At 55.8% G+C, this 131096-nt stretch overlaps 5 protein-coding genes across 14 annotated transcripts; 2 read left to right on the top strand and 3 right to left on the bottom strand.

Annotated features, from left to right (window-relative positions):
• Positions 1-2316: 2316 nt before the first annotated feature.
• On the bottom strand, positions 2317-28458 carry TPM2 (tropomyosin 2). Of its 8 annotated transcripts, none has more exons than XM_028748174.2 (9): positions 28206-28458; positions 27688-27813; positions 10288-10421; positions 9163-9280; positions 8995-9065; positions 8196-8271; positions 5968-6030; positions 4727-4796; positions 2317-2585 (listed from the first exon to the last, which is right to left on the bottom strand). In XM_028748174.2, the coding sequence occupies exons 1-9, from the start codon at positions 28317-28319 to the stop codon at positions 2503-2505; spliced, it is 855 nt and encodes a 284-aa protein (XP_028604007.1). In that variant the 5' UTR covers positions 28320-28458; the 3' UTR covers positions 2317-2502. The 8 variants fall into 8 exon arrangements, with proteins under 8 accessions (XP_028604007.1, XP_028604005.1, XP_028604012.1 ...); XM_028748172.2 differs by lacking the exon at positions 8196-8271 and adding an exon at positions 6166-6241; XM_028748173.2 differs by lacking the exon at positions 2317-2585 and adding an exon at positions 3941-4453.
• A 12398-nt stretch (positions 28459-40856) lies between these two features.
• TLN1 (talin 1) lies at positions 40857-92701 on the bottom strand. Of its 3 annotated transcripts, none has more exons than XM_077936606.1 (57): positions 92558-92701; positions 73876-74039; positions 73569-73666; positions 73257-73386; positions 72912-73064; positions 72659-72801; positions 71893-72020; positions 71525-71585; positions 71124-71228; positions 70722-70877; positions 68900-69001; positions 68580-68656; positions 68287-68467; positions 67132-67245; positions 66699-67016; positions 65459-65557; positions 65267-65317; positions 64316-64483; positions 63745-64039; positions 63452-63618; positions 62840-62968; positions 62599-62712; positions 61495-61608; positions 61230-61364; positions 60873-61001; positions 60666-60768; positions 60222-60430; positions 60017-60136; positions 58936-59133; positions 58305-58444; positions 58048-58141; positions 57826-57915; positions 57575-57697; positions 57308-57451; positions 56722-56883; positions 55641-55781; positions 55310-55491; positions 55031-55163; positions 53671-53772; positions 52603-52773; positions 52254-52403; positions 50218-50319; positions 49955-50074; positions 49506-49652; positions 48992-49158; positions 48717-48900; positions 48419-48544; positions 47987-48103; positions 47705-47890; positions 46119-46226; positions 44416-44521; positions 44100-44224; positions 43753-43878; positions 43252-43314; positions 42910-43092; positions 42147-42275; positions 40857-41946 (listed from the first exon to the last, which is right to left on the bottom strand). In XM_077936606.1, exons 2-57 carry the CDS (start codon positions 74003-74005, stop codon positions 41815-41817), a joined length of 7680 nt encoding a protein of 2559 aa, XP_077792732.1. In that variant the 5' UTR covers positions 74006-74039; positions 92558-92701; the 3' UTR covers positions 40857-41814. The 3 variants fall into 3 exon arrangements, with proteins under 3 accessions (XP_077792732.1, XP_077792733.1, XP_028605385.2); XM_077936607.1 differs by having other exon boundaries at positions 73876-74042; positions 92562-92672; XM_028749552.2 differs by lacking the exon at positions 65267-65317.
• A 5072-nt stretch (positions 92702-97773) lies between these two features.
• Positions 97774-107519, top strand: CREB3 (cAMP responsive element binding protein 3). Its single transcript, XM_028749034.2, has 11 exons — positions 97774-97927; positions 98414-98545; positions 100056-100190; positions 100283-100595; positions 101912-102030; positions 102179-102271; positions 102642-102748; positions 104023-104091; positions 104567-104651; positions 105034-105121; positions 106077-107519. The coding sequence occupies exons 3-11, from the start codon at positions 100056-100058 to the stop codon at positions 106463-106465; spliced, it is 1398 nt and encodes a 465-aa protein (XP_028604867.2). The 5' UTR covers positions 97774-97927; positions 98414-98545; the 3' UTR covers positions 106466-107519.
• A 607-nt stretch (positions 107520-108126) lies between these two features.
• On the bottom strand, positions 108127-111534 carry LOC114606754 (avidin-like). The gene is made up of 4 exons (XM_028749290.2): positions 111173-111534; positions 110059-110290; positions 109183-109303; positions 108127-108716 (listed from the first exon to the last, which is right to left on the bottom strand). Exons 1-4 carry the CDS (start codon positions 111302-111304, stop codon positions 108683-108685), a joined length of 519 nt encoding a protein of 172 aa, XP_028605123.1. The 5' UTR covers positions 111305-111534; the 3' UTR covers positions 108127-108682.
• Positions 111535-117876: 6342 nt separating this feature from the next.
• Positions 117877-119979, top strand: LOC114606561 (avidin-like). The gene is made up of 4 exons (XM_028748969.2): positions 117877-118038; positions 118562-118775; positions 119026-119146; positions 119582-119979. Exons 1-4 carry the CDS (start codon positions 117934-117936, stop codon positions 119613-119615), a joined length of 474 nt encoding a protein of 157 aa, XP_028604802.2. The 5' UTR covers positions 117877-117933; the 3' UTR covers positions 119616-119979.
• Positions 119980-131096: the final 11117 nt, after the last annotated feature.

The following is a 131096-nucleotide window of genomic DNA, read 5'->3' as shown; positions in this document are numbered from 1 at the left end:
GCTTTCAACAAAGTCCCCCATGATATTCTTGCAAGGAAACTGGTAAAATGTGGGCTGAAGGAGGTAAACGTTAGGTGGATTTGTAGCTGGCTGGAGCCCAAAGAGGACTCTTTAATGGATCTTCGTCATCCTGGAAAAAAGTGACGGGTGGGGGTGTCACAGGGTTCTGTCCTGGGCCCCTTGTCCTCCAACATCTATAAATGACTTAGATGAAGGGATTGAGGGGATGCTCATCCAATTTGCAGATGGCACCAAACGGAGGGGTGGCCAGTGCCACAGAAGACAGAAGCAAGATTCAAAATGAGCACAACAGCTTGGAGAATTTGGCACAGGCTAACAAAATGAATTTCAATAGGGACAAATGTAAAGTTCTGCACTTAAGCAGGAAGAACCAGATGCACACATATAAGATGAGGAACATCTGGCTTATTAGTAGGACATGTGAAAAAGATCCAGGGGTCTTAGGACCACAAGCTTAACATGAGCCAACAGTGTGATGCAGCAGCAGAAAAAGCAAATGCTACTCTAGGCTGCCTCAACAGAAGTCTAGTGTCCAGATCAAGGGAAGTCATAGTCCCTCTCTCCTCTGCCTTGGTCAGGCCACACCTGGAATACAGTGTCCAGTTCTGGCCACCAGAATTTAAGGAGGATGTTGACAAGCTGGAACGTGTGCAGAGGGTCTGGGAACCAAGCCTTATGAGGAACAGTTGAAGGAGCTGGGTATGTTTAGCTTGGAAAAGAGGAGACTGAGAGGAGATATGAGAGCCATCTTCAAATCTCTAAAGGTGGTCAAAAGGAAGATGAAGCAAGCTTGTTTTCCTGCTCTGCAGGGCAGAACTCAACCGGCTATAGACTGACAGTACACCAGAAGGAACCATCTGAGAGCAAGAGCTGTTAACACAATGAAACGGACTCTCTGATGAATTCTTTAGCTGTTTTATTCTGCACTGCAAGGGGTTGGGCTAGATGACCCTTGAGGTCCCTCCCAATTCTACAATGCTATGAAATTTAAGGTGTATTTATTTTGCAGCAATGTGCATCACTGTACACTTATTTTCACTGAGCTGCAATTGCCCTTTTGCTGCTCATTCAGCCGCCTGAGGAATCCTCACAATGCCTTTTGGGGTGACGCCTCATTGGGCGTCAACATAAACCCTTTCCCCCGCTCTTCTCGCCTCCAACTTCCTGGATCCTCGTGCAGCCCTTTTGGATTGACCACTTTCACATCCTCAGGTTGGGAAGCGGAATGATCTCAAGCTTACATTAGTTCTCCCCTCCTATCCAAAGCACCTGGCAGGCTCTGCTAGGCAGCTCCCCAGGGCAGAAATGAATCCCTGCCACCCCCACACCTGGGGCCACGAGACAGAGCAGGGGCGTCAGAGCTCTGCAGAAGGGCAAGGCAGCCTCATCCAGCACATGAGGAGCCCCACCCCAAGGGGCGCAGGATGGTTGCCCCAGGGTCTAGGGCACCCAGCAGGCATTGCAGCCAGACCTGGAAGCCTCCATCCTTCCTACAATTAGGTGGGCTAAGAAGTGTCTCTGTGTCCCACCCACACGCTGAGGGCCAGGTCTGCATCTACCTCCTCTTCAAAACATGGAAGGTGGGTGCTGGTTCCATTTCCCCCCCAGTGACTGTGTCCAGTCCTGTAGGGCTCTTGGCCCCCCAACAGGGATCTCCTCTGGCTGGCGGCTTGCCCAGCCAGCTCCTCCTCCTCCTCCTGCCTGCCTGGCCAGCCAGCCTGCCTCCCCTCAGGCCCCATTGTGGGCTGCAGCTGTTTGTGGAGCACCTGGCTTGGGGTGCAGAAGAGTCCAGGGTCCATCCCACCTAGAGAGCAGCTGCCAGCCAGTGCAGACAACACTGAGCTACATGGCTACATTCTGGCTCCTCCACACGCCCTCTCAGAGACCCCTTGCCTTCTCCTTGGAGTCAACCACCAGGGCCGGCCCACCCATGAGGCAAGGGTGGCAGAGCCACAGGGCAGCAGATCAAAGAAAAGCACTGCCTCCAGGGGCCCCACAAACCGAAGGCGCTGCTGCTCTCCTCCCCTAGGGAGCAACTGGCAGGTGCTGCCCTCTGGGGTCTCCTGGGCGCTGCACTCACCCCTTAATCCCAGGGGGGTTGTGGTTCACCTCAGGTGTCAGCCCAGACCACCCCAAAAATAAGAGGGGCCACAGCTCTTCCCTAGCACTCCCCCACCCCTCAAGGGAGTATCCACAAGTACCTTAGTCTCCCCCCTGAGGACAACAATGAGGCCTATGTCCAGAGACCCCCACCCCCTGCCCCACCCAAAAGAGACCTCAGGAGACACAGCCCTCCTCTGTTCAACTTGCTTTAATAACTGGACAGGCAGGTGAGGGGCAGTGCAGAGGCAGAGCCCCACAGGGGCCAGCACCGGCCTGGGGGGCAAGGGGGCTTCCCTTCAGCAGGAGGTGCTGGCCGGGCAAGAGTGTGGGGCGGGGGGAGGGGGCCGCTGCTGCTGCTGCTGCTGCTCCAGACCCTCCTCAGAGGTTGTTCAGTTCCAGCAGTGTCTGGTCCAGGACCTGGTGGATGCCGACGTTCTCCTCCTTGGCGCTGGCCAAGCTCTCTGCAAACACAAGGCAGGCAGGCACCCAGGCACACCCCACCACCGCCAGAAGGAAGCCCACCCCCCCAGCCCAGGAGAGAAAGAGGCAGGAGATAAAGAGAGACACACACACACACACAGAGCGAGGCCCCGTCAGTTCAGCGGCTCCATCCAACAGCAAGATCCCACCCCCCACCCCAGCCCCTGGAGGGCAGCTGAGGTGGCCCCTCCATCCTGCTTGCCCAGAGGCCTGCCCTCTTCACCACCACCTGCTCCTAAGGAGAACAGTCAGCTCCGGTCCCCAAACACCTTGGAAGAGGGTGTCGATCCGTGAAGAGGAGCAAGGCAGCAGCAGCAAGAGGAGCAGTTCAGGAGAGATGGAGAAGCAGAGAGGAGAGACGCTGCTTGCCAGGATCCTGTCCCATTCACCCCACCCCTTGTCAAAAGGGGCTCCCACCCTGCCCAGCCTCTGCTGAGCTCTTCTCCAGCTCAGACTGGGAACCACGCCTCTCTTCTGGGAGGCCCATCCTCCAGGAAGGCGCGCAAGAGAGGAGACCCCCTTCCCAAATCCTCTTGCTCCAAGAAAAGGGCTTCTCAGGGGGGAGAAGGGAGGGGCAGGGGAGGGGCTCCCCCCCCCCCCATGAAGCAGGCAAGGGCAGCTGAGGGGCTCAGTTGTGGAGGCCGTGGAGGACCAGCCGCAGCTCAGTAGCCAGGAGGCTGTTTTTCTCCTCCTCCTGCCGGGAGCGCTCTGGAGGGGAAAGATCCATGTCCAGCAGCAAGAAAGGAGAAAGAGAGAGACAGAATGAGAGAGAGAGAGAAGAGGAAGGGCAGGAGCCCCGTCAGCACCAGAGGAAAAAGGGAAGCCCTGGACATCCATGTCACGTCCCCATAGCCTCTTGGAGGGAGCAGCTAGTTGAGACCCCCAAGCCCCCCTCCAGGAGCCAGAAGCGTTTCCCTGGGACAGCTGCCAGGCAACCCAACCAAGGACACCCCAGTTATCTCCTGCCAGCTGCCATCTTCCCCAATCTGGAGCCAGGGGAGGAGGCCAGCTGCAGGATGGAGGGCAGCAGACAGGCAGGGGGCAAGAGGCTCCCAAGGGGTCACACCCCTCAGTGCCCCCAGAAGGCTGGCCAAGGGCAAAGAGGCAGGACTCTCCAAGCCCCCTGCCTCCATGGGGCTCACAGGGAGGGGGGAAGCCCTTTGACGCCCCCCCCCGCAGGGGCAGCCCTTGCCCACTCAGATGCCAGGGTTCAAGGAGGGAGGGAGAGGTTGAGACAGCAGATGAACTAACCAGGCATGTTGGGCAACCGGTGAGTCCAGAGCCCCACAGAGGAGGAGACAGAAATGGAGGCGAGAGAATGAGAGAAAAAGAGGCGTTTGCTGAAACTGTTTATTGAACCAGAGACTGGAGAGGAGAACAGAGTCATGAAATGCAGCATGGAGGACAGACAGTGGGACGGACAGACAGGCAGAGCCAAGAGGGGCACAGCAGGGCCTCAGAGGGACCTGCCAGGGGGGTGCCAGGCTGCTTTCCACAGTGGGGTCTCGCTCCCACCCACCAGGGAAGAGGCCCTGATCCCCATACCCCCCAGCCCAAGCTGCGTGCCTGGCAGAGCCCCCAAACGCCGCCTCCTCTGCCAGGAAAGGCACTTCTGGCGCTGGCACAGAGCTCCCCACCCCCTATCCCCACCTGAGGTAACTTGGCCTCCCCTCCTAACCCCCCCCCCCAGCACACACACAGGGGAGCACTTGGGGGGTGTATCCTGGGCAAGCAAGGGAGAGGGCGGGAGCAGACAGAGACGGAGCTCAGAGGGAGGTGATGTCGTTCAGGGCATTGTCCAGCTCCTCACTGATGGCTTTGAACTTCATCTTCTGGGCATAGACCTCGTCTGCAGGTGTGCATGGAAGGTGGAGAAGGTGGAGGCAGTGAGGCAGAGCAGAGCAGTGCAGGGGGGTGGAAAGAAAAGAGTGAACGTGAGAGGGAGGGAAGAGAGAGGAAGAGCAAGGAGGGTGGCTGGGACACAGACAAGGAGGTGGAGGAGAAGGAAAGGAGGAGGAGGACACCCTCACCACCTTCACAGGGACCCAACCCTCTCGGAGCCCATCCCCTGCTCTGGGTCCCAGCCCAATGGAGGGGGCAGGCGGGGGGAGCACCTTCTTACCTTCCAAGTCGTCAATGGTTTTCTCCAACTTTGCAACAGACCTCTCAGCAAACTCTGCTCGGGTCTCAGCCTGGGGGGGGGGGAGAGACAGAGAGGGAGGAAAGAGATGAAGAGCCCATTGGGTGGGAGACTCAAGGGGGGGGGGTCCTCCCAGGTTGCTGTTGGGTCCAGAGCTGCAACCTCCACCCCCTAGAAGGCAGGAGCAGCTCCGCAGCCGCTCCAATTCTCCAAGCCTTGCAACACCCTCCAGAGCAGAACACAAAGGCTCCCTCTTCTGCCCCCCCCCCCATCATGAGGAGATGGGGAGAATATTCCTCAGTCCTTCAGTTTGGGGAACATATTTTATTCTCACCCCGATCTTGTTGTCTTACATCCCCTTTACTGATGACTGATCTATTGTTCATTTATGGTCATTTTATTCTGTAATTTTTTTACAGTAAGTTAAGAAGCAGTTCCCTCCTTTGGGAGTTCTTTGTACAAAGCCTTGCACAAATAAAGAAACTTCATGGTCCCCTCAGTTAAGTGGCAGCTCTGGCTTCCAAAGATGCGTGCACAGAACTGTAGAGCTGAAAGGGACCCCACGGGTCACCCAGTCCCTGTGCAGGGATAAGAGTTCATTGGGATTGGGCTCTGCATAGGGATCCCAGCTCCAGGCATTAAGTCGGCCGTAGCGACTCCTCTCCGTTCCTTCCACACATCCAGGGCTGCTCCCCAGCCAGACCTGCCTCTTGGTTCTCAGCAGCAGGAGCAGCCAAGGCTGCCAATCCAGCTCTGGAGTCAGGATGGTGGTGTGAGGGGTGCCTGAACCCCAAAGGAGGTTACACATATACACACACACACAGCGCTATTTGGCATGGGTGGGGTGCAGGAGAGATTTCTGCTCAGGCTGCTGCAGGCTGAAAGGGTTCCTCACTCCCCCTGCCCGCCAGGGAGGGTCTGGCCCTGACTCTGCGCTTGTTTCGCTTCTGAATGCCTCTCCAAACGCAGCAGAGCCCGGGTCCATCTTGCTTGCATGGAGAAAGTGGAAAGAGAGAAGTTTCCTCCTCTCTCCTAACTCAAGAGCTCATGGGCTGAACGTTGAAGATTCAGGGTTTCTGACTCAGGATTTTTTCCCCAGCCCAATCTGCTACTGGGACTGAACTTTCTGCCCCTCAGCTTCAGCTTTGGAGGGAGAGGGGAGGACCAGGAGACCCAGACCAGCTTTGGATGGAGAGGGGAGACCCGTCCCAGGCGCTGCTCACCTCCTTGAGTTTGTCCGTCAGCAGCTTGATCTCTTCCTCGTATTTGTCCTCCTTGGTGGAATACTGGAGACGGGGAGAGCAAGTGTGAGGGGGGAGGGAGGGCAGCCCCTGCCCCACTCCAAACAGGCCCCTCCCTGAAGGAAGCCCACCCACCCTCATCCCACCAGGGAGCTCCGTACCCCACCCCACCCCTCCTACCTTGTCTGCCTGGGCCTCCAGGGACTTGAGGTTGTTGGTGACAATTTTCAGCTCTTCCTCAAGATCCCCACATTTACTGTGTCATGTCCAGAAAGACAGAGGCAGGCGCAGGACAGGAGGAGGAAAAGGGAGAGAAGGAGAGAAGGAGAGAGGGAGAACCAGTTGAGACAGCAGAGAAGAATCTGAAGAGGAAGCAGCAGCAGAAGAAGAAGAGAGAAAGCAGCAGGAGGAGGTTCCTCTGGTGCCACAAGAGGCATCGTCAAGGCCCTGAGAATCCCCCTTCTCCGTGTGGGGAGAGACACAAGCCTTGGGACTCCAGCAGCAAAGCAAGGCCCATGTGTCCTGCAGGCATCCCGAGGCCTCTGTCTTGGCACAGCACACTTCCCTGGGCTGAGCTGAGACAAAAAGCCGCCTTAGGGGCAGGCGCAGGCCACAACCCGCATTACAGCACTGACGGACAGATGTGTGGGTGTGTGTCAGGCTGAGGGCCAGCTCTGTCTCTGCAAGGCCAGGAACCTCCCTCGGACCCCTTGCGACTCAAGCTCTTCACCCTGGTTAAGGTGGCTGGGAGATCCCCATCTCCTTCTGGGCTGCCAGCAAACCACGTCACCATTCCACTGTCGCCAGGGCCAGGCTGGCAGCCTGATTCCTGCCCCATCACTGCCCATTCCCCGCTTGTGGGGTGCTCTCCCCAGGGAGGCTTGCCTGGTGCCATCGTTCTATATCTTTAGATGCCGGGCGGACATTTTCCTGTGTAACCAGGCCTTTGGCTTCTAACTATCTGTGTCCTTTCAGAAGTTGGGGGCTTGTTTTTCTGTACAGTCATACCTCGGGTTGAATGCGCTCGAGGTTGAGCACGTTCGAGTTGTGCTCCGTGGCAACCCGGAAGTAACAGAGCGCGTTACTTCCGGGTTTCGCCACTTGCACATGCGCAGACACTCAAAATGATGTCATGCGCAGAAGCAGCGAAAAGCAATGCACACATGCGCAGACATGCCGTCACTAGTTACATTTGCTTCTAGATGCGAACGGGGCTCTGGAACGGATCCCATTCATATCTAGAGGTACCACTGTATTCCTTCCATCCTGGCTTTAATTGTTTTATTATTATTATTATTATTATTATTATTATTATTATTATTATTAATTGAATTTATACGCCACCCTATACCCGGAGGTCTCAGGGCGGTTCACAGAAAAGATCAACATAAAAACCACAATACAGTCAGCCTCAGGTTACAGACACTTCAGGTTGCGTTTTTTCAGGTTACAGAGCGCCAAAACCGAAAGTACCAGAATGGGTTACTTCCGGGTTTTGGCGGTCGTGCATGCGCAGAAGCACCGAATCGCAACCTGCGCATGTGCAGATGCGCCGCTGCGGGTTGCGAACGCTGTGGATTGCGAACGTGCATCCCACACGGATCACATTCGCAACCCACAGTGTCCACTGAATATATAATCAAAATAAAAACATCAAGCCAATAACACCCCCCCCCAAAAAAAGCCACATTTTAAAAGGGCATAGGATGTGTGCATCTATGTGGGGTTTTGTTTGCTTGGTACTAAGTCACTTTAGGTTGCCTTGAGCAAGATAATCCGACAAAAAAAAGTACATAAATATAACACATATAAATGAAATCTCTTGCTTGGTGGCTTTTGCTGCAGTCGAGAGGCCGTGGGCTCCAAGGCAGACCCCTTCCCCAGTGTGCCTCTGGAAGGCGCCAGCTGCCCTCCATTCCTAGCCAGACAGCCGTGCCACCCTTGCCTAGGGTGAGCCTCTGCAAGATGGCCGGACGCAGAGTGGGGCCAAAGCCACCTCTCTGTCCGGCATGCGGCCGCCTCTCACGCCTCCCCTTGAGGGTCCTGCATGGGAGTGGCATCTGAGCACAGAGCGGAGAGGCTGGATGGGAGAGGAGAGGAAGAAGTGCTCCGAAGGACAATGACCAGAGGAAGCAGGAGCAGGAAGTGCGCACAGCTCAGAGAACGAGAGAGAGAGAGAGAGACGGAGGAGGGGGTCCCCTGCTCAGTACCTCTTCCTCTGCAGCCATCAGGGATTTGAGGGCCTGATCCATGGTGCGGAGCTCCTCTTCGAGCTGCCTCATGCGGCTGGGGGGGCAAGCAAGGTTTAGCAGTGGGGAGGATGCAGCCCCCCTGCAACGCCCTGGGCCTGGCTGCCCCCAGAGAGCAGGACAGGTGCCCTGCAAGGGGGACCCCACTCAAGGCAGTCAAACATATGTTAACCTTGGAAGGCGAAAGGGAGCTGGCTCTGCCTGGGGTTCAATCCTGCCTGCACTGTTTTCCTTACGTCACCATGAGAGGCTCTTGCGGTGGGGAGGGAGTAAAAAATGAGGGGAAGGAGCCAAGGGGGTCAGCTCCACAACAAAGAGGGGGTGGATGAAATACCCCCCCCTTTACAAAGGAACACCAACCACACACGGGGGGGGGGGGGGCTGTGCAGCATCAGCAGACCCCTCCTCACAAGAGCCAAGGGAGGGGAGGGATGGCTGGCCTTTCTAGTCCTATTTGGGCCTTGGAAGCCCCTCTGCCGCAGGTGCTCTGCCTCAGGCCACTTGGCTCAAAGACGGAGATGCAGAGGATGAAGCTCCCCCCCCCCCCCCACGAAGGCCAGGGACCCCCTCTACAGGGCTGGGCCTGCAAAAAGGCCAAGGTTCCCTTCCTCCCCCACTCCCACCCCCATGGGGGTGGGGGGAGAGAAGGACCATGCTGGGAGCTCCCGTCCCAATGCAGCACAGCCTCCAGCCCTGGTGCCCCCTCCCTCAAGGAGGCCAGCGAGGGAGCCCCTCCCCCTCTGCCTGTGGCCACACTCACCTCTCGGCCACCTCGGCCCTCTCCTCTGAGCGCTCCAGATCCCCCTCCAGGATCACCAGCTTACGGGCCACCTAGGAGCCAAGCAGAGAGACGTCAGGAGGGCAGTCCGGGGGAGGGGGGCAGCTGCTTCCCTCCCCAGGCCCCCTCCCCTCCCTGGGGCCCCCTCACCTCCTCGTATTTGCGGTCGGCATCCTCTGCAATGTGCTTGGCCTCCTTCAGCTGCATCTCCTGCAGCTCCATCTTCTCCTCGTCCTTCATGGCTCTGTTCTCAATGACCTTCATGCCTCTGGTGGAGAGAAGCCACAAGCCCCGTCAGCCACAGGGCCCAGTGGGTGCCCCACCCACACCAGCCCCCCCCTCCAGAGTCCCAGAGAGCCTCAGGAGCCCCAAGGAGAAGCCCTAGAGTCGGAAGGGACCCCAAGGGTCATCTAGAGCAGCCCCAGGAAGGCCACATCCTGGCTCCTCTTGGCCTTGCTGGCTTCGCTTGCACACCCAAGGCAGAAAGTACCCCAGAAGCTCATCCAAGACAGGCTCTCGCCTCACCCTCCCTGCCCAACACCCCCCACACAGAGGTAAGCAAAGGGGCAGCCTGCATGGGAATGGTCCTCTGAGGGACCCCACTGAAGTCTCCTCTTAAAGGCTCTGAGGGGGCAGCCCTCCCTGCCCAGAGCAGTGGCCAACCTCGCAGGGAGGGCCAGGCCACACAAAGGCACCTCAAGGGTCTCCATCACGGCACAAGGCAGCATCTCCCTTGGAAAGGGAGCCGGGAATGGGCTTCTCTCCCGGCTGCCCTCCCTGCCTTGGAAAACCCGAAGCCAGGGCCAAGAGGCCAAAAAGACTGCAGCCCCTCAGCAGCCTGGCTCCCCTCTCCCTCTGGCCAGAGCTGGCAGAACCTCTCTCCTGTGGACTCTGACACAGAGACCCCCCTGCCAATGGGGGAGGGTCTCCCAGTGGATCTCCTCCTGACTGGACTCTGGGCAGATCCAGAATGGCAGCAGGAGAGTTGAAAGGAGGAGCATGAAGCAATTGAGCCATAGCCGTCCTGCCTTTGAAACCTCTCCTCATCATATCCAGATAAGGGATGAGCCGAGAACAGCACTTCCTGCATCAGAAGGAGGTAGGTCTGGATGACCTCTGAGGTGCCTCCCGACTCGACACTTCGGCTCTTCTCTGCCTCATTTCACATTCCCATATTCAGATCTTCATCAGAGGACCCTTGCCCCGGGGCCTTTCAAGCCCACCCAAAGTGGCCCCAAGGCAGCTGTGGAGAGCTCAAGCAGGCCCCTCGCCCACCTCTCGCTCTCGTCAGCCATCTTCTCCGTCTCCTCCAGCTTTTGCAGGGCGGTGGCCAGGCGCTCTTGGGCTCGGTCCAACTCCTCCTCCACCAGCTGGATGCGGCGGTTGAGAGAGGCCACATCGGACTCAGCCTGGAAAGAAGGAAGGAAGGAAAGAAGAGGGTGCAGAGGTCAAGCACAGGCACAGCCCTGCCCCACAGCCCAGCCTCCCCGCTTCCAGGCAAGCGCTGCCCTCGCCATGCCGCCCAACCACAGCCCCATAGGGCTGCCCACTCCCACCTCACAGCCCTTCCCACCATAGCTGTCAACTTTCAGATTTGAAAATAAGGGAACAGCAGCCTCGAAAATAAGGGATCAGTAGCCTCACCTGTCCCGGGGACAGTCCACAGGATATCTAACAATCCGGGATAGCAGCGGGAAGCAGCGGGAAATGGCGCTGGAATAAGGGAATTTCCCGCAAAAAGGGGAAGGTTGACAGCTATGCTTCCCACCCCACAGATGCCAAAACACGACCCCAGGAAAGCCAAGGCCATTCCAGGCACATGAGAAGCTGTGCCCACTTGGTGGATCCAGCCAGTCACTGGTGGGCAGCCATGACCCGCAGGGTGCCAGGCAGGGTCGGTGCCAGGCAGGAGTCTGTCCCTGGGGGTGACACTGCCCCTGAGCTCCAGCCCCTCTCCTCTCCCTGCTTGACCCCAGTCAAGGCCCAGCCAACTCAGAAGCCAAAAGGGGCCTTGAGCCGCCACCAGCCCCCCACCTGGCCCCACAGATCACACACACAGCCTTAGACCCCTTTCCCATCCCAGTATTGGGCATGCAAGAGCCTCCCCCCCTTCCCCATTGCTGGCCCTTTGGGGAGCCCCAGCATCTTTCCCCAAATCTCAGCTCCTCTGCTCCCCCCCCCCCGGCTCACCAAGCCCAACGCCCCTCAACTCAGCCCCCATGATCGTGCCTCACTTCTCCTCGCCCTGCTCTTGCACATGTGTCGTCCCCCGTCCCCCCCCCCCCCGAGGCATGGGGCACAGTTTCCCTTTTGAAACTCCCACTGGTCTCCTCTTGGCCTCACTTCCAGGAATCAGGAAAAGTTTCCACTTTCTTTAGCTGATTGCAGGTTCTGGGAGCTTGCAAGTGGGGTGTTTGCAAGGATTGCAGGAGGTGGCGGAAGAGAGTGATCTTCTGTGAGAGTGATCTTGTGTCTTTGGCATGAAGGCTGCTTGCTTGTCTGAGCTGCTTGCCGGCTTGAGGGTGCGGCAGAGTGCTCTGCTGAGCACATGATCCTGAGTGGGAGGCGCTACTGCTGAGAGGAAGCCGGGCTGAAGGAGGAAGTGAGTTGGGAAGGAGATAGCAGCCAGCAGCAATCACAGTTTCACTGGTTGCCACTTCTGGGAGTTTGTGCACAGAATCCCTGGCCAGGACACTGAGTGGGGGAGGCCCCAAGTCCAGTCTCACAGTGTGCATAGGACCAAGGGGCATGGAAGGTGAGGGAGCTCCTGCCATGACCTGCCACGCCTGCGCCATGTCGGTCTTCCTACCGGAGAACGTGCAAAAGTGCAAACTGGTTGCCTTACTGGATGAGAAGGTCCAGCAACTTGAGGCCTGCCTAAGCACACTTCGAGGTACAGGAACACATGCAGGTTTCTCGACAGAGCTGAGCGGATGTGATAGAACAACAAGACTGGTGGGATGCCCCTACAGAGGAGGCAGATCGCCCATTGCAAGAGATGAACCCCTGGAGGAATGTAGCACACAGAAGTGGGACTGTCAGGAGTCGTGCTGGGTCATTGGGGCTGCAAAATCGCTTTCACCCCAGACACCAATTCTGGGCCAGAAGAGCTGGGACAGCAACTGCTGACCTCAGAATACACCAAGATGACTGCGAAAGGTACAGAACAAAGAATGATTCCCGCTACCCCCCAAAGGAGGAAGAGATAGGAGGAGATGGGTTTGGAGAAAACATTTTCCGTTCTTGACCTGGGACTCAGCTAGATTGGTAAAGAAATGTGTTTTATATGCGATATAGCAATGGGACACCAGATGGCGCTGTGGAGTCAAGTCTTTCCCAACCGGATTTCCTTGGATGAGTTTACAACACATTTAACTGAAACGCTTCTTTGATGTGTCTGGATCCAGCCCTAACCCCTCCAGATCCAAGGCTGCGGATTGTGGATGAGTATGCTGATAACCCACTTGCTACCTTCCAAGGAAATGATCTCAGACAAAGGGAACTGCTGTCTGGAGAAGGCAAGTTGAGAGGAAGGAGTAGGAAGTACTCAAACCATAAGGTTCCTGCCTTTGTCATCTATCCCAATAATATCCAGATAAGCTCCAATAGACAAGAGGGTGAGACTCAAGAGCAGCAGGGGGAGACCTTCAAGGAGGCTTTGGAAGGCAGAGTGCATAGAACAATTGCTGCCCCTCCCAAGAAGAGAGAGAGATGAGTGGTGGTAATAGGGGACTCCCTACTGAGGGGGACAGAGGCAGAATTATGCAGTGGAAACAGGATGGCCCAGGAGGTGTGCCGTCTTCCAGATGAAAAGATTCATGATGTGACAGAGAACTTGCCAAGCCTTATAAAGCCCACTGACCGCTACCCCTTCCTTCTGATTCATGCGGGTGCAAATGATACTGCCACACACAGCCTGTGACATATAGCAAGGGACTATGAGACTCTGGGCAGGAAGCTGAAGAACCTTGGAGCACAGGTGGTCTTTTCATCACTCCTTCAACAGGTGTTGAAGGCCACTGCCCAGGAAGAGAGGAAAATACTGGAGATAAACCACTGGCTGCACAGGTGGTGTCGTCAGGAAGGGTTTGGCTTCTTGGATCATGATCTTCACTTCCTTGAGGAATGACTTCTGGTGAGAGATGGGCTGCACCTCACAGCGGTTGGCAAGAATGCTTTTGCTATGAGTCTCGTGAACCTGATCAGGAGAGCTTTAAACTAGATCTTGAGCAGGAGGGAGACAACATGACAGACAACAGAAGAGCACCTGGTACTGGGGATAATAGCTTCAGTGATGCACAGAAAACTGAGGTGGTACTCCAGAAACCCACTAAATAATAATAATAATAATAATAATAATAATAATAATAATAATAATAATTTTTATTTATATCCCGCCCTCCCCAGCCAAAGCTGGGCTCAGAGTGGCTAAAGGGCAAGAAATCACAAGAAAGAAGCAGCTGGAGGAACGACTCGTGGTTTCAGTTGTCTCTACACAAATGCACAGAGTATGGGAAACAAGCAAGACGAATTGGACCTTTTATAAAGGTAAAGGTAAAGGTACCCCTGCCCGTATGGGCCAGTCTTGACAGACTCTGGGGTTGTGCGCCCATCTCACTCAAGAGGCCGGGGGCCAGCGCTGTCCGGAGACACTTCCGGGTCACGTGGCCAGCGTGACAAGCTGCATCTGGCGAGCCAGCGCAGCACACGGAAACGCCGTTTACCTTCCCGCCAGTAAGCGGTCCCTATTTATCTACTTGCACCTGGAGGTGCTTTCGAACTGCTAGGTTGGCAGGCGCTGGGACCAAGCAGCGGGAGCGCACCCCGCCGCGGGGATTTGAACCGCCGACCTTTCGATCGGCAAGCCCTAGGCGCTAAGGCTTTTACCCACAGCGCCACCCGCGTCCCTGGACCTTTTATACAGGATGGCAAATATGACCTGGTAGGCATTACTGAGACTGGGTGGGATAAGACTCATGACTAGAATGTAGGAATTGAGGGGTATAACCTGTTCAAAAGGAATAGACTAAACAGGAAGGGAGGAGGAGGACCTTTATATGTAAAGAATGTGTACACTTGTGAAGAAAACCATGACCTGGAGCATAGAAAGCAGATTGAGAGTATATGGATAAAAATTGTAGGAGAGAAACACAAGAGGGACCTTACTGTGGGGGTCTGCTATAGACCGCCAAGCCAGACTGAAGACTTGGGTGATGCCTTACTAGAGCAGATTACCAACCATTCAAAAGGAGAGATATAAACATGGGGGACTTCAACTTCCCCATATCTGTTGGAACTCAGACTCTGCCAAAAATGTAAGGTCCAACAAATTCCTCCATTGCCTCAATGACAATTTCATTTCTCAGAAGGTGGAAGAAGCAAAAAGGGGATCATCTATCTTGGACCTGGTCCTCACCATTAGGGAGGAACTGATCAATGAAGTGGAAGTACTTGGAAACTTGGGAGGAAGTGATCATGTCCACCTGGGTTTCGTGATACAAGGGAAAGCTGCCTGTAGTCAGACCTGCACTCTGGACTTCAAGAAGGCCACTTTCAAAAAGCTTGAAGAGCTACTGGGTGAGATCCCAAAGAGTCCAAGATGGATGGGAGTTTCTTAAAAGTGAAACGCTGAAGACAAAAAATGCAGACAATTCCAGCAAGAAAGAAAACTGGGAGGCATTTAAGGAAACCGGTGTGGCTGCATAAAGAGCTCACAGATGAGCTGAGATTTAAGGACATGTATAAGAAATGGCAGCGGGAAGGTAAACGGCGTTTCCGTGTGCGGCTCTGGCTTGCCAGAGCAGCGATGTCACGCTGGCCACGTGACCCGGAAGTGTCTCCGGACAGCGCTGGCCCCCGGCCTCTTGAGTGAGATGGGCGCACAACCCCAGAGTCTGTCAAGACTGGCCCATTCGGGCAGGGGTACCTTTACCTTTACCTCTATAAGAAATGGAAGAAAGGGGAAATCGCAAAGGAAGAGTATACATGAGTAGCCAACAGCTGCAGGGTGAAGGTCAGGCAGGCTAAAGCTCAGAGTGAGCTCAGGCTTGCAAGAGAGGTTAAAAATAATAAAAAGATTTATTCAGCTATGTTTGAAGCAAGAGGAAGAACAAGCAAGTGGTATGCCCTCTGTGTGGAGAAGACGGAGAAACTCTCCTGGGTGACAGAGAAAAGGCGGAGCTACTCAACACCTATTTTGCCTCTGTCTTCACCTAAAAGGAAACTGATGCCCAACCTGGCGATAACAGAATAAATGATGTAAGGAGGGAGCTGCAGCCCAAGATTGGAAATGAGGTAGTAAGGGAACACCTGGCTACTTTAAATGAATTCAAATCTCCAGGGCCTGATAAGCTGAATCCAAGAGTACTAAAGGAGCTTGCGGGCATAATCTCAGAGACTATGTCTATGATCATTGAGAATTCTTAGAGAACAGGTGAGGTCCCTGCAGACTTGATCTGGGCAAATGTTGTCCCCATCTTCAAAAATGGTGAAAGATAAGAACCAGGTAACTACCGACTGGTGAATTTGACATCAAGACTAGGAAAATTCCGAGAACAGATAATTCAACAGTCGGTCTGTGAGCACTTAGTAATTACAGCATTCTTTTCTAAGATGCAGCATGGGTTTCTCAAAAGTAAGTAATGCCTGATGAATCCCATTTCTTTTCTTTTTTTAATGGAGTTGCAAGCTTGGTGGATCAGGGGAAGGCTGTAGACTTAGTGTATCTTGATTTCAGTAAGGCTTTCAACAAAGTCTCAGATGATATTTTTGAAAGGAAGCTTGTAAAATATGGGTTGAACAAGGTAACTGTTAGGTGGATTTGTAGCTGGTTGACTGACTGAGCCCAAAGAGGACTCCTTAATGGATCTTCGTCATCCTGGAAAAAAGTGACAAGGGGGGTGCTGCAGGGTTCTGTCCTGGGCCCGCTGGCGTCCAACATCTATAAATGACTTAGATGAAGGGGTTGAGGGGATGCTCATCCAATTTGCAGATGACACCAAACGGAGGGGTGGCCAATGCCACAGAAGACAGAAGCAAGATTCAAAATGAGCACAACAGCTTGGAGAATTTGGCACAAGCTAACAAAATGAATTTCAATAGGGACATATGTAAGGTTCTGCACTTAAGCAGGAAGAACCAGATGCACACATATAAGATGAGGAGCATCTGGCTTATTAGTAGTACATGTGAAAAAGATCTAGGGGTCTTAGGACCACAAGCTTAACATGAGTCCACAGTGTGATGCAACAGCAAAATGACTAATACTGTTCCAGGCTGCATCAACAGAAGTATAGCATCCCAATCAAGGGTGGGAGAAGTCCCATTCCATTCTGCCTTGGTCAGACCCCACCTGGAATACTGTGTCCAGTTCTGGGCATCATAATGTAAGAAGGATATTGACAAGCTGGAGCATGTGCAGAGGAGGGTGACTAGGATGATCAGGGGTCTGGAAACCTTGTGGGGAACCGTTGAAGGAACTGGTTGTGCTTAGCCTGGAAAGAGGAGACTGAGAGGAGACAGAGAGCCATCTTCCAATATCTGAAGAGCTGACACATGAAAGATGGAGCAGGTTTGTTTTCTTCTGCTCCAAGAGGTAGGACTCGAACCCATGGCTTCAAGTTACAAGAAGGGAGATTCCAACTAAACACCAGGAATAACATTCTGACAGTAAGACTGTAGAACGGTCTCCCTCGGGAAGTTAGACGGCCATCTGTCATGGATTCTTTAGCTGAGATTCCTGCATGGCAGGGGTTGGACTAGATGACCCTTGGGATCCCTTCTATCTCTCTGATTCCATGATTCTCCCTGGTGATCCTGTTTGTGCTCTTTAGTCCCTTCCTGCTTGGGCTGTTCAAGGGGCAAGACAGGGGCTCTGCCCGCAGAAGGTCTCCCGTCACTTCCCAGGAAGGTTCCTTCCCAGCTCTGGCTTGCAGCAGCTCCCCCAGGCTCCCCCCTGCCCAGGCGCTTTCCCTTCCGCTTCTTCTCCCTTGAGCTGGCCCAACTTGTGCAACATCGCCCCCTCGCTTCCCCAACTCCCCCCTCCTTCCATCTCCTGCACTTAAGACTGAACATCTGCAGGCCGAGACTTGTAGGCTTATAACTTCATCATGCATTAGGCACTTTGAAGCAAGACTGGGGGTGGGCAGGGCAGGGGGGGCGCTCTCCCTCTCAGCAGCACAGAAAAGAGAAAAGAACGTCCTCCTTCTGCAAACTGTGGAACTCCCCACCCCAACTTGGATGGTTGGAAGAGAGAATTAGACCAATCCATGGAGGAGGAGGAAGCCGCTCTCAGTGTCTCCTAGCCAGGATGGCTCTGCTCTGCCTGCACGGTCAGGGGCAGCAATGTCCCCGAATCCCCATTGCTGGACCCCACTGGAGGGGAGAGGGCTCTTGCCCCCAAATCCTGCTGGAGAGCTTTCCGTAATGGGCCTCTGTGAGAAGAGGGTGCTGCCTGGGGCCTTGGCCTGATTCAGCGGGCTCTTCCTAGGTGACGCTCCTGAGACACACACCCCGCCCAGGTCCCCAGCCTACACAAGAGGAGTGCCAGGCCACCTGCAAGGTGACGTCACAGCCCAACTTTTGTGTGGTGAAAGCCTTTGGCACAGGGGCTGGTGCCACCTCTGTGCAGCCCAGGACAGGGCAAAGAGCAGCGCAGGCAGCTCCTGGGAAGCTGCCCCACCCAGGCAGGATGGCTGTTGGGCCGCAGCAGCCCAGCTGGGGGTCCAGGGCAGCAGCAGCAGGAGGAGGAGCATGTGGGGTGGGAAAGGGAGGCAGCCCAGCAGGAGGGGGGAGGAGCAGGATGGGTGCTTTGCCTGCCTGCGCTGGAGTGACTAAAGCGGCAGGAATGCCTCCAGAGCAGATTCGCTCCCAAAAAGGAGATGGACGGGAGCTGCTCAGGGGGTGGGGGGTGGATTTCCTGTTTATTGCAGCTGCAAAGCATGGGGGTGGGATTCCCCCTCACTCCCCATCCATGCTCTGGCTGAAGGGAAGGGAGGAGCCAGCGGAGGCAGGGCTCCTCCCCCCCACTCCCTCAGCCCCTCCCCCCCCCACATTCCAGCCAAGGGAGGTGCTTTCTGCTGCTGGTTCAGGCCCAGGGCTGAGCCGGGATCAGCCAAGGGGGCACAGTAGGCGGAGGACCACAGAGCGGCAGCCTTCCCCCAAGACCCTTAGAGAGCTGGGCCCAGGGAAGGAAGAGGCAAGGAGGCAGCCGCCGGAAGGGCTTTGGGGGGCACAGGACCAAGGAGGAGGGGGAAGCCCAGCTTCTGGGATGCTCACCTGGAGGAGGACTCCTGAGATCAGAAAAGGAAGTCTCCACGTCCCCCCCCCCATGGCAATATAAAAATGCCTGGCTAATGCAGCTCTGCATCAGGTGGTTGGACTAGATGACCCTTGTGGTCATCTCTCCAGTTCTGTGATTGCATTCTTGTACTGGTAGGGCAAGGTATACTGCCTCTGGATAGGGAGGCTCTAGTCTGAGCTAGCAGGGTCAGCCATCCTGAATCTGCAACGACTGTCTTTATGGGCCAGACTAATGGTTCCAGCAGAGGCAGGCCTGCCCTCCACCTGCCACCCAGAGTCCACACAGCAGTGCACAGTTAGCTGCGGAACTCACTGCCACAAGACACACCACCAGCCACAAAGGAATTAGGCAACAAATGGAGCCAGGAACGGCCAGACTGAAAGGAGCATAGGAAGCTGCCATCTATGGCCACTGGTCCATCTGCCTCTGTATTGTCTACACTGACTGGCAGCAGCTCTCCAGGGTTTCAGGCAGGGGACATTCTCAGCCCTACCTGGAGATGCTGCCGGGAATTCAAGCCAGGACCTTCTGCACTAACCAGGGCCAGCTCAAAACATTGTGTTGCCTGAGGCAAGCGGGGAAGGAGGGGGCATGAAGATCTACATTAGAAACAAGGGGAGAATGATCTGCTGCCTGAGATGGTCATCTCACCTTGCCTCAAGGGAGGGCCGGCCCTGGCCCTAACCACAGGGCTCTTAAGACAGGAGGCTGCACACAAGAAGCAGCAGGAGGCTTCTGAGTACCAGAACAGCCTTAAGGCAAGACCTGCACTTTCCTGAACAACTTGTTGGCTGCTTCAACCTGCAGAACTGGCCCTTTTACAGGTGCCCCATAAAGTGCCCCAGCACTCTGGAACTCCCTGCCTATTGACATCCGGCACGCACCTTCCCCGTATTATTTTTGATGCCTTCTTAAAATATTTTTGCTAGCCTAGTCCTATTCGTTCACTGCTGATTTTAACCATTTTTCAATGTTTAATTGCTGGTTTTTATTGATAGTCTTAATATGTCTTATGGTTGGACAGTGTTCTCAAAGCTACCAACATGAGTTTGACCAAACTGCGGGAGGCAGAGGAAGACAGAAGTGCCTGGCATGCTCTGGTCCATGGGGTCACGAAGAGGCGGACACGGCAAACGACTAAACAACAACAATATGTCTTACAAACCAGTTAGATGTTTTGTTACAATCAAGTCGTATATAAATTTCATAAACTAAACAGAATTTAAATTAGAACAAATTGTTTGGCTGTTGCTAGAGCTAAGGGCCCCGTCTCTGATAGCTGACCAGGATTCCAGCCTGAAACTCTGGGCAGCTGCTGCTGCTCAGTGCAGACACCCCCAAACCAGGAGAGCCAGGTGAGCTTCCTATGGGGACCCAAAGCTGTTTGTGAGGTCAAGGCTGTGGGGCCTTTGCAGCCCAACTAAGCCAGGCAGCCTTCCCACTCCACGCCTCGCCCAATGGAGACACGGGGGGGGGGGGGGAGCCTGGCCCTGGGACTAAGACCCCCACCCCAACTACCAGCCCACTTCTCTTTCCACCACACAACCAGCTTTGCCTTGGGAACAGCCCACCGGTGGGATTACTCAAGATCCTTGGGGGAGGGGTGCACAAGGCCAGAAACTGGAGGGAAGGAAGCCCTCCAGAAGGACCTCTCTGGCTTGGGAGTCCCAGCCACAGGGAAGGAGGCGCCTCCTCATTCCCTGCACTGCAGAAAATGCTCTCACAGCTCTGCAAAAAACCAGACGGTCCCCTCCTCATATTTGCGCCCTTCCCCCAGGTGTACGGCGCAGTAGATAATCTGATTCCACCTGGGCTCAGGGAACAGCCAAGGGACTGGAGGGGGGCACCAGCTGGGGCTGGCCAGGAAGCCACCCGCAGGACTCCTGCCAGCCTCCTGTCAATTATTTACCGGGCTGCTTCAGTTCCAAGAGCCTGCAGAGAGGAGGGGTCAGGAATACAGGGACAGACACACACCGCCTCAGTACGGCCCCCTCATTATTGTCTTCCTCTTGGAGGCAAGACCACCTTCAAGCCCCCCCCCCCCCGGCCAGGCATGTCCCACACCCCAACCGTCGGAGCCCCCCACAGAATGATGTCACAGGCAGTAGCAGGCCCTGGCCAAAGGGGGGTGTCAAGCTGACCCAAATCCTGTCCCCCAGCCCATCGTGGCTGCCTAGCAGCTCCCCACCCCCAACTCTTGCCCAGCCAGAGCTCTCCCTGCAATGCGCAGGGCACTCTCTTCTCTCAGGTAGGTCCGCACCTGGATCAGCAGGAACCTCCTTCTCACGCTCAGCTGAAATGGCACCAGGATACCACCTTGCCCTCTTTGCACTACTAGAGAGATGCTCCTGGGAAGGGGCGCGAGTACCAGAGTGAGGATTCAGGGGCAGGAACCCCAGGAGGAGGAGGCGCTGCAAAGAGGTCCCTGGGCAGCGTGCCAGCCTCGCACCCTCCGCTCCCCCATCTGGGAAACGGGCACAAGGGTGTCCCCTGCAAGGAGTGGCTGAGAGGGGAGCTCGAAGAGCTTCGCGCGCCTCGCACATGCTGCTTCGCTAGAGAGCAGAGCCCTTGGCGGAGACCCCGTCCTCGGAGATCCCCCCCCCCAGCACCCTCCAGAAGGACCCCTTTCCCGAGGGTACCCATGTGGCCCGCGGGCGACGAGGCCACGCCCCTGCCGCCTTCGGCCGGGAAAGGAGCGCGGAGGAAGCGGCGCCTCCCCGGATCCAGGTGGGCCGGGCGGCTCTGCGCTGGGCGGAGCGCGAGAGAGCGAGGCAGGCAGGATGCAGGCGGATGCCTGGCGAGTCCCCCGACGGGAAGCCCCGCCCGGTGGAACCGGCCCTCTGCACATGCTCGGGAACCCCGCCCTTCCGAGGCGCCGCTTCCTTGGGTCGCCCCGGGGAGAGCCCAGCGCCGGGCGCCCCGCCAGCCCCCCACAAGCCTTCAGAGAAAAGGTCGCCCCGGGGCTGGCGAGGCCGTCGGCGCTCCGGCCGAGCCCTTCCGGGGGGCGAAGCGGACCCTCCCGGCCGCCGCCGCCGCCGCCGCCGCTCTCTCACCCGCTCGCGGGCCTGGCGCTCGGCGTCCACTTCCCGCTGGAGGTGCTCGGCGCGCTCCTCGGCCTCGTCGGCCACTTGCTGCAGCGTCTGGATCTTCTTCTTGACCGCCTCGATGGAGCTGCTCCCGGCCATCTTCCCGGGCGGAGGCGCGGAGGGGCGGGCGGAGGCTGGAGCCCGTCGGGGGGCTGGATGGGGGGCGGCGGCGGCGGCGGCGGGCTGGCGGGGCTCCTGGCCCGGGCTCTGGCTGGCGCTCGGTCGCTCCGTCTGCTCGCCTACCCGCCCAGCAGGAAGAAGCGCTCAGGATGCGGGGCGAGGCGGCCTTCCGCGCCCCGCCTCCGCCTCCTCCTGCTGCTGCCGGCTCTGCCCATCGCGCGCCTCCTCCAGCGCGCTGGCCCGGCCTCGCTCTTAAAGAGCCCGCCGCGGAGGCAGGGAGGGGGCTGGCGCTGTCCGTCGGGGGTCGCGGCGCCGTCGAAAGCGAGGCAGCGCGCGCTAGGCGGGCCGGACTCGGGCGCAAAAGGCGGCCACGCGCAGGCCCGGCCATTGCAGCCTCCTGGCAAGCGGGGGCCCCGGACTCCCCGACGCTTCCTCCCGGGGCAGCGTGCCAAGTGTCGGTGCCCCGGGAAGAGCCTCGCTCGCCCGCCCGGCGGCTTCATGCGGTGGCCTCGGGGAAGACTCCGCTGCGCCCCCTTCTGGGCTCGCTTTGCCCACAGGGCTGATCCGGTGGCTACTTGGCTGGAGGACTGAGAAGAGCACCAAGCCAAGCGGGGACTTTCGGATCTCCCTGCTGCTGTGACTCCGCCGAAGGACAACTCGATCCACTGCCACTTGACTGAACCGAGTTTCCCCATCAGACGGGGTCAGCTGCTGGTTGCTGCAAAGGCACAAGAATGAAGGTCACATCTGCTGCTCCAAGGCTGCTCTCCTGTAAAGCTGAGCCATCTATGTTAAAAGAGATTCTTGGAGGGACACTCTGCATGTGCTTTGGGGCATTTTGTCCTTGGAGCTGCAGGATATTCGGTTGTGGTCTTACTTTCTTGCAACATGGCACTCAGAGCAGCAGCAGCAGCCCCCACGTGGCTGCTCCAGGGACTCACCAGTCCAGGCGCTGGCCAGGCCTCCTTGGCTTCAGTAAGGTGGTTGCCTCCTGGGCATACCTGGCACCCTGTGTATGCTCAGAAGCCCGTGGAGCAGACCTGTGAATCACAAATGGGCAGAGGGCTGGTGGAAGAAGAGCGTCCCCAGTCAGGGCCGCTGGGATTTCTCTGCTCCTTTTGAAGCTGCCTTTATCCCATTCATCACAGAGTGTTTAGATGACACCACTGCACAGCAAGGGGGAATAAAATTCTGCTTAAGAACCTGAGAAGGGCCTACTGGATCAGGCCAGTGGCCTGTCTAGTCCAGCATCCTCTTCTCACAGTGGCCAACCAGATGCCCTAATGGGAAACCCAATAGCGCTTCCCCCTCTTCTGGTTTCCAGCGATTCGCATTCAGAAACATTGCTGCCTCGCACTGTAGAAGCAGAGCCATCTTGGCCTGGAGCCTTTATAGCCTTACCCTCCATGAATTTGTCCAATCCCCATCTAAAACCATCCAAGTTGGTGACCATCACTACTACTTGCAGTGGCCGACTTGGGGGTCTCCAATTTCAGCAGCATCCTGTGCAACACTGAAATTTGGTGTCCTTGCCTCTTTCCATCCCGAGGCTCCACGCCCAACTGGTTGCACTTCCCTAAATCCGCCTCTGACTTCTTGTGGGAGTGAGTTCCATAGTTCAACTGTGCACTGTGCGAAAAAGTCCTTTCTTTGATCCTGAATCTGCCAACATTCAGCTTCATTGGATGTCCAGGAGGTCTAGTGTTGAGAGGGAGAAAAGCTTTTCTCTTGCCACTTTCTCCATGACTTCTATCATGTCGCCTCTTCCTTGCCGTTTTTGTAAACTAAAAAGGCCCAAACGCTGCCACTTTCCTCCATCCCCACGATCATTTCAGTTGTCCTTTTCAGAACCAGATCTGAAGTCCTTTGCCCAGTTCTGGGCTCCTCCACTTTGCCGTAGATAAACTGGAATGGTTTCAGAGGAAGGTGAGAAAGATGCTCAAGGAGTGTGGGAAACCAGTCCTGTGAGGCCAGGTTGGAGGAACTGAGCCTGCTTCCCCTGGAGAAGAGGAGACACGAGAGCCTTCTTCCTCTTCCTCTTCCTCATCGTCTTTGCTGAAGGGCTGTCATTAGACAGCAAAAGGCAGGGAGTTCTTTTCTGCTGCTGTCCCAGGTGGCAGGATGAGATCCACCTGGCTTACATTACAGGAAGGCCTCTTCATTGATGGTAGGGGCAGTTTGAGCACTTCCTGCTCCCTGGAGGGTGAGCCTCTCCGTCCCAAGTGGTCGTCTTCAAGCAGGACCCAGACATCCATCTGTTTTCTTTTTGAGGTAGGGGCTCTAGCTCTGAGTTTCCTCTAGTTTCCTCCACTGAGCAGGGGGCTGGACTAGATGGCCACCGAGACCCCTTCCAGCCCCTTCTTGGGTGAAACAGATGGCGGAGAAGGAAGAGCACAGCCATTGTGGCTGGTCGCTAAGCACCTGCCACCTTTCGGCAAGATAGGGCCCCTCCAAAACATGTCTCAGCGTGTGTGTGTGTGAGTGCGTGCGTGCGTGCTGGGGAGGGGGTGTCACAACACTCTATGGCAAGCTGGATGTGCTCATACATCTCCCATGTGTTTCCACTTCCTGGTCTCTTGAAATACTAGGTTGCTGCTTGCTGCATTGGAGCACAATTCCTTCTCTCTGCCTTCTGCTGCGTCAGACCACTGGGGCCATCTAGGTCAGTAGTGTCTGCACAGGCAGGCAGTGGCTGTTCCAGATTTCAGAAATAGAATGTCTCTCAGCCCTGCCTGGAGTTGCTGCCATTGGAGTTGAACATGGGACCTCTGCATGCAAGGCAGATGCTCCACCACTCAGCTGTGTCCTGTCTGTCTCTGTTTTATATCACCAAAGCTGCTTGAATAGTGTTGGGTTTTCAGGTTTTACCTTCTTTTACTATTTCCTTACACAGCTCCCAGAGTCTGATAGTTCTTGAATGTCTAATGTTTGAATTGAATTAATTATGTTGAGATTCCTTCATTGCAGGGGGATAGGCTGGATGACCCTTGGGACCCCCTCCAACTCTACAGTTCTGTAACTCTAATTAGAAAATGAGATGCTCATAAATTAAAAAAATGGCTCTGGGTGCCAGTAGCCATCTGTGGCCACTGGCGTACTTTCTGTTCCAGAGGACCAAGGAGGCTTGCACCTGAAAGACTCCCTAGTCCAGGGCTGGTGCTTGGCAGAGTTGCAGGAGCACTTGCCCCCCCCCCCCCCCCGCCGGCCAGCCTCTAGGGAGCCCCTCTCCTGCCTTCAGCTGTGAGGGTGCCAGAAGCAACTCCCTTCAGGCTGTGCCTGTGCTATAGCCATTGTGTGACACGGCAGCCTGCTGGTGCACAAAGAGAAACGCCAGTCCCCTAAGGCAGAAATGCATGTTGGGAAGAGTCTTGGGGTCCAAGGGTGGGCTGAGCCAATCCTGCTCTCCGGAGAGCAAGCCGGAAGCCCAGCCTTAGAAACACCCTCAGGTCCCCATCCTCTCCCAGGGACACCGCCTGGCTCTTCTTTGGCTAGGCTTTGAGCCACCCGCTTTGAGGCCGGAACTCAGAGGTCAGGGTTTCTTCCTGTCCCTCTAGGTCTAGGATGTCCCTCCCCACGCAACCCCCTTGCCAAGTTTCCTCCTGGGGAGGCTGTGAGGCCAAAAGTATCTGTCTCACAGGGCCAGGGAAAGATGCAACTGGCCTGTGACATTTATGATCATAGTCCCTTCTGAATGGGGCAAGTTGAGGCCCCTGGACCAGTGAATTGGGGGCCACCTCCCCTGAGTACGTCTGCACTGTGCTATCACCCTGGTACATTCCCAAGCTTCAGTTCCTCTCTTTCCATTCAGGAGGAAAGAACACCCCAGGGTTTGTCCCCATTCCCATCATTTACTGCTCTGATGCTACACATGCGCACATACATGCTTCCATTCAAGGACCTCCACCTCTCAGGCACTTGCCTTGTCTCCTCCAGCCCACTCAGGCCTGTGGTGCCCCCCCCCCTGCTTTCTCCTTCCCCAGGGCCTGACCTGCCTCCCCTCTTGCTCAGCCTGGCCTCCCCCTGCATCCAGTGGCAGCTTCCCCAGCGGCTGGCCTGGGGGAGGCCAGATGACCACCTGGGCTCTGCCCCCCCCCATGACCAGCCCTTTGAGGTGGCATCAGTCAGCATGTGTGTGCTGGACTCCTGGAAATGGGGGGACCTGAAAAGCGAGGCTGAGGAATGGTGCCAGGCCAGCTAGCCTGTTTCCAAGCCAGAATTTCTGCCTTGGTCTTGGTGCCCCCAAACGGGCCTGGAGCCATTGCAAAGCAGTCCGGTGTTCCCTTCCAAGTACATGAGCAGGAAATGGGGGGGGGGCGACTTCTCAAGGCAAAGTCACCTTTACATAAGGACTCAAATGCACACACGCTTCCGGGATGGGGAGGCATTTATTTCCCACATAGGGTTGCGAAAAATGTCCTCCATTGGCAGAACATGCGAAACATGGGGCAGCCCCGGCCTGCCTGCCAGAGCCCAGCTGCACTGGGGAGAAAACCTGCATCTGCCTTGTTCTGGACGGGCCGCGAGAGGAAAAGGGGGACCTGCCTCCGAGTGGGGCAGAGCCAGGGCGGCTGCGCTCCTACATCCCGGCAGTTGCTCTGCGCCAGTCAGCCCCCCCCCCCGCCCTCTAGCCAGTCTCCTCCTCTGGGCTCGGGGAATGGCCAAATATGAGCAAAGGCGGCGGAGGCTGGGACGGGCGGGATGCTGAGCCAGCTGCGCAAGACCGAGCGCAGAGGCTGGGGAATCGTAGATTCAAAGGATTGAGAAGTTGGAAGGCACCCAAAGGGCCATCTAGTCCATCCCCTGCAATGCAGGAATCGCGGCCAAGGAGGATCCCTGGTGGAGGCGGGGTGCCCCTTGGAGGAGTCGCCCGCAGCCTCCCGGTCCTGCGCCCAAGCGACTGGCTTCGAGGCTCATCTGCGCCCTGCCCTAGGAGAGCGGCCCTCGTGCCAACCTGCGGGAACTAAGGGGCATCATCCAGCCATGGGCCCCTGTGCACTGTGGCCTTGGGGGGGGGGCGGGTCAGCAGGTAGACCGTGTCCCCCCCCAGGCCTCCCGCCTTGTGGCAAAGCTCTCGACCAGGCTGCGTCGCCAGCCTCCCGCCTCTGGGATAAGCCTCTAGAGGAAGGAGCAGGCGGGAGCCTATTAGCACCCCGATTAGCACCGCCTCGCCTGGCATCTGTCTGGCTCGAGCCCTCCGCGAGGAGGAGTCTGCAGACGGGCTCTGGCTGGAGGGGTCATATCTGCTGGCAGTGCCCACTGCACTCGAGGAGCAGCCAGGGCGGCCTCTGCTCCTGGACTGGCCCGGCATGATGGGCGCAAAGACAACCGCCAGGCAGGCTGCGCGTGTGGGCACCGCTCAGTCCCGGCCAAGAAGGGGCTTTTCCGGAGACACCGGGCAGGAGCTGGCACAGTGCCCGAGCTGTGCGCGGACCAAGCCGAGCAAGCAGCCAGTAGACCGCCGGGAGAAGCCCAGTCCGAGCACTAGAGACCCCGCCCCGCGCTCCCCGCTTCGCTCCAGCCGCGCAGGTTGCGCCCCCTCCTCTCCCTCCCGCGGTTGGCGGCGGGTCCGGGCTGGCGGCGCTCCAGGCGGCGGGTCCCTTTTAGGCGCTCCTTAAGACCCCCTGATCGCCTTTCACCCGGGCCTCGAGCCCGGCTCGGGCAAGGAGCATTTATTTATAGGGTGTCAAATGCCCTCGAAGGAGGCCGAGCCAGTGGCGGGTCCCCCGAGCGAGCTCCTCTTTAAAGCCCTCGCAGCTGTCGCTCCCTGGAGCTCGGCCTGGCCGGAGGAGCACGCCGTGTCACCACCTCCCGCGCCAAGAGCCCCTTCCTGGCCCCGGGGAGACCCTCAGCTAACGAGCGCCCAGGAATGCCTTGACAACTTGATGGGCGGCGCGGGTGCCAAGGCCCGCGCCCGGAGCCTCCTCTGCGCGCCCGCCCCGTCTTAATGGCCCAGTGACGGCTCAATTCATCCTCGGGGAGGGAGGGAGGGGGGAGGCCCCACTGGCGGGCAGCTGCTCGGGGCTTAACGAGCCCGGAATACCTGGAGGGGCCCCGTCCCCTATGCCCTTGCTCCTCGGCGCCACCCACCCTGGCCCGGGCAGGATTGGCCCTCCGAGGGCATGCCTGCGCCTTCCCTTGCCGCCCCTCCGCCCCGCGAGCCGGACTTACGTCGCCGGCCTTCTTCTCGGCCAGCTCCAGCTTCTCCTGGGCCTCCTTGACGGCCTCCGAGTACTTGTCCACTTCATCCTCCGTCCCCTTCAGCTTCTTCTGCAGCCCCTGCTGCTCCTCCTCCAGCTGCGGGGGGTCGGGGAGAGAGAGAGGGGAGCGTCAGCGGGAGGCCGATGCGCTGCTGCTCGCTCCTACCCGGCGGGAAAGGGGGTGCCCGGGGTAAGGAAGGGGCCTGGGGGGGGGGCAGAAGGGCCTTCCTGCACTCAGGATTATCTGGGGTGGGGAGCCTCCAGAGATGGGAGCCCAGCGGTGGGAGTTGGGAGGGCATCTGCCTGGCTTAGTCCGGGCAGCTGGAAGCGGATTCACAGCTAGTGGGTGGGGGTCTTCTTGCCTGGCAAAGTGTCCATCCAGATCAGCTGTCGGGGATGGAGGGGGCTAGTGAGGTGTGGTTCCTCCTGGGGGTCTGCCCTTCTGGGGAGTGGGCGCCAAGAGGCCTGTGGGGCTGGGCGGGCGGGCACCTGCTTGCAGCGGTCCTCGGCCTGCTTCTTGTCGGCCTCCGCTTGCTCCGCTCGGTCGATGGCGTTCTCCTTGTCGAGCTTGAGCATCTGCATCTTCTTCTTGATGGCTTCCATGGCTGCGGCTGGAGAGGCGTCGGGACCCGACGGGAAGGACGGTCGGAGGCGCTCGAGCGGGCGAGAGCGAGAAGGAAAGGCGAGCGGAGCCGCAAGCGGTGGATACTGGCTGCGCGCCCCGAGCGGCTCGCGCTGCCTAAAAGCCGGGGAGGGGCCGGGCCCTCCCCCACAGGCCGAGCAGCACCTTTTAGGGACAAGCTGGCAGGGACGGGACCGGCCGACGAGCCTCGACGGGCGGGAGCGGGGAGCGGAAGGCGGGGACGCGGGCAGCCGGCCAAGCAGGCAGGCAGGCGCGGAGACGGGACGCCCCCAGCTCATCGCCGCTGGCCAGCCAGCCTGACGGCACGCGCCCCGGCACCTCTCCCCCTCCCTCGAGCAAGAGCCTCCCCGCTACCCCTTTGAGCTCGCTCCGTCCAGCGATCCATCCCTCTAGCCTTGGAACTGTTGGAACTGCTGCCCGCCTAGCCCGCCCGCGCCCCGCCAGGGCCACTGAGGCACCGGTCCGGGCCTTGGACCCTTCTGCAGGGTCGCCCCACGGCCAGGAGCCCCCCTAGGCGAAGGCAGGCCCCGAGTGGCCCCCCTTCCGCTTGGGCAGGCGCGGCGGGGGTCGCCAGGCCAAAGACAGCTGCCGCCCGGCCAGCCGCTTCCCCCACCCCGGAGTCTCCCAGCAGGCCGCGGGACAAGGGGAGCTGGAGGACGCTCCCAATTTGGGAAGCGGCGCCACAGATTTCCTCCCTTTCAGGGACTATTTTGGGCTTTCTCTCTCACGGACTTGCTCTGGGAACAGAGGGTGTTCCCTTTGCGCAGCGCTCCCCAGAGTCAGGCAGATGCTGGAGGGCTATGGGGCGGGCAAGGGTCCGAAGCTGTGGGGCTTTTGCTTGGGCTGCGCTGGAGTCCCAAGTCAGCCGCAAGCCTCCCTGTGGCCGGAGCCTTGCAGTCTCCAAGGCAGGAGGCTCTGCAAGCGCTCAGCGGGCCTGGAATGGCAAATCTCCCCATTCCTGCCCCACTCCGTGTCTTCCCTTCTGAGCAGCGGTGACCTCCAGCAGCAGGCACTGGCCGGCCCCTAGCAGACAGGAGCAGGTGGGCCTCTTGGCGGGGCTTCAGCCGGGCCTTCCTGGGCTTGCGCTGTGCAGGAGTCGAGGTGCAAAGGCGCTCCTCGCACCAGGTGAAGCAAGTCCTCCTGCTCCCGGTTGGATCTGCAGCACACTTGCCCCACCCCCGCCCGGACAGGAAGCCTCTTGCTTTGCTCCTCGTCCCCCAACTTGTGGGCAGGGATGTGCGCCGCTCGGGATCTTTCTCTAAGCTAGAGATTTCCAGTCTGTGTCACCACCACCTCTCCAAATCATCTCGCTTCTGGGGTTCTGCTGCTCCAAATTAGCCCTCATTTTCATTAGGAGGTGTGTGCATCCAAAACATCAGTGTTGCTTCCTCCCAGGTCTCCTAGTCCTATTATCTAAGGGTGAAAACATCTTCCCAAGTGCCAGGTACCGTGAGGGTTGGGAATTTGGGGGGAAAGAACCTGCTAGGCCAGGTCAAAGGCCCACCAGTCCAGCCTCCCCTTCTCACAGAGGCCAGCCAGTTGCCCGTGGGAGTCCACAAGGAGGGCCTGAGCCCAAGAGTAGCCCTCTCCCCACCCTGAGTGACTGGCATTCAGAAGCATTGCTGCCTCTGACCATGGTGGCAGAACATTGCCATGGTGGCTAGTAGCCCCTGCTAGCCTTCTCCTGCATTTGTGGGTTTTCTACAGATGAATCATGCTTTGCCATTACTTCTGTGTCACAACAGCACAGTCCTAGCTGAGCACCAGAAGCCACGCAATGGGACAGGACTGGCACCAAGCAGTAGAGCCAGAAGCACCATGAGGCTGGAAGGCGGCTCATCCTTAGGATCAGCAGAAATCCCGAGGGACCTCTTGCACCCAATGGGGTGGCCAGGACAGGAGCCGGATGATGCAAGACTGGACCCTGGAAGAAGCAGCAGCAGCAGCTGCTGCTGCCCCCTACACTCAAAACCCTGCCTGCGCCAACACATCCTGTGAGCTGCAAAGGCTGCTGGGCCTTGGTGCTCAGCTCTTCCTCGCCAGGTGCTGAGGTGGTGTGTAATGCCAGCCTCCTGCCACCCAACCCTGTAAGAGGAGGGGAGCAAGCAGGTGCCAGGACTGACAAATGCCCCACAGAAAGGGGGGCACAGTGCTGAGGCAAGAGGAGCAGAAGGGCCAGGAAGACAGTGCACAAAGGTCTGCCTGGGCAGCTTACAGAGGGAGGCTGACAATGTGGGAGGCCAGAAAGGTGGTCTTGTCAGGGGCTGAGCCTGGCCTTATGGAAACTCTTCTAAGGGGGTATAAAGCCCAGGCACTGTGGGGTGAATTAGCTGCCAGCCCAAGAGGAAGCGGCTGTGGAGGCAATGGGGGTTCCTTCTGTGGGAGACAAACGCATATTCTCGACAGTAAGTTGAGGGGCAAAGGATCACAGAGCCGCCTTGCGAGACAGACTCAGGCCACAGGAATGTGGTTGCTGGGGAGAGAGCTCTGCCATCTCCCTTGTTTGCAGCAGCGGGAAGAAACAAGAGAGTCCTTCTGCTTCCGGTCACTCTCACACTTCTCTGCTTCCCCGTGTCTTGGAGGCAGACAGATGTCTGTTGGTGGCCTCCCTGAGCACAGACTCCAGGTTTGTCATCAACGATGTATTTTGTAGCCTAGAAGTGTTTTACCTGCATAGTTTTACTGTGATCCAACGCAAGACTGTTAAGTAAGTAAACACCATTTTTAAGCTGACTTTATAAATTGTTGCCTGGTTCTTTGTTAAGAGGGGGAAGCCAGCTCACCTTCATTAGTCGGGATTGCTCAGAAAAGATAAGGCTTCGCAACCTAGTTTCAAGCATCTATGTTTTGCTGCCATACATGGGAGACTGGAGGGATAAATTGTAATTAATATATCCCCTCCTAACCATCAATCACCCATCCCACACCTTCCACTGATGGGCCCTCAGTGTGACGGTGCTCAGCCCCAGCTTTGCTGCCTGAATGAGGCCCCGGTGGGCCCTTGGCTCTGGGCAGTGTGGCTGTGGGGCATCTTGGCTGGTGGATCACCTCCATAGAGCAAAGACCCCTCCCCACTGGCCTTGCTGGTTTGTTTGTTTGCTGCACAAGAGGCTTGAGGGGTACCTGGAGGAGGAACCCCGTGGGAGGGAGTCCCGATTCTTTTCTGCACCTGATTTTGTGCTGGGTGTCCTTGGCTCCTCCATGCCCTCTGCCTGAAGGGCAAGGGGCTGTGGGGTGGGGTCACAGCCAGAGACAAGGAGCCAGACACCCACTCCCAAGTGTCAAGGCATGCAGAGAGCTAGTTCCTGTACTGAGTTTGGCCTTCTGAGTAATCATCATTACCTGGATGAGACCCCATGTCAGATGGTCAGAGGACAGCTGGAGAGGAGGGGGAGGGCTGGGCTCCTGGGCCTCTGCCAGAGTGGCTGACTGCCCCCTAGGGGGCTGACCCAGCACTGTGGCCAAGGGGAGGGTGGGGGGAGATGAGGAGAGTCCTTGCTTCCCTGATGAAAGGCCCTGCCAGTCTGGCATTTGGCTTGGTGGCAGAGGGGCTGTGGGATTATCACGGCCTGGCCTGAAAGAACATCGCAACACGGACGGATCCAGCTGGACGTCTTCAGCAGCCCTTGTCTCTTGCATAGGTAGCCTAGGAGATTGGGCTGGGGAGGAGTTGGTGGCCTGCTGGCACCAAAGACATGAGGTCCTGGAAGCCCAACGTAGGATGCTGAAAGCCAAGACCTCCAAGGTAGCATTCTCTGAAATGCTACCTGCTCCATGCGCAGGCCAGACGGACAGGCACAGCTTGGGGGTCTCAATGCATGGATGAGATTATGGTGTCAGGTGGAGGGGTTTGGACTGATCAGGTTGGGACTGTACAAAAGGGTTAGGGTTGGACTGGGATGGAACCAGACTGTTGTGAAGAGCTCCAAGGGGACTTCTCCAAACCAATGGATGCTGAGACAAAGAATCTCTGGGTTCAGCCAACCAGCTACAAATCCACAAAGGATGTAGCCCACATTTTACCAGCTTAACCACAGGAATATCATACGGGACTTTGTTGAAAGTCTTATTGAAATCAAGATAAACTTCGTCCAAAGCATTCCCCTGATCCACCAAGCCTGTAGCTATTAATAAGAAATAAGGAGGTTGTTTTTCCTTTCTCCTGTTGTTTTGGAAAGTGCAAATTTGATTGATCCTCCTTTAAATGTAAACTGAATTTAATTTCTCCTCACTCCCTAGTACTGCTTTTTCCTATGCTGTGATTTGTACCTTTGGCTGCCTTGCTGCAGGAGGCAGGAGACAAGTGGCCCCCAGTGCGCTCTCTCTCTCTCTGTGTGTGTGTGTGTGTGTGTGGGTGGGTGGGTGGGTGGGTGGGTGATGGTTTTGTGGCCTGAGGAGTTTCTCTGGTAACAGATGGAGGAGCTGCTCCCTGGCTGGCCCTCATCAGCACCATCTTCAGGCAATTGTTGTTGTTGTTTAGTCGTTTAGTCGTGTCCGACTCTTCGTGACCCCATGGACCAGAGCACGCCAGGCACTCCTGTCTTCCACTGCCTCCCGCAGTGTGGTCAAACTCATGCGGGTAGCTTCGAGAACACTGTCCCACCATCTCGTCCTCCATCGTCCCCTTCTCCTTGTGCCCTCCATCTTTCCCAGCATCAGGGTCTTTTCCAGGGAGTCTTCTCTTCTCATGAGGTGGCCAAAGTACTGGAGCCTCAGCTTCACAATCTGTCCTTCCAGTGAGCACTCAGGGCTGATTTCCTTAAGAATGGATAGGTTTGATCTTCTTGCAGTCCATGGGACTCTCAAGAGTCTCCTCCAGCACCATAATTCAAAAGCATCCATTCTTCGGCAGTCAGCTTTCTTGATGGTCCAGCTCTCACTTCCATACATCACTACTGGGAAGACCATGGCTTTAACTATAGGGACCTTTGTTGGCAAGGCGATGTCTCTGCTTTTTATGATGCTGTCTAGTCTTCAGGGAATAGCAGAGCTTTTTAGAAGCAGAGTCATGCACCAAGAAGCCAGTGAATCATCCCGTTTGATAGCCACAACCAGGCTTCTGTGGATGGGAGAAGAAGGGGCCTTATGGCTCCTTGCGGCTGATCCCAAATCCTCCTTAGCCTAGAAAACACACACACACACACACACACACACACACACACTTACACTTCTTCAAGATCCTCAATCTGGAACCCCTCCCACTGACGATCTACTTGTTATGACTGAAAACCCTAAAGAAAGTTTGAAAAGAATGCTGGAACTGATTAAACATTTTGGAGAAGTGACAGGCTTTAAGCTGAATATAACAAAAACAAAATTGCTTCTTAAAAATGAAACAACAAAGGAAAAGGATGGTTTAGAAAAAACATCGGGCCTGAAAATTTCTCAAAAAGCGAAGTATTTTTGGATCACCGCCAAAAATATAAATTTATTTCAGGATAACTACACAAAAATTTGGTTAGAGATTAGAAAAAAACCTTGAAACCTGGAGTAAACTAAAGTTAACATTTCTGGGCAGGATTTCCATGATAAAGATGAACGTGCTTCCAAAATTAATCTTTTTATTTCAAATGATTCCAATACTGGGTGAAGCGGGCTGCCTCGAGATATGGCAAAGAGAGATTTCCAAATTCTTGTAGGAAGGGAAGAAACCCACATTCCATGCCGGAGTGAGAGCCAGGTATCGAGACCAGCTGTGAGTGAAGGCTGTTCTGCCCCTGCCCCCCCCCCCATCCCTGGGGAGAACTTGCTAGGATAATTACCCTCAATCGTCCTTGTTTTTTCTTTGCTAACAATCTCCCGCTATTGTAGGAGCTGCCTCCATTAAGGCAGACAGGAACCAGAAGCCGAAGGATGCTGTAGTTGTGATTCCTGGATCACAAGTGGTTGGATTAGATGACCCTCGGGTGTCCCTTCCAACTCTACACTTATTATATGACACCAGGCAGCAAGGAAAGCAAAGGGCAGCCGACTGTCGAAATCTCCGTGGAGCAGAACACACTGGCTCCCTTCCACAATGCATGGAGGGAGGCAGCTCTATGGCCTGCTGGGCCCCCACCCTCTCCATCTGAGCTCAGACAAGGAGGAAGGCACAGCTGGGCCCAGGAGTGGCAGCATATCCTTGCTAAGCATGGAAAATCCACCCCCCCCCATACTCTGAGACATGTTCTCCCTTCACTGTCAGAGGCAGGAGCCTTCAGAGTACCAGTTGCTGGAAGCCACCAAGGGCGGGGGGAGTCCAGATAGTCCTCTTGTGCTCGGGTCTTGCTTGTGGGCTTCCATAACGGGCACCTGGTTGACCACTGTGAGGACAGGATGCTGTCCTAGGTGTGTCCTAGGTGTCCTAGGTCCTTTGGCCTAATCCAGCAGACCCTTCTCATGTCCTCAACTGTCCCACTGCTGGTGTGTGCCTGCTGGCAATCTGGACCCCCAGGGAACACCCTGCTGCAGCTCCTGCCCCTCCACCCCTTATGGGGCCTTCTGGCCCACAAGGGCTAAGACAAGCCCAACCCCTTTCCTACATGGTCCTGCATGCAGTGCCTTTTGCTGCCTGCCGGGTGGGGCTGCGGGGCTCTTTCCTGCCCAGCTCCCTCTGCTGAGAGCTGCTTGGGAACATTTATTCTGTAGGCCGTGCAAACTTGTTAATTGCTCCGCCCAGGCCAGGCCAGGGTCAGTGCTAGACCTAGAAAGGACTCCTTCCAAACTCTACTGGAAACCCCTTTCCTACCATGGGAGCATCTCCATTTGCAGCTCCCTGTTTAAATGGCATAGACTCTGTCATCGCCTCCAAACTGTTCCATCTTCTCTGCTAATGAATGTCTAATTACAGCAGGTGCTGCATGTGTGTTCAGCGAGTGAGGGCAGAGTGTGTCCCAGGCTGCTGGCAGCTCCAGGACGACGTGGGCAGCAAAGGTGCTCCTCTGCCTCCTGCTCTCCCTAATTCCCCTCGGAGTGATGAGCCAGGAACAGGTGTGGGGCTGAGGAAGGGGTGCCTTCCTCCTGGGGCACCCGCTTGCTTGCCTGTCCACCGGCCCACCTGTCTCTCAGATCAGCCCCGGGGGGCTATTTCTGGCTCTGGGCTCAGCGCAGGCAGCTGAGGATTAGGACCACCTCCCCATGCCAATAACGTCACCTCTGGCACAGCTCCGGCTGCCTTGGGAGCAGGGCCTGCTCTGGGGGCTTCTCCCCATCTCCTGGGGACAGCTCTCTGGGGACCTGATGGCAGGAGCAGCAAAAGCCCCCCCAAGAGATGGGGGTTTCAGAGGAAGGGAGAAGAACAGGGCCTGCTCAGATGTGGGGGGAGGAGAGCTCCCTTGTGTCCTCTGCCCCAGGATGCTATTGCTGCTGGGATTACAGAGAGGACCACCCAGAAGCGGACTGGGGGGGGGGCAAGGGAAACCAGTCTGGGTACTGGTCCCATTAAGTTAGAGCACTTAGCAGATATCAGCCTGTTAGCCTCGCAGGCCTCGGGGCAGGCATAGCACTCAGGGTTGTCTCTGCTGCACAGGAGCAGCTCCTCAGGCTTTAAGGCAAAGCCTGGAAATGTCGTGGGGGCTTCCTCATGGGAAGGTGGGGCTCTGCCCCTGAGCCCCTATGGCCCTTTCCCTCCACAGTCTCTGCTGCTGTTTCTGCACACCTGTGGGGAGCTCAAAAGAAGCTGCTGGCAGCTCAGTGGCCGCCTACAAATATACTGGCTGTTCCTGGGGCACAGGCAGGCTGGTCTGTCCTTGATCCTGGAGGGGGGATGTTAGGATGTTAGGGAGGGGGCAATAGAGCAACAGCCTTGGCAGAGGAGGGAGGGAGGGTTCAACTGCCCAAGCAGCCTGAGGTTCACACCCAGGCCCCAAACCTGGGAGGGCTGGATGACAGCATCTACAGAGGTCAGAGAGAAGCATGAGAAAGGACACCTTCTTCCTTCTTGCTTGCTCAAAGCCTATATGGCAAAGGGAGGGCCAGGCTGGGGCTCAGTCTGACGGAGACAAGGGGCTTCCTCGCAGGGAGGATTGAGTGCAGCAGCCAAGGAGACCCAGGAAGGGCTCTGCGAAAGACACAACAACCCCTCAGCCTCAGCAGCTGCAATGAAGAAGACTTTAATTTATTTGAGATGACTCACAACATGAAAGTACTGTAAAATATATAGTGTTATGGCTGGGGGACCAGAGTCTGTTAGTGAATATTAGAAACTAATAAACGGAAGTATTTAGATAATATGTGGGATAAGAAGGGAAAAGACAAGCTGCAGAACTGCGCCAGAATCCATGGGTTCTCCTTGCAGAGCCACTGAGCAACAATGGGGGACCAGCATGGAGTCATTCGGGGCCTTGGCAATGCAAAAGAACTGTGCCCCCCCAGGAGTGGACAGACAGGAGAATTGGCAGGCTGCCAAGGGGATGGGGATGTGATGTCACAGGAAAATCTGTCCTTTTTGAAATCTAAAAGTGTGCTGGGAAGGAGTGGGCCGGACTCTGCGGGCTGCTGGGGAGGCGAGAGGCAGGCAGAGACACAGACCCTGGTTGGGGGCCAAGACCCCAGGAAGCCTGTGCATGGCTCAGCAGAGACTGGGGCGGCTTCCCTGGCTGGTAAGAAGAAGCTGCACTTCCCAGTGGAAGAGGCATGAACAGCCATCCATGGTAATCTCTGTTACTTCTGCATCCAAAGTGGCGATGGGAGTGGGTGGCCAAGAGCCCAGAGCCCCTCAGTTTGGTTCCCCTTGGAAGCCTAGAAAATATCCCATGTCTCTCCTTCCTTTCAGGTGAGAGGAGCCTTTGCCAGCTGCGGTTGGCCAGGCTGTTTCACTGCCAAGACAAGCCTGGCAGCACCCCTACAGAAGAGCCAGGACTGAGGTGCCCAACAAACAGAGGGGCTCCCCTCCCCCTCTGGGAGGAGGCCAGATTTGGCCCTGGCTGCTCCTGCCGCCTGTGTTTGCAGCGCCATGCCATACCTGGCATTCTTTCCAGGCTACAGAAGTCTGCAACTGCTAAGGAGACGCTCCCATAATAAATGCCTCAGGACTGCAGCAGATGAGGGAGAAGAGGGAGAGCCCTGCCTGTGGGGCTCAGGAAGTGCAGTGGGCGGGGTCTTGTGGGGCCAGATGGCCCTTTCTTGTGGGAGGTGCCAAGCCAGTGGGGTCACCAGCTGGGCAGGGGGCACATAAAGAACAGGGATGGAGGTGGCGTTCTGGTCTAAACTACTGAGCCTCTTGGGCCTGCTGATCAGAAGGTTTGCAGTTCGAATCCCCGCAATGACAGGGTGAGCTCCCGTTGCTCGGTCCCTGCTCCTGCCAACCTAGCAGCTCGAAAACATGTAGATAAATAGGTACCACTGCGGCGAGAAGGTAAACGACATTTCCGTGTGTTCTGGCTTCTGTCATGGTGTTCTGCTACGCCAGAAGTGGTTTTGTCATGCTGGCCTCACAACCTGGAAAGCTGTCTGTGGACAAACACCGGCTCCCTCGGCCTGAAAGCAAGATGAGGACCTCAACTCCAGAGTCGCCTTTGACTGAACTTAACTGGCCAGGGGTCCTTTACATTAAGAACACAAGAAGAGCCTGCTGGACCAGGCCAATGGGCCTTCTAGCTCCACATCCTGTTCTCACAGTGGCTAGAGAGTTTTCCCATGAGAAACCAGCAGACAGGATGGATCCGAACCCAAGAGCCCTCTCTTCTCCTGTGGCTTCCAGCCACTGGCATTCAGAAGGCAGAGCCGAGCCCTTGAGAGCCTCTCCTCCTCCATGAATTTGTCTAATCCTCTTTTAAAGCCACCCTAATTGGTGGCCATCTCTGCCTCCTGTGGGAGGGAGTTCCAAGGGTTAACTACGCCTGGATCATATCAGTAGCCCCAGTAAAGGCTTTGGACCATGCAAGCGCAACTTCTCATGGCCCTCCAGGGGCTCCCTCTCAGCCCGCCTTTCTTTACAGGTTTTGTTGTGACAGTCTGAAACGGAAAGAATTGTAAAGTACTTTGCATGATGCACTGTGCTAGAAAAGACGATGACCACCACTGGCCCAGCACCCTGGACATCTCCACTCTCCCCCCCCCCCAGGTGGGAGCTTTGCTGCTGGGGCTGGAGGAAGGAGCTCCCTGGAGGCCTGGCTGTCACAGCGGCAGCCAAGGGGGCTGAACCCTCCCCTCGTCTGCAGGAAGGCGCCCCCTCCACCACTTAGGTGCCCTTAGAGGCAACTCTGGGCTGTGCAAGAGAAGGGCGGCCAAGGGGCTTCTCCACCCCCTAAGCTCAATTTCCCCAAATGGGGACTCCCCCCCCATGCCAGACCTGTGGCTGGTCCCCTAACGTCGCTCCGCACCATCTGCAGAGAGGAAGCAAAGCCACACAGACTCACGTCTTCCTTCCTTCCTGCAGCAGATAGAGGCTGCGCTGCACTGAGAGTCCTGGGCAGAGAGGCTCTGGGGGGGCCTTCATCCTCTCGCTTCTTGGGGGAGCTTGGCTGGCCTCCCTGCGCAGCGCTTCCTCCAAGAAGGTGGGAGAGACTCAATTATTGCCAGTGGGAACTAAGGGACCCCTGCCTTCTTCTTCTCCCAGGCCTTTTAAACGGTGTGTGTTGCAATGTCTTTGCTATTATGGTGTGGATGTTTGTGTTTTTATGTTGTAAACCACCCTGTAATCTTTGGATGAAGAGCAGTATAGAAATATAATGAATCCTCCTCCTCCTCCTCCAACCCAACTCCCCGCAACACAGGAATCACATCTAGAGAATTCCAGGTGCCCCGCTGACCTGTTTCAACACCTCCAAGGGAGAGCCCAGCATATCCTGAGGGAGTCCATTCCAATGTTGAACAGCTCTCACTGTCAGAAAGTTATTCCTGTTTAGTCAAAAACTCATTTATTCCCATTTGAATCCATTGGTTTGGGTCCTACACCCCAGAACAGGGGGGGGGGGGGGAAACTTGCGATTGCCCTTTATAGAGATCTGAAGGGGGCCGCCAGATCTCCTTTCAGTCTCTCCTCTTATCCAGACTAAACATTCCTAACTCCCTCAACCGTTCCTCCTAAGGCTCGGTTTCCTGACCCTTGATCATCTCGGTCGCCTTCTCTGCACATTCAAGCTTGTTAATATCCTTCTTAAACTGGGGGTGCCCAGAACTGGACCCAGGACTCTGACCAAGGCCAAAGAGGGTAGTGCTAGGACTTCCATGGATCTGGACACGGGATTTATGTTGGTGCTGCCTAGAAGAGCATTAGCATTGTTTGCTGTTGCATCTTGCTACTGACCCATGCCAAGCTTATGGCCTCCTAAGACTCCCCTTGTCCTCATGTACTGCTGTCAAGCCAGGTGGCCCCCCCCCCCATATCTATGTGCAACTTGTTCTTCCTGCCCAAGTGCAAAGCCAGCCGTCTCCTCCTTGCAGGCTGTTCAGCCATAATAAGCATTCATTCAGTCTCTTCCTCTCAGGCACAGGCCCACAACTTTCCAAGAACGATGGAGAATGGCCGCCTCACCGCTCCCTCCTAACTCTATTGCTTATGAAGTTTACAAGCACAAGTCCCAGTCCCGATCCTTGAAAGAACTATCCATTTATTCCTGCTCTCTGCTTCCTGCTACTTAACCAGTTCCTGATCCCTGAGAGAACTTCTCTTCTTATTCCTCGACTAAGCAGCTTACTCAAGAGTCTTTAGCGAGGTACTTTGTCAAAAGCTTTTTGAAAGGCTCAAGCACACAATGTCAACTGGACCACCTCTCTATATGCTTGTTGACACTCTCAAGAGGTTCATGAGACAGAGCTTGACTTGCAGAAGCCATGCTGGCTCTGCTTCAGCAAGGCTTGTTCTTCTATGGGCTTAGTAATTCCATTTTAAAAAAATGCTCCACTAGCAGATGTTTCCTGGAACAGAGATTAAGCTAACCAGCCTGCCATTTCCTATGGATACCACTCTCCTAGATTTGTGTATCATTTGCAAGGTGGCTCAAAACTTATTGTGTGGTGTCTACACCCCAACCTGGTTCCTTATTCTGTATATATTGCCTGTGATTGGTGTGGGCACACAACTTTGCCCCCAGAGAACATGAGTGTGCATACTGAGGGGGACAGTCCCCGAGATAGGGAGATCTGTAATACGGAGTAAACACACAAGGACATGTGCCAAAGGTCAAGGGAGGACCAGTTGAGATTGCCCAGGGTGGCTAGGTGCCCAGCATTTGTGCATGTTCTGCAAAGAGAGCCCCCCCCCCCGTGTCTCAGCAGGCTTTTCTTCCTTTCAGAGGAGCAAATGGGAGTGACACCTCCTGGGACGGGACGGACAGGGCTGCCTGCGGGATGTGTGAGTGGGGCTGGGCGGGCCAGGCGCTGGTCCCCGTCTACGGCTGCAGAGAACAAGGCAGGCACTAGACTGGCTCTGAAACTCTTTCCAAACTTCCTCAGGCTCTTCTTGCCCCACAGCTGAGCCCCATGCATCACCCTCAGGATGGTCGAGTGGGGAAGAGAGACCCAAAGGTGGGGGGGGGGGGGCGTAGCACCTGTTCCACACCACTGAGAGACGGAAGTTGCAGGGAAGCCAGTTTATTCAAGGCAGGCCCTTTGCAGGCCTGGGGGGTGGGGTGGGGGCGTGTCTGGTTCTTCGTGTGCTGATCACACGCACCCCATAATCCATAGACTCATGCAACTGTAGAGAGTTGGAAGGGACCCTAAGGGTCATCTAGCTCAACCCCCTGGGACACAGGGGTCCCTCCACCCGCCTCCCTTGGATTCCCTGACATAGAAAGGACACAGGCGGCTTATGGATGTATCAAAATTACAAAAGGTGAGAAGCCTCAGCAAGTGTGTGTGGGGGGGGGGTTTCAAAAAAGGGGGGGTGTCGAGCCTTGTGGTTTGGGGGTTTGCAGCACAAAGCGAATTTGCTGCTGCTGCTGTAATGGGGAGGGTTAGGGCAGGACCTGGAGGGGGGCAGGCAAGTGGGTGCCAGAACCGGGGGGGGGGGGATGTTCTGGGCCCACACAGACAGGCACTTGGGAACAAGAGCAGCTATGACAAGAGAGGAGTGGGGTGCAGAGGCCTGGGGGGCAGCAGGCAGAGAGGGGGCTGAGGGGGGCTGCTGCCTCTAAGCCCCCCCTTGGCTCCCATTTAAGGCACCCAATATTTGGTTGGAGTGGAGGCTAATCCACATTGCACAGTCAGGCCACAGGCAGCGACCCCCCACCCCAGAGAGAGAGGCAGGCTGAGTAGCCAAGGCACAAGGAAGGAAGATTCCCGGAAGAAAAGGCGAGGGGGCTTGGGGAGCCTCTGTCCCCCCCCCCCACGCTCTCCCTAGAAGGGCAGTCCAGAGCGTGGCACGTGGCGGGGGCCGTGGGGCAGGGCGGGCGCAGGGTGGGCAGTGGCAGGCCTCCATCTCTCCCTGCTCGGGAGGAGGCCTGGCTGGTCCTTGCTGGGGGCGGGGGTGTCGGCATTAAATAGGGGAGCAGGGGGGGCCGCGGCGGTGCTCAGGGGCAGAGGCAATGGCGGAGCTCAGTTTGGCCCTTCATCCCGCAGCTCCGAGGGCAGGAACTTGTACTGCTGCTGCCGGATCATGGCCAACTTCTTGCGTGCCTCCTCCAGCTCCCGCTCCTTGCGCAGCATCTCTTCCTGGGCAGCAATGATCTGGGGGGGGGAGGGCAGACCGTGAGGCGGGGGGTGGGAGCAGCTGCCCCATTGCTTGACAGCAGCGCCTGCACTGGGGGGGGGGGCACCTGGCACTCCCCCCTTCCTCGCTTGCAACCACTGGGGGGGCCAGAGTCCCACCTGCCTGCAAAGGCAGCCTCGGCCCCCTGTCCTCCCCCCACCCCTCCCTGGGGGCTCACCTGCGCAATCCCGCCCACCATCTTCTCCTTCACCACCACCGTCTCGTTCTCCTGGTCCTGGAAGGCGGCCGCTTTCTGAGCTGCCTTCACCAGGTTGTCGGACGCCCTCTTGACGGCGTTGCCAGCGGCCTGGAGGTGTGGGGAGAGAGAGAGGGATGGGACTCCCCCAGGATACAGGCATGGGGGGCAGGAAGGAGCCGGCCAGAGGAGGCTCACCAGCCCTGGCCGCCTGCCCCAAACCAGACGTAGGAAATTTGGGGATTTTTTGGGTGTTGGGGGTGGGATTAAATCTGGAAATAAAACCTTCCCAGAAGGCAAAATATTTTAACAGCCACATCGTGAGGCATGAACTGCAGGAGAGCAGAGCTGCCCTGGGCTGTCCATTCGCAGGACCCCTCGCCCATTCCCCCTGCCCACAGCCAACTCCCCCCCCCCCAATTTGGCTTATGCTGGACACAGGGTGCAGGGTGAGGGAGGAGTCGGCAGCGTGGGGGGCCAGGGAAGACACGGCCTCCCACAAGCCCTTCCTGCCCACCCTTGAAGACTTGCTGCTCCCGGGATTTGGAGAGTTGGAAGGGAGCCAAGGGTCACAAAAGGAGCCCCCCCCCCCGTGGGAAAACTCAAAGGCCGCCCTGTACCACCTCCCAGGACTGTGCTGCAGGGGCACAAGGAAGGTGGGCAGCATCAGCTGAGCAGCCCCCTCCCTGCGCCCGACTTGGGTGTTCCCGAGGCCGCACGCCCCCCGGCCTCCCCGCTTACTCACCTGCAAGCGCTTCATGGCCTCCGAGTCCTGATCCGCCTTGACCTTGCAAGCCACCAGCAGCTGGGCGGTGGAGGCAGCCACCTGCTTGGCGGAGGAGATGAGCTTCTCCTCGCTGGCGTGGCCCTGCACAGCTGCATTGGCCGCCTCACACAGGTTGTTGGTGGCAGCGGCCACCATCCGCGCCTTGGCATGGGAGGAAGGAAAGCGAGTGAGCGGAGGGGGAAGCCGGCCAGCAGCTCACCCAGGCTCCCCTGCAAAGCGGATGCAGGTGGCGACTGGGGCCCCCACAGGGGGAAAGGAGCCTCTTTCTCCCCCCCCCCCTTTGGTCCCCTTTGTACTCACCGCTGAAATGAGGCCCTGGGACCACTGCCCGTCGTCCAGGGCGTTGGCAGGGATGGCACCCACCTGGCAACAGAGAAGGCGGAGGGGGGTGAGCCCAGAGGGTCCCCAGGAGGCCAGGCCTCCCCCCCCGATAGATAGATAGATAGTTAAGACTTTATTCGCATTAGCCAATGGCCATAGTAACATAAAACAAGCAATATATACAAATAAAATATATACAAATAAAAAAAGACAGCAATGGGCAAAAAGGGCAATCAAATGACCAAGATTATCATTCAGATACTGGCCCTTAATCTCATTGCACCCTCGATCAACTTAGCAACCTTTGCTGTTGTCTGATCATTTTGATCTGATAAAAGAAAGAACAATGCGGCCTCAGATGGGCGGCCTGGGATGGTAAGTAAGAGTGGGGTGATGATCTCATTCCTCAGATCTTTATAAAGGGGGCAGGACAGGAGAACATGAGCCACTGCCCCCCCCCGCCCAGTCCACAGGACTCACCTTCCCTTGGGCCACTAGCTCTCTCTGGGCGGCTGAGGCTGCTTTCACCAAGGCGCTGGTTGCGGCCGCAATGGACTTGGCAGCCTCCAGAATCTGCTCCTCAAAGTTCAGGCTCTCGTCTGCCTGCTGTTGGGGGGAGAGCAGAGTCAGCGGGGAGAGAGGGGAGGGCGGGATCACCTGGCATTGTGGCAGGATTTCGAGACACCCCCCAAACCCCACATTCAGAGACCAGGCCAGCAGACCCCTGGGAGGGACTAGGGTGGCCTCCAGCAGCAGCCTTGGGCAGACGGGTGAGGGTGGCATCTGGGGGGCCCAGGGGCCCTCCTGGGGGCAGCCCAGCTGCCCACCTTGGGCTTTGCCCGCGGCTTCAGCTGCTCCAGCTTCTTGGCGGCAGCCTCAATGGCGGCAGCGGCGCCCAGCAGCTCGTTCTCTGCGATGACGGTGGGATCCTCAGGGTCCACCCATTCCGTCCCTGGTGGGAGAGGGAAGCAGGAGTCAGGAGGACGGAGAGCCATTCCTCCCTCCCCCAGGAGCCCCAACAAGACCCCACCCACTTTGTTCAGGCGGGCATTTCTGCCCCCTACTGGCTTCACTTTCTCCTGTTTCAGAGGGGTCCCTTCCGGAGAGGGGAAGCAGGGGGCCTCCCCCGGGGGACCCACCCACCTTTCATGGCCTCCGCTGCCTGGATGAGCTCCGTCACCGAGCCGGCCACGCGCTTGGAGTACGCAGCCAGCTGCTGCTTCAGGTCATGGCTGGGTTTCTGGAGGATCTGGAGGAAGATGGGGGGGGGAACAAGGGGTGAGCCATGCCCAGACCCACAGGGGGAGGGCAGAAGGCGGTGTGTGTCTTGGGGAGGGTCCCCCCTGGCAGGGGCTCGCCTGCAGCAGGGCACCCAGGGGTGGGGGCTGCGGAAGACGTGGACACCCTGGCAAGAACCACAAGGGAGGCCAAAGGAAGCCTGGGGAAAGGGGCAAGGAAGGTGCAAGAGGCTGAAGGAGGGAGGGGAGGAGGTGGAAAGAAGAGCAATGGAGGTTCAAGGCCGCACAGACTTCCCGGCTCCATGAGCTGCCCAGCAGCAGCAGGGCGAGGGGTCAGGGAGACCCTGAAGCTGCCTCCCCTGGAGCAGGCTGGGCACCTCTTGTCCGTTTGCATTGCTTAGTGCAGAAAGTATTGATCTGATGTGCAGAGATCTTTCCTATTCTACTGAATTCAAGAGGGTTCTGGAAGCGTCTCTGCGTGAAAGAAACAGGCAGAAGGTTCATGGTGTTTGGGTTCTTCCTTCAGAGATGCTGAGTAGTGCTGGATTAGACGGGCCCTGTTCTCTCTTCTGTCAAGGTCATGCTGACTATAATAAGAGGCCAGAAAGAGCCTGTTTTTCTCTTTCTATCTCTCTTCCTTCTGGTGCTCTGTACATAGTATGCTGAGTGTTATGGTTTAGACTTAGGAACTATTTTAAGTTTAAGTTAAGTCTGCTGCAACTGGACTTCTTATGGACAGGGCCAATTCTGAATGTATGGGATTTGTGACCATTATTACTCATTTGCCTTCAGTAGCAGTAAAGCTCTGCTGGATGAAATATAATTGCCTCCGGTCTAATTTTTGGGAATCTGCAACGTGCTTGTTGCTCTGCTAACTGCACATCAGAGTTCTGCTCTGGATCAATATTGAGTAGAATTTCAATGACACCTCTAAGGGAGGCGGCTTGGCCTCAGATCTCAGAATCGCAAGATTTAAAGGGACCCCAAGGGCTCATCTAGTCCAGCCCTTTGCAGTGCAGGAATCCCAGCTGCCCTGACCCCGGGGAGCAAGAAACCTTCTGGGCTGCACCCCTGAGAGTGGGAAGACCTTCTTTTGCCCCTCCTTCCCGCAACACAGAGAGGCAGGCAGAACTGCCGGCTCAGGCTAGTCATGGCCGAGCCAGGATTAGAACCCAGAGCAGCAACACTGCCCACCCCTGATCCAAGTGAGATGTTAGCCACACTGCAGCTGGGACTGGCTCCCAGCGCTTATTCACCACGGCATCCCAGAATCCAACACAGCACAGCAGAAAGGCAGGCACACAGCAAGGGCCCAGAGTTAAGGGGGGCAGGAGAGCCTGGCTCACCCCTCCCTTCTGCCAGGAGACTCCCCCCCCCCATGCGTGTGAGCACACACACACCCCAGGTGCCACACACTCCCATGCAGGGCACTCCATACTCACAGGCTGCCCAGAAGAGAAAGAGAGAGGAGAGAGAGAGAGAGAGAGAGAGAAAAGGGGTGAGCAGGGAGGAGGAGGAGGAAGCTGCTGGGGGGGGCAAAGGGCCCCCGCCCCGAGATCCAGCCTCCGCCACGCAGGGTACAGGGAAGAGAGAGGGACATGCGCTCACCACCAGCACGTGCTCCAGCAACTCCAGGTAACCGTTGGCACACTCCTTGCCAAAGCGCAGCGCCCGCTGCCGAACCTCCGCGTTGGCCTCTGGGTGGTAGGCAGCCTCCTGCAAAAGCCCCTCGGGTGAGAAACAGCCTAATGGAGGAGCCTGGCAGGGTGGTGCCAGGGCTGGAGCGCTGGGCACAGGTTCGCTGGGCCTGGGAGAGAAGCCTCCAGAGCCACGCCGGGTCCAGAGAGCCCCTCTGGCTTACCAGCTCTTCCAAGATCCTGGCCCAGCCTCCTTTGAATTGTGGAGCTGGCAGGGACCCCAAGGGCCATCTAGTCTAGGGTTGACATATGTCTGGTTTCTCCCAGACAGGTCCTCTTTTTGGGGGTGCAACATCTCAGTCTGGGCAGATTTTGAGAATGTGCCAAAATGTCTGGGTTCTTGCAAGCAGCCAGGAAGTGTGTGTGCGAGGATCACTCTTAACTTTTTCCTATTCTACAGTGCACCTGCCTGGTGCATTTTGGGGTTGGGCTCATCATCAAATGGCAGATTGGCTGCTACTGGTCCTAGACCGGACCTCTGTTGGCCATACTGGTGCCCAGGAAGCTGCCAGTGAGCAGGCGGGAAAAACTCCCTGGAGGGGGGTCTCTGCTGGCACCTTCTCGCTCTGTCTCCCCTTCCCCACCCCAGTGCCTTGTCCATTGAGTGCAATTAAGCAGACTCTATTTTGCAATATCAGAAAGGTCTAGGAAAAGAAACAGAGCGCTGGCTAGTAAAGAGGACCCCCCCTCAGCTCTCTCTGTCCTAATTAAAAGCTTGGGGGGGGGGGCATTTGGAGATGAGCCAACTCACCTCGGCTACACAAATTCTTGAATGTAAGTTAAAATACACAGCTCTCATGGAAGGCCAGGGAAAGCCCCCCTCCCCATTTTTGTGTGTGGGGTGTGTGCCCTATTTTATACATCTTGAAATCTTAGCAGACTGAAGAACCTAGAAAAGAAAGTGGTGGGGGTTTGGGGGGGAAGAGTGGAGGAAATGGCGGAAGCACTGCGCACCCCATTTCCCCCCAAAAGCTTCGCTCCTTTCCTCTGGTCACCGTTCTGCTTGGATCTTCATATTGTATTTCTTCTTGCCCTTATGTGACCCCCAAACCAAGGAGATAAGTAACTATACAACCTTTAGAAGACATCTGAAGGCAGCCCTGTGCAGATTATAAATGTTCCATGTTTTATTATATTTTTATCTATGTTGGAAGCCACCCAGAGTGGCTGGGGCAACCAAGTTGGGTGGGCGAGGTATAAATAATAAAATTATTATTATAGTGAAGATGATGTCCCTATTTTCACATGTTTGAGGGTACAGTGTGCCCAGTGTGTTCGTGCCATGGAAGGTGTCCTCCATGTCCTCTTTTTCGCTCTTCAAAAGAAGGCAACCCTATTCTAGTCCAACCCTCAGAAATTCAGGATTCGCACCTGGAGCCTCGTAAATGCACTGCCCCCCCATCCTCCGATGACCTCCAAGGGGGTCCTGTGAGCTTGCCCCACCTGTTTCCAAGGATGTCCCCCTTCAGCTCCCCCCACTGTGAGCACGCTCCCCACCTTGCAAGAGCGCAGCATGTCGGCGATGGCGCGGCGGCTCAGGTTGGCCGTGGCAATCACGTCCTCCTGCCGGCACGAGTTGCCGGCCGCCACAGCCTTGGCAGTCGCCATGGTGATGCCTTTGGTCATGCGGATGAAGTCCTCCGGTGTCGAGGTCTTGGCGGGCGGCACCTGGGAGCAGAAGACCTGCGGGGGAGGGGAGGTGGTCAGCCTGGCCAGGAGAGGAGGGTGGGGCAGAGCAAGGGGGCAGCAGCTCCAGCCCCCTCCCGCCAACACACTCACCGCAAGCTCCTGGCGGATGTGCTCAATGGTGGCTTCCAGCGCTCGGGTCCCCTTGGTGGCTTCGTCCTCCACGGCCTTCACCGTCTTCAGCAGCGACGTGACGTTGGTGACCATCACCTGCCCAGCACAAAAGGGTGACCTTTGGAGGGGGGGGGGAGGAAGAGGGCTCCCTGCTCCCTACAGCCCTAGGGGAACTTCCTCCCTTGGGTGGCCATAGAATCTAAGCATTGCAGAGGGGGAAGGGACCCCTGGGAGTCATCCAGTACAACCCCTGCCATGTCAGAACCAAACCATCCCTGAGAGGTAGCCATCCAAGCTCTGCTTAAAAACCCCCAAAGAAGGAGAGCCCACCCCCTTCCAAGGAGCCTGCCTTCCCTACACACCCCACTCTGCCCCACACACGTGCCCATGGCCTGCTGCAGGGCCTCCCACCTTGGCAGAGTTCTTCAGCTGGTAGACGGCTGGGTCATCGCCAGACTTGCCCGCGGCAGCCTTGGTGGCGCTGATCAGGTCCCCGAGGGCCTTGGCCACATCCTTCACGGCATTGATCAGGACCACCTGAGCGCAGAGAGGAGAGAAGGAGGACATGAGCAGAGCCTGCAGCTGGATCAGGCCCAAGGGGGTCTCCCCACGGGAAGCCAGCAAGCAGGATTCGAGAGCAAGAGCCCTTGGGTGGTCAACGGAAGGACAGACCCAAGGAGAGGGGCGACCCAGCCGTTGTGGCCCTTACCTGCGTCTCGGGGTCCTCGGAGCCCAGGCTGGCGGCCCCCAGCTTCACCACCTCTGAGAGGCGTGTGATGGTGGCCACAGAGGACTGGGCAGCCTGCGCCAGCTTCTCCTGGCTGGCCGTGGCATTCTGCACCAGCACCTTGGTGTCCTCCACCAGCGCCTTGGCCGTCTTCAGGATGCCCTCCCTGCCAAAGAAATGGGGTGGGGGGTTAAGAGGTGGCCAGCAATTCTGGAAGGCCTGTTGGAGGCCACACGGGAACCGCTGGGGGCCGCTACCTGTGGTCGGCAAAGGTCTCTGCATTTTCGCGGTTGAGGGTCCCGGCCGTGGCAAACATGATGGTGGTGTCCAGGTCGGCGATGATGCCAGAGACAGCGCTGGCCGCTGTGATGCAGGCCTGGGTTCCCCGGTTGCCTGCCTGGAGGGCGGCCAAGACGTGGGACACCTGCGGAGGGAGAGAGGACAGCTGACCCCCAGCACCGTCCCAGGAGAGGAAACAATGCAGGCGTGGGTTGGTGTGGGAACATGTTAGGAGGGGATCTGCTGGATCCAGCCAATGGTCCCTCTAGCCCAGCATCCTGTTCCCACAGTGGCCGACCAAAGGGAAACCAGCACACAGGATCTGAGCCCAAGAGCCACTCGTTTCCGGCCGCTGGCATTTGGAAGCACTGCTGCCTCCAACCTCGAGGGAAGAGCCCAGCCGGCAGAGCCAGCTCCTCTTCCCAGAGGCCGCTGGGTGCTGGTGCCACTGGGCCCTGGCCTCCCTCCACCCAAGCCCAGGCAGGCAGGCACCTTCTCGGAGACCCTGCGGGCGCACTCAATCAGCTCCTTCTTGGTGTAGGTGTCGCTGGGGCTGCACTGGAGGGCTCCGGCCTTCGTCACCAGCGCCGCACAGCCGTGGCCCAACTCCTGCACCCGGTTCTTTATGTGGGAGCCAATCTGGAGGGGAAAGAAGGCTGTGGGAGCCTGGCTGCCTGGCCCTCATCTTCTGCCCACACCTCCGTGTGCGGCTGCTGCTTCTCTCCCCCAGCCCCACCTGACCTCCAACCACCCCTTTCCCCATTCCAGCTGCCAGAGGCAACAAGGTCCTTCTCAGCCTTCTGGGTTCAGGAAGAGCAAGCAGAAGAACCCAACGTTTGATGCCCTGCCAGGCCGAGGCTCACAGCGCTGGGCAAATCAACCAGCCCCCCACCACATCCCTGTCCCACTGCCCAACCACCAGGGACGTCCCCCCTCCTCACCTCATCATTCTCAGCCGTCATGGCAGCCGGCTTAGCCTGGAGCGCCAGCTGTCCGTAGTCGCTGGTGAGCTGGTTGGCCAAGGTGCCCAGTTCGTCCGGGTTGGTGGTGGATTTGGTGACCTGGAAGAGAGTAGGGACAGTTGGAGGGGGAAGAAGAGAGGGGCACCCCCAAATCCTGGCAGAAGGAAGAGGGGGGTTCTCAAAGGGGCCTGGCCCAGATGACCCCCCACGGAGGCCTCCCCACAACACCCCCAATGCCTCACCATCTCCTGTACGGTCACAGCGATGGCCTTGGCGGTCTTCACCATGGTGGTCTGGTAGTCCACAAAGGTCCCCTCTGGCTCTCCCACGGGGCCCTCATCCAGCTGGGCGGGAAGAAAGAGAAACGTCTCCTTTCAGAGGATACCAAGGCTGCCTCTGACCCCCAAGCAGCGGAGCTCCACTGCTGGCCCTGGAAGAAGGAGCAAGGACCCCCTGGACCCAAGAGGCACCCAAGAAGCTGCCAAGGCCTTTCTGGAGACAACCCTGTGGGGGGAGGGAACTTCCTGGGGAAGCCCAGAAGGGAGTGCCGTTTGATCCAAGGTGGTGGGTTGGAACAAAGGCACCGGGAATTCCAACGTAAAAGGGAGCAGATACGGTCCGTTTCCTTGTTCCATGTCCAAAGTGGAAATGAATCCAGCAAACACAACCGACATCCGGGGGGAGGAAAGGGCAGATTGACCGTCTTTCTGATTGATCTCTGCTGACAGATCATTACGTGGCGATTGACAGCAATCAGACAGAAGGTCTGGGGATCAAATCACTCTGGGATGAAGACACGCACATGCTCTGACCAAGGCTGTTTGAGCCAAGGAACTGACATCATGTTCAAACGACGCATAATAATCCTTTATGGGTATAAGATCTGCATCTTCTCTTTCTTAAACATTTATGGGACAAGATAATTTGTAACTTAAAGAGATTTCTCTGTCTACTGATGAAATTTCACAACTGGAAACCTTGCAAGAGCCGCTTTCTGTCTTTAAGAAGAAGAGAAGGAAAACTGGTTAAGTGTCCAAGGCAGAGTAAAAAGCCTGATTTATGGTTGACAATAAAGATTAAACAAAATTGTGAAAAATCAATATTTGTTTTTCTTCTTTCAAAAGAAGAAACTGGGGAACTGAAAGAAAGATGACCATTATTTCCTGTGTAGGAAAAGACTATTGTAGTGACAGTGATCTTAAGGTGGAAATCTTAGAGTCGGGAATTATGAAGAGATTCAGTTGTTAATAGCATCAAAAACATCCAAAGTATCCAGTTTGGCAAATATATCTTTGGCTTCCGCAGTGACTGTTGGTATTGTTCGGCAGTTGATGGCTGAAGAATTAGAAATGATCAGATTGATGTTTCATGAAAAGGGGAAAGAAAAAGAATCAGAGAGATATGAAATGAAAAATGGAACTGGAGATTAGATTTCAGACAAAATCGCTGAAAAGTGGGTAAGACTGGATGATGAAACACCAAAACTGGAGAAAGCAGGTGGTGAAATGGAAATGCCTTTCATCTGGGGGCTTGGAGGGAAAGGGAAAGATAAAATAATAAATGGAAAGATAGATAGGAATGAAAAAACACAGTGGACAATGACTAATAATAATTTGGAAACCCCTCTTGGATTTTCGTGGGAACAAGAAATGAATGATTTTGAGACACGTGGACTCAGAATAAATATTACTGAACAGAAAGTGGAGAAGATGGATGTTATCATGGACAGAATGTCTTAAATAACATTTTTTATGTAACTGGCGGATGGAAAATTGGAGGTCCTTTTTATCTTTTTTAATTGTATCTTTTCGCTTTCTCTCTCTTTTCCTTTGCTTTCCTTTTTCTCTTTCTTTCTTTCCTTTCTTCCTGTTTCTTTCTTTCTTGCTCTGGTAGCTGTTTTCGTTTCTGCTTTTATTTACGTTAGTTTTCTACATCTCACCATATTATGAAATCTTCAAATAAAAATCTTAATGTGAATGCAGCAAACACAATCAGGATTTGCTTTTGCTACACTTTTCAGTCTGCAAATGATACACAATTGATAACATTCCCCCTAATCCTCAACTGTAGTGTAATTAGGCAATTATGTAAAATTCCGCTGCGGTGGAGTGGGACAAAGAACATTTTTGTGGGAAGCAGAAAACTGCAGCCAAAGAAACAGTCCTTCGTGGGACGGGGGGGGGGGGGCAGACCTCCCTGCCTTCTCCCCTCCTGAGGCCTTTGGGGGGGGGGCATTAAAAGTCAAAGGGGGAGTTGCGCTCTGGGGAAGGAGTCACACCTGATTGATGGCTTGAGTGATGGAGTCCACCATGCCGCCAACCACGCCTGCTGCGCTGGCCGCCTCGTTCAGGGTGGCCGTCAGGTCCTCCACGGCCTCCTTCATCATCTGCGCAGACTCCTCAAGGGCTTCCTGCGTGTGGGCTGCTTGCTGTGGGGGGGGGGGAGAAGGCGATGCATCACCTGCTCTCTCAGAAGCGCCTCGATGCTCATCATCCACAGGTGAAGGCTCTCTGCCACTCCCCACTTGAGCAGACACTGGTGTGGCGCTCCCCACCTGCCCGGCAGGCCCCTCTGGGAAGGGCAGAGCCATATCAGCCTCCCTCTCCCTGCCCCCACCCAGCTGGCACCTTGGGGTTCCCTCCGGCCTCCTTGGCCGTGTAGAGCATCTGAAGGGCTGACTCTGCCAGCGTCTTGGTCTGGTCCAGGAGGTTCATCTGCTGCTGGCTGTTGAGGGTCTTGGAAGCAGCCCCCACGGCCGCCAGAACCAGTGGCTGAAAGTACTGAGCCAGCTGAGAGACCTGGAGGGAGAGAAGGGGCAGGTGAACGGGGCAGGGGGGGGGGCAGAAGCAAAATCCCAGTCTCCCTGGCAGGGGGCACACAGTGCCTGGGGGGCCAGCCCTCCTGCAGCTCCTGCCTTAGGCACCCTGGGTGCAGAAGAGGGCCACGTCCTGGAGAGGACGCCCCCCATGGCTTTTGCCGTGTGATTCAGTCACAATGAGCAAAACCTCAGCAGAAGAGGAGAACCGTAAGGAGGGAGGCAGAGGAGGAGGAAGGAGAGGCAAAGGGGCTGCTCTGGCACTTCCCTTCAGTGGCCTGAAGAGTCTGCCAGGTGAACCCCTGGCATGCCACTCTATGCCAAGGAGGGCAGGAGATCTCCCCAGTGAGCGTCAGGGGCCAAGCACCCCTTCTGGACTGAGTTTGCTGCTTTGCTCATCAGCCTGGTTGCCACGGCATTGAAGGCAAAGCCTCAGGTACGCCAGAGATGCTGGGGAAGAGATCTCTGGCCACACCTGAGGCCTCGCCCTCAATGCCAGGGCAGCTGGACTGCCCTTCGCTCTCCCGCCTGCAGCTCCTTCCAGAATCCCAGGCCCACAGAAGCTCCCTCTCTGGCACCAGAGGTCCAAGGCCTCCCCTTTGCTTGCTGGTATTCTTCCCCACTCCAAATATGCCACCATCCCTCACAGGAAGAGCCCAAGCCAGGCCACTGGCTCCTCTGGCGCAGGGCTTCCTGCACAGGCTGGCAGCAGTGGCTCTGCAGGGATTCAGGCAGGTGGGGCGGAAGCAGGGACCTTCTGCCTGCCTGGCAGCTGCTCTGGCCCTTCCGCACCAGCAACTCTCGTTAGGCAGCCCTTGGCTCTGCCTTCTTCCAGCCCCCCCCATCCCTGCCCCCCCCCGCCGGCCCCCCATCCTCTCACCTTGTGCCCCAGCTGGGAGGCCTCGGCTCGCGCTGCCCCAGCCACCGGCTCAATGAGGTTGTTGATCTCCTGGACGGCCGTGAGCATCTGGTTGTGCAAGGCCTGCGAGGGAGAAGGGAGGGAGGGAGAGTTCCTGGCAGGCCCATCTGGGGAAGGGGCACGAAGCCCACCCGCCTGATGCCGTGGGCGGGGAAGACCCAGCTGCTCAGAGTCAGAGCCCCACAAGTCCCCCCCCCCACAAACACTAGAGCCCAGCAAGCCCTCCGGCACACGGGGGCAGATCCTGACTGGGAAGGTGTTGAAGGCATGGCAAAGGGACTGGGCAGGATTTGTCCCACGTGGGCTGTGGGCCCCTTTTTCACCAGTGAAAGGATGTTTCCTATTCCAATGACTGGTCTCCTGCCCCCCACTGGCATCCTAGATGGCGGCTAACGGATGGAGGTTGAATCCTGACAAGACAGAAGTACTCTTTTGGGGGGACGGGGGCAGGCAGGTGTGGGGGACTCCCTGGTCCTGAATGGGGTAACTGTGCCCCTGAAGGACCAGGTGTGCCGCCTGGGAGTCATTCTGGACACACAGCTGTCCATGGAGGTTAATTCTGTGTCCAGGGCAGCTGTCTACCAGCTCCATCTGGTACGCAGGATGAGACCCTACCTGCCCGCGGACTGTCTTGCCAGAGTGGTGCATGCTCTGGTTATCTCCCGCTTGGACTACTGCCATGCGCTCTACCTGGGGCTACCTTTGAAGGTGACTCAGAAACTACAATTAATCTAGAATGCGGCAGCTAACTGGTGACTGGAAGTGGCCGCCAAGACCAAATAAGGCCAGTCTTGAAAGATCTACATTGGCTTCCAGTATGTTTCCGAGCACAATTCAAAGTGTTGGTGCGGACCTTTAAAGCCCTAAATGGCCTCAAAGGCCCAGTAGACCTGAAGGAGCGTCTCCATCCCCATCTGAAGAAGTGTGCATGCACACGAAAGCTCATACCAAGAACTAACTTAGTTGGTCTTTAAGGTGCTACTGGAAGGAATTTGTTTTGTTTTGTCCATCCCCATCGGTCTGCCCGGACACTGAGGTCCAGCTCCGAGGGCCTTCTGGTGGTTCCCCCCCTGCAAGAACCGAGATTACAGGGAACCAGGCAGAGGGCCTTCTCGGTGGTGGTGCCTGTTCTGTGGAACACCCTCCCACCAGATGACATCTGAAGGCAGCCCTGTTTAGGAAAGCTTTTAATGACTGGTGTTTTAATGTATTTTTAATATTTTGTTGGAAGCTGCCCAGAGTGGCTGGGGAAACCCAGCTGGATGGGCAGGATATAAATAATAAATGATTATGATGATTACTCGCTCGCTCACTCACTCACCTCCTGAGAGATGCCCTCGCGAGGCGCCAACTGCTGGCTGATGGCTGCCAAGGATGCCTGGTCCACGTCCCGAATGCACTTGGTCAGCAGCTCAATGGCCTCGTCGCACTCCTGCTGGCCAGGAGCCTTGTCTCTGCCGGGGGGGGGGGGGAGACCATCAGCGTGGCTGCACCCACCAAACACCCAGAGCGGCCGACTCCCTCCCCCTGGCACAGCCCTGGCAGCACGGGAAGGCATGGCAGGCACCCAGCACCCCCACCCGGCCGCTGTGGTTCTCACCTCATGTTGGTGATGAGCTTCTTGATGGAGTCGGAGACGGTCCGCGAGTGTCCGGCCAGCACTGACCACTTGGGCGGGTCCTTTGGGTTGACGGCCAGAGAGCGAGCTGTCTGGATGAGGCCGGCGGAGCTCTCCAGCATGGTCTTGGCAGAGGAGATGATGGGCTCCATGGCTCTGCGCCCCTGCAGGGTGGGGGGAGCGCCAGGTGGTCAAGGGGAAGCTGGCAAGCAAGTGGGGGCACAGCCCCCCACCAAGTCTAACTCCCTGCTCCCCCCAAAGGATGCTGCCCTTGGCAGCAGAGGAAATATCTCCCCACCAGGGCCTGACTTACCTCTGGGCTGATCTGAGCAGGAACGGTGGCAAACTCTGGGTTGGAGGCAAAGGCGGTCAGGTTGTCCACGGCCTCAATGAGGGGGGAAGTGGCCTCGCGGCAGCGCTCCCGGTTCTCTGGGGTGAAAGCCCCGTCCAGAGCCTGCAGGGAAGGACAGAGGGACGGGCAGCACTGGCCCTTGGGCTTCCTCCCCATGGATTAAGCCCACGGCCCAAGAGGACGTGGGGCTACCAAGGTGGACTCCCCACTCCAGCAGCTCCTCCAGGAACAGAATCCCCTGAGCTCCCCATGAGCAAGGCCAGGCAGTTTGGTCTAGGCTGGCGGGGGAGAAGAACCAGACCCTTTGGGTCGAATCCTTCAGCTCCAGCCAGCGCCGCCCCTCCCCTGAATCTGCTTTTTGTCAGATGCCAAATACTTCTGGGATTGCTCAGCCAGCAGCTCCATTCCTGGCAGGCGAATCTACTGGCGCAGCAACAGAAATGAGCCTCCTTTGACGTCCAGCGGCTGCACCAGCAAATTCTCCAGCCTGGCTCTGAGGCTTTTCTCTTTCATTTTTGTGTTCATGAAGGTAATGATCTAATCTCTAATCACTAGTCCTCATGCAAAGGATGAAGGACCACTTTCCACCCTGTATCACAGCCCCAAAGCCCCCTTCCAGAGCTCCAGCCCCTGGCTCAAGACTGGCTCCCCACGCCGCTTCAAGGGCTGGACCCCCGAGACTGGAGCAGGGAGCCCTTGCTCTGCGTGGGGAAATGGGGGGAGATTTCCCTTGGGAGCTGGTGGTGGAAGAGCAAGGCCAGGGAGGGGCTGCCTCACCAATGCTTGCCCTTGACCAGAGTGAGGGGGGGGGGGAGAAAAAGAGGTTGAGAAAGAGAAAGAGATGGGGTGGGGGAGAGAGAACACAAAAGAAAGAGGGAGAGAAAGAGAGGGAGAAAAGAGAAAAAGATTTAGAGGGGAAGAGAGAGAGAGAGAGAGAGAGAGAGAGAGAGAGAGAGAGAGAGAGAGAGGGAGGGCTTCCCCCTTCCCAGGCTCATCACAGTGTCATCCCACCCACGTGCCCCGACACCTGTCAATCAAGTACCTTGATGGTCTTGACCAGGTTGGCGGTGCTGTTGGCCACCTCCTTGGCAGACTGGACAAACTGGCGCTTGGCCACTGGGTTGGCGGTGCGAGATGAGGCCAGTCGGCAGGTGTTGCAGAGGGCAGAGGTGTGCTTGGCCACAATGGTGGCGGCTGAGAGGACCTGTGGGAGGCAGGGGAGGGTCCTCCACGTTAGGCCATGGCAGGTGGACGGTAGCCAGGGAGGTGGGGGGCTTTCAAGTCCTCCTGCCTGGCCCCGGGAGACGGGCATGTGGAGACTGGTGGCACAGGGCACAGGAAAACCCTTCCTTCCTTCCCCACTTTTGGCTGAAGCCTCGCCACCACAGCAGGTCTCCAACCTCCCAGTCCGAGGTGCCTCCTTCCTTACGGCACCGTCAATATATGCAGCTGGACTTGGGCCTGTTGCTGGCTTCCATCCTGGCCCCTTGCGGGACTTTCTCCCTGACAAAGGACTAAACCAGCAACACACACACACATGCCTCACGAGGGGCTCTGGCTGTGCTCCACACACCCCCACCCCATGGCTCCCTTGCACAGCTTGGGTGATGCGCCACCCAAGGGCTCACCTGGGACTGGGTGCAAGCCGGGTCAATCAGGTTCTGGCAGGCCATCTGGATGGCTTGGTTGGCTCTTGCAAACTGGGTGGGGTCCACCAGGCCTTGCTGTCCTGCCTGGCTATTGGGGTCCGAGACGCCAACCAGGTAGGCGGCCTGGGAGCAGAAGGAAGAGAAGCGAGAGGTGTGGGGTGGGTGAGCAATGGAGCAGCCAGACGCTCTCCCTGCACCCCAGAAGGAGAGGCCCCCCCACCCCCCCATTTCCCGTGGCCTCCCTACCTGGGCAGCCGCTTCCGTGAAGCCGCAGAGGGCCTTGGAGGCGGTGCTGATGGAGTCGCCAAACTCGGGCAGCTTGCTGTTCTTGGCATTCTGGGAGATGCCGGCCATGGCTTCCCCCAGAACCTGCAGAAACAGGAAGGGGAAAGGGTGGGTGCCAGGCCTGGGAGGGGAAGCAGAGCCCCCCAGGGCTGGGGTCACAGAAAGCAGCCACTGCCCGCCCCCCAAAAGAGAGGCACCCCCTGGCTGCTCACCTTGGAGTTCTCCATGACACTGTCCAGGCAGTTGAAGTACGACATGTCGTTGACGGCCTGCGTGGGATTCTCCAGCAGCTCTCGCACCGTCTGGGGAGGGGGAAAGGCAGCTCAGGGCTCCCCCACCACCACTACAGGCCCCTCCTAGAGACTCCCCTCCCGCCTGGCAGGCTGTGGCCCCCCCACAGCAGCCCCCGCCCCCCTCGCTGCGCAGGAGGCTACCTCCAGCTCCCGCAGGGCGTTGTCGCACTCCTTCTGGCCGGGCGCTTGCTGGGTGCACATGGTGATCAGCTGGTTGATGCTGTCCGTCACGGCCCTGCAAGGACAGAGGCAGCCCATGAGCCCCCCCTGTGCCCCCCAGGCACAGGAACGAGAGCCAGCCACTCCGGGAAGGAGCTTCCACAGCCAAGAGACAACACAAAGCAGTCTTCCCTACTCTCATTCCCCTCCCTCGCCCCCCTCCAGGAGGGAGCCCCTACCTGGCAGCGGCTGCCAGCTGGTTCTTGAGGTTGGGGGCCGCAGGGTCGGCAGAGAGGGCCTTGGCGGCCAGCAGGAGCTTGCTGGACGACATGGAGATGCTCTTCAGGTTGGAGACCACCTGGGCCTGGGCTTCCCTGGACTGTGGGGAGAAAGGGAGGGAGGCAGAAGGAGGGGTCACTCGGCATCCGCCCCAGGCCAGGGCCAGGGGGCCTCGCATTCACCCAAGAGCCCCACTCCAGCCAACCAGCTTGGCATTGGCTCGTTCCTTGGGACGAGGGGACCCTCCACTCAGCGCCTGCACCTGCTTTCTTTACTACAGTAGAAAAGCCACATAAAGCCAATCTGCTGTTTTACTAGGGAGCTGTCAGGGCTCCCAGGCCCAATCCAGCCAGGTGCTGAGCCTGAATGGAGGAGCAGAGTGAGACTCCCCGCCTTACCCTCCAGGCAAATGGACATTTTGGCAGAGCCCTGACTGAGCAGCCTGCCCTTCTTCCAGAGCCCGTCCCTCCGGGGAAGATGGTCCCCTGGCACTGCCCACCCGAGTCCCTCTCTAACCCCACTGCACCACGCACACACACAGGTTCAATTTGCCCCCTGCGTACAGCCCTCCCTCCGCAAGGGGTCTCTTACCGGCGACTGGCCGGCCATCTCCACACCGGCCTGCAGGAACTCGTTGAAGTCTTGGCCGAACTTGCCGGAGGCCTTGGCCAGGTCCTGGGGGGTCCCGCGAGACGCCTGCACCAGCTCCGTGGCCGACTGGTTGAGGCCAGCAGCTGCCTGGTTCAGGTGACTCTGGGCCTCCTGGAAGTTTTTGCCACTGGGGGGGAACTGGAGGGCGGGAGGGAACGAGAGTCAGCTTCAGGCATGGGACTCACAAGAGGGCTATGCCCCGTCCCCCGCTCCCTTGACATGCAAAGAGACACTGCCTATTGGCCAGAATGAATTACAGCAGCACCTCTTCCCTCTTCAGATGCAAGCCCTGGGCTTCACTTGGACCAGGGATAAAAGCAAGAGTCAGGTCCACCTGCCCAGGTACTACTTGGCTGGAATGGATCTGCTGCTCTCTGTGCTGATATTTGTACCGCTCCTTTCATGGACATGAATTAATGTTTTCTTGTATCCATGGGACAGCAGGACGGACGACTGGGAAGAAGGGGCCAGATTCTCCCTCGTTGGAGGTTTTAAAGCAGAAATCCCACGGTTGCCGGTCGGGGATTCTCTAGCTGTAATTCCTGCACTGCAGGAGGTTGGACTAGATGAGCCCTGGGTGACCCTTCTGACTCTACAATTTGTATCCTGCCCCAGAATGGCTTTGACAACAAGGAGCAGGACAGAAATGCTTTAAGTAACTGATGGGGTTTTGCTCTGCAGGATCACTAATGCTGGGGAAACCCAGCCAGATGGGCAGGGTATAAATAATAAATCATTATTATAACGCAGAGGCAGTCAATGGGGCAGCCCTAGAGCCATGAGCGAGACGTGGTGCGACTGTCGGGGTGTGTTGTGCCATTTTAAAAGGGGAGGGATAACTGCATCCCAGAGGAGGGTGGGCAGACAGGCTGCCCTGGGTTGCACAAGGGCCCCTCCGTTTGCTAAACTGGTCCCAGAGCCGAGGGGCCAGGAGACAGGCCTCCTCGAGGGCCCAGGCCCCCCCAGAGGGGATGCCCTCCCCTCCTCCCGCCAAGCCAGAGAGAGAAGGGAAGGGGCTCACCGAGTCAGCCAGGAGCCTCTTGCTGGCCTCGCCCACCGTGCGAATGGCGGCGTCCACATCCCGTTGGCCAGGAAGGCAGTTGACACAGCGGTTGAGAGCCTGAGAGACGGCCTTGGCCACCTGCCGGGAGAGGGCAGAGCGGCTCAGTGGGGAGAGCCACTACCCCCACCCCACCCGCGGCCCCCACGCCAGGCCGAGGGCTCACCTGCGCCAAGCGCTGCTGGCTCTCGGGGTCTCCCGGCTTGGCCACGGCCTTGCGAGCCTCCTCTATCAGGTTGCCGGCCTTGTCCATGACGTCGCCTGCGCACTCCAGCATGGCGGCCTGGACCTGCGGCTCCTCCGAGCTGGCAGCCACCCCGCGGGCAGCTTGGCTCAGGGAGCGCAGCGCATGGGCCACATCGCGGGCAGCAATCCCTGGGGGAGGCAGGGGGAGAGGGCAGCGTCAGCCCAACCAGGCTGGCCAGGACAGCCCCCCAGGCAAGGACGCTCCCTCCCCAAGAGGGGGTGAGGAGGAAGAGGAGGAGGGTGGGTCCAATCCAGACCCAGGAGGAAGAGAGGGATGTCTCCTGAACTATGCATAGCAACAGCTAGGGGGAGGAGCAATGGAGGCTGCTGGTGGGGAGGGGGTTGGGGGGGCACGGAGGAGTACCTGTGTAGTTTTCGTTGCCCTGGGCAACCTCTCCCAGCAGCTGGGCGATGGCAGAGCTGACGGCCTTGGTGCTGTTCCCCAGGTCCTGGGCGCTCTTCTCCATCTGCAGGATACACAGAGTCAGCAGGCCCCCGTGTCCCCACCTCCCCCCTGTGCCTGCTGTGCCCACCCCACCCCTTCTGACCCCCCACGCCCTCCTCTGCTCACCGTCTCTCCCGGAAGAGGCTTCAGCTTGCCCTCTCTGGCCGCCGTCTGGGCTTCCTGCAAGTCCCTCTCCAGGCTCTGCACCAAGCTGAGGGCCGAGTCGATCTCCAGGGGGCCGCAGGCCTCTTGTGCCTGCCATGGAACAGGAGGGTGTCACCCCCAGGGGGCGCCACACATCACCCCCAGCCCCCAGCCCCTGCCACCGTCCCACACTGAGGGCTTTAGCATAGAAGACTGGCAGAAGATCTGTGGGGAGGGAGGTCCCCTTCACCCCACAGAGAACCAATGGCCACAAGAGAAGAAGAAGAAGGGGCCATGGCTGTGAAGAGGGCAGGGGGCTTGACGGCTGCTCCTCCTTACCTTCTGTGCTGCCGTGCGAAGTTCGGCCAAGGCGGCTGCCAGGTTCTTGGCACACTGGCTGAGCTGCATGGCAGAGGCCTGGTCCGAGATGGTGGGCACTGTGGCCTTGGCCGCGGCCACCATCTTCCCGCCGGGCTGCAGCGGGGGGAGGGAAAGGAGAGTGGTGACCACGAGGAGCCCCCAATCCTGAGGAGCCCCCCACGCTGGGTTGCCCACACAACCGCCTCCTCGCCCCGTGGGCGCCCTCCGCTGCCCATCCCCTCACCTGCAGGAAGTTCTGGCTGGCAGCAATGAGAGCCAGCTGGGCGCTGGGGCTGTCAGGCTGCGACTGGCTCCCCCGGACACCCTGGACCAGCATGGGGATCTGGTCCGCCACCACCTGGAGGAGGGCGGGAGAAAGAGACGGTTGGGGGGCCTCCATCTGAACCGCGTCCTGGGTCCTTCTTGCCCCAGAGGTGCCAGGAGAGCCTCTGGGGCTCAGGGGGTGAGCCCACCAACCCCTCAAGGAAGCAAGTGGCGCCCATAGTAGGAAGTACTTGTGTTTCTGATCAATGGGATAGCAGCCATTCATTAATTAATAATAATAATAATAATAATAATAATAATAATAATAATAATAATATATTACAGTGGTGCCCCGCAAGACGAAAAACCCGCTAGACGAAAGGGTTTTCCGTTTTTGAGTTGCTTCGCAAGACGATTTTCCCTATGGGCTTGCTTTGCAAGACGAAAACGTCTTGCGAGTCTTGCGATTTTCCCCCGCTTTCACCCCTTTTTTCTAAGCCGCTAAGCCGCTAAACCACTAATAGCGCTAATCCGCTAATAGGGTTGCTTCGCAAGACGAAAAAACCGCTAGACGAAGAGACTCGCGGAACGGATTATTTTCGTCTTGCGAGGCACCACTGTATTTATACCCCACTCACTCTGGGCGACTCCCAACAGAATATTAACAACAACAACAATAATAATAATAAAAAAGCAATAAAACACCAAATGCTAAAAACTTCCCTAAACGTGGCTGCCTTTATTTATTTACTTGGCAGCAGCCTCCTCTGTCAAATGAATGAATGTATGACGGCTAACATAATGTCATGTTATGGTTATTGATATCGCTATCAGTATTGTTATTAAAATAATTGTGTTACGCACTGTGTGTTTCTGTGCTGCAACCTGACCTATGATCTTTGGATGAAGAGCGGCATATACATTTAAATAATAGCAATGGTCCCAACAGCAACAATGAGAGGTTGGAATGGCCTCTCACCCCCCCCCCCCCCGCCAGACACCCACACTGAAGCCGGGGGGGGGGGCAAGCCCAGCCCTCCCCTCTCTCCCTCCCTCCCTCCCTCCCTCCCTCCCTCCCCCTCACCTTGCAGCTCTGCACCAGCTGCTGGTGGGCAGCCGGGTTCTTGTTGGTGGTGGCTGCATGCTGGGCGGCTGCAATGGTTTGGGTGGCGGCGGCCGCTGCTTGCTTGGCTGCATGCTGGGGAGAGAGAAAGTGGGGACGGGGTGAGGCCAGGAAGGCCCCTCGCTCTGCCCAGCCGGCCAGGCCATGACAAGCGACGGGCATGGGCACACACACACACACACACGTCACTTGCAGCACTAACCTCCAGCCGGTGCACCAGCTTCTTCTTGATGGCGTTCTGGGCGGCTGCGTTGGTGGCCATGCGCAGGCCCTCGGCCGCCTCCCGCAGGCGCTGCTGCTGCTCCTCGCTGTCTGGGTGGGCTGCAGCCCCCTGGTGGGCAGGGAGCAGGAGGGGAGGCTGGTCAGAATGGCCCCCGCCAGGCTACCCACCACCACCTCATGGGGACCAGGAGCAGGGAGCGGGCGCAGAGGCACCAGTGAGGTTCCCGCCAGGCGCCCAGGGGGACACTGGCAAGGGGCACCGGCCGGCTCTCGCCTGGTGCAGCTCCCAGGAAACGTATGTGGCTGGCACCAGAGGGCATGAGGACAGGATGAGAGGGCATCACCCGGGGGAAGTGGACAACCCCCTCCCTGAAATGGGATGCAGCAAGGAGGGCATCACTGTGGGCACAGACGTGGCACTCAGTTGTTGCTTCCCAAAGAAGGGGGACCAATCCAGGGCGGGGGAGGCTCTCCATGGCCACAGCACCTGCACCCTCCCTCCACTGCCAGAAGCCAATTCTGACCCCTCCACCTCGCCCCCTGCCAGGCAGGCTTCCCCCCCATCCGCCCAGTCCCTCCACCGACGCCACACCTTGGCTGCCTCCACCATCTTGGCCGTGGCATCGGCCAGGATCTTGGCTGCACTCAGCAGTTTGCGCGAGTTCTCCAGGTCCGTCTCCCCTTCGGCATCAGCCTTGATGGCGTTCACCAGGTCGGAGGTGGCTTGAGCCAGGATGCGGGCCTGACGCACCATTTCCCCTGGGGAGGAGGAGGGGAGAGGTGAGGGCCAGCCCCACAGACGGACCCTCAGACACCCTCAGCCATCCCTCCCGCCCACGTGGCTCCATGGACCCCAAGTGGTCCCTCCCCCCAAGGTCCACTCACCCGCATCTCCCATGGAGCTGAAGATGTTCTCCGTGACGTTGAGGATGGTGTCGGTGGCCTGGTCGTAGCGGCCGATGGGCTGCCCGCCCGTGGCATGCTGCTTGATGTGCTCCAGCAGGTCGTTGAGGGCCTGCGTCACGGCCGTGGCCGCCACCCCCACCTGCTTCAGCAGCTGCTCGTCGCCCGTGGCCGCCTGAGACGCGTCCACACAGCTCTCCACCGACTTGGCCACCAGCTTGCCAGCTTCCACCAGCTGCTCCTGGCAGACGGGCGAGCTGATGGTGGGCGCCACCACCTGCCAAGGAGGAGGAGGAATGGGCAAGGCACAGGGCGGTCAGAGCACTGGCCCAGCCTGCCCCAGCCCCACCACCCACAAGACTAAGAAGCCACCCTTTGGCAGGGGCCAGCTTGTGCTCCTCAAAGGAGGGCCTTCTCCAAATGGAAGCCCAAACAGTGCCCCGATGCCAAGGCATGTGTTTCCTGGAAGAGGAAGGGGCCAAGGCCAGTTGCTGCCCCAGACCCTGAGCGGGGCCAGGGTGCCAGGGGTGGGTGCTCAGGGTCTGCTGCTCACCTTGGTGCAAGCCACCAGCTGGGAGGTGGAGAGGGCGCACTGTGTAGCGGCAGCAATGACCTGCGTCTGCAGCACCGAGTCCTCCGTCTTCTGGGCCACGTTCTTGGCCTTCAGGACCAAGGCGGCAGCGGCACTGGCCACGGCCTTCGCCAGCTGCATCAGCATGTCCTGTCGGGGGGGGGGGGGAGAGGCGGCATTGGCTGGTTGCGCTCATGAAACATTCAGCAGGGAAACCCGAGCCGGGCAAGGAGGGCCCTTCCAGGCTCTCCTGCCGCAGGTGAGACAATCCTTCTTCCGACTCTGCCTGCACAAACCTCACCCCACCATGCTCCTGCGGCACTCAGCCCCCCCCCCAAGACCCCCCCCCAACCACCACCCTCTCTGGCCTCAATCACAGGCGCAGAGAGCACCGCGCACCAAACCCGTCACCAAGAGGAAGCGCCCACAGCCCCCCACCACAAGGACCGGGAGCGGGGAGAGAAGATGCTCGGATTCCCCTGCTGCCAAAGCAGCCAAGACCCCACATGGGGCACTAGGGCAGAAGGAGCCTCCAGGCCGCCTGCCCTGATGCAGGCCCAGCGCCAGGAGGCTGGCAGGGTTCTCTGGCATTTGTGGGGAGATTTGGCAGCGCCAGCTGCTCTACCAACAGAGATCCCTGCTGACTTTGCTACCATGCCATGTGGCGAAGAGTCCCACAGGCAGCCTCCTGGGGGTCCTGCCAAATCTTGGCTCCTCTGGCCGGTGATCTTGGGGGCTTCCTGGCTTGTGGGTCAGAGCCATCCCACCAACTGGAGGGGCCAAGGCTCCTGCAACAGGGGGAGCCGAGCATGCGCCAGCGAGAGCAAGAGCTTGCCCCAAGCCCCTTGGCCAGCGAGCCCCACTGATTGGCAGCAGCGCAGAGGAGGGCTCTGCCCCAGAGAGCACAGCCCCTGCTGGGCTCAGGCCCTTTACCGTCTTGGGGTCAGGGGCGGACAGGGTCCGAGGGCGCCGGCTCTCCACCATCTGCACACGAATCCACAAGACAAGAGAGGTTACTGGGCCCAAGCGCCACCCCCACTGCCCATCCTGTGCCAGAGGGCAGGCGGCCTGCGCCAGGCTGTCCCCCGCCAGGTGTGCCCCAGAGGACTCCCACTTGCCACTCACCTGGAAATGGGGGTCGGCATCGCTCTCCCCGATCTGCTGCAGCAGCTCCCCACTCGTCTGCCCCACGGCGCCTGCAGCTTGCAAAAGGTTCTGCCGCGGCTGGAGGAGGAAAGGGCTAGAGGTTAGGGGCAGCCCCTGAAGGCAACCCACAAGACCTAACCTCGAACAGGCAGACCCTCGTGGTAAAGTCCCCTTTGTCCAGCTGGGAATGGCTGTCACAGAACAAAGGGCTCCCGTTGCTTCCAGAAAGTGGGCAGAGTTGGGTGCCTGTTGCCTCTCTAGAGGAACGCTGTCCCTCAGAATTGAGGCAGCCACATGGAAGGCCCCGCTCAGAGTTAATGTGGAGGTTTCTGGGGTCCATGGAGGCTCGATGGAGAATCACTGCATCATAGAGTTTGAAGGGACCCCAGGGTCATCTAGTCCAACCCCCTGCAGAGCGCAGGGCTCTCCTGGGTGTAGGAGGGTCAAGGCGGCCTCTCAAGGGGGTCTCCAGCACATTAACCCTGACATGGTGGCTGAGAACCTTTCAGCGCCGCCAGGCTTCTAAAGACATTTGCAAAAAATGTTTTCTGTAGAAGTTAATTGAGCTGCGGTTTTAAATATTGCTGTGATTTTAATGTGCATATATGGGGTCACAAAGAGTCGGACACGACCAAACAACAACAAACCGTATTTTTTCATGTATAAGACGCCTCCAAATTGAGAAAATGAGGGAAGATTGCCCAGACTTGATGAGCTTTTTTTAAGGGGGGGGGGTTGCCAAAAATTGCTCAGCTGCAGAACTGCCACAGCCAATCGCACACACATTGATAGAGCCATCAATCGTATGCACGCTCGCTGAAAGCAAGTGCCAAGTGCTTGCACAACTGCTGCAGCAGCCAACAGCCAGCGGACCTTGCCGCAACCACCAATCCCATGCAAAAATTCTGCTGACAATCTACTGCTCGCGGCAGCCACCAACTGCCCGTCCCACCTCTCCACTCTCTGTGTATGACGACCCCAAATTTTAAGCATAATTTTAAAACAAAATAACCTTGTCTTATACATGGAAAAATACAGTATGTTTTGAAACCACTTTGATCTTTTTTTTAAAAAAATGAGATTGCGTAATACAAGTATAAAACCACAGGCCTGAGGAGTGGGGGGGGGTGGGACCCAGAGGGTTGCCTAATCCAGCCCCTGCAAGGCAGGAATTGCACTGAAGAGGAGCTTTTCCCTGGAGCCAAGCGGCCAGGCTCACCTCTGCGCTGGAGGGCTGCGCGGTCTTCAGCAGCTCAGAGACGGCCCCCGCCAGGTTCTTGGCCGCCTGCAAGAGCTGCCTGCCGTTGCCCCCCTCGTCCTCCATGAGGGCGGCCAACAGCTTGACCCCCTTGGACATCTCCGTCAGGTTGGAGGAGATGGTGGTGACGGCGCAGCCCACGGCCGTGTAGTCCGTCTCGGCCGGGTCGCCCGCCGTCAGGTTGACCACGGAAGCCGTGCCGGCCGTGATGGCGTCCACCTGGGAGTGGATCTCATGCTTCGACTCGTCCATCTTGTTCTTGCGCCAGGCTTTGGAGGCCTGGGGGGGGGGGAAGGAAAGGGGGTCGTTATTCCAGGACTCCACATGGGAGGCTCCCCCCCGGAGGGTACGCAGTCGCCCCCAAGGGCCCCTTCCCTTGGCCAGCCCCACTCACCGCGTCCTGGCCCATGGGGGGCAGCGTGTCAAAGTCCTCCAGGTTGGACTGGGCAGCGTGGACCGCCTGCATGCTGGAGAGGATGGTGCCCGTCAAGGCCTGCTGGGCCGAGGTCTGCAAGGAGGAGGAGGAGGAGAAGAAGAAGAAGGGGGCACAGCCTGGCCCTCTCCTGGAGCCCAAGAGCCCCTCAAAGGAGGGGGGCAAGCAGAGAGCCCCTGGGTGGGGAGGGGCACCCGTGGGCTGCAATGGGGGTGGGGCTACATAAGCACCACTCCCAGGGCTCTCAGCTCCTTTCTATGTCCAGCTGTCCTTTGTCAACAACAAATTGTCGCTGTCATTTATGGACCCAATAGGTATCTCAAGTCATTTGCACATAACAAAATATGTGTTTTATCCAAGGAATTGTTGAATTGAAATACAATTAAAAGGTGCATATTAATAGTGAAATAGAATTAAAAAGAAGTATATTAATAGTGAAATAATTATTAAGCTCTAACTAAAAATGACTTTTTATTCATAACAAACTTAACAACGCAAACACATTGGCATTTGGCAACAACAAAAGTTCCTTTTGAAACACAATTTACAAAGACTCAAAATCTAGTCTCTAGGAACTTGCTATAATATGAAAAAATAATAGGTGTAAATACTGCATATGATGCAAACTACTAATAATTATAAATATCAGAATGTAGGCCTCCTATATATAGAAAAGAGCAAAGCAGTGATATTTGAGGGAGCAGGTGGGGCCCATGATTTACATCATAGGAGCCTACACAACACAAAAAACGGTATGTAGGTTTTATTTCATTTGTTTTTTATCTTATATTTTGGAAATGGACATCCAGTTGTTTTTTTCCTTTAATTTTTTTGCGCCCCCCCAAGAGAGTGGGGCCCTAAGCTATAGCTTGTTTAGCTTCTACGTCAATCCGGCCCTGACCACTCCCTAGCAGCAGCCACGGGTGCAAACAGGCCCAGAGGGAAGAGGACTCTGTGAATCATTGACTTGTAGAGGTGGACGGGACCCCTTGTGGTCATCTAGCCCAACCCCCTGCAAGGCAGGAACTAAAGCATCCCAGACAGGCAGCCACTCCGTGCTCTTCGTGCTTCTGGTGGCCCCCGTGGGAGCGGAGGGGAGAGGGAAGGGCTCCTTACCAGGGGGGGCATGTGCCCGCGGTGCATCTGCCCGCTGGTGATCTGCTGCTGGGCCTGGGGCATGGTGCCCACCTGGAAGTTCTCCGGCCCGCCGGCGCCCAGGCGGATGATGCCCGGCAGGGCCAGGGAGCCCGTCTCAGCCTTGTTGACCTGGTTGAACTGCTGCTGGAGGACGGTGGACCTGCGAGGCAAGCGGAGGGAGGGAGGGAAGGAGGAGAGAAGAAGCACCCCCACTCCGGCCAGCGGCAGCCCCACCCCCCACCCCCAAAGCCCTCCTCTCCCTCCAGACTTACTTTTTGGGGGAGACGGACTCCTCCAGCATGGTCGATTCCTCGTCCCCCTCCAAGCCAAAGTGGTCTTTGCTCTTTTTCTGCGGGGCAGAGAAGGGGGCAGGCAATGACTCCGCCACCCACAGACAAAGGCGGCCATGGGGCACAGGGGGCGGAAGAGCCGCCCAGCACCGCCAGGGCAAGGCAGCCCACCCTCCTGGTGGGGGTCATCCTTCCCCTCGGCCAGCACCCTGCAGTGCCAGCTTGGCCTTGTCCTCCCGCGTGCCCAGGCAGACGCCACGCCTGAGGAGGGCGCCCCTCTCCCTGCCTCCCCACAGCCTCACCTTCTTCAGGATGATGTCAATGTAGCCGGCAATGAGCTGGGCAATCTGCTCCCCCTCCGTCGTCTGGACAGAGTAGTAGCCGTCCTGGTAATCCCCAAAGTCCTGCAAGAGGAAAGGAAAAAGGTGTCTCTCTCTCTCTCTCTCTCTCTCTCACTCACTCTCTCTCTCTCTCCCCCATGGCCACTGTAGGGCAGCCACAAGGTGGGGAAAACTGTAAAGCCAGATGATGATGATGATGGCCCACTCGTCTGACTAGGTTTCCCCAGCCACTCTGGGTAGCTTACAGAATATCTAAAAAGAGAGTCAAAACAAAAAAAAAATCCTTCCAGTAGCACCTTAAAGACCAACTAAGTTAGTTCTTGGTATGAGCTTTCGTGTGCATGCACACTTCTTCAGATACACTGAAGAATCTGAAGAAGTGTGCATGCACACGAAAGCTCATACCAAGAACTAACTTAGTTGGTCTTTAAGGTGCTACTGGAAGGAAATTTTTTTGTTTTGACTATGGCAGACCAACACGGCTACCTATCTGTAACTCAAAAGAGCGTGTGAGCTGCTGGGAGCCTGCTCCTCTCCCCCTGGCTGGGGACGGGGCCTGGCTGGCTCCATAAAGGACTGCTGCTGCTGCCACGGCTGCTGGGCAGAGAGGCCTCCATTTTTGTTTTTGTTTTCTTTTTAAATTGCTTTTATTTTTTCCCCATGTCATTTTAAATTGTGATTGATATTGTTGCAGAAATTATGGGGGTGGGGGCACATCTTTAAAGTTAAATGTTCCAAATATTATGCCTGAATGTATCCTTTCAACTTGACAGCTCAGGGAAGTTACCTAGCTTTAACAATCATATAAAATCAGCTCCTTTGCCAGTTTCCTCCATTCGAAAGCTATTTTTCCCTTGAAAAAGGACTCCAGGAAGTGCCCAGAGGTGACAATTGCTGAGCTGATTGTTGGCCAAGGAAAGCCTAATCCCATCACCAAACTTGCCAAGGGGCCAGACATGCAAAGGAAGTTCTATTGTACTTTGGGTGGTGGGACTTCAGAGGTATTTGTCTATGCTAATCCTATACCTGAGTCTTGCCCTGCCATGTCTGCTTAGGCTAATCTTGTACCAAGGACTCGTCTGGACAGGTTTGCCAAGGTTAAACTAGTGTAACCCCTGTCTACCCCTCCCTTTTGTGATATGTCAGTGATGTAGCAATGATGCTGTACGAACTGTACTCTGGGATATGGTGGGGAAGTTCTAAAAGTCTTTGTCCTCGGGGTTCAAAATTCCTCTTTGCACCTGTTGCGCAATAAACTTTGGTCTACAGCTATTTGCTCCAGTTGGTGGCTGGACTCCTTCCTTTATTCCGCAGGGACCCGCGGTCTCTGCCCGACCAGCTGGGGGACTGAGCAGCCTCACACCTAGATTTTTCTGAGCATTGTTTTAACTATGGAAAGGCGGCTGACAGCGGCAAATAAAACGATGATGATGAAGCATAATAAAAACATCAAGCGTTAAAAGCCTCCCGATACAGGGCTGCCTTCAGATGTCTTCTAAAAGTTGTGCAATTCTTTATCTCCTTGACATCCGAAGGGAAGGTGTCCCACAGGGAGGGCACCACCACCGAGAAGGCCCTGCACAGCTCCGTCCTCATTCCAGACATTGTCTATTGCGATGTTCAGCTGGTGATGCAGCACGATGTTGAAAACCGGCTGTTGCTCAGCCCTCCCTCTGCTTGCAGGACGCGGCCCCAGGCAGCCCCCTTCTGCCGACACCCGGGGAGGGGGCCAAGAGAGTTGGAGATGGCGGGGGGAGGAAGAGGAAGGAGGAGGAAGGCTTACCAGCGTGAAGCTCTTGGGGGAGGCGGCCCAGCGCTTGATGTTGGTGAGGTTCCACTCCTGTATGACCTCCTTGGTCTTCTCGTCCACCCGCATGACACATTCCTTGGTGATGCCCAGCAGGCGGGGGACTAGCTTGTTCTTGCCCTTCATCTTCTCCTGCAGGGGGAACACGTGGGTCAGGCCCAAGGGGAGCCCACAGCTCCCCCTGCACCAAGGGGGCACCAGCCACCCCAGAGCCACTGTGCTCACCTCAAGGGGTGAACTTGCAGGAGAGCCCCCCCGCCCCCCTGCGAGGCGTAGAAGAGCCAAGGGTGCAACAGCCCCACCTCAGATGGAGGCAGGGGGCTCCCCGAGCACCCTGCCCCCCGATAGGGCAATGAGATGGGGCAGGGCCCCCCTCACCTTGACCAGGAAGAAGGAGACCCCGTAGGTCTTGAGGGATCGGGCCAGCTTCACGTAGCGGACCTTCGCCTCAATCTCGCTCATGTTGCCGCAGTTCTTGTGGGCCTGAGGGCAGAACAAAGGGGGGGGTCACTCTTCTGCTCCTCCCACCCCCAGGGAAAGGGCCCCCCTCTCCCGCCAGAGCCGCCCCACACAGCAGAGGCGTCCCAGTCCCCACAGGGGGTCCTCTGGGATATGGGCAGCAGATCCTGTCAAAAGCAGATATTTTGCCAGGTGTGCCCCACCCCCAAGCCCACTTATCGGTGGAGGGGGAGGAGTGTCCCCTGTGAGCCCCCTTCCCCTGGAGGTCCAAGGGGTCCCTGGTTGCAGCCAGTCCCCCCCCCCCCCCGGCTTCCACTCACCATGAAAATCTTGCGCTCGCCTTTCTGCTTGATGTACTCCTTGGGCAGAAAGTCCTTGAGGCTGGAAAAGGGGGAGTAGAGGAGGGGGCATGAGGGGAGGGGGAGCAAGGAAGAAGCCCAAACCTTTGCTGCCCAACCCAAACTCATCCCTTGGGGGGGGGGCAGTCCTGCCCAGCGCAAGGAGGCCTTGCCCAAATGTTGGGAAGTGCAGTGAAGAACTCCTGGTGGACGGCTGTCCAACCTCGACTTGAAAACCTCCCAGGAAGGGAAGGCCACTCGCTTCTGCATGGCACCCTGTGACCCAGTTTCCCCTGGCGCTCCGCTGCGAAGCCCACGCCAAGCGGGCAGAGACCGGCAGGGGCACTCACTCTAAGAATCCTGCCTTGTGCTTCTGCTCATTGTGGGGGCCAAACTGGATCTGGCACTGGAATCCCGCAAACTCACAGGCCTTGTCGAAGGAGACGGGGTGGGAGCCGTTCAGGATGTCGTCACGGGCCTGAAGAAGGGGGCGGGGCACAGGGAAGTCATTCTCCTGAATTAATTCACAGTTCATTCATATCTCCTTAATGGGCCCATCCCTCCCACCCTCTACACCAGGATTTTGGGCTGGGGGGGGGAGGAGAGACCTGCTGCCCACTCCACCAACCCAACCTTCATGGCACCTGCCAGGTGTACCTTGGGGGTTATTTATTTTATTTCACAAATTTCATACACTGCTTGATTGTAAAAAAGAAAAACAAAAAATCCAGTAACCTCAAAGCAGTTAATAAAAAGAGAAAACATTAAAATTGAGTTCAAAGCTTACAGAAAATAAAAATACTAAAACAGGTTAGAACTCCACTTCTACTTTCTAAGCATCGGGGGGGGGGTGTCTACACAAGAATGTTTTTAGCAAGCGCAAATATGTGCAAAGCAAAGGCACCTGCTTGATATCAAGAGGCAGGGAGTTCCAGAGGGCAGGTGCTGCCACACTAAATGATCAAATGCTTACAAACGCAGAAAGTGGGGCTGATGTGGCATCTATGGCGGGGCCCGTCCCCCTGAGCGGCCGCATGTGGGGTGAGGGGGTTTCATAGGTAAACTGGGGTTAGGACAATGCCCGAGGCTTGCAGGGTTGTGTGACGGGAAGAGTACCTGCACATAGAGCAGGTTGAGCTGCACAGGATCCCGCGAATCCACATTTTGGTCCGAGTAGAAGAACTTCCGTCGCAGGAGGAGGGTCTCGCTGTCATCGATGCCCTGCTCTCGGAGGGTGCGCCCGTGGTCCAGCCAGTTCACTGTGGGGGCGCAGAGAACATTGGGAGGGGAGGCAGGGGGAAGGAGAGCATCCAGCCAGCCCCGCTGCTCCCGGAACCTCGTGGGTCGTCCCCCCACCCCACCCACTTACACTCATCGTCCGTGTGGAGTTTCTGCTTGAGCTTCTCCATCTTCTTCTCATCCCGCAGGAGCGTCTTGTCCTTCTTGAGGGTCCCCGTCTGCTCCTCCTTCTTCTCCTCCACAATTTCCCGCACCAGAGAGTACTCGTCGTAGTTTGTGATGCCTGCCAAGCGAGGAGACCCCCGGGTCAAGAGTGTGGGTGGGGGGGAGAGAGGTCAGTCCCACCAGACTGGGAAACATTCCCAGAGAAGGGCCTCCCTCTTGCCTTCTGCAGAGCAAGACAAGTGTCTCTGTGTTGGGGGTAGAGAGACCTTCTCTCTCCCTCCCTCCCTGGATCAAGCCCCCCCCCCCTCACCGATTCTGGCGCAAATGGTCATGAGTATGTCTGTGACAGTCTTGGAGTCGTCCACCATGACCGTTTTGACTGTCCCATCCAGCATCCGGATCTTCAGGGGCCTCTGCTTCTTCTTGTACTCCAAGGTATCCTGGAACGTTGTAGGGGGGGCATCAGAGAGGGCCAGAGGAGAGAAATTGGGGGGGAGGCAACCCAGAGTGGGGGGCAGGGGAGGGGAAAGAGGGGGCCAAGCAAAGGAGGAGAGGCCCGCCTGGCAAGGGAGGGGGCGGCCAGGGGACAACCCAGGCGGGGAAGGAAGGAGGGGGGACGCACCCCATTGCGGAGCATGTAGTAGTCCAGGGCCTTCCCAGATTCCAGCCAGATGCCCTTCTTGGGATCTTCGTCCGACAGGAAGAGGCCAAAGTCGGTGGCTGGAAAAGAGCAGGAAAGACTCTCCCAGGACAGGCCAAAGGGCAGGTCCAGGCCCGCCCCCCCCCCCCGGCCCCCCTGCGCTTGGGCCTGAGGACCTGCCTCTGCAGATGCCCCCCCTCGCTTGCCTGATGTGAAGAGATGCAGCTGAGAAGACACTCAAGCCCCCCCCCCATATCAGCTACCCAACCCCCCTGCCCCTCTGACTTACGCTGGCCCATCTGCGCCTCCGGAACTCGCTCCCGGATCATGCGGCAGGCGTCGTACACCATGGTGGACGGCTCAAACTGCATCGTCTTCACCACGTTGCCAATGCTGATCTTGAGGGATAAGGCAACCATGGTGGCGGCTGGGGGGTCCCCACTCCTGCTTCACCTGCGGGGCAAAGAGGGGCCACAGCGCTGGTGAGCAAGACCCCCGGAGAGGCCACAAGTCCCTTCAGCCAGGAAGCACTCGCTGGAGCAAAGGTTAGTCAACTGACAGGGGTTCCTTCCAGCTCGGCCATTCAATGGCTCCAAGCCCACTCGGGTGGGCATCCACTCTTCCCCCCACAAGGGCCAGGCAAGGTAGAATCCCACTTGACTTTTTACAGCTGAGCCTGAGGTTCAGTGAAGCCGCAGGCAGCGGCGGAGGAAGCCTCTCGGGCACCTGCGGTGGTGTGCCCAGGGGCAGGGCAAACTGCCCATAGGTGTGTGGTGCAGTGCCCATAGGGATAGGATGGGGCACTCGGCATCCAGTGCTGTCCCTGTGCTGTGTCGCCCCATGCCATCCCTATGCCGCCAGGTGTATTTGCAGGATCAGTGGTCGGATTTTCACAATTGGTGAGTGGCGCTGGCACCCCCGGCTGCTCGGTGGGCAGTGCTTGCACCCCCGGCTGTTGCAGCCAGGATTGTGAGCAGTGCCCGCCAGGGGTGCCAGGCAGTGCCGCCTGCTGATCGTGGAAATCCGACCACCGATCACATAAAACTCGCCAGGGATGCGAGCGCCGCCTGCTGGGGGTGCCAGGCTGATCACTAGGCTTATTTGCGCGATCAGTGGGCAGATTTTCACGACAACAATCGCACCAATCGCAAAAATTTGCCCGCCAGGGGTGCGAGCGCCACCACGCAGGCCCCTGGCTGCAAGCTGGTCAGGCCACCAGGCCAAGGCAAGCGAAGAAGCTCCAGTGCGGGATGGGAGTGGGGAGAACGGAAGAGGGCAGAAAGTCAGAGCATCGTCCCTCCCTCTATTTTTGTTTGCAGGGACTCCTTCAGGTGCTGAGCAATGCTGGGTTTCCCTTGATTATAAAGGCGGTTTGGCAAAAGTGCAAGACGGAGCTGGACCCAACACAAGCTACCTGGGTTCCCAACACAAGTCACCCTGAACTGAAGGAAGGAAGGAAGGAAGGAAGGAAGGGTAGCAGTTCCAGGAAACAGGGCAGTTCAAGCTCCAACCAAGGCCCTCCTCAATTTTGTGCAGTGTTAGAAACTCAAGATATATAAGCTAGGCGCCAAATGGCTCCTTAAACCAGGGTTACAGTTGCCAAAAAGGAAGGTCTAGTTGCCATTTTTGAGCCAGATGGCTCAAAAGTCAGCCTTTTGGTTCTACAGGATATGCAGAGCCAGGATAGCTCAGGGGGTTACAGCGTGGTCCTGATAACACCAAAGTTGCAGGTTTGATTGCTGCATGGGGCAGCTGCATACTCCTGCATGGATGATCCACAGGATCCCTTTTTTGCAACTGGATGGGTGATTCAGGGGGTCTGCAGGGGAGCATGGGAATAAAATAACGTCTTTGATTTTTGCTGCTGCTGCGCTGCCGGGCGAATCAGCTGCTATCCTGCAGACTCCCTGATTCACCTAGCAGAAAGAAAGAAAGAAAGAAAGAAAGAAAGAAAGAAAGAAAGAAAGAAAGAATAAATAATTGTTGCATCTGTCTTTAAATATGTAAATGATTAAACATTCTGTTTTGGTACCTGTAATCCAAATCCCAGGAGCCATTTGGCTCCTAGCCTGTGTATCCCAGTTTCTAACGCTGCTATGAGGATGTGTTGCTTGTGTGTGAAATAGTCCAGACCTGAGGATCCCCAGGCAGGCACCTCTGGATGGTGGGGGTGTCATGCGCCATCCTGGCACCCGGGCATCTTCCTTTGGTCGCAAGCGGCTGATAGCCAGGTGCAAAAGGCGCCTGGTGGATTTTGATCGTTGGCCAGTGCCCACCTAGTCCAGGAACCCGAAGTCCTGCTCCTGGTCCCCCACCTCCAGCTCAGACCCCTTAAAGGGTATATGCTGCAATAATGTGGATTTTTACAAACTACCAATTCATTTTGAAAAAGGACAATGCACAATCAAGTCATTAAAGCACCATATAATTATAAAATAATAAAATGGAGAACAAATGACCAACCCCAAATCGAACGGATTCTGCAGAAAAAGCTTGGCGAGACAGAAATGTTGTCATCCGGGGCAAACTGCCCCACTACAAGTGCCTGGCTGGCTGCAGGAGGAGTGGTGATCCAGAGGGCAGGTGCAAAGCCCCCCATGTGGGCTGTGGGGGAGCCAGGGGGCCTCTGCAGGCGAGGGAGCAAGTGGCCCCTGCAGCTGGGAGGCAGCGGCCCCAGGAATTGGCAGGAAGGAACAGCGAGTCGCTCTGGAGTGACAGCCCTGCTGCCCAAGAGGAAGGGAGCCTGCCAGGAGCCCCGGCTGATAAGACCCTGCGGCAAAAAGGAGCCAGAGATACGGCAAAGTGGCTGGCGAGGATGACGGAGAAACCGCAGGAGGGAAGCGTGTGGCTCCAGGCTTCACTGGAAGAAGAGCCTGCAAGATCGGGCCGGTGGGGGCACGGAGTCCAGCTCCTGTTCTCATGGCGGCCAGCCAGGTGCCTTTGGGGGGGGGGGAACCTGCAAGCAGGACTCGGGCACCAGATCCCTCTCCCCTGTCGCCGGTTCCGGCAACTGGCTGCCAGAAGCATTGGTGCCTCCGCCCCAGAGGCTGAGAGGAGCCCGGGGATTGGAGGAGGCAGGCAGCCAAGAAGGATCCTGGCAAACTCCCCCCGACACTTCTTCCAGGGACCCCCGAGGCTGGGTCCCCTCTTGTCAAAGGCTCATCTGAACAGGAGGTCCTCTTCCACTCGAGGGGCAGGGACCCCAGGGCCCCTCCTTGCTGGCTGCCTTCCAGGGCCCTCAAGGGCGCCAAATCTTGGCCCCGTGAGCCAAGGGGCACCTGAAGGCAGGGTTAAATGCAAAGACAGAAGCTCAAATGACCCCTTCATCCTCAGTTACGGTCACCACAGCTGTCTAGTTGCCTTTTCCCCCAGAGAGATTTATTATTATAGGTTTACAACACATTGAAACATCAAATAAAAGGATCCAGAATAAAACAGTGACCAGGCATCTCCACACTGCTGCTTGCCGCTCGGATGGTGGAGACGTCAGTCGCCCAACCTGCTGGCAGGACACCTTCGCTCTGTCGCAACTGGACCCACTGCCTGAACTGCCTGCTGCACCTTAGACCAGGGGTCACCCACATGGCAACTACGTGGGTGCTGGTGCCCCGAGACCTTCCCTGGTGACTACAATGTGCCCCCCTTTGCAGAAATTAAGCAGGAAAGAAGCATGCTGTATTCCTAGCCAACAGAACAGGGTGTGGTGTGCCTTTTGTTGTGGTGTTTGTGTGTGTGATGCCCACCTGTGGCTTGCAGGTGGGGGACAGGAAGGTGGGCGAGCCTTGCCTTAGACTCAGCTGTCTAGACAAAGGTCTCCTGGTCAGGAATCCACCCCAGCTCCCTCCTGGGGTGGGCTAAACCAACCCTTCTGCCCACCTGATCTCCACCAGCCCAGCTGAGCACCTGAAGAACCACAGGATGTGGGCAGCTGCAGCCTGGCAAGGGAAGCCAACTGTTTGGGGGGTTGGCTGGCTCCTACCAGGACAGGGACCCTCTGGGTTTGGGGAAGGGGCTGCGGATCCCAGATCCCCCTGGCCTGCCCAGCTCAGCTCCTCTGTGGTGTCCCAGTGCCTGAACCCAGGGAGCTTCATCCTGCCCTCTCCTAGGAAGCTGCTCCAAGCACCAGAGGGGCCCCTGCCAGGCCAGGAGGGGGGGCACTCTCTCCCTCATGCACTGGTCTCCTGCCCTGGCCGAAGTTGTGTACAGAGAGGACTCCCAGCCTGGCAGGGGCCCCTGCCCCAGAGGCCTTTGGGGGCCTGCTTTGGGTTCACCTGCTTGCTTGCCCCATGGCACCATGCCTCACTGGGCTGTGAACCAGCTTGTGAGCACCAAATTCTGAACAGCACAAGCCCCCCCCCCCCCCGCCCAAAGTCTCTCACTTGGCTGTGCAGGTCTTGGCCAGCTGTGCTCCACCACTGGAAAGAAGCAGCTTCCGAGCAAATGGGCCTCCCAGGGCCCTCAAGCAGTGGCCCTCCTGCTGCCCCCAGGCTCCGCTCTGATCAGTTTCTGCAGCCAGGATTCTGCCTGCCTCTGCCTGCCTGGCCACACAGTTCCTGCTGCTGCTGCTGCTTTGAGCTCCTCACCACCTCCGCCTCCTTCCTCCTATCTCCTCCAGCCCATTTCCTGACCGGAGACCAGCGACCAGCCTGGCTCTCCCCTGGCCTGAGCCTCCCTGCCCCCTGCATGGCTCTCATCCTCTGCCAGGAACTGAGCTCAGGGGCAGGAAAAGGTCCTGCCAGTGACCCCGGAGGCTCAGTCCGGCCTGCCGTGGCCCTGGGACCAGGAAGGAAAGGGTCCTTCGGAACTGGGTGCCATGTTTGCCCCATGTGGTCAGGCCCTACGTGGTTGGGAGACTGTGGGAGCACCCACAGAGGGTGTTCAGGCAGGGGATGCAAGCCCCCAAGGTGGCTCCAGCTCCCCACACATGCCAGCTATGGGTCAAAGAAAATGAAGGGCTCCTCTTCTTTCCACCTCCTCCTCCTCTGTCTCTTCCTTTTCATCAAGGAGGCGGACTCAGAAAGAGTTTGTCAGAGGCTCCTTTTGTGGCTTCCGCTTTCCGCCTGCTGCTGTGCTAACTGCGGGGTTTTTGGACCTAGAACTTGCTAGCCATTCTGGGAGGCCGGTTGCCCCCTGAAGGCAGCGGATGGGAGTCAGCAGGCAGGCTCCAGCCTCACCACAGCGTTGCAGGCACAGGGAGTGGGCGATGGGTGGGATTTTGCAAGAAGGGAGAGCAAAGGGAAGTGATTTTGAAGTGGCAGCGGAAGCACGAGAAAGGCAGCAGGAGTGTTGCAGGGCCCCAGCTAGGCTGGGGCTGCTCCTGGGGGCCAGCGCCCGCTCTGCACTGGCCCCAGGGTGGAGGGGAGGCAGAGCGCCAGCAGCAGAAGCTGTACGTGGCCCAGGAGGAGGAGGAGGCAGATGGAGGAGCCCTCCCCTCCGCTCCACAGAAACATTCCAGGCCTGCATTCTTGAGCAACTCAGCAATGCAGCGCCTGCAGAGGCCCAGGCTCCCCATTGGCTGACAGAGCCCATCCGGCAAGGGAAGGGTTTGCCCCCCCCCCCCCCCCGCAGGACAAGGAATGTCAGAAGCACCCTGGCAGAGGGCGGCACGTGCGGCACAAAGGCACCAACACCCCACCCACGCGTGCCACCAACCCCCCTTCCACCAAGGAAACGGGGAGAAGCAGCACCATTCCAGGCACAAAGCAACACTTGCGCCCCTCTGCACAGACCTCCTGCCGCCCCGACTTTCTCCCCACGCTCGCCCTGGCTCTGTGGCCAATGGGGAGTCTGCGCCAGCAACCGGATCAGCCGTTGCCCTTTTGCCCAGGAAGTCTGCCAGCCGGGCTGCCCAAGCCCAGAGAGAGGCAGTGTGTGTATCCCGCAGCCAGCGCAGAATGCCTCTTCCAGCCGCCTCCAATTAGGGGCATTACTCAGCACATGCCGCCTCCGGAGGGATGGGATCCGTGTCAAGAGCCAGCAGGAAAACCAGCCTTTCACAAGAGGAAGGAGGTCGCATGTGGGCCTGGGAGGCTGCCCCACCCACCCAATTTGGTAAATCCAGAGCCAGGGTCCCCCGCTGCATGAAGACCCTCTGGCCAGGCAGGGCTTGTACCTTCAAGGGTCTTTGCCCTCTCCCAGATGAGGACAATGGCAAGAGCCCCTGGGATCTCTCTCCAGCTTCTCCCAGGGGGGCCTCGCCAAAGCCCCTTCGCCCTCTCCTGGCAGATGTTTGGGTCAGCCAGACTGTGTGGAAAAGAAGGAAGGAGGGAAGCCACAAGGAACGAGGCAGCCAAAATCCAGGCACCGGCATATCCATCATCCCTGTCCAAGGCCCATCCCGGCCAGCCCTGTCCAGCTTCCCACAGCAGCCTCTCCTGGGGAGCTCAGAATCCAACCCTGGCTATTTGGCTGCCAACACCTGCTCCTGGCAGGTAGAGCACCCTCCGGGCACAGAGGCTCTGTTTGCAACTAGCACTTCCAACTGGCATTAGTTTAAGCTGTTCTCCCAGGCTCCTTCTGCTACTCCCTGCCTGGCGCCGGGTATCTTGCCGAAGCTCTTCCTTCGCGGCCACCTGAGCTTCTTGCATCTACAAATAAGTCGTCTTCTGACACACACAAGGCCTGGGGCTGCCGTGTCAAAGGTCGTGCGGATCCCGGGAGGCAGAGGGGAGTTGGTGCCTCCCCAGTCATGCCCACGGGTGTCAGTGCCCATGCTCAGACAACCCAGAATCTCAAGGCAGGAAGGTCCAAGCGAGAGGCAGCCCAAGGGGGTGCCAGGCAGCAGCTAAATGTGGGCGGGGGGGAGTGCCAGGCAGATGCTCTCCCAACTGCCCCCCTGAGTTGTGAGCTACCAGAGGCCCCTTGACAAGATGCCCCAGAGGGAACGCTGTGAGGGGCTGGGCTTCTCAAAAGACCAGCCTGCTCAATGCTAGGATTGCTGCTCTGAGTCCCCAGGCACCAAGGACAGCCCTCCTGCTCTCAGGGCCCCAGCAGAGATGGAAGATGTGCAGGGAGGAAAACCAGGCACACTCCCCCCCCCCCCACGAATGCCTTGAAGCTTCGCCTGCAGATGCTGCAAGGTGAAGCAGAGAGGATCTTGCGAGAGACAGCGGGGGGGGGGGGGCTGGCGGCCAGGCAAGTCCCCCAAACAGGAAAAAACACGTCCTTGCTGACAGGCAGCTGCAGAGGGGAGCCAGCTCCTCGCTGTCTAAGGTGTCACCCAAGAATGCAGGCCTGAGTCAAGGCTTTGGCTTCTCGTCCTGCAAGGCAGCAGCCGGACGGATCCAGGGCCAGGAAAGGACTCCTCAGGAGGAAGAGTCAGCCAGCCAAGCAGAGCTCTGGAGCCCATCCCAGGAGAGGCGTCCAGACTCTGCGACCGGAAGGTGCAAGTGGGGATTTGGCAAAGGCACAGAGGGGGAAAGGGCTCCCCACGGCTGCTAGTCCTGGTGGGGCGATTCCTGCCACCTCCAGCAGCCCAGCAGCAAAGGTCTGGCCCCCAGGAGCCGGAGCAGGATCGGGCCTTTGGGCTCTGCTTGTGGGCAGAGGCTCCTGGCTGGTCAGGGTGCTGGCCAGAGGTCCAATTCTGCTGCAGGGCTCCTCCTCATATGGAGGGGCCGGCGGAGAGCAGGATGGGAGCAGGGGGGGGGGGCCTGAGCAGATCAGAGGAGCCACAAAGGGGGGCCGGATGAGAATGGGAGCCTCTGAAAGGAGATAAGGAGTGGGGGGGGGGAGAGGACTCTGTACACTGAAAGAGAAGGAGCCGTTCCCAGAGAAAGAAACCCCATCGCTCTAGGGGAAGGCGCAGAGAAGCAGCGCCGGATTGCAGGGGGCTGGACTAGGTGCCCCACCAGGGTCCCTCCTGACTCTACAACGCTATCATCCCTGAAGGGACAGGGCTGCGCAGCCAAGATCCCGCACCTCTGTAGCACCCCAAGTTCAAGTGGGTTGGCCCCTTCGCAAGCTGGCTTCCATGTGCCCCCAGGGTACCCCAGCCACTCAGAAGCGCAAGTCAGGGAAGGCCTTGACCCCAGGGCAGAAGACAAGGGCCCCCGTCCTTCTCAACCAGCCCCCCTCCTTTGGCCAGAGTCGGGAAGTCCCCCTCACCCCCCTCCCCTTCCAAGCTCTGCAGGGCTCAGGATCACTGAGGAAGCCAAGCGCTCGCGGGTTCTGCTTGGGAGCAGGGCTCAAAATTAGCAGGGAGCCAGGTGCTCCATTTGCGAGCATCTCAAAAAGTCTGGGGGCCGTTTTTTGTGCCAGGCTGACACTCAAGGATTACTGAAATGTACATGATTTGAAGCCTCAATGGATATTTTAAGGACAGGCAATATGTTAAGGAGTTTAACAATAAGTGTTTTGTACGGTACCAATATTTCTGTGGTAAACACCAAATTAAACATATATTAACAATTTCTGATAAAAATGTGTCACTTATGTGAATTGTCTATTAATTCCTGCTATGTTTAAAGTATTATATGTGTTGGTAATGTGTATCAGTTTTTTGTTGACTGTTTTCTTTTCTTTTTGGAATTAATAAAGCATGTTAAATATATACATTCATGCTTATTCAAATAATTAAAAGTGTTGCCGCCCCCCCCCCCCATGACTAGACATTGTGTTTTGGCACCCACAACCCAGGTCCCAGAAGCCATTTGGCTCCTAGATTTTCTATCCCAGTTTCTAGTGCTGCTTGGGAGGGCCCCCCCCCGGAGGAGTGGGAGGGTCTTCTCTGCCCCACACCCAAGTCTCAGCGCCAGTGTTAGAAACTGAGATATAACATCTAGGAGCCAGGTGGCACCTTCAGTCTATAGTTTCCAGAACGATAGGTCTAGGCAGATTTTGCATAGCAAATGGTTTGTGTGCCTTGAGTTTTGGTGCTGCGCTGCCCTGAAGATCAGCTGACTGGTGGGGCATCGCAGCCATGCCAGTCAGTCAGATGGAGATGTCAGGTGCCAAATCTGGAGACCAGACGTTGCCACTTTCTCGCAAAAGGTCAGTTGTCTGTTGTGAAACACGCCTGGTGCCCGGCTAATTTCAAACGCTGCTCAGAGCCTCCCCTCCCCATAGCAAGGGGGCTGGCAGCACACTTGCCAATTGCCAGGAGGGGAACTTGATGCTCCATCAATCTCATCACCTCCTGCGCTCCGGCCTTTTCATCTTAAACTCTTTCTGGGACATCATTATCGTTCTGTAAACTGCCCCAATAAGTGTTTTCTTTTTTAATAGAAGGGCAGGTTATAAATACATTTAACAAGCAATTGGGATTGAAAGTGGCCACCAGCTTGGCTAGCCTTGAAAAGGGATCAGACACATGCATGGAGCAGAGTGCGACCCACAGCCAGGGGCCACAAGAGCTCTGCTGTGCCTCCAGGGGCTGGGATTGCAGGTTCCCCACTGGGGCATCTGGTGAGAATAGAATGATGGGCTAGCTGAGCCTTGGCCTGATCCAGTGGGGGTGGGGTGAGGAAGGGAGGTGCCTTTGGCTGGGGGGGGGAGGCAGGAGGGGCCGCTGTCCTCTCATGTCTCTTCCAATGGCTTGGGGGGGGGCTGGTTTGGGTTGCTGTTTCCTCCCTGGTGTCAATTCCCTGGTGGGACAAACCATCCCTTTGAAGCTGTTTTCCAAGAGGATCAAGCACAAGCTTTGTGAGGGAAAATGATGCAAAGGGAAAGAGCAACCCCCTCCCCAGGGCTGGAGTCCCGATTCAATCTGCCCCCCCCCAAAAAAACCACACATGTTTGCAGCTGCTTATAAAAAGCATTTAGAGGCCCCTGCTCTCCAGGGACTTTTCAGTTTGGTTCTCACCCTGCAAGGTCAGAGTGTCTGGAGTGGGGGAACCACCCGAGACCCCAAGTGAGCTCCCTCCCTACAGCTGGCAGGGGGGCAGTGAAGGTCCACAGCAGAGGCAAGCCTGGACCACCTTCTTCCTGTCCCCTCTTAATGCTCCCAGCTTGTGCCAAGAGCGCTCTGGGCCCGGCTGGGTGCATTTGGAGAGGGGGCCCTGAGCTGCCAGGCCTGCAGAGGAAGAGGAGGAGGGAGGGGCTTGCAAGCCTCCCCCTCCCAGCTGCGGGGGGGGGGCACCTCTGCAAGGCCTGCTCTCTCTGCACAGGAAGTTGTGCAAAGCAGCGTGGTTAGCACTCAGCTCAGCAAGCGGTTCTGCAGGCCTCTGGGGAGCTGGGGAGACAGCCACACAGACAGCCCCCCCTCCTTGCTTTGCAGGTTCCTGCCAGAACTGCATGCACACACGTTCACACGCGCTCACAATCTCTCTCCCGCGCACACCGGGATTTCTCGTGCAAAACACTCAGCGCTCAGGCCTGATGGGAGCCTTTGGGAAGCGGCAATTCTGCACACAGCCCAGCGGCCCGCAGGGAGGGCACAAGGCAAGGGGGCTCTGCCGGCAGCATCCTCCCCAGCCCTAGCCCAGCCCCCCTTGAGGTCCTTGTTTCCGCTCCCCACCCCCCCTAGGGCCAGAAAGAGCAGGAAGAGGAACTTCAGGCTGGGAGGGAACAGCTCAGCTCCCCACCCCCCCACCCCACTTCCAATGCTGCTCTCAACCAAGTCACAGGCTTCTCCAACAAAGAGACCCCAAAATACTTTTCAAAACCCCTAGTCATCTTTGCTCCAGCTCTAATCAAGCTGCAGCCCCAAAGGGAAAACTCAGTGGAAAAAGAGTCGGCAAACTTACTATACTGGGGGGTGGAAACCAGTGGCAGAAACTCAGATATATAATCTCATTGCCAAATGGCAGCTTAAACCTAGGCTGCTGTCGGGACAATGGAATGTATAGGTTCTGTCCCCCCCACCCCATGGGATGTTGTTGTTGTTGTTTAGCCATTTAGTCGTGTCCCACTCTTCATGACCCCATGGACCAGAGCTGCTGCTATTATTATTATTATTATTATTATTATTATTATTATTATTATTATCATCATCACTACTACTACTACTATTACTATCATTTCTATACCACTTTATATTTTAAAGAACAAGTCTCAAAGCCATTTACAGCACATTAAAACATCAGATAAAACATTCCAGAATAAAACGAATTCACGCTTCAAGGGAAAAATATTCCAGGTCCTTCTCTAAGGGGCGTTTTGTTTTCCTTAGTCACCAGCCTGGCATCCAGAGATCTCCCTGTGGTCACAATGGGGCCCACGCCAGACAAAAAATGCACCTGGCGCCTGGCTAATTTTGAACGCTGGTGGAAATAGCTGGTGAAAGCCTTCCCTACTTGGGTGCCCAGCAAAATGTCCACCCCGTGGCCCTCCTCCACCTCCGTCACATCACCCAGCACATGATCACGCAAGGGACTGCACCCAACCCATCGGGCACAAGGAAATGCTGGACGCCTCCCAGGCCTGACTCAAGACTTCTCAAGGAAGCAAAGTGCAACCCCAAGGACCTACAAGGCCACTGGGCCTCAGCGGAAGAGGCATCTAAACCCCAAGATCCACACGCTGCACCAATGAAGCACCTCCCCAACAGGGGTGCCAACTTGAATAGAATATTGGGGGGCCCAGGGAAGCCCCACCCCACATAATTGCATGCACGCACACCATTTGAATGAGGCCAGACCAGAGGGGCCATTGGCCTGGTCCAAGAGGCTCTTATGAGACTCCAGGATGGGGAGAGCCTGGGAGAGGCAGATTTGCAGGTGGAGGTTCAACCGGGCCCCACTCCTGCCCTCTTAGGAGCAAGTTGCTCCCTGGGAGCTCTCCTTGGTGCTGCAGCAGCCAACCTGCCTTGCTCCACCGGCTCCTCCTTGAGACCCGAGCAGCACACCGCCATGCTCTTGCAACTCACACATGAACTGGAGGGTTGGAAGGACTCCTGAGGGTCATCTAGCCCAACCCTTGGCAACACAGGAACCACAGCAGATGCCTATCAATGAAAGACCACAGCTGAGTTGAGAAGGCAAGCAGGAGCACAAAGAGAACGAAGACCCATCATTCTGGGCTGGGATGAGTCATGCGCTGGCACAGGGCGACTCAAGGGAACTCAAACATGCGTGAATGGGCACCCCAGGCAGCCACCGCCTTCTCTTCCACCCCCATCGCTGCCATCAGTGGATCCTGAGTAGCCCAGCAACCAATCAGAACGAAGCACCAGCCGCCTGTAAGTCCCAGTATTGTCTTGAGCCCATGTCAGAGAATCCTCCATGGCAACAAAGGCAGCAGAGAAATCCCCATCTCCATTTACCTGAGAGCAGGGCTGGCCAGGGGGGCCTTTCTGCATGGGCAGGTGGAGTCACCCCCCCCTCCGCCCCTTGCTTGCCATGCTTGCTGGGGTTGATGGGAGGGAGAGGGAGGTGAGCAGCACTTGCAGGGCATAACTCTGGCCACACACACACACACCAGGGAGGGATCTGTTGGTTCTGAGAGCCAGGATCTCCAGGGGGCTCCTGCGACCAGTTTGCACCATGCTCTCCTGGCAAAGTAGCTTGAATTTAAGCCCCAGATTCGGAGGAATGGGATCCGCAGTGATGCTCTTTAGAGGAAGAGAGTTCAGCTCATGCAGCCTCCGGGTGTCAGTCAGTCGCTCCAAGGTTCCAGACCAGCCTTGAGTCCTGCCTGACCTGGTTGGTGAAAACCACAAGGCCGATCAGCCTGGGGCGGCAGAAGCTGCCAGGACCTATCTAAAAATTAAATGGTACCATTTCTTGCAAAGGAAGCAGGCATGAGACGTCCGCCCAAGCGATCCAGACTGGACTTGCCGCCCTCCTGGATAATTATTAGCCGGTCTTGGTCTTCAGCACTGCCATTTCCAGGCAAATTATCTGAGCAGGTTGTGGCAACTCAACTCTCGGCTTTCTAGAGGATTTGGGATCCAACTTATCCAAAGTCAGACCTGGCTTTGGAAAGGAGTTTTGGATGCCTTTGCTCAGAACCAGACGGTTGGTTCTTCTGGATCTCTCCGTGGCTTTTGACGCCACTGGCTCTAGACTGTTCAGGATGGGGACTGGAGGCAGAGCCTTGCGGAGGCTGCCAGCCTGCCTGATGGATGCTTGACCCTCTGTCCGCTGCCCTACAGGACTCCTCAGGGATCCATCTATCCTTTCGCCTCTCTCCAGGGATGCCAGACGGGGTTCAAAATTAGCCAGGTGCCTTTTGCGACTGGGGATTGTCAGAATGCAAGCACTTTGAGAAGTCTTGGGACTGGGACTCAAGAATAAAATTGCTGCAGCAGCTGCTGAGAGCATGGGAGGAGAAAGGCTCCCCCCCCCCCCCAACTCCAGAGCAGGGTGGATTGATTTAAATCAAATTGGTTTAAATCACGATTTAAATCACTAGTCAGTAAGACTTGATTTAAATCATTTTTTTACAAAGAAACTCATTCTTGCTGGTATAATCTTAATATTTACAACCAGATGAAGGTTTCATTTTTGGAATAATAACATTTCAGAGTAGTTTGTACAGTTATATCAAAAATTGCTGATTTGGTTATACTATTAGAAACACAAAGACAGGTAATTAGGAAATTTTTGTTTATATTTGGGCAACTTTTCTGCTGTACTTTATTGGAAGGAGAAAAATAATCATTTCCTTAATAACAATTTAAATAATTTATTTAACTAAAATAATAACATTATAGCATATGTATCCATGTTTGTTAACTGATGTGGTTAAACAATAAAAAAAAACCTTTAGAGTGAGTTTTAGCACACATGAAAGACTTAAAACAAATCCTTATTTCCCGATGAATAGCCTTTTGACTATAATGTAACTTAAATGGAAAATTATCTTTAGAAAGATTTTTCCTCCAAAAGTATTTTATTTTAAAAATCTGATTTAAATAGAAAAAATCCAATTTAAATGTTTTTTTTAAAAAAATTATTTATTTATTTGAAAAAAATCATTGATTTTTATCCCCCCTGCTCCAGAGTAGGAAGAATCACTGCCGCATGTGCAGGGAAGTGCTGCTGCGAGTCACCAGGCGGGAGCTGAGGGTGCGGAAGGAGAAAGGCCTCCCCACCCAAGTCCAGAGGAGGATCCCTACTGTACAGCCCCCACCAAAGAGCGAGTCACCCTTCCAAAAAGGACAACATGGTGACTCACTTTCTGCTTCTGCGCCCATAAGCTGGGTTCCAGGAGCCATTTGGCCACCAGCTTTTCTACCCCAGTTTCTAACACTGATGCCGTCAGTACGCAAATGACTCTCACTCCTCTCCTTCCTCCATTTCCTTGGATGCCCAGGAAGCAGAAAGAGCTTTCCAAGGGGTCAGTTCTGTCTGGATGGGGCGGCCCTCTCCTGGAAGGCTCCCACAACAGCTTGGCCTTGGCTAAGGGATTCCAACAATCAAACATGCCCCTGAACGCTAATTACTATGATGACATTTTACATAAAATACCTGTAGACTGGCAGTTCTCAAAGCAGTGTTCGAAATTAGCCAGGCGCCAGGAACATTTTGCACCTGGCACGTTACTTCCGGGTTTCGCCGCTTGCAGATGGTCAAAATGATGTCACGCGCATGCGCGGAAGCAGCGAAACGCGACCTGCGCACGCGCAGAAACACTATTGTGTCTTACGTTCTGTTTGGGATGCGAACGGGGCTCTGGAACGGATCTCGTTCACATCCTGAGGTACCACCGTACAGCGACAACCACGCAATATGGCTAAAGGTGGAAAGGAGGAGAGGTTCCAAGAAAGGAAGGTTGGCTTTTGGAAATGATGCAGTATGCAGAACTGGCCAGATTAACAGCAAAGATCAGAGACCAAAATGATGAAAACATTCCTGAGGACTGGAAGCTTTTTACTGAGTATTTAAAGAACTGCTATAGCAAAATGAAAAAGCGAGCAGGACTTGCAAGATGAGCAACAGCATGAATTATTAAGACAAATAGGTTAAATTGGGTGCATTAAATAAGGGAAATGTGCAGCATTTAAGGGTAAATATGGAAACCATGGAAGAGGAGGACAGGAAGTCAATAGATAAAGTAACTTAGGGTTTATGTTAAAATGTGTAAAGTTTTCTCTTTTTTTGAGAAAAAATAATAAATAATATTTTTTTAAATACTACAGTGCAAGGATCCATTGCAGGCAGGACTGTTTAATGTGGTAAAATAAAGCTTTAGACAGAGCCCCAGAGCAGACCTACCAAAATGAAGAGTTTCTTCATTTCAGTGGGTCTACTCTGAATACAGTCCATGGTTTTTAATTTAAAACCACTGGCGGAGATGATGCTGTTGAACCCCAGCCCTTTTCACTAAACAGGGCTGTGGGGGCTTCAAGGAGCTGCCCACCTAACTTCCCAAAGAGGGAGAGAAGGAAAGACATGAGGCATGGGGGGCGGGATGGGGGGGGGATACAGCTTGGCACCGGCTGGAACAAAGCCACTGGACCTGCCCCCCAACACCTCATCCGCCGGCCTGGCAGGCACGGGGAGAGGAGGCTCAGCCTGGACGGCCGGAAAAGATTGCTGGGAGATTCCAGACTCTCAGAAACAGGATCTCCAGAGCTCTTTCCCCTGAAGACTCACTTCTGCCTGCTGGTCTGCTCAGACAGTCCATTTCTGCAAAAGGCACCAGAGGGAACTTCTGCAGCCCTTTAACTCAGGGCAAAGAGCGGACGGGGAAGAGGCTTAGGCAACTGCTCAGAAAGACCAGGGCTGCCATCCTAAACAGGGTCACCACACTTGAGAGCAAACTCCCCTGAATTAATTGGGCACTACAACTGCACTGCACCATCCTCAGAGCTGGGGCAGACTCTCTCCAAGTCTACTCAAGCGCCACAACCTGAAGATGAACCGTGAAAAATGTGTGTCAAATCTTTTCAAAGGGAAGGAAGTGAAGCCAAGCCGGGAAGCCTCTTCTGCAGTGTCCCAAGACTCACTGTAACAAAACGTCAGCTCACAAGTATTTTTTTCATTTCTTAAAATAATCATAGTCTGCCGTTTCTGAGCGTGGGAAAAGGGAACCAGGGGAGCCAGGAAGTCAGAGGAGGGGGTTCCCAGAGGGCAAGCAGCCGAGCAAGAGGCCCCTCACCCACCTGCCACAAAGCCCACCTGCTTCTGAGTTTGCCAGGAGCACAGGAAGGGGGCAGAAGGGGCAGGAAAAAGTGTCAAACACTTGGGAAATCTCTTGGCAAACTGCTGATTCCCGCCCCAACCCCCCTTTTGAAAAACCCTGTAGCAGGTTCCACTGATGAGACCTGCAGCCAGTCTCGCTCTTGTCCAGCCTCATCGCAGCCCTTCCAGGCAAAGAGCAGATTCCAGCACGGAGAGGGAAGCTCTGCAGCCTGAAAACATTCACCCTCCTCGCCCCCCCCCCCTTGCAATCCGAGGCGTAAACAATGACTGCTACCAAATATGGAATTTGTAGCCGGCCAGCCACAGAGGCAGGAGCCCCACAGCCTTCCAGCCTCCTCCAGGCAGTCGATGCAGAGGACCACGGAAAGAGGGCCCCCCATGCCGGTGACTCAGTGCAAAACCTGCCCTGAAGAGGTGGTGGCACGTGGTGCAAAAGCAGGTCCATCCTTCTCAAGGGGGCTTCATAGGCACAAATCGATTTTCTAGGGAGGAAGTTGCACTCATATCAATATTGGCATTTCCACACACAACACCCTCAGGCAAATCAAAGAACTGGGCCCAGGCCCTTCTCCTGCTCCCTGCCAGGCCCACAACAATCTCTGCTCTCTGAAGGCCGCCCCCCCCCCAGGCCACAAGTCTCTCCCCCTGCCCCAGAAACACAAAACGTCCTGGGTCCTCATTCTTCACAGGCTGGATGCATTCCCACTAGGCTTGTGGGGGGCGCAGCCCAGGGGCCATGATTCTGCCCTACACACCGGCCACCACTGTGGGTCCCTTTCCAGCTGCCCCTTTAGACCTCGCCATCAGCTGCCACCCACCTTCTCCTGCCACGGAAAGCGCAGGTGGTGCCAGGCCAGCCTGCTCTGAAGCAGAAGCCCAGAAGGTCATCCCCACACGAGGGCCGAGCCCAGCCAAGGAGCAAGGGCCCCAGAGCTCAGGGGCCCCCTCTGCTGCTGTGCCCACCCAGCCCCAACCTGCCTCAAGGTCTCCGTGGGGCAAGCTCAGGGGCGAGAGAGACAGAGAGCCCTATTCTCTGGAGCCAGGCTGCCCTTTAAGTGGAGCAGTGAGGGGGGGGGCGTCTGCCTGCATCTTACACCCCACGGGGCCTCCGCCTCTGGGTACAATCGCCACCTTGTTCTGGGATCAGAGCACCAGCCAGCCTGCGCAGGACACATGTCACAAACAGCTTAGGGGATCAGCAGGCTCCCCTCTGGAGGGAGCAAGGAGGGCACAGAGCCCCAGGTGGGGAGGGGGACAACTCCAGGCTCAGGGGGGCAGCTGTGAGGGTCCCAGCAAAGAGAGGCCGCTGCAGCTTGAGCTCCCCAAAGACAAAAACGGAGACATGAGAACCGCACTACAAATGAGGAAATGATTAATTTAGCAACTAGCATCAGGCAGAGAGCAGGCCGGAAAAACAGAGGGGCATCAACACAGAGCAAGGAACAAACAGCTACAACTTTACTCCATTAAGAAAGGAGCAAAGGGGAACCAACTTTTAATCTGTTTCCCTGCGGTAAAGAAAGATGGCAAACTGCTGGTGGCTGTTCTTCCGTTGGGAAGGAGCTTTTTGGGGCTGGGGGAGCTCCGATTTCCCCTGCAGACCCCGCCCGGGGAATAAGTAGCTGGTCGTGGCTCAGTGCGAGGGGCTACTAAGAGTGAGCGGAAAGGGCTCCAGCAGCTGAGTGCGGATCTCTGAAGGTGCAGGGAACCAATAGGGGCAGAAAGTCCGGCCTGAAGGCTAGAGAACCAGAAGGACTTCCACGTCTGTCCGGAATGCCAGGAAGGCGCCCCACGCCCAGGAACAGGAGGGCAGCTCGGCCCTGGAAGCGCCGGCCAAGGGTCGCCAAAGTGGGACCCGCACCGTCCAGGGCCGGGCGCGCAGCCCCGCGAGTCGGGAGCGACTCAGCCTAACGGGAGAGCCTTGCAGAAGCGGCTGCAAAGCGTCGGGGAAGCAGCCCCGTCGGAGGAAAGGCGGGAGCAGGACTGGCCGCGGCACTTCGCCAAGCCACGCGCTCCGCCTCCGCGCTCCCGTCTCGCGCGCAGCCCGCCGAAGGCAAAAGCCCGACAGGCAGCGGGGCCTCGACGGCTGCGAGGCCGACCGTGGCGAGCGAAGGGCCGGCCGGGCTGCGGGGAGGGAAGCGGCGCCCGCCGGAGACTCTGCAGGGCGGCAGCCTGCCGCTCGCCGGGGCGGAACTCGGCCGGGCCTGATTCACTTCCTGCCCAAGGGGCGCCCTCGAGGGCCGCGCCCAAGCCCAGGCGGCGACCCTCCGCTTCCCGGGCGAGGGAGCCCCGACGAGGTGGTCGCCACCGCGGGAATGGGAGGGTTGCGCACATCTGGAAGTCACGTGCAAGCAGCCGGGACCGGCCAGAGCAGGAGGAAGCCGAGACCCTCCGGGAGGCGGTCTCCGCCCGCCCCGTCCCGCTCGGAGCCTCGCCCCGCGCCCACGCGCCGCCCCGTCCTCCCCCCCCCCCGCCCGTGCCCCGCGGGGCAGAGACCCTTCCTCCCCGCCGGAGAGCTCTTCCCGAGGGCGGCGGAGCCCGCCTGGGCCCGGCCCCGAGGCTACGGAAAAGCCGTCGGGCAGGAAGCCAGGAGGGCGGGACCTGCCCTGCCCCAGCCGCGCTGCGCCCAGAGGCGGCCGGGATGCGCCTGGCACGCGAGCGGGAGGCGGCCGGGGCGGCACTGGGGCACCCGCGGGCCGAGGGAGGAGTCGCGCGGAGCGGGAAGGGACCGGCCGGCGGAGCCAGACCCGACGGAGCCCGGACGCGGACGCCGCCCCGCCGCCGCCGCTCGACTTCTTCTTTCTCCCTCCCTCCCCGCCCGCCCCGCTCCCGAAGGCACCCCCGGGGGGGGCGCCTGCTCCTCCTCGGCCCCCCAACTCCTCTCCGGATGAAGGGAAAGAGAGTCGCCTCCCGCCCCCCGGAATGAGGCGGGGGGCGCCTTCCTACCTGGGGGGACGCGGCGGCGGCGGCGGCGGCGGCTCCTGCGGGGCGCGACTGGCTTCTGGGGGAGGAGCGCCGAGGGGCGGGAGCGCGACCTCCCCTCCTCCTCCTCCTCCGGGTCCCCCGGACCCGCCCCCCGGCCGAGGGAAAAGCGCCGCCCGCCCCGTCTGCCCGCGGCGCAGGCGCAGAGCCGAGAGGAAGCCGCCGCGGCCATGTTGGGTGCGGGCGCCGGGTGGCGGCGCCCTCGGCCAATCAGCTGGCGCGACGAAGCCTCAGTGCGCTGAGCAGAGGCGGAGCAGGCTCTCCCCGGGTCGCTCCCTCCCCAGACACGCGTCTGGCTGCGTCTTGGGGAGACCAGAGCAACGCGTGGGAAGGCTCGGGTCTGGTAGGGACGGAAAGGCGTCGGCGACGGAGGCAGGGGAGAAGCCCCTCTCAGCTGAGGACAGGGCCAAATTCAGCAAACAAAGGCCATCGCATGTCCCTCTGGACAGAGGTGCTTACAAGCCGAACACCAGTGTCCTGGAAGAAGCAAGGAGCACCGGTGTCGAAGCAATTGTTCTGCCACATCAACTTCGTGGGACTGGTCATGTGCGGGTGCCTGATTCTCGTCTTCCAAAGCAGCTACTCCAGAAATAGTACCTCGGGTTAAGAACTTTGCTTCAGGATGAGAAAGAGAAATCATGCTCTAGCAGCGGGAGGCCCCATTAGCTAAAGTGGTGCTTCAGGTTAAGAAGAGTTTCAGGTTAAGAACGGACCTCCAGAATGAATTAAGTACTTAACCTGAGGTACCACTGTACTGGTGGGCAACAAAAGGTTTAAAGATGCTCTCAAGGCCAATCTTTAAACATGTAGTATAAACACTGACAGTTGGGAAACACTGGCCTATGAGCGCACCAACTGAGATGTCATGGACTTTGAAGACACTCGAACTCAGGACTCAAGGGAGAAAGGTGCTAAGAGGAAGGCATGCTTGGCAAACCCTCACCGTGATCAACTCCTGCCTGGAAACCTCTGTCCCCACTGTGGAAGGAGGTGTGGATCCAGAATTGACCTCCACAGTCACTTACGGACTCGCAGCTAGGACCATGTTCAGGGGAGACAATCTTACTCAGTTCGGAGGATCACCAAAGAAAGGAAGAAGCAGCTTACAAGCCTCAAGACCTGAAGGGCCGCCTCTCCCCCCAGGAAGGGACCCAGGCTCTGCCATCCTCCTCCTCCTCCTTCGAGAGGATCAGAGAAGGCAACACCAGAACAGGCCTTGGCTCTCCGTTTGGGGGAATGCTCTCCCCAAGGAGGTTCAGCTGGTGCCTTCATGATCCATATGTAGGAGCCAGGCCTTTGAGTGATTAACATTAAATATGTGTGTGGGAAAGCCTTCTGTCTGGTCAACGACCCAGTTAAAAAGCTGGACTGTTCTTCCTGCAACTAACCAATTTCTGATCCCCAAGAGAATTTCTCTTCCTATTCCTTGGCTGCTAAATTTACCCAGGAGTCTTTGGTGAGGGGTTTTGTCAAAAGCTTTTTGAAAGTCCAAGGACTGGATCACCTCTACATGGATGCATGTTAAAGAACTTCTTCTTGTTGGTCTTAATGCTTTTAGCAACATGTTCCTCAAAAGATTTTTCTTAAAGCACCCTTGCCCTTTTTTGGCCAGAGTTTTGTGTTCTTTTTCTGCTCTATTCATTTGGACAACAGTTCCAATTTTTTAAGGGACGCTTTCTTGCCTCTCATAGTTTATTTGACTGGTCTTTGTGGTATGTTCCCTGATCGGTGGTACACACTCCTCTTGAGTTTCTAATACTGTGTTAAAAAAACAACAACACTCCCAAGCATTTTGGAGTGATTTGACCTTCTTGACTTCACATTTCAACTTCCTTTTTACCAGCCTTCTCATTCTGGGGAATTTTCCTTTTTGAAATCAAATGTGACTGCGTTGGATTTTCTTAGCAATTGGCCATTTACATGTAGATTTAATTTAACAGTGGTATGATCACTTCTTCTGCAGCAAATATTCCCACTTCTGCAAACATTTTTTGCACCTATATTGGCTGGTTTCAGAGGCAATGGAATAGGCTGGTATTCCTTACCCTAATGCAACACAATTAGACTTGTTCACACTGGAATAAAAGGCATCTCTCTATTTTGGTAACATTTTTTGGAGACAGGCCAGATCTGCATACCAGACACTGCTCTTACCCACTCCCTATCTTGCAACAAGACGCTCATGTCTCCTTATAAAAATAAAACATTAAATCGGCCTGAGTTAACCAATCCACCTTTGTAGATTAGTTATATATTTAAAGCATATACTACGTTTAACATTGAAACTTTTAGTATGCTCAGATGTGAGCCACACACTGCCTTGTATCATTTTTGATAATATGTCTAAAAGGTAAAGGTACCCCTGACCATTAGGTCCAGTTGTGGGCGACTCTTAGGGTTGCGGCACTCATCTCAAGCCAGCGTTTGTCCACAGACAGCTTCTGGGTCATGTGGCCAGCTTCTGGTGAACCAGAGCAGCGCATGGAAATGCCGTTTACCTTCCTGCCAGAGCAGTACCTATTTATCTACTTTCACTTGACATGCTTTCAAGCTGCTAGGTGGACAGGAGCAGGGACTGAACAATGGGAGCTCAACCCATCGCGGGGATTTGAACCACCAACCTCGCATCCTGATCAAATTTGCAGATGACACCAAACTGGGAGGGGTGGCTAACACCCCAGAGGACAGGATCACACTTCAAAACGACCTTGACAGATTAGAGAACTGGGCCAAAACAAACAAGATGAATTTTAACAGGGAGAAATGTAAAGTATTGCACTTGGGCAAAAAAAATGAGAGGCACAAATACAAGATGGGTGACACCTGGCTTGAGAGCAGTACATGTGAAAAGGATCTAGGAGTCTTGGTTGACCACAAACTTGACATGAGCCAACAGTGTGACGCGGCAGCTAAAAAAGCCAATGCAATTCTGGGCCTCATCAATAGGAGTATAGCATCTAGATCAAGGGAAGTAATAGTGCCACTGTATTCTGCTCTGGTCAGACCTCACCTGGAGTACTGTGTCCAGTTCTGGGCACCACAGTTCAAGAAGGACACTGACAAACTGGAACGTGTCCAGAGGAGGGCAACCAAAATGGTCAAAGGCCTGGAAATGATGCCTTATGAGGAACGGCTAAGGGAGCTGGGCATGTTTAGCCTGGAGAAGAGGAGGTTAAGGGGTGATATGATAGCCATGTTCAAATATATAAAAGGATGTCACATAGAGGAGGGAGAAAGGCTGTTTTCTGCTGCTCCAGAGAAGCGGACACGGAGCAATGGATCCAAACTACAAGAAAGAAGATTCCACCTAAACATTAGGAAGAACTTCCTGACAGTAAGAGCTGTTCGACAGTGGAATTTGCTGCCAAGGAGTGTGGTGGAGTCTCCGTCTTTGGAGGTCTTTAAGCAGAGGCTTGACAACCAGATGTCAGGAGTGCTCTGATGGTGTTTCCTGCTTGGCAGGGGGTTGGACTCGATGGCCCTTGTGGTCTCTTCCAACTCTATGATTCTATGATTCTATGATCAGTAAGCCCAAATCTCAGTGGTTTAGATCACTGTGCCACCCGTGCCTGCATAACTTCTATCCAGATGTTGGCATCTGTCTCAGGAGACAATGGAGGAGAAAGGCGTCTTTGGGGATGAAGTCAAACTGGGCGAAGGTTACAGCTCCTGCTGTGGTTGTAGAGACCCATGTGGGAGAGACATGTTTTCATGTAGCTGGGGCAGAGGAAGGCGCCTGGTTGTGCTAATGCAGATGCACCGCTGCATTTATTATTATAGGAGTGCAGAGAGAAGAATTTATTATTTATATGCTTCCCATCTGACTGGCTAACTCCCCTCCAATGTGACGGCCACTAGGCAGTAGAGATCTTGCCCCCTCCCCAATTATATTCTACTACGTTTTTGTAATTTCCTTTCAAGATCAAATCAGTATTCTTTTGATCTGTGGTTGTGGAGCCCCTAGAAGGCATGGGGCCCCTAGGTCAGTGCCCACTCTGCCTACTTCAGGCTTCTTCAACCTCAGCTGCCCTCTAGATGTTTTTGGCCTACAACTCCCATGATCCCTAGCTAGCAGGACCAGTGGTCAGGGATGGTGGGGATTGTAGTCTCAAAACATCTGGGGGGCCGAGGTTGAGGAAGCCTGGCCTACTTAGTAATCTGGCACTGCTTCCACAGCTGTTACAGAGGAAACTCAAGTGAAAAACTGAACTGTCCGGCTCCGTTTCTGCTGCATAGAAATCAGGCTTCAGTTTGTCCCCCAAGCAAAACAAAGTTGTCACACTCCAGATTGGCTCAGCATCAACCCATCTCACACCTAGTCCTGGGGGCCGCACAATGTGAAGTCCAGTGTCGCCCCCTTTCTGGCCGGTTCTAGGGCACAGTCCTTTCGGGGATTCACTGAACACCCTAAGAGCCTGTGGGCATCGGAGTTCTCGGTTCCGTTTGCTGCGGGGATTTCTGGATCAAGGTGCTGAGCCGCATCCCGGGCAGAATGCCTCTCCCAGAGCCGTTCAGGAAGCACCACTGCATAGCTGTCAACTTCTCCCTTTTCTTGCGAGGAATCCTATTCGGAATAAGGGAATTTCCCTTTAAAAAAGGGGAAAGGTGACAGTTATGCACCGCTTTCAGATGTGGACACCTCGAAATCCCCGCGCCACGAAGAGCAGGGCCCGCGGGAAGCTGCCGGAGTCAAGCCTCGCGGGTCCATCCCGCTCCGCTGTGTCCCCCACACGGGCCGGCAGCAGCTCTCTGGCCTTTCTCGCTGGGGACCTGGCCAGCCCGCCTTCCGTCTGCTGAGCAGAGCCTCTGCCTCGGAGCAGTGGCCTTTATTTAGTTTAGTTTAGTTTAGTTTAGTTTAGTTTAGTTTTTAGTTTTCTATACCGCTTTATATTTTTCAGAAAAATCTCAAAGCACTTTACAGCATATTACATCAACAAAACATCAATAAAAAAAGGAAGTCAAATATAGAGTACACAGTCAAAGCAACATAGCAGAAAACTAAAGTATTATCTTACAGCTTTTCAACTCAAACATTACAAAGCTCAGCCCCAGAATAACCTCTTCCTTCCCCCCGGGCGGAGCTGGAGCGAGGGAGGGAGCTCCCTCTGACGGCAGATCCGAGCCCCGCCCCTCCAGGCCCGGCCGGCCGAAGGGGGTTTCCCGGCCGCGAGCGACACTCGCCTCGGCCAATGCGGCCCCGGCCTCTCCGCCGCTTCGCCAATCAGTGCGCGGGGAGGGCGGGCCCCGGCCAGTTCCTGCACTCGAGTGACGTCGCTTTTGCTGCGTTGGAAGGAGAGCGGAGGAGACGGAGCGGAGGCGCCGCGGGCCGCGCAGGTGGGTGGGGTCCCGTCGGGGTCCCGGGGCTTCCCTTCTCCCCGTCCCCAGCAGAGCTGCCCCCGGGACCCCTCCCGCCCGGTCCTTTCTCTCCAGGGGACCCAGGAGTCCGGCGCCGCCCCGCCCTCTCTGGGGCCCCGACGGCGCGCCCCAGCCTCGGCCGCGACGGGGCGGCGGCTGCCACTGCCTCCTCCGGGCTCCGGCCGGGGCGCAGCTGTCCGCCCCCACGGGGGCTCCTGTTTCCGAGGGGGAGGGCAGCCTCGGCTCGAAACCCCACGTCCGGGGGGCAGCCAAGCCCGGAGGGGTGACCTACCGGAGCCCGTTGGGCAACCTGGTGGTCCTGGGAAGGGAGCGAGCGCCCGGCTGGCCCCTTCGGCCTTTGCGGAATCCTAGACGGACAGAAGTGGGCAGTTGGGAGGGACCTTCGAGGGGCATCTAGCCCACCCCCCTGCAATGCAGGGGTCACAACAAAAGCATCCCTGACAGGTTTCTACGCGACCTCGGATTCAAAGCCTCCAGCCGAAGTGAAGGACGACCCTTTTTGTGCCCCACCTGCCCAGCTGGGACTCAGCAGAGAAGCGCCTTCCTTCAGTTCTGGGAGCATCTCCTTGAGGACAGGTAAGCAAAATGGGGGGAGCCCAAAGCCCCCTCCCTGCAGGCCCCTGCTTTTCATCCGCTCCTCCTCTGCACAGCTGCCTCTGTGGTGGCAGGACGGGGGGGGGGGGGTGTGAGTGAGAAAGAGAGAGCTCACCCTCCAGATCTCTGGGGCACAACCTCAGGTGCCCAAGCTGTCTGCGTCTGACAATGTTATGGAAATTAATGATGTGCCGTTATAAACATACAGGAATGAGTGCATTTGCAAATACACATGCCCAGGTGTGCCAACTGGAATTTTTTTTTGGGGGGGGGGACACACACCCAGGTAAGCCCCGTCCCACAGAATCGATCACATGACGCAGTGCATGCACACCATATGAATGGCAATGCCCATTAACTTTGGGGGTGCCTGGCCTAAAAAAAAATATTGGGGGGGGGGGCTGAAGGGACCTTGGCCTCTAGGCGTCGCTCCTCTGCCCTTGTCGACAAAACACCACAGCCTCTGCATGCAACTCCAGGTAATGCAATAGGAGCTGTTGTGGAAATGGACTTTGCAACATAACTTGGTGCAATATCACTTTTACCGGTAACACCTGAGGTGGAATAGACAGAGAGCAATACGGCAGCCGAGTTTCACCTTTGTCAGTCACAAAGCAGGAAATGGTTTCTGAGCCTCCTCTCTCTGTAAAACTGGTTTTAGAGGTATTGATAACTCTGCATGATGTGTGAAAACAGGTTCTGGAGTCAAGGTATTCACCATTTCAAAATAAGGCTGGCCAGGGAAAGGGAGTCAGTAAATGTTGACAGGCAGGAGACAAGCTACACTCTCAAATTTCTCTTTCTGTGATGCTTGTATGGTTCTTTTAGTGGGTTTTGCTTAAGGGGTTGAGGGAAGCTTTTAAAAGCTGTTATTCACCTTTGTTCTGGGTCGTCCTCACCTCCTTGTAAAGTGGGGGGGGGGGGCTCTGTTGCAATAGAAAAATAAAAATCTGCCTGCTTAGACTGGGTCCTGCCTCCAGTCCTCCTTCTCTGACCATTCATGGACATTGGGGACTCTCTTAATGGGGAGCTGGACTGCGAAATCTAACCTCAGTTTTTCATGTAACAATGGCCGTTGCCCATTGGTGGAATTGGCACTACATGATACCCCTTCTGCTTTCCTCAGCACTCAGTCATTTAGTGTGACAGCATCTACACCCTGGAACTCCCTGCCTATTGATATCCGGCAGGTGCCTTGTACTCTTTTTGGAGCCTGCTAAAAACATTCTTTTTTTGACAAGCCTACCCTGAAAATGCTTAGAAAGTTGATGTGAATTTTAACCAGTTTTAATATTTTAACTTTCTGTATTTTTAAAGTGCTCTTGTAATTTTTTCTTGATTTTCTTGTTTTATCTTTTTGTAAAGCTGAGGTTGAGTTTTTCTGAGCAAACAAGTGGAGTACATGTTCAAATAAATAATCTGTCTTCCTTGGGGTCTCCTGGCCCTCTGCCTGACCCTGACACCCTCTGTCTCCCTCCCTCCCTCCCTCCAGATGTTGTGCCCAGAGGAAATGGCTTCTCTGGCCGATGAGGATCTCCTTGACTTCCTCCTCCAGGACGGAGGTCCCTCAGCTGATTTGGGCAAGGGAGGCTTCCTGCCAGAAGACTGGGACTTTCCAGGGCCCGAGGTGAGTGCCAGCTGCCTTGGGCAAGCCAGGGGTGGGGTTGCTGCTGCTCCAGCCCCCCCCCCCCCCCGCCTCACGACCTCCTTTCCCTCCAGGCCTTGGGCGAGGAGGAGGTGGACGACTTTCTGAGGTGCCTCCTGAGCCCTTTTGCAGAAGAGTCCAGCGGTTCGCCGGACCCCTCCCCTCCTCACAGCAGCAGCAGCAGCCTTGCTGAAGAGCAGAACTTCTCCTGCAGCCCTGGAAGCTGGGAGGGGTCCCCCACTGGCAGCCCCGCCGGCTCTGAAAGTGTCCAGTCCGACCACAACTACTCCCTGCACCCTGCGCTGCCTGGGCCCCTCGAAGGTCCTGCGCTGGAGAGCACCAGCTCCTCCTCGGATGTGGGCGACGGGGATGTTGCCATTGACCTGGGTGAGTGCCCAGGGCATCTGGGGGGTCCATGCAATGTCCTTTGGGGCAGGCGCTGAGCTGGGCCAGAGCAGGCAGGCATTGCTCTGAGATTTCCCCTGTGCTTGCTGACCTGGTGCTGCAGAACCTCTCTCTCTCCTTCCCTCCCTCCATCTCTCTCTGAGTAGCTTCTTTAGGACCAGGAAGGAGAGAGTAGGAAGAGATGGACAGTTCCATCAGCAGAGAGAATCAAGGGGTATCTGGACTGGGACTAGTGCTTTAATAATAATAATAATAATAATAATAAAAAATAATAAACAACTTATTTATTTATACCCCGCCCAACCGGCTAGGTTTCCCCAGCCACTCTGGGCAGCTTCCAACAAAAGATTAAAAATACATTAAAACATCAGTCATAAAAAACTTCCCTAAACAGGGCTGCCTTCAGATGTCTTCTAAAAGTCAGGCGGTTGTTTATTTCCTTCCTGGTGGGAGGGCATTCCACAGGCCGGGCGCCACCACCGAGAAGGCCCTCTGCCTGGTTCCCTGTAACCTCACTTCTCACAGGGAGGGAAGCACCAGAAGGCCCTCGGGAGATGGACCCCGGTGTCCGGGGTGGAGACGCTCCTTCCGGTCTACTGGGCCAAAGCCTCCAGAGCAGGAGAAAACAAGCTGGCTCCATCTTTGATTTGTCACTCCTGCTTGGGAGCTTCCCTGGGGCAGGAGGAGGATGCTGGACAAGGAGGCCCACTGCCCTGGTCTGACTCGCGGCCGGTCACTCTCTCTGCCCCCCAATCTTCCCCCCCCCCTTGTAGGGAGCTGCCATCGCCCTGAGCAGGGTCTGATGGGCTGGAGAGCTGTTCCCTTTGGGATGCCTTGGAAGGGGAGAGGCAGCGGTCGTGCTTGTTGTTTGCACACACCTTTTCCAGTGGCCAATTAGCCCCCACTTCCTCACATGCGCAGAGCGCCCTCCTCAGTGGGCAGGTGCATAGTAATGGACGCATGGAGAATGCAAGCGGTGAGGGAATGAAATGCAAAAAGCAAGGGATTGCCCCGCGGTGAAACCGTTTCTGTGACCTCATTCACGAAGGAGCGTTGGCAGTGCTGATTTGGGGCCCGATCTGTTTTGGGGCCAGGAGCAGCCTCTTTCTTGGCTGGTGTGTGGAATTGGGGTGGAGCCACAAGCGCTGCCATGTTTCATGACATCCTTGCACCTCCCGGGGCAAAGTGTGCCAGGGAAGGAGAGCAGAGGGGGGTGTCCCCCCCCCCCGGCAAGCCTGGGCCCTCTGGCCTCCTGGCCCCTTCCACCCCTGACTGTGTGGCCCCCTTTCCTCTTCCAGAGATGTGGGAGATCATGGAGACTTCGTCAGAGTCCTGCTGCAGCGATCGGGACAGTGCTCTCCCGGTCACAGTTTCCATTGAGGAACCGACACCCCAGCCAAGTGGGGGGGACCTGCAGGTACGAGACGGCCGTGTGCCCCCCTCCGCCCCCAATATGCCTGGCTCTCGGGAGAGGCTCCCACAGGGGCTTCTCTTCTCCTGCCTCTTGGGGGGTGCAGCTTGGCAGACCCCCACCCAGCCCCACCTCTGAACTTGGTGCTTTTCAGTTTGACTTCCCTCCGCTGATTCTGACGGATGAGGAGAAGAAGCTTCTGGAGAAAGAGGGCGTCTCGATCCCTTCCAACCTGCCGCTGACCAAGGTGGGTGCCACAAACTCTGCACGTGTGCGTGCGCACCCTTGCCCTGAGGTGCGCTTCTGGGCACGGTGGGCAGAGGCAAGTGGGAAATGGGGGTGTAATTCCTGGCTGCCTGCTTCTCCCATGGGGGGGGGGGTGGGTGCAAGGGGCATTTCTGGATGGGTTCTCTGTTTTTCTCGGGAACGGTGAGGTCTAGGTGCTTGATCCAGTGCCCTTCCTACCAGGGGGTGGTGCCTTTGCAGCCGGCCTCCTGTACTTCCCGGGGTGAATGCCCCTTGGGTTTTTTGGGGGGGCACATCCTCTTTGCTCCTGGAGGAGGCTTGCTGGCTGCCAGCCTGGCCTTGCCTGACCCTCAGAGCCCTGTGTGCTGCAGGCCGAGGAGCGGGTCCTGAAGAGAGTTCGCCGGAAGATCCGGAACAAGCAGTCGGCCCAGGACAGCCGGCGCCGGAAGAAGGTCTACGTGGACAGCCTGGAGAGCAGGTGAGGAATCAGAATGGGGGAGTTGGAAGGGACCCCAGGGGGTCTGTGGCGGGCGTGGCGGCGCTTTTCCTCTCACGCCGTTGAGCCCGCTCTCACCTAGATAAATTGCCCCCACCTCACTGAACAACCCTTTACCTGAAGGTTTCTTTTCCTTTCCACTTCAAAATTCTAGCCCAGAGTTTCCTGCGGGGGACCTTTGTGAGGGGAAAACTAGAAAGTTGGAGTCTCAGACAGGTTTTCTTTAAATAAACAATAAAGCTTTATTTAAGGCAAGATAGCACATATGGATTAAACTTAGGTTACTTCCAGAATACAGTGCGATTTCACTTTAATTTGTCCTCAGTTGTTTTTGCGTTATAGGTTTGGTTCTTTCCTTCAGTCCTCCACCCCCTTTAACACTCCTGAGGCCCAAGGGCTCTCCACCCCCCCCCTCCCTTCACTGGGCTTGGGAGTTGCTTCTTCTCCCTAGAAGAATCTCTCCCCTCCGGACTAGATTGGAGTCCCAAGGAGCCTGTTCCTTTCCGGCTCCTTCTCCTCCTTGCTCAACATCGGCCTCTCTGTAAAATTCCAGTCTACTCCTCCCCCAGGAGTCCACACTCTGTCCTTCCCAATACGCTCAGAGCGGAAGTTGTTGTTTTCCAGAACCAGCTCTTTCTCCCTTTCACTCTTTCTCCCTCAACCTGCCTCCCTACCTGTCTCCCAGCCTCTCCAACCTCTTTCCAACCAACTCCCAGTTAACTCTTCTCAAATCCTCCTTTTAAACTCTTCCTCCTGGAACCTCGGCCAACCAGAGGCAGCCTTAAATCTTTGCTTCCTTAACCATTTGCTGGTAGGGAGAGAAAGGGGGGGGGGCAGAGAGAAACACTTGTTGATTCAACCTGTCCAGCAAAACCAACTTTTTCGTCACAGGGTCATGTAGCCCAGCCCCCTGCCATGCCAAAATGGCAGTGCAAGAGTCCCTGATAGGTGGCCATCTGACTTATGCTTCTAAACCTTCACTGAAGGAGCATCCACCACCACCCAAGGGAGTCCGGGGGGGGGGGGGAGTGGGGGGGCAGAGGCCTCTTGGGCATGGGGGGAGGGGGGGAGGCAGGCAGAGCAGAGGGGAGGGTTTCCTCAGCAGCGAGAGGGGGCTTTGCAGATCCAGGTGTGCTTCCCTGCCTTCCTGTCTTGGGGCTCCTCTGCCCCCCTGCTCCTGCACCTCCAAGGCCCCATCTGAGACCCCGGCTGCCAGGCCCCTCCTGACCCTCTTCCTCTCCTGTCCCTCCCTGCAGGGTCGTCGTCTGTACAGCCCAGAACAACGAACTTCAGAAGAAAGTCCAGCTGCTGCAGAAGCAGAACATGTGAGAGCCTCCTTTGCCTGGCAGGTCCCTGGGAAGGAGGGTGGGCTCCCCTGGGACCTTGCCACCACCTCCTCCCAAGGAGGGCCCTGGGGAGAACGGGGGGGGGGGGGTCTTCCAGCCCAAGGCGGAGAGCAAGGGGGCAGCCCCAGTGGCGCTTCCTCCTTCGCTGACTTCTGCCGCTGGCACAGTGCTTTGGGTTTTGTCATCTTGCTGTGCTGTGCCCACTGTGACAGCCCTGCGGAGGGAGGGAGGCCACTCCTGCTCCCATTTCATGGGCGGGGGCATTGAGGCCGAGAGGATGGCTGTCCCCAGGCTCCATAGCGCAGGGCAGAAACCCGCCCCTCCAGACCCGCATCCTCACTCAGGTCCCCTGGTCATGTTGGACCCTTCCTGGGAGGTGCGTCTGGCCGCAGAGCAGCAGAGCGGGGGCTCGGGGGCAGCGGGAGGCTGACCGGCTGCTCTGCCTCGCCTGCAGGTCTTTGCTGGAGCAACTGCGGAAGCTGCAAGCCCTGGTCCAGCACTCGACCACCAAGACCACCACGGCCAGCACCTGTGTCCTGGTGAGTTGCAGGACCCCCGCAGCCCCTTGGCTCAGCAATCCACCCCAGCCTGCTGGCCATTGTCCCCCCCCCCCCTTCTTGGCCAGAGGGGCTCCGCCTTGTTCCTGGGGGGAGAGGCATCTTCTGTCTGTCACTGGTGCCTCTGACTTCCAGCATTGAGGACTCCTGACTTCTGTGAGGTCCTGGTCCTCCTCCTCCTTGCCCCCCTTCCAGCCCCCCCCCCCCAGGTGCTGTGCTCTCCTGAGCTGCCCCCAGGCTGCCTGCCACCTGCCTTTGCAGCCCTTGCTGAGGGATGCCTGCCCTGGGCTCCCTCTCCTGGGGGGTTGGACTAGAAGACCCTTTGGGACCCCTCCAATGCCACAAGTCTCTGTTTCTGCGATAGGTCCTGGTCTTCTCCTTCTGCCTGATCCTTTGGCCCAGCTACTACCCCTTTGGAGGAAGCCAGCAGAAGCAGCTGGAGCTCCAGGGAGGTGAGTCTCCTCAAAGGGTGCAAAGGCGGCTCTTGCAAAAGCCACACGCCGCTGGGGAGGGGGTCGGGTGCAAGTTGGAAGGACATGGGAGCCCGCTTGCCTGGAAATGGACAGGCTGGCTCAGCAGCCCCTGAACCCCTCCTTCTTCTACTGGACAGAAAGCACCTCGGGCAAAGTTTTTCCTGGGATCTCCCCCCCCCCCCCAGCTGAACAGAGCAGCTCCCAGGGCACAGTGGCTTGTTGTCCTGAGACCCTCCGTTTGGCCTTTCCCTGAGGCATCACGAAGGGTCCGGCCCCTTGAAGTCCTTGCCACACATCTCACATGTCTAGCGCCTTCAGAAAATGAGGATTCTGTGGGGAAGAGGAAGAACCTTGATTCTGGAGTGAGCAGGGGGGGTGGGACTCTGTGGCAGCAGATAATGCAGTCAAGATCAGCCAGATCTCAGCTTGTTTTCTCTGACTGATAGTGGGCCTTGAATGGGAGCAGGGCTGTAAAAGCCAACCCCAACTTTGAGAGAGAGAGAGAGAGAGAGAGAGAGAGAGAGAGAGAGAGAGAGAGAGACGTTCTGGGTTCTGCAGCTCAGGGGCAGCCACACTATGACACTCAACATCTTCTTGAGTGGGAAAGAAGAGGGTCCAGCATTGTTGCGTTTAATTTCGGAAGAGGGAACTCCTCCAGGGAAGATGACCTAGAAGGGAGAGGCAGGAGGGCCAGGAAAAGCCCTGCATCTGGATCAGGCCCACAGCACGCCTTGCTCTCTTGGGAGCCAGCAATGTCCCCAGGGGACACCCCCAAGCTGAATGCCGGCTTAGGAGGTTTAGTGGTTGGCATAACAGAGGCTTGATTGAGTTGTATGCTAGAGAGAGTGAGGGGATGCCAGCAGGACTGAACCGCAGAGTCAAGGCCAGACAGGGGCTCCTCACCCCCTCTTGTACGCTCCCTTTGCCCTTGCAGTGCTGTCCCGGAGGCTGCGGGAATACCAGAGCAGCGTTGCCCAGCTCCAGCCAGTGGAAGCAGCCCCTGGCCTTGCCCCACCCTCCGCACTGAAGGCAGAGCCCACGGCCGCCCTGAAGGACGCAGCAGCGGGGAGCCTCAACCGGTCCCTGGAGGGCCACCGCAGCCCCCCCGCCGAGGCCCAGCCGCCCTCCAGCAGCAGCAGCAGCAACTCCTCCTCCGACCCCTCGGCTTCTCCGCAGGCAGAGGGGCTTCCTTTGCCCCCCGAGCACCAGCCTCTGGGGAAGGAGAGGGCCCTCCCGCCGGCCTCTGCCCACCCCCGAGAGCGGGGCTGGGTCGATCGCACCACCAGCGTGGTCATCCAGCCACGCCACTCGGATGAGATGTGAGGGCTCGGCCAGCAGCCCGTGAATGGCGGGACAGGCCGGCAGACGGGGGGGGGGGCTCCCGGCCTGCCACTTTTTTGCAGGGGGGAGAAGAGAAGCTGTGCCTGGTGCAGAGACAGAAGCATTTATTTAGCATCCTGGACCCTGGCACCTGGGGGGGGGGAGGCATCCTGCAGCTCATTGGGCGAGGGGGGGGGGTCCAAGAAACGGCTCCACTTCAGAGTCCGACTCTGGTCTTGGGGGGCCCAGAACTGAGCCATGGAGGCCTGGACTGTGGCTCTCGTGACACCCCCCTCCTGCACATGTACCCCTTGTGTGTCACCTGTAGTGGAAGCCTTCTGAGAAGCAGCCTCTTCCTCCCCCGGCCTTTGCTTGTATCTCTTAGGGTGCCTCCAGCCCCAGATTAGCAGTGGAGGGGGGCCCTTAGTGCAGGGGAACGAGCCCAAAGTGGGAGGGGTGCTATTTGCAGGTAGGGAGGCAGGCTGCTCCAGATGCATCGCCTTGGCATGCGTGGCCCCCACCCACAGAGCAGACCCCCCCCCCGTTCAATCCAGGCACCTGGAAGAGCAACTCCAGCATCTGCCCAAAGGATGTGCTTTCATTGCTGAGACCCCCTGAGACCCCCAGAAGCTGCTGCCCTGGATCCCTGAAGGCTCTTGCTGTGGGCAAGGGAACTCTCAGGCGGGGGGTTTCTGGGGAGACAGCGTCCGGCCTCCAAATGAGACACAAGGAATTGAGACAAGCAAGAGGGAGAGAGGGCCAGAAAGGCTTCCTCTGCCACCTCCAGGAGCTGCAGTCGAGCAGCCGTGGGCATGGGTGGGTGTGCAGAGCAGCCCCTTACCCATCCCGGGGGGGGGGGGGGAGATAGGCCTGGAGAGTAACCTGGAGCCCTTCTCCTTCCTTTTCACTGTTTAAATGGACTCTCTGCTTCTGTTTGTTTCATTGTTCTTGCTTTTATCTATTTTACCATTGAAAGAAGCTGGGTGGGGTGGGGAGGGTAATAGTTTAGCCCAGAATCTGGATGTAAATGTAAATAATAAATGACTACAAAATGGTTCTCCTGCCTTGTTTTGTGAGTAAAGCGGGGGAGGGGGGGGGATGACGATGGCCAGAAAATACTTCAGGATCCTTCCTAAAAACCAAGGGGGGAGGGTCCCAATAAGTGACTTCTGCTCCATGGGGGTGTGGGGTGGGGGGAGAAGGCAACCTGGCCCCAAATTTGTGTCGGGTTTACTCCTGAGCCTTTTCTTCTCTGAATATGTCCCGAAAGGCAGCGGGTACGGATCGTTCCTCAGTGTTCACTCCTGAAGCCTTTCTCAGTGAATGAGTCGAGCTGCCAGGCAGGCGAGGTTTGGGACCGAGAGCACGCCAGCTCAGGAGGCCAACGCTTCTGATGTGTGGCTTGGGTACCCCACACCTTGTCTGTAACAAAGGCTGGACAGAAGTCTCAGGAAATAATAAAGGAAAAAGGAACGAGGGCCAGGACTTCTGTGCAGACCTAGAAAAGTCCAGGCCAGAGCACAAGCAAGCCTGTCCCATTGCTAGTGCTTTCTTGGAGAATCATCTAGTCCAACCCCCCGTCCCCCCCCCCAAATATCAACCTCTGCTTAAAAACCTCCACAGGAGAGTCCACCACCTCTCAACAGAGTCTGTTCCACTGTCTCTTGCTGTCAAAGAATTCTTCCTGATGTTTATTTTTTGTTTTAAAATTTTGCAAATAAAAAAGACAACCAGCAACAACAGTCCAAAATCTAAATCAAAACACAGACTAAAATATGCATAGCGATTAAAAGAAAAACAAGAAGAAAAGAAAGAAAAAGAAAAAACTATTTGTTCAATACAATCATTTAAGGAGTACAAATATTCTGTACATACAGTTTCTAGAAAGACATTACCTTCATATTTGTACTTTTCATCTCTATTTAATCTGATTCTCTAAACTGGTTTTGGTCCTTGATGTGTTTTTGGACTTCACTCCAACCGATGTTTAGTTGGAATCTCCTTCCTTGTCACTTGAGTTCATCCGTTCAGGTCAGAGCCTCCAGAGCTCTTTCTTCACTTGCTGGGGAGGGAGGACGGGGGCCTGTCACAGCCATGGTGCATTTTTGTAGAAGAAATAATCTATATCAATGTTTGATCAAGAAGGGAAAGGGAAGCCCTCTTCCTGCAGGTGGTAGATGGGAGAGCAGCGGCGGCAGCAAGCGAGTCTCTCGGATCCTGTTATGCTTCTCGTGTGAAGACATTCCTGCCAACCCTGCAAGGAAACAGTGAGTAAGGGTGAGGCCCTTCCTTGTGCTTGCCCTGCTCTGAGTAGGGCTACCATGAACCCCCCCTTGGTCCTTGTGGTTGTCACCTGCCCCAGGGGCATTTTCCAAAGTCCTCCCATGGCGGCCGGGTGGGGGCTTCCCCTGGCTGCCCCCAGACATAAGATGATGTCCCCCAAGGAAACACCATGGCAGCATCGCCCTCCTGCAAGCACCACAGAGCCTCCAAGCAGAGTTTTGGCACCTACGCTGGTCCTTATTGTCCTTGCTTGGCAAGGGGGAAATTGTATCCCCTGGAGGGGGGGGGGAAGAGTGGGTCAGGTGCAGCTCCAGCTGAGTGTGTTGTGGAAATGCACCTGAAAGCAGCACCAGGCGTATGGTGGGGCAGGTTGGGGGCAGGTGGGAGAACCCCAGAGAAGCCCCCCCCCCCGTCGAGAGCTGCTCCTTTCCGCTTACCGAGTGGCCTCCCAGTCATCGCCATGGGATTCCACCTTCTGCCGCAGAAGCCAAGTTGTCTCCAGTGTCTCCTTCCCTTTGTCATCCACAAAGCGCTGCCCCGCAAATGCAGCGATGGAGTCTGGGGAGGACAGGGGGGGGGCGAAGCTGCAGGTCAGAGGCTCTCTTCCCTGACCAAACATTTGCAAAACTTTTGCTGTGGGAGGGGAGTGATGGCCGGGGAACAGGGAGGCCAGGCAGAATTGCCTTGGGGAGGTCAAGCTCCCCCCCCAGCCCCTTGGGGCTCCCTGCCTGGCTGCAGCGAAGGCTGGCAACTCCAAGTCCTCTAAGAATCCCCTCCAACAAAGGTGAGCTCAGCCGCTCCTCTGGAACAATCAGACCCAAACATGACCTATCAATTAACAAGTTTGAGACTTGGTGCGCATGATGATGGAATGTGGCTCAGCAGAGGCCACCTGCTTGGCATGTAGAAGGTCCCAGACTCAACCCCCAGACTCAACCTAGATGGACCAGTGCTCTGACTCCAGTTCTACTTCTCAAACCTTTATTGGCATATAACCAGGATTTCAGTGGCTTCAGTACAATAAAGTCAGCTTCCTCTGTTCCAGAAATTATTGTTGCTGTAATCATTTACTCAATTTATATACAGCCCTTTATCCGGGCCAAGTACAACATTAAGGACTTAATTTATGCAGCGTAATAATTAAAACATAACAAGATGCCTGAGTGATGCAAACAAGGGCACGATCTAAATTATCAGCATGTGAAATAAGGGAAACCCCTGATCCGCCTGGAGCTGCTGGAGCTGCCCCCACCCCCCAGTCCTAGCTCTCAGCGGCCCCAGCCCACCCTGGAAAGCGGGGAGGGGGTCCTTACCTGAAAATGACCAGTTGACCAGGAAGCCAAAGGTATACTCCTCCTCGGCCCCCTTCGGGTCGTGCTGGGCGCCCACGAGGGGAGAGACGCGGATGGGCTTCTGGGCTGCGGAGACGGCGGTCAGGTAGGAGCCCGTGAACTGGCCGGAGTCGTCGGGAGGGTTGAGGACCATCTTGGAGCCCAGCTCGTTGACCCACGTGCCGGCCAGGGAGCTCTGGGCTGGCGAGGAGGGCTAAGGAGGGAAAGAGGAGGGTCAGCGGGGGGGGGGGACTTCCGGGAACCCCCCAGACCTTCCTTCCGAGGCTGGTTTGGGGGGGCCCAGCCCTCAGGCCCCGATTCATCACTTCTGCCCCCGACGGGGCGGGTGAGGGCTCCGCGTCTGAAACTGCTCCTAGCGTTAAATCCCAACCGGGATGGGTGGAAACTTTCGTGGCTGCGGCCTGAAGGCGAAGCGGGCGCGCCTCGCCGCCTAGGACCCCTCTCCGTCACTCTCGGGGCAGCCCGGCGGGGGCCAAGGCTGGCTTCCTCGTCCCAGAAGGGGCAGCCCCGGCCGGGCGCGCACGGAGGGGCATCCGGGCGCTGCTGGCTCCGCCTTCGGGGCTGCAGAACTCGCCCTGCCCGGCGGGCGGCGTCGAGGCAGCGCCCCACCCCGGCCCGCCCCCTTCCTGCCCAAAAGAGGGGGCGAAGAGGGCCGCCGCGGTCTTGAGAGCCTTTTTAAAAGAGGACCCGACACGTTCCCTGTGGAGCCCTGCCTCTGGGCTCCCCTCCCGGACCGACGCCTGCTCGGTGCCTGGAGGGGGCTCCCGCCGCTACGTCCTGCGGCCTCCCTGCCAAAGGACCCGTCCGAAGCCCCCGAGAGACAGCTGGTGGCCAGTTCCCCACCCCACCCCGCCGCAGGAGGAGACCAGTGGGACCCCAGCCCAGGGTCTCCTTTCTCCCGCAAGGGCACCCGAGCAGAGCAACCGCCCCTCTCCCCGCTCCTGCGCTCCCCCAGTAACGGGAACTGACTGTTTTGCGGGGGGAAGGAAGCGCCTTATCCGCCTCCCCGTCCACGTCTCCCCCTCCCAAGGAGTCTGCCTTGCGGCGGTAGACGCTCCGCCCCGCCCGGCCTCACCTTCAAGCGCTTCTCCGCCGCCTCGACGACGGGCAGGACCGGCGGATCCGAGCGGGAATAGGTGAAGCCGGCCGTCGCGCCGGCGGCCAAGAGGAGCGCCACGGCGGGCGCGCGGGCCACTTTGCTCCACATCTTGCTGCCGAAGGGCTCCGAGCCCGGCGAGCCCCGGCCGCCCTCATATAGCCTCCGGCCGCGTCCCCCCCCCCCCCTTCCCGGTGCTTTCTGAGAAACCAGCTGATTTCCCTTTTCCCCGCAAAACCGAAAGTTGGCGAGTTGTTGACGCAGGGTTTTCCTTTCACTTCTCCAAAAATACCGGCGTCTTTCCTTCCCGCTAAGGCCGGCTCAGGACTCTCGCTCACCCGGCCTGCCTTCCCTAAGGGGCGGGGGCGAGGCGACTGGAGGGGGGGGGATTTGGAGGGGAGAATCCGTGGGCGGGGACTGCGGCGCAGGGGGGGCTTCAGAAGAACCTCTGTCCTCAGAGGGCCCAACCCGAAGGGGTGCTGGACATCATTGCAGAACCTCTGCCCACTCGCTGCACCCACCTTGGAAGTCCAGTGGTACCTCGGGTTAAGAACTTAATTCGTTCTGGAGCTCCGTTCTTAACCTGAAACTGTTCTTAACCTGAAGCACCACTTTAGCTAATGGGGCCTCCCGCTGCCGCCGTGCAATATCTGTTCTCATCCTGAAGCAAAGTTCTTAACCCGAGGTACTATTTCTGGGTTAGTGGAGTCTGTAACCTGAAGCGTATGTAACTTGAAGCGTATGCAACCTGAAGCGTCTGTAACCCGAGGTACCACTGTAGCCCAGAGCCATGAGAACAGAAGGGCCTGACCGGAAGGGATGCTGGACATCATTGCAGAACCTCTGCCCACTCGCTGCGCCCACCTTGGAAGGAGCCCAGAGCCATGAGAACAGAAGGAGATCCTGCCTGATGAGGCCACAGAGGACCTTCTGGTTCAGCCTCTGTCTCAAGGTGGCCCATCTGGGCACCTGAGCCCTCTGCCTTCCTGCCAGTTCCAGCAACTGAGATTCAGAAGCATCACTGCCTCAAGCTTCCTTCTCCTCCCCCCACCCCGTTCACCCTTCTCGCCCCGCCAGTCCTGGCCCCAGCTCCAGCGGAGTGGGGAAGTGGTCCACCATCAGTCCAGTGAGGAAGACAGAGGTGGGGCAGGAGGAAGAAGGAAGGTCAAGGAAGATCCCAGGACCTCTGATACCCTCCGGTTGACCTGTGGTCCCCACCTGGAGGGGTCATGCTCACTCAAGGGGTTCTTGAGTTGTTTGTCGCAAAGTTGTGACACAGATGACTCCCTCGTGGTGAGCCAGATCCGTCTCCAGCCAGAGGACCCAGAGCACAAAGCAGAAAGCGCAGCCTCCCATAAACACTGCCAGAACAGCCATATGTACTTTGTGAACTCTGATTCCATTGAACAAGCTCTACTGAAGTGCCCTAGAGACAGCATCTAAGCAAGGGGGAACCACATCAGAGAGACAACCTCCTTTGGCAAGGAGAGAAGCAGATTTCTGACTGCTTTGAGGCCGGCATAACAGACCGGGAGCTTGTTATGGCTGCAAAGCACAAGACTCTCCTGAACTCCAAGCCTGCACCCTGAAAGAAGACGCTTGCTACACTGAGAAAGGCAACAACAACAACAATACAAATAGAAACCCCTCTATTGGAAAAATCTCTAATCCTTTTTGTTGTTGTTTCCTGGTGAAACTGAAAGTAAAGCAGTGATCATTAGCCACGAGAAAGCATTTGTTTTGAGATAACAATTTTGCAGCTGTGGTTCAAAGGGGGAAACGTTAAGATGGATTGACTGGCTAATAACATCCTGAACTTTAGAATCATAGAATTGTAGAGTTGGAAGGAACGGGGGTGGGGGTCTCCTAGTTTAACCCCCTGCTTTGCAGGAATCTCAACTAGGTCTTGTGTGACAGATGTCCATCCAACTTCTGCTCAAAAACTCGAAGGAGAGTCCACCACCTTCTGAAGGAGTTTGCTCCACTGTCAAACAGTTTTTACTGTCAGAAAGTTCTTCCTGATGTTTAGTCAGAATCTCCTGTCTTGTAACTTGATTACAAGACATTGTTTTGAGTCCTGCCCTCCAGAACAGGAACTGGACATAACTGGACACAGTATTCCAAGGCAGAATAGAGCATTCCACAAACCGGAAGCCACCACAGAAACGGCCCATTCTCATGTGGCCACCCTGTGGACCTCTCATGGAGGAGGCACAGGAAGAAGGGCCTCAGATGGTGATCGCAGGGTCCAGAAACTCTTCCACATCCTTGACATCAGAGATCCTTTAACTGGTTTAGTGCTCCACCTCTGGGCCACTGACAATGAGGCTCCTTGTTCAGAAATATCCTTGGAGACGCAGCTCAGCCTCCACTTTGACTGGGATCATTCTCAAGACTCAGCTTCTCTTCCTCGTCAGAAAAGCATGAACAAAACTAATACCTTCCTTGAGTATTTTGGATTATGACCAAGTATGGCACACCTTCCTGTCCAATATATCCTATAGAAGGCTTCTTTTAGAGAAGAGAAGCAGGCATGCCTGGAGATTTTAATAGAAATAGTTTTTAATACTGATTAATCTTTAACCCAGATAGCTGTTTAGTTACATCAACAGGAGAGCCACGGAAAAGTATAATCAGTAGTTTGTGTTCTGGTCATTAGGACAGACAGATCTGAGAACAAGGGCAATTGTTTAAGTCACTTTTTCTTCTATTCTTTCAGAGTCCCCTGACCTCATGAACCCGACACACACACGCACACAAATGACACACTGGCCTGCTAAGAAGCTTTAACAATTGCATCTGCTACTTGCCAGCTTCATCCCATTCAGGGAAATGGTTAAAGCTGTTCTAGCAGAAAAGATGAAAAAATTCTTTACTAATAATTCAGGTGAGACATTCTAGCCAGTCGTTTAGTCTCGACACTAAACCAGTGGCCAGCCCACCATCCTCCCTAAGCTGGAACACATGGCAATTATATTCACCTAGAGCAATTGATATTCACACAAAGTTCAAGTTAATGAATTGACAATTGCTTCAAAACCTGATAAAAATAATTGATGTGCATCACTGCCTAGAAATGATTGACCTATCTGCAATCGTCATAATTGAGCACAATTAGAAATACAATTTGGACAAGTCATCAAAATGGAGGAACAAAAATAAATAATTTCCCCATTTGAATCATATTCCTTTTCCAAAGGGACTGGGCTTTTACTTTAGGCTAGTTTTTCACCAATTTCTTTATTGCACTCATTCTTTATCAGCAAACTGATTACAAAGGAGTCTCAGAGTTAAGCCATACATGCTGAAACACAGCTCTCTTTCTGAAATACGAATGTTCTCAACATCAGTTGCCGGCAAGTAAAATCTGGCATTCCAGCTGAAGCCAACTGTAGCCCGGGAATGCTTGAAGAGTCCTGTGGAAAACAAGATAAACGAGGCAAAAATTGCTTGAACCTTTAGATTGATGCCCCACCTTGGCCCTTCTTAACCATTAACAGCATGGCTTGGTAGAACTTACGATCAAAGCCATTCAACACCATCCACTGGTATCCTGAATCCCATCTTAACACTGTATAATTTCCCACAAAAGACAACCTATTGAGGTCAAAACATGTCAGGATTATAGATACTTTTTCTTATATTGTTATATTACCAGACTTATCAATGCTATTTTTCTGTATACAGTACAATTGCATCTTGTGTGCAATTAACTTTCATGATCTCAAGTATCCAGGATGACAAATGTACTTTTGGATCTACCAGTCTCAGTTGGTCAAGCGGTTGATGGCTGAACAATTGAAAGTGGTCAGATCAATGCTTGATGAAGATGAAGAAAATGAGCCAGAGAAGTAGGAGGTGGAAGCTGGGAATGGGGAAGACTCAGAGGCAGAAATGACCTCCATACAAGGATTTGGAGGAGAAGAAGATAAAACTACAGGTGGTGATTTGCAGAACTATCTGGATATGGCATTGGTGGTTGAGAGGGAAAGAAGCTTTAGGACTTCAGCCCTGGCCTTTAGTTCTAGCAGAGAGAAAGCACTGGAGTGAATTCAGAGAATGGTGCTATTAAAGTTATGGTACTGACTCTGGAAAATATTGGAAAAAAGAAAGTGGAAGTTCCTAGAAGTGGAGATCAGGATAGCACTGTCAACGTTGCAGGAAATGGAATAAAGGCGATACTCATTTTGCCTGGGAGTTGCATTCCAGACCCCTGAACGAGTTGGTGGACATAATCCCGCTCTGCCTTCATCACTCTCCTCCAACTCAGGCATGTCGCCATCAGTCCGTCCTCATTGTCTCTGGTGGTGCCCCTGCTTTGAGTCTGGTCCTCCGCATCTTCTTCCTGCTCATCACCTGCAGAGGGTGCTATGACAGTGGAATGCAGATCTGGGATGTTACATGTTAGTTGTGGGAAGTACATGAGGTCTTGTGTTCCTTCCTCTGTTTGCACAGAAAGATCTTTAGACCGCTTTCTTAACTGCCTGTCCTGATCTGCCTTGTCCTGCTATTAAGCCCATAATTCTATAGTTTTTTCCTACAGAATAAAGAGTTATGTAGGATTCCTTCCTGGGCTCCAGTCTCTAGCTTTCCCCTATTTTCTTTGGATATGTTAACTATCAGACATGCTTCACATGTGTGTGACAAGTTGGGTGTTCTCCCATGCCAGAGTTCCAAAGGTGTGTGTGGAGCTCCCTTGGTTGACAGTCAGTTTTGGAGATGCACTGCAGTGGCTGCTGGGTCTCCCCACATTCTCTGGGGAAGATTTTCATCCTTTAGCACGCAACATGTCATTTCCATAATGGATCTAAACTTTCTCTCTACAATATGTTGTGGGGCAATCCCTTCCTTTTCATGTCAACTGAACAGTACTCACCCCATTGTCAGTCCTGAGAACTGTGGTTTTTCTCTGGAGCTTGTAATTTGCCATGACAATATACTTTATGAAAAACTATGTTGTTGTTTAGTCGTTTAGTCATGTCCGACTCTTCGTGACCCCTTGGACCAGAGCATGCCAGACACTCCTGTCTTCCACTGCCTCCCGCAGTTTGGTCAAACTCATGCTGGTAGCTTCGAGACCACTGTCCCACCATCTTGTCCTCTGTCGTCCCCTTCTCCTTGTGCCCTCCATCTTTCCCAACATCAGGTCTTTTCCAGGGAGTCTTCTCTTCTCATGAGGTGGCCAAAGTATTGGAGCCTCAGCTTCAGGATCTGTCCTTCCAGTGAGCACTCAGGGCTGATTTCCTTCAGAATGGAGAGGTTTGATCTTCTTGCAGTCCATGGGACTCTCAAGAGTCTCCTCCAGCACCAGAATTCAAAAGCATCCATTCTTCGGCGATCAGCCTTCTTTATGGTCTAGCTCTCACTTCCATACATCACGACTGGGAAAACCATGGCTTTAACTATACGGACCTTTGTTGGCAAGGTGATGTCTCTGCTTTTTAAGATGCTGTCTATAGTGTTTCACTTTTCTCCTCTAGAAAATACACAACAGAGAGTTATAGGGAAAGGGGGGGGGGTTGTCTTTTACAACCAGCTCTCCAATAATAATAATAATAATAATAATAATAATAATAATAATAATAATAATAATTTATACCCCGCCCATCTGGTAGGGTTTCCTCATCCACTCTGGGTGGCTCCCAACAGAATATTAAAAACACGATAGAAGATCAAACATTAAAAACCTCCCTAAACAGGGCTGCCTTCAGATGTCTTCTAAAAGTCAGATAGCTGTTTATTTCCTTGACATCTGATGGGAGGGTGTTCCACAAGGCGGGTGCCGCTAAGAAGGCCCTCTGCCTCAAGGGATTCAGTGTCCCCCTTAATTTGTTGTCGGTCAGAGAAAATTAAATGAAGGCAGGAACTAGTAAAAGCAAGGAAGATCTTTATTTTTTTCTGTTGCAACAGAGTTCCAACCCAGGTATGCGGGAACTTTTAAAGGCTTTCGAAATTGCATAGCCCTTTAGCCAAGGACCACTCAGAAAGGATCATACACAGAGAGTGTGGCTTGTCTCCTGTCTGTCAAGATATCTGATCATTGTATGCTGATTGCCCTGGACCATCCTTTTGAAATGGTATATACCTTAGTTCCCGACTCCTGCCCACAAATCTGCACCCATTGCTAAAAGAAGATGCCCCATGGACAGGTCCGCTCTGCTTTACTTGCCAGACTGGTTTTTGCAGAGGGCAAGCCCCCTCATTCCAAGCAGTTTATTTGTTTACAGGATTTACAAGTGAAAAATAACTCTTTTGAAAGGTACCCCCCCCCCATACTTTCTTCTACTGCAGAGAAATATTTGGGGTCATCAAAAGAGTCTCAGGATTGCTCTCTTGCACCATTTCAGAATAAAGTTTATGTACCTATGTTTGTATGCCCATCGTGTCTATTTATTGTAGGGACGTGTATAGATGCTAGGAGAGGATATATTTATGAGATACTATCTTTCCTTCCTTCCTCACTCTGTGGTGTATTTCTATGGTACAGCAGTATACGAATATATATACCTATAAAGAAATAAGCAAATAAAAAGATAATGGTGCCTGTTGGCAGGTGGTCGAACATCTTTCCTGGCCGGGGGCGGGGAGATGCCCGGGGTGCCTCTGCCAGCCCCTCCGCCCTCTTGGCACCGGTCTCTGCGCCGCGCCCACCCGACTTGCGCAATTGCCCGCCGCCCGCCCGGGCGCTATAAGAGGGCGGCCGCCGGCTCGACGGGGACATTCCCTTCCCGGCATCGAGGATGGCGCAGCGCACGGTCTCTCTGGGCGGCATGGCAGGCTTGGCGCTCCTGGGCGCCCTTCTCTCCCTCTCGCCCGCCGAAAGCCAGCCCCCTCCCCTGCCCAAGGTAGGGCCGGGCCGAGGGAAGGCAAGCGGCGCCGGCTGCCTTCGGAGGGGACCCCCGCACCGGGGCTTCGCCGGGTCTCTGTCTCGCCCTCCCGTCTGCGAAAGGGGAAGGCAGCAGCGCCGCACCGGCGGGGATACAGAGAAGTCCCCGTCAAAGCGCGAAGGGAGCGGGGCTGTCGAGGCGCACTTGGGGGGCGGGCTGTGTGTGTCTCTGCGGGCTTGGAAGCCACTGCTGCTGCCGGCTTCCCCTCCTTGTTTCCCGGGGTCTTAATTTCCGACGTGCAGCAGCTACCGCAGGCGCTTTGCAGGAGGTTGCTTCGGATGGGATCGAAAAGTGGCGAGCAGGCGCAATCTCCACTGGGTGCAAAGTACCCCTTGGGATCTCCGCGCCCGTTTGTCCGGGCTCGAGGGGTCTCTCTCTGATCTGGGGGGGGAGTAGTCCTTGGGGTTGGGCTTGACGACCCTTTGGGGTCCCTTCCCACTGTCCCTTCTCTGACCCGCTTCTCTCCCCTCTGGCCCCGTAGTGCAACCTGCAGGGGATGTGGGTGAACGATCTGGGCTCCCGGATGTTCATCGGGCCCCTGAACGCGGCCGGCCAGTTCTCGGGCTACTACCTGGCCGCCGTCTCGGCTGCCCCCAACGCCGCCATCCGGGAGTCGCCCCTGCACGGCACGCAGCACCCCAACCCCCCGCGCGCCCAGCCCACCTTCGGCTTCTCCGTCAACTGGTCCTTCTACGGTAGGCGGGGGGGGGGGGCAGGAGGGGAGAGGGAGGGGTCTGAGCAGCCCCATGGACGGAGAAGAGCAGGGCTCCCAGCCGCCAGGGGCCCTCTCGTTCACGCGGTGGCGTCGGGGGACCAACTTGGGCTGGCCAGCCGAGGGACAGAAGCTCCCCCCCCCCTGCCGCCCCCTGAAGAAGAGGCTGGACGGCCTCGGCTCGGCGCCAGCCCACCGACCTCCCTCTCTCTGCCCCCCCCCCGCCCCCGTAGACTCCACCACCGTCTTCGTGGGGCAGTGCTTCTTGGATGAAAACGGCGACGAGTTCTTGGAGGCGACGTGGCTGCTGCGGGAGGAGGTGGCGACTCACGCAGACAACTGGAAGGCCACCCGGTAAGCCGCCCGACGGCCCGACTGGGGAGGGCGTCCCCCATCCATTAAAACAGGCAGGCGAGGACCTCAAGGGCGAAGGATCGCCGTCGGGGCTGAGCTCAGTTCCCTTCCTAGTAATAAGAAGCAACTTTTCGCTGCTGCTCCCGATGGTTCCCCTCTCCCCCCCGCTCTCATTTCCGTAACACTTCAATGCAGATCTCGGGGACCAGGCTGCCCCCACGAAGGTGGGCCTAGGCCCCAGCTCAGCCCCCACCCTCCATCAACTCCCTGTCTGCAAAGAGCGCACACCCATGAATATGAAATCATGCCAGAGTCGTCCAGGAGCCCTCCTGACCCAAGAAAATGCCAACTGAATGGTTTATCTGAAAGTTCTCTCTCTCTCTCTCTCTCTCTCTCTCTCTCTCTCTCTCTCTCTCTCCCTCTCTTTCCTTGCAGGGTTGGCCAGAACGTCTATGTACGTGTCAAATGAAAAGGAACCAGGATCTGGGCCTGCTTCTGCTACTCGTGCGTAGGACCAGCTACAAGACAACTCCCCTTCCCTCCACCAACACTGCCCCCTGCCTTTTCCACAGGGAGGGGCAATAATCCCCCCTCAGGGCAGGGGTTGGGGGGTGCTGCTTTTACCACCCCACCCGCTAGAGAGAACATTTGCTGCAGGTGCTGACAGCTTTTGATAAGGCAACTGCTAAGGGTTTGTTCTCTGCACTCGGTAGGGGCTTTTGGGTGGCCTTTTACATACTTATTTTAAACCTTCTTTTAAATACTCTGTGCCTGCCCCAGAGAACTGTCTCATGGGGCAATTGCAGAAAACCAATAAATAAACCTTTCTATTGTTCAGCTTGTCAGAAAAATCACCTTCAAGGCCAGCATAGTGTTTGAATGTTTGCATCCCAGAGGGAATACTGCATTACCACCGTCCTCCCCCCCCAAAAAAAAAACCCTGGGAGAAGGCAGGGAGCCCCTCAACAGGCTGAGAGGCAGGCACTCCACTGATCTGGAAACACAGAGGATCGGGGGGGGGGGGAGGACGTTGATGCAGCCCCCTCCCCTCATTGAGAGAACTACACTGAGGCTCAGACCCAAAAGGCCGGCCAAGCACCAGGAATGGCCAGGGGGCACTACCTATTCCTGCCCCCCCAACACACCTGGAGAAACAGACATCCGCCCACAAAAAGGCACAGAGAGCCTCCCCCTCACCAACAACAGTTTTAAGTTCAAATTATTCAGCCTATAAAAATAACACTGGGGCAGCCTCCAGATTGTACAGAGTGTGGGTCCAGCTAACCTGATAAAGGACCCCCTTCAGTGTGGGAGGGGCAGGCCCCAAACCTCTGTGTGCCAGAGAAAGGAGCCATCCCTGTTTCCCCACAACTCCAGACACACACTTGTCCCACCCCCCGATTGACAGGCCAAAGCCCCACACAACAGCTCTGGCTCTTGGGTGCTGGAGGGGTCAGTGTCACCTGAGGAGGGGGTTTGATTCGCACATGGTGCCTGACTCCTAGAAGACTCCCGTACAGATAGTCACTTGCATCCCCAAGGCTCTGGAGAAATTGGACCACACTTCCACCTTTGGCGGGGTGGTACGCGAGTGCAGTAATTTGGGGCAATGGTATTCAGATAAAGCTACAAACATCTTAAATTGGCACATTATCCTAACTTCTGAATTAGCACTTTTGTCTATGTTTGAGGGGAGCCAGAATTTGCACCATAAGACTTGATAGGGCAGCTGCTCCTAGTAGCTAGAATGACCACCAGGGTTTTGGAAAAACTTAGACGGGGCCAGTCTTGCCACTTGGAACATGAAAGTGTCGATATTGCATGGCTGGAAAAGCTAACGAAGAAGCCGAGAGTCCTCTGGGGCCAAAGGAAAAAAGGGGGAGTTCATACCTTTCTGCTCTGACTTTGTAAGCAAGGAGGAATGTGGCTGAGGACCACCAACCCCCTTGGCCCACAAATGAATATGGCCACTGACTCCTGGCAACCCCTTTCCATTACAGTCAAACCTCCATTGTCGAATGTAATCCATTCTGGAAGCCTGTTTGGCTTCTGAAATGTTCAACAACTGAAGTGTGGCTTCCATTTGGCTGCAAGAGCCTCTTTCACTCAAGCGGAAGCTGAGTCAGACATCTGGCTTCTGAAAAACGTTCAAAAACCGGAGCATTTACTTCTGGGTTTTTGGCATTTGGGAGCTGAGGTTTGACTCTGTTATGGTAAGGGTATGTGTTCCATAATCCTGCCTTGTTTAAACATTACTCCCATGCCATAAACTGTTCCAGTCAACTTCCGGAAAGATGGACTGAAGAAAGCTCACCTGAAGACAGCGGCGGAGCAAGCCGATTGGGTGCCTGGGGTGGCATGTGTGCCCTGCGCCCAGGAGCGGAGCCAGCCGTCCATGGGTAGGAGTCAGGCGGGGCAAGACGCTCCTTGGGGCTGCCAAGGAGTCTGCCTGCCTCCTCTCACTCAGCCTACAGCTGAGGAGGAGGTGGTGGGCAGACTGTTTTGGGCAGTGCAGAGCCTGCGGGCACCCAAGCCACTCCGTCACTCCCAGGAGAGATGCGTGGCTCGGGCACGTTGAAGGCCCTGCGGTGAGTGCCACCTGGCATTTTGTCACCCCCTCAGTGGTGACACCCGGGGCGACCTGCCCCCACTGCACCCCCCTTCCTACACCCCGTCTGAAAAGTCTCCCACGCCACCCAAAGAAACCCAGGACACTCAAGCGCAGGATAGTGCCAAAGGCGCCCACTCAAGGAGAGAAAGAAGGCACAAGACCACCCCGTCCTCTAGAAAGCAACAGGGGAACCTGACCACAGCCTCACGCTGCCTGTCTAGCCTGGGAGGGCTAGCAAGGACGCCACTTAGCTGAGAGAGACAGGGAGAGCCGGCCAGGCTCAGAACAGCTGCTGAGGGCTCTGTGTCTGCCACTGGTCACAGGCCAAGGGCTGCCTGTTCAGATCAAAATCAACTGGAAACAAAAGAAAGGACAACTGAAGTCGCAAGAACAACCTGGCATTTGCAGGGTACAGGATAAGTAGGGAATGTCAAGGAGGCAATGTGGTAGTAGACACTGGAAGGTGGCTGGCAGGCCGACCCAACATTTATGGGATCTGCAACTTCTTGGAGTTGTTATGGACAAGGGGGAGGTACCCAACACATCAGAAGGGTTGACCTCCTGAGCTTGAGCACTGCACTGTAAGGGCTTGGCAACAGCATTGTTCCAGAGCAAAGGAGAAAAGCCCATTTTCCAAAACATAGAAATTCACCAAAAATAGCAAAATAAATGGTTTCATTTAGTGCCAAAGGATGATAAAATGGTGATCCAGGGATAGAGGGGACTTGACTCAAGGCATGAAGGGAACAAGGACGCCATAATCCTCCAGATGTATCATCACAGACTCTGAATCCCCCTCCCATCTGCCAGACTAGGTGCTATCAAAATCACCACAGGAAAGGCCAGAGGGGAAGGAGACCCAGGAAGAGCAAAGAAGCTGCGCCAACCAAGTTTTAATGCGAAAAGGAGGTGTAAATGCCGCCTTCTGCTAGGGGCATGTCTGGATCTCAGACTTCTGCCTGACACCACAGCCTTTCATGTGAGATGTAATCCACTGGGAGCAGTCAAGTGCAACATTCCTTGTTTTGCTAGAGTGGACATGCAAGGGAATGTTTGGTCCAGCCAGTCGAAACTTCCTGTTCTTCCTGGCTGGAGCATCCTTCCTTGCATGTGACTAGTGGGTGGGTGTGACCTTCCCAGACCTGGTCAAAGGCCAAGACATGCTGCCACTCTCCCTCTTTTCCCATCTTCCTTTCGTCCTGCGAACTTCCCCGGCTGCTACCTGCAGTCACTAGGTCAACCCACATACACGGTAAACCTGTTTGTAACTTTAAGCCTTAAGCTTGTCTTCAGGGATCACACTGTGCTCTGCCTGATCGTGAGTAAACTTTCTTTTTATTGCTTATGAATAAGACTGTGGTGTCTTTATTCTTTCAGGAGGGATTCAAGGGGTCTTACTAGGAAAATATTAGAAGACATTTCAATCTGGACAAGCCAGAGTGAATTGTGTCTTGTCTTAAGGAACTCACATGAGTTTGCAACTAGTTTTCTGCTGTGTGAAGGGGAATCCACTCTGCTAAGCGAAGAAACTTGCTTGCCTAAGTTAGGAAGGATATTAATAAACACTATATCCTCTCCTGCCACCCTGAACATTCCTACATTTCTGTGACTTACCACTGATGTATGCTGTGTGAAATGCAGTGCTTTCCCCCCCCCCCTAGAAAAATAGGTGCTAGTACTCACCATGAAGTGCCACACTTTTTAACCAAAAATGGAGGTGCCAGTACTTCGTCCCCTTGAGGACTCCCTGGAAAAAAGTACTGGTGAAATGTATTGTGGGGACTTTTAAGAACAACCCATGTGCCTTGTGGCAACAATAAATGGACAGGCTTCCTCTCTGCTGTTTTGCTTCAATTTGCCTGGCTGTGGTCTCTTGCTTGAGGCCGACCAATTCTGAACCCGCAGGGCTAGACCATACCCCAAGATTTTGTCCTTATCAGATTTTTAAATGTTGCCATTTTCCTTTTTGCTGTGAGCCACACACCAGGCATGAAAAGGCTAGTGACGACTGCAGCCAAGGCTTGGGGTCTTAAAATGTTAGCACCACCTACCGTAATTTTATTCATTTTAGCTCTCTTTTACTCTTCTCCTCCCCCCTTCTTCCTCTTACTGTTTACTCGCAGCAGGCCCCCCCCCCGCCCCCAGAAGCAGGCACCAGAGAGTGAGAAGCGCAGGTCAGCTGGTTGGGGTTTAAAAGCCTCTACCCTTCTCCCCTACTCTCCTTTCCCTTTTCTTCCCTTCCTACCCACCGTGAACCACCCACTGAGCCCGGGGGACCAGGGAAGGACGCAGACCGCCCCCCCCGCCCCTCAACTGAATCCATCTGTCAGTGGAAGGGAGCGACACACTGACAGGCCAGGTCTGTAAAAATCTAGTTGCTCGAGAGCCCTCTGGCGGTGTAGCAACCAAGCTGCTAGCTCTCTTGCAAGACTAAACAGGGAACCCTCTGATTAAAAACCTAATTGCCGGTGCTTCACTTTTTCCTGTCTTTTAAATTTTGTTAAAATCAGGAATGGGGGGCAGTTAAATGACTCCCCCAAAATCCCAAGTCTCAAATTAAGACCAGAACAATGACTGTTTGCACAGGCACCAGACATCCACAACAGCAGAGAGGCTCAGAAAAGGCAGATTCATTTCCACCAAAGGAACACTAGATGGCAAAGCTAAGCAGTTAGACTTCATCCAGAGAACACTAAATCAATTCATTTCCTTCTCCAAATGGGAAGCAGGCCTGGGAAGTGACCTCAACCTAAACGTGAGAGGAACCTCCCTGAGAAACACCCACCCACAACCCCATGGGCAGCCTTCCTCTGAGGGAAACCCTGAAAAACTAGAGAGAGACTATTAAAATGCTTTAAAAATGGTGGGCCTATGCGATAATTGGGGTGAAAGGAACCCAGGTGGTAGCAGTTGCAGATTGCAGTCGGGGCGCCATGGCATCAGGTCCAGGCTGGACAGCATCCTGCTCACACCAGGCCTGATGCCCTTGGCTGAAACAACAAACATTGGTGACACTGAGATCACAGGCCCCAGCAGAAGCTGCCCTCAAACTAGAATAGAATAGAATAGAATAGAATAGAATAGAATAGATTCTTTATTGTCATTACACAAGTGCAACATTGCACAAGTGCAACGAAATTGGATGCCATCCCTTAAAAACAACAAAAGCAAAACAACAACAACAACCAAACAAACCACATTCCAGCCACACCCACACCAACACCCATCAAACTCCCAGGTCACACTATCGAGTTACAGCATTCAAAAAGGCCACAGCTCTTGGATAGAAACTGTTTTTCAGTCTATTTGTCCTTGACTTGATGTTTCTATATCTCCTGCCAGAAGGCAGTAGTGCAAACAGACTGTGTCCCGGGTGAGATGAATCCTGCAGGATGTTGTTTGCTTTCCTAAGACAACGGGAACCGTACAGTTCTTCCAAAGATGGGAGAGGATGACCAATAATCCTTTGGGCTGTGGTTATGACCTTCTGGAGCACCTTCCTCTCCCTAGCTGTACAACTGGAGAACCAAGCACAAATACAGTATGTAAGAATGCTCTCTATGGAGCCTCGGTAGAAGGACACCAGCAGTCTCTCACTCAGATTGTTCTTCTTCAAAAGTCTGAGGAAATAAATTCTCTGCTGGGCCTTCTTCACCAGAGCAGTGGTATTTGCGCTCCAAGTCATGCCCTGATCGATAGTTACTCCCAAAAACCTGAATTCCGCCACCCTCTCCACCCGTTCCCCGTTGATATACAAGGGCTGAATGTCCGCCTTTTTTTTCCTGTAATCCACCACCAATTCCTTGGTCTTAGCCGTATTAAGAGCCAGATTGTTCTCTCCACACCAAACACAGAGCCGCTCCACCTCGTCCCGATAGGCGGACTCATCCCCTCCTGAAATGAGCCCTACCACCGTAGTGTCATCAGCAAACTTGATGATTTTGTTGCTGGAATAGATGGCTGTACAGTCATACGTATAGAGAGCATAGAGCAGGGGACTCAACACACAACCCTGTGGTGAGCCGGTGTTAAGGCTAAGGGCCTTAAACTAGGAGAGGAAACACAAACTGCCCCATCCCCACTCACCCCCTGGCCCACAACACAGCCCCAAACATCCAAATAAAAGCATGGCAAGCCAAAGGCTTGAAGTGCCCAACAGATTTCCACAAAAATGACACCCCCTGACTGATACAGGAAATGCAGGACAAGCTAGGGGACACCCAGATCCCCCGGCTAACACACCACCAACTACGCACCTTCTTAAATAACCCAGCAACAAAAGCAGCAGACACTGGATCTTTGACCACCTTTGGAAAGGCAAAGAGGGCCAGCCAAGAGGGAGATGCTCTCCAGAAGCAGCTTCAGCAAGGACATCAGAGGAGCCTGGATCAGGCCAGAGCCCCTCCCCCGCTCTGACTCCCAAGTCTGGCACCCTTTTCTCATAGTGGCCAAACAGATAAATCTCCTGGGAAGTCCACAAGCAAGAGCTGAGTGTAGCAACTCTCCCCATTGGTGACTCTCAGCAACTGGTATTCATTGAATCACAGAGCGGTAGAGTTGGAAGGGACCTCAAGGGTCATCTAGTCCAACCCCCTGCAATGCAGGAATCACAGCTAAAGCATCCAGGACAGATGGCCATGCAACCCAAGATTCGGAGTACTTCCACTTTGTCGATCAGTTCCTCCCAGCTGGTGAGGACCAGGCCCAAGATAGAGGATCCCCTTGCTACTTCTGGGAAAAGAAATTGTCAGGAAGGCAACGGAAGATTTTGTTGGCCTTTACCTTCTTGGCAGAGTTTGAGTTCCAACAGATATGGGGAAGTTGAAATCTCCCATGACCACTATATCTCTCCTTTTTGAATGGTTGGTAATCTGCTCTAGTAAGGCATCACCCAAGTCTTCAGTCTGGCTTGGCGGTCTATAGCAGACCCCCACAGTAAGGTCCCTGTTGTGTTTCTCTCCTACAATTTTTATCCATATACTCTCAATCTGCTTTCCATGCTCCAAGTCATGGTTTTCTTCACAAGTGTACACATTCTTTACATATGATGGTCCTCCTCCTCCCTTCCTGCTTAGTCTATTCCTTTTGAACAGGTTATATCCCTCAATTCCTACATTCTAGTCATGAGTCTTATCCCACCCGGTTTCAGTAATGCCTACCAGGTCATATTTGCCATCCTGTATAAAAGCTCCAATTCATCTTGCTTGTTTCCCATACTCTGTGCATTTGTGTAGAGACAACTGAAACCACCAGTCATTCCTCCAGCTGCTTCCTTCTTGTGATTTCTTGCCCTTTAGCAGGTTTCTGGAGTACCACCTCAGTTTCCTGTGCATCAATGAAGCCATTATCCCCAGTACCAGGTGCTCTTTTGTCATTTGTAATGTTGTCTCCCGGCCCCTAAGAACTAGTTTAAAGCTCTCCTGATCTGGTTCACAAGGCTCCAGAAGACCTTCCTCAAGGATGCAGAGACCATAATCCAAGAGGCCACACCCTTCCAGCTGTTACAGAAAAATCGAGGTGCGAGGCTGCTCAGTCCCCCAGCTGGTCGGGCAGAGACCGCGGGTCCCTGCGGAATAAAGGAAGGATTCCAGCCAACCGGAGCAAATAGCTGTAGACCAAAGTTCATAGAGCAATAGGTTCAAAGAGCAAATCTGAATCCCGAGGATGGGGGGACAAAGACTTTTAAAACTTTCCCACCATATCCCAGAATACAGTTCGTACAGCATCATTGCAACATCACTGACATGTCACAAAAGGGGAGGGGTTAACCTTGGCAAACATGTCCAGACAAGTCCTTGGTACAAGATTAGCATAAGTAGACATGGCAGGGCAAGACTCAGGTATTGCTGATCAGAAGGTTGGTGCTGATCAGAAGGTCGGTGGTTCAAATCCCCGCGACGGGGTGAGCTCCTGTTGTTCGGTCCCATCTCCTGCCCACCTAGCAGTTCGAAAGCACGTCAAAGTGCAAGTAGATAAATAGGTATCGATCCAGTGGGAAGGTAAACGGTGTTTCTGTGCGCTTCTCTGGTTCACCTTAAGTGGCTTAGTCATGCTGGCCACATGACCCGGAAGCTGTACACCGGCTCCCTCGGCCAGTAAAGCGAGATAAGTGCCGCAACCCCAGAGTCAGCCACGACTGGACCTAATGGTCAGGGGTCCCTTTACCTTTACCTTTACCCACCACCCAAAAGTACAATAGAAGTTCCTGTGTCTGGAGCCTGAGGCGAGTCAGGTGGTGAGATTTGGCTTCCCTTGGCTAACAATGAGCAATTGTCACCTCTGGACACTTCCTGGAGTCCTTTTTCAAGGGAAAAATAGCTTTGGAATGGAGGAAATTGGCAAAGGAGTTGATTTTATATTATTTTTAAAGATAGGTAACTTCCCTGAGCTGTCAAGCTGAAAGGATACATTCAGGCATAATATTTGTAATATTTAACTTTAAAGATGTGCCCCCCCCCCCGGTAATTTCCGTAACACAGCCAAGACACCACCTGCGCAGCCAGGTATTCAGAGGCATGCTAGCTTGCCATTGTGCCTGAGAGCCATTGAAAGTTTAAATATCAAAATATAATTTGTGCTGGAGATGCAAAACAGAGATAGGAACCATGTGTCATATGTGGTGGGAGTGTGTGTATATTAAACAATTTTGGAGTGACATTCAAGAGGAACTTTAAAAAATGTTTAAAATATCATGTAAAAAAACAACACAGGCATACCTCTTGGGAATTATATTGACTGACATTCCTTCCACTAGGAAAAAAGTTTTCTTATATGCAACCGCTGTGGCCAGAATGATTATAGCAAAAAAACTGGAAGGGAGAAAAAACTCCCTCAATAAGAGAATGGCAAATAAGATTTTGTGAATATATAGAATCAGCAAGACTTACAGCAGTGGTAAGAGGCCAATCAGACCAAAAACTGATAGAGGAGTGGACTTGTGTGAAGGAATACACCAAAAACCATTGTTCTGGTATTAATATATCAATATGCAATGAATGAAACTTATAGAGTAAAAAATTAAGAAGAAATGGGTATAAGATGAGATAGTCAAAAATAATATTGATAACACAGCAAAAAGAAGAAAAAAACAAAGGAAGCCACATATAGGTGGAGGGAAGTCAAAATTTATGTCTGTATGTTTAATTTGTATGTTTGTTTTCCTTTTTTGTAATCTAAGTTGAGAGATGTATGTATCTATGTATAATAACTTTGTTTAGTGTTCTGGTTTGTGTTTGTAAGAATTGCATTTATTAATAACATTTTTTTTAAAAAAAAAAAAGTTTAAATACCCTCCATTAATTTGTCTAGTCCTCCTTTAAAGAAGTGAAGTCCCAGAGAGGAGGGACTAGGTGCCCCAGGGTTGCAACTGTCTCTTCCTTCTGCCCTCCTGCCAGGAAGGGGAAGGCTGCAGCAGTGATTGCATCCCTTCCCAGAAGCTGCAAGGCTCAGTCCCCCCCCCCTCTTGCGGAAGCAGCCCATAGAGGGTCAGGCCAGGCCAGGCCAGGGCAACCCCCACACTGCCCTTTGCTCCAGTGCCAGCTGCGGAAATCTTGCCAGAGGGCACAGGAAGGGGGATTTCCAATGTGTCCTTGTTCCTTTATTTGGGAAGAAAGGCGGTAATATTTATTCAGGCAGGGATCATGTTAACCCGTGTACTTCTGAGAAGGAGCTGGTGGACAAACATGCCCCCCCCTCTGCCCGCAAGTCACAATGTGCCAGACCACAGGGGATGTTTTCCTCGCTGAAGCAATTCAGATTACAACAGACCTGAAGCAGGTTCTGGCCCAGGTCCAGCCAGGCTGGATGCAGATGTGTTTATCTTGTGTTTGAAAGACCACACTCTGTCTGGCGGGTGGGATTTGTCCCAGGCCCCTCTCCTCCTCTCTCTTGTTCTCTTGGCATCATGTTCTGGGTAGGATGGGGGATGCACTGACAGCCAAAACGAGGAAGGGCTTTGGCTTGGTGACAGAGCATCTCTGCCTGCTATGCAGAAGGTCTCAGGTTCAGGTCAGGCTGCAAGGAATCTCAGCCAGAAGACCTGCAGAGCCACTACCAGGAAGTGCTGGCAGTCCTGGGCTCCACAGATCAGTGGCCTGCCGGTGACATCTTCCTATGGATGCTCGGAAGACAGCTGGCAGCAACACAGGGGATTCTTGCACAAGAGTGGAAGGGAGAAGCCCAGGATGAAGCAAGTGGTTCTTCTTTCTGAGCAGCAGGGTGTGGGGCAATGCAAGTCTGGGGCGGAGAACAAGGTGAGTAAGCAAGCTGTCTGTGTCCAGTATAAACAGCAGCCAGTCATCCGTCTGTAAAGTGCAAAACCACAAAATGTCAATGGAAGTGAACCATCCTCTTTGCTCCAACCTGACCTGCAAGAACCTGATTTGCGTGAGCTTAACGCCCTCCCTTCAGATGTGAGGGAATAAGCAGCTGTCTTCTTTTTAGAAGACATCTGAAGGTAGCCCTGTTTAGGGAAGCTTTTAATATTTAATGCTGTATTGTTTTTAACACTCAATTGGAAGCCGCCCAGAGTGGCTGGGGAAACTCAGCCAGATGGGCAGGGTATAAATAATAAATTATTATTATTATTATTATTATTATTATTATTATTATTATTATTATTAGAGATCCAAGCTCTGCCAGGAGCTCCTCTGAAATGCAGGAAAGGAGAGGTCGGAAGGCAGCGCAAATTGCTCACAGAGGGTCAAACCCCCCCCCCCCCAGCAATGAACAGGATTGACTTCTTCCCCATTTTTGCATCTGGCTATATGGAAAGCTGCCCCTCACCTTGGCTACAGTGGAAAAGGCTCTGTGTGTTGGTGTGTCACAGATGTGCTGTAGCCAAACCAACCAGCCTCCATGATCGGTGGCATCATCTCCCGCCAACAAAGTCCTGCAAGCCAGGTTTCTTGCTGCCGCCGTTTTGCCACAGATCTCAGTGAAATCAGCCTGGTCAATACACACAGGAGTGTCAAGATTGGCACCACCCCTTGTCCTCTGTGGTTAGGAGGGTTCAGGAAGGAGCAGGGCTTGGAGTGGGTTTGAAGCCCAGGTTTGCAGCAATCCTGATAACCACCTCCATTCAAGTAGTCTTCAGCTGGTGGGTGTGTGGGTGTCTGAGGGGGGGGGGGCAAATGAGTGAGGCATCCTGCTAGCTCACAAGAAGACCAGAGGTCCTCTCCCAGCCTCACCTACCTAGCGATTGAACTCAGGGCAGTGGCTCAAACTTCCAGGTTTCCATGGGAAACAATGGGGGCCCTGAAGGAACTCATTCTCCGCACTCTGCAGCAGCTGAAGCCCCCCCCCCTCCTGCCAGGCAGCCACCTGAGCTTCCTAGGCTGG

The sequence above is a fragment of the Podarcis muralis genome, chromosome 11 (genome assembly GCF_964188315.1).
Source record: "Podarcis muralis chromosome 11, rPodMur119.hap1.1, whole genome shotgun sequence".
Lineage (NCBI taxonomy): Eukaryota > Metazoa > Chordata > Lepidosauria > Squamata > Lacertidae > Podarcis > Podarcis muralis.
The sequence above is the reverse complement of the archived record's forward strand: the minus strand, read 5'-3'. Positions and strand labels throughout refer to the sequence as shown.

What these genes read in the sequence shown, in the direction of transcription:
- TLN1 (XM_077936606.1), bottom strand. Translation starts at nt 74,005, where the DNA reads ATGGTTGCCTTATCCCTCAAGATCAGCATTGGCAACGTGGTGAAGACG. An exon ending in CCCCCAAGAGCTTCACGCTG is followed by an intron (nt 69,002 to 70,721) that starts GTAAGCCTTCCT and finishes TTCCTCTTGCAG; the next exon opens with GACTTTGGGGATTACCAGGA. An exon ending in TCACGGAAGCGGCTGCCCAG is followed by an intron (nt 57,452 to 57,574) that starts GTAGGGAGGCCA and finishes TTCTGCTCCCAG; the next exon opens with GCCGCCTACCTGGTTGGCGT.
- TPM2 (XM_028748174.2), bottom strand. Translation starts at nt 28,319, where the DNA reads ATGGAAGCCATCAAGAAGAAGATGCAGATGCTCAAGCTCGACAAGGAG. An exon ending in ATGGCTGACGAGAGCGAGAG is followed by an intron (nt 9,281 to 10,287) that starts GTGGGCGAGGGG and finishes TCTCTCCACCAG; the next exon opens with AGGCATGAAGGTCATTGAGA. An exon ending in AACCATTGACGACTTGGAAG is followed by an intron (nt 2,586 to 4,726) that starts GTAAGAAGGTGC and finishes TTGTGTTTGCAG; the next exon opens with AGAGCTTGGCCAGCGCCAAG.
- LOC114606561 (XM_028748969.2), top strand. Translation starts at nt 117,934, where the DNA reads ATGGCGCAGCGCACGGTCTCTCTGGGCGGCATGGCAGGCTTGGCGCTC. An exon ending in AGCCCCCTCCCCTGCCCAAG is followed by an intron (nt 118,039 to 118,561) that starts GTAGGGCCGGGC and finishes CTGGCCCCGTAG; the next exon opens with TGCAACCTGCAGGGGATGTG. An exon ending in CGTCAACTGGTCCTTCTACG is followed by an intron (nt 118,776 to 119,025) that starts GTAGGCGGGGGG and finishes CCGCCCCCGTAG; the next exon opens with ACTCCACCACCGTCTTCGTG.
- LOC114606754 (XM_028749290.2), bottom strand. Translation starts at nt 111,304, where the DNA reads ATGTGGAGCAAAGTGGCCCGCGCGCCCGCCGTGGCGCTCCTCTTGGCC. An exon ending in GGTCAACTGGTCATTTTCAG is followed by an intron (nt 109,304 to 110,058) that starts GTAAGGACCCCC and finishes TGTCCTCCCCAG; the next exon opens with ACTCCATCGCTGCATTTGCG. An exon ending in GATGACTGGGAGGCCACTCG is followed by an intron (nt 108,717 to 109,182) that starts GTAAGCGGAAAG and finishes GTTTCCTTGCAG; the next exon opens with GGTTGGCAGGAATGTCTTCA.
- CREB3 (XM_028749034.2), top strand. Translation starts at nt 100,056, where the DNA reads ATGTTGTGCCCAGAGGAAATGGCTTCTCTGGCCGATGAGGATCTCCTT. An exon ending in GGGACTTTCCAGGGCCCGAG is followed by an intron (nt 100,191 to 100,282) that starts GTGAGTGCCAGC and finishes CTTTCCCTCCAG; the next exon opens with GCCTTGGGCGAGGAGGAGGT. An exon ending in GCAGCTGGAGCTCCAGGGAG is followed by an intron (nt 105,122 to 106,076) that starts GTGAGTCTCCTC and finishes TTGCCCTTGCAG; the next exon opens with TGCTGTCCCGGAGGCTGCGG.